Source organism: Crassostrea angulata, chromosome 5 (genome assembly GCF_025612915.1).
Source record: "Crassostrea angulata isolate pt1a10 chromosome 5, ASM2561291v2, whole genome shotgun sequence".
Taxonomy (NCBI): Eukaryota; Metazoa; Mollusca; class Bivalvia; order Ostreida; family Ostreidae; genus Magallana; species Magallana angulata.
In genome coordinates this window covers 245,344-362,793 of record NC_069115.1, presented here as the reverse complement: position 1 = coordinate 362,793, position 117,450 = coordinate 245,344, and the positions used below count along the sequence as shown (strand labels likewise).

General features: G+C 36.1%; 5 protein-coding genes across 17 annotated transcripts; 3 read left to right on the top strand and 2 right to left on the bottom strand.

The window, feature by feature from the left end:
- Nucleotides 1-3,775: 3,775 nt before the first annotated feature.
- Nucleotides 3,776-5,929, bottom strand: LOC128183598 (tripartite motif-containing protein 3-like). Its single transcript, XM_052852699.1, has 2 exons — nt 5,595-5,929; nt 3,776-5,338 (listed from the first exon to the last, which is right to left on the bottom strand). Exon 2 carries the CDS (start codon nt 5,318-5,320, stop codon nt 3,776-3,778), a length of 1,545 nt encoding a protein of 514 aa, XP_052708659.1. The 5' UTR covers nt 5,321-5,338; nt 5,595-5,929.
- A 6,418-nt stretch (nt 5,930-12,347) lies between these two features.
- Nucleotides 12,348-61,864, top strand: LOC128183065 (protein still life, isoform SIF type 1-like). 9 transcript variants are annotated; one of them, XM_052851896.1, is made up of 30 exons: nt 12,349-12,905; nt 17,052-17,167; nt 22,855-23,036; nt 26,497-26,618; nt 27,316-27,381; nt 27,668-28,022; nt 28,712-29,803; nt 40,190-40,329; nt 40,645-40,748; nt 40,884-41,053; nt 41,454-41,551; nt 42,031-42,174; nt 42,587-42,769; nt 44,302-44,522; nt 44,990-45,116; nt 48,438-48,605; nt 48,847-49,027; nt 49,660-49,914; nt 50,202-50,290; nt 50,530-50,682; nt 51,006-51,200; nt 52,357-52,386; nt 53,684-53,792; nt 54,046-54,222; nt 54,611-54,735; nt 55,277-55,453; nt 57,922-58,106; nt 58,435-58,762; nt 59,883-59,911; nt 61,163-61,864. In XM_052851896.1, the coding sequence occupies exons 2-29, from the start codon at nt 17,070-17,072 to the stop codon at nt 59,892-59,894; spliced, it is 5,286 nt and encodes a 1,761-aa protein (XP_052707856.1). In that variant the 5' UTR covers nt 12,349-12,905; nt 17,052-17,069; the 3' UTR covers nt 59,895-59,911; nt 61,163-61,864. The 9 variants fall into 9 exon arrangements, 8 of the variants coding, with proteins under 8 accessions (XP_052707857.1, XP_052707850.1, XP_052707856.1 ...); XR_008243527.1 differs by having other exon boundaries at nt 12,348-12,905; nt 58,435-59,911; XM_052851897.1 differs by having other exon boundaries at nt 12,348-12,905; nt 59,883-61,864.
- Nucleotides 61,865-62,295: 431 nt separating this feature from the next.
- Nucleotides 62,296-80,731, top strand: LOC128183509 (serine/arginine repetitive matrix protein 1-like). 5 transcript variants are annotated; one of them, XM_052852538.1, is made up of 15 exons: nt 62,296-62,314; nt 68,178-68,267; nt 68,554-68,676; nt 70,238-70,408; nt 70,691-70,788; nt 71,128-71,274; nt 71,784-71,975; nt 72,230-72,472; nt 72,748-72,817; nt 73,008-73,137; nt 76,847-76,931; nt 77,303-77,413; nt 78,010-79,438; nt 79,602-79,712; nt 80,180-80,731. In XM_052852538.1, the coding sequence occupies exons 2-15, from the start codon at nt 68,229-68,231 to the stop codon at nt 80,351-80,353; spliced, it is 3,123 nt and encodes a 1,040-aa protein (XP_052708498.1). In that variant the 5' UTR covers nt 62,296-62,314; nt 68,178-68,228; the 3' UTR covers nt 80,354-80,731. The 5 variants fall into 5 exon arrangements, with proteins under 5 accessions (XP_052708498.1, XP_052708496.1, XP_052708497.1 ...); XM_052852536.1 differs by lacking the exon at nt 62,296-62,314 and adding an exon at nt 67,066-67,158 and having other exon boundaries at nt 71,131-71,274; XM_052852537.1 differs by lacking the exon at nt 62,296-62,314 and adding an exon at nt 67,066-67,158 and having other exon boundaries at nt 72,254-72,472.
- On the bottom strand, nt 65,566-67,144 carry LOC128183510 (protein odr-4 homolog). Its single transcript, XM_052852540.1, has one exon. It carries the CDS (start codon nt 67,117-67,119, stop codon nt 65,659-65,661), a length of 1,461 nt encoding a protein of 486 aa, XP_052708500.1. The 5' UTR covers nt 67,120-67,144; the 3' UTR covers nt 65,566-65,658.
- Nucleotides 80,732-84,341: 3,610 nt separating the features above from the next.
- LOC128183596 (uncharacterized) lies at nt 84,342-92,284 on the top strand. Its single transcript, XM_052852698.1, has 10 exons — nt 84,342-84,702; nt 86,741-87,396; nt 87,509-87,823; nt 88,401-88,706; nt 88,793-89,077; nt 89,240-89,536; nt 91,133-91,252; nt 91,350-91,562; nt 91,745-92,038; nt 92,280-92,284. The coding sequence occupies exons 2-10, from the start codon at nt 86,775-86,777 to the stop codon at nt 92,282-92,284; spliced, it is 2,457 nt and encodes an 818-aa protein (XP_052708658.1). The 5' UTR covers nt 84,342-84,702; nt 86,741-86,774.
- Nucleotides 92,285-117,450: the final 25,166 nt, after the last annotated feature.

Sequence of the window (117,450 nt, the reverse complement as noted above, 5' to 3'; positions counted from 1 at the left end):
GTGTAACACCCACAAACTATAGTGTAGGCAGCGACGTTCAATGAATACCAAAGCCGGAAATCTTAAAAAAAAACTCAGAAAGACTGTATACTAGTAAGAAAAACTAAATTTAACAAAATGTAACAATATAAACAATAGTTTAAAACAAAGACCCAACAGTGGTATTCTGTAAGTATTTAGTCAGTCCACGACGGGCAGCCTAATGCTAAACACGCGCGGACAACGTGGCGTTTATTACTTATTTACTCAGATAAAAATACCCTGATACGATAATAATATCTTGTCCAAGGAGAAAGCTTAAAAGAGGGTGTTGAAAAATATGCTACCATAACCGTCTCAACTCCCACTCATCAAAAAGTACACGCAGCACTTAAATATGGTACTACATGTAGTATATTTGAATAGTTTAGAGACAGGAAAAACAATTAAAAACAATAAAACAACCAGTGATGAGAATGAAGAGATAAAACAGACCTTAAAAATGCTGAATTGTAGTTGAAATTATATGCTCTATTTTAAGTAATATTGATATTGACTAAAGTACGAAAGATTTATAATATATATACAAAAAAACGCAGTGATAATTTCTTACAAATGTCGCTTATATTAACAGGAATCTTTATAGGTAAATCAGATGAGTAAAAAGAAGGTTGATTAAAACATTAAACACATACACATAGATGTGAGTTTTATGGAGGTTGTTTCAAAATTCCAGCCACTGTAAGGAATAAATATAGCAAAACTTAGTAGCTTGACGTAGGAAGGGGAATTACTCTTAAAATAAGTTTTTCTAAGGTAAATACAGTTGCTAGCCATGTGACACGTTTGTTTTTAATACAAAGGCTCCCCCTTGACTTCAGGAATTGACCATCGAAAAAAGGAGACTCTGGTAGGTTTTCGTAAGTACTGCTGCATAGAAACTAATTTAAACAGAAAGTTTATATTAATGTAATCGTTAAGTTCTGTATACAGTCTTTTAATCCTCTATGTGCCATCAGGTGCTTGAAGCGGCTACAGGGGATTTCCATCTATCTCGATCTGCAGCTACTCGAGATGCTGTCTCCATGGTCAGGCCTCTTCACGTTTTTTCAGGATATTTTATTCCTATACAAAATCAGATGCTTATATCTGCATTTACAATTTTGATCAATGCACAGGCAGTTGTAAATTCTTATAATAAGTTGCCTTCGAACCGTTTGTATATCATTATACAATAAATAACCATAAAGGGGAGAGAGAGAGAGAGAGAGAGAGAGAGAGAGAGAGAGAGAGAATCTTGATTTAAGGACACATGCTTATAAATATCAAATTCAGTCGATATACTCCAGGCACGAAGCATCAGGGGGCCAGTGGGGCCTGCCCCCACCCTTCCCCAACTTTTTGTGCAGCAAACATTTTTCTTAAATTTACATACAAATAATTGAATTAACATTGAGTTGCCTCCCCTCCCCCCCCCCAACACACACACACTTTTATGGGATCACGTTAAGAACTGAAATGAAAATCTGGTAATATAGAGTGAAATTGAAGGTATTACCCCCCCCCCTCCCCACCCCACGGATTAGGATTTTCAGGATTTTGTAAAGTAATCTTTTTTTCTGCTCGTCTAAATTTTTTGGATGAGTCTGCCACCCCCCCCCCCCATTAAAAAAATGATGCTACTTGCCTTCACTCTCATCAAGCATGTATTACAGAAATGATGTGTGCGGTGTTATTTGGTTATCAGCACGAATCTAAAAGAAAGCTTTCTGAAATTACTTCAATAAACTGATATCATATAACATTTACACCTTTAAATTGAATTTTTAAGGAGAGTGAAAGTTTGATTAAGAAATAGATAGTTCCCTATATAAAAGTATTTTTTAAATTACAATTCAGTATAATCTAAGTGAAAATGACAAGTTATACTTTTTAATGTAACTTAAGCGTACAAGATATCGTTGCCAAAACACTGTTTTAATGTACAAAAGAACGAAACATATGGAATTTTTGTTTATGTGTCAGATTATGTATTTTTATACAAAGAGACATGACCTGTCTTTCTTTTTTTTATAGTGTCTCATATGTTTTAAGGCAATATTCTATGTATATGTTATAAAGAAATTTTATAAAGTGTATCGGCATGTGACACTTGAATAGCAATTTCTTAATTATGCACTTATTTGAAATTAATAACTCACAAATACATGTAAATTTATTTGATATCAATTACATATATAACATATATAACAGTTTGTTTACAAAGACAAAATATAAGAATTTATCATTTATTTATGCACATATTCACAGAAATTTTCCTGTATAGTATTTAAACATAAGAGATTCTAAAATGTCATTCATACATACTATGTACATGTTCTTTGTTTATATGCAATCTTTCATTGCATTTTTACGCATATTTATAGGTATTGTAAAAGACATCTTGATTAAGTATTGCTAAAAATATTCACATTTTATTCATAAAATACACGTATTTATAAACAGTTTTTTTTTCAAATATAGCATACTCATAGTTATTCATTTTTGAGAAGTCGATAGGCATAGCCTTCATCCACTACTCTTCGAAAGCTCTCATATTTTGATTCTGGAAAGAAACGAAAACGGTTTACTCCTCTATCCATTTTTAGACTCCATAAAAGAACTATTATTTTTACATTTTAAACAATAATGCACGTCGAAACATAGGTCGAAGCGTAAACTCTCTCCGGTTCTGACATTTACCATGTTTACAGTCAAGTTTTCCAGAATCAAAATATGAGGGCTTGCAAATTGAAGTGGATTAAAGACTATGCCTGTCCACTTCTCAAAAGAGAATAACCCGCGTTTAACATGTTCATATATGTAAGTATGCCCACAGTTTGCTTAAAGAGACAGTACGGCACATAAAAACGACTTGAAAAAAAAATTCTGATTGGGTTTCGGAATTTTCGTACTTCTCATAATTTTATTAATTTTCGGAAAATTACAAATTTCTCAGTTCAATCATTTTAATTAATTATTTAATGTCCATAAATATATACATCGCAACATATTACGGGGTTCCGCCTTCTTTACTATTACGCATGCGTATTTATCATAAACAAAACACATGCAGGCCTCGTGAAGATTCTCCTGGACAGGTTTGTCGATAGAAAATGTCTTTTCTACTGCTCCCAGGTAATAATTGTTAAAAGATTTCAAAATAACCAGAATTATCGTTTTTTTATGTATGTATTTTTGTGTTTTCTTTTTAATTTCATCACAGGAGTTGCTACATATTTAAATTCATTTTGTAAGTGAGGCCCGTTGATAGGTTATTTGACATATACATGTCTGTTTATTTTAAAATGAACTGAAATTGGTAAACCATTAAAAATTTATCGAGAAAGTGCAGATGTGTTTAGACAATCCCTTTTACGTTGTATTTCATGATGACCGTAGTCGGGCGAGGATCTTGTAGCTTTCAAACGTGTCAAATACTGTCAAGCAAAATTCACGTGGTACAAATAAACGATAAAGATTAAATCAGTTTGTACTACCCTTCAGTTTCTGGAAGCTCATAATTACATTAATTAGGTATTAGAAAGGGATTTTTATGTACTTCAACTTTCACAATCAACGTTATTTTATATTTCTCCACGATACAGTTGGTACATTTGAAGTAAAACACACATGTTTTTCAGCTGTACTGTGTCTTTAAACACAGTATTGTATTTTCTTCACTTTACCTGTGCTGTACTCAGCCACAAAGAGGTTGTCTTTGGTGTCCAAACATAAACCGTATGGAAATGAGTATTTACCTACAGTTGTCAATGTAGCGGAGGAACTGTCCGTCCTGATCAAGGATATGGATACAGCCGTTGTTATTATCTGCTGTCAGAATCTGACTCTGGTTGTCTGTTGTGATGCCGCATGGTTTAAAAGCTCCCTTGGTGATAGATGGACCACCAGTGTAGGTAAACCGGAGTTTCCCGGCGTGATTGACCACCACTACTTCACAGGCTATAAAGTCTGACACACAGATATCTAGGTTCCTGTTCTCACTGATGTATTTAGTGTTGTATCCCCCTGTTGAATACAGAGGTAGCCCTTTGTCATTAAACTGAATACTTTGTTTCTCTGTGGAGCCAGAGTAACACACAACTTTTGTTTCTTTATAATCATCACTGTCCATGACAAGCAGGAGGTCACCAGAGGAGGTACTACAGACACCGCGAGGTTTCCACCCCTGTAGTCTGATCAATGTCTCTATTTGTGTATTCTTTACTATGTTCACAGTTCTATCATCGTAATCAGTATAAACAAGGTCCCCACTCCTTGTCACTGTTATGTCGTATGGACCGTTCCCTGACTTTGTTTTGATATACTTCATTTTTTTCCCTCGCAGGTTATAGAGTCTTATCTTCTTGTCCTCACCACTCGTCCACATCTCATTAGTGCTCAGGCAGGATACACTGCATACTCCATTAGGAAATCCATAGTCTGTTTTTATCTCTATAATGACCTGTGGAACATCAATGAGTGATCTGTAGACTTGTTCTTCTGTTTTAATGGATAACGCTGACAGAGAACCAAACTGTTGAAAAAGCTGTCCCTTGTTGATCTCCTGAGAGGTAAAACTTGGTAAGGACACTATGAGTTTAGGAGGCAATCTTCTGAATTCAGCAATCCTGGATTTGTAGGCAGAGACATGGCTGACATCATTTGAGTCCAGTAATTTCTGTATATCAGCAATGCTTTGTGTGATTTCCGAAATTGTGCGTGTGATTTCATCTTCCTGTTTGTTTAAGACAGCCAGGTGTGTGGTGTCCATTTCATCAAGATCGGATATAAGTTTCTGTATAACGATGTCTATTTCTCTGTGCAAGTCTTCTCCATGTTTGTTGATTGCTGTTATCAATTTCTGTGCGTTTTTGTGTAGATCAGTTTTCTGAAGTGGAATGTTTGAGACAATCTGTTGATATCTGGGATAAATGAATTTCTCAAATTCGTGCATTTCACTCTGTAAAAGTTCTTTTTTACTTTCAATATATTTAACAATGTCAACTGGTTTATGTCCTAAATGTTCTCCTAAATTACAGAGTGTGCAAATGGGAATATCACATTGCTCACAGTAAAGCTCACATTGTTTAGTGGAATGTATAAGGCAGTTTGGATAACTGAAAGTAGATCCTATGTGTACAAATGGAACCACTTTGTGTTCTTTGGATGCATCAGATAGATGTTCCCCCACACAGGCTTTACACAGATATGTGTGACAAATGTCACATTTCATAGGAGGACCCGGGGTCTCACAGAGATGACACCGTAACACATCCTGCGCCCAAGTCCGAGGGTCCATGGCAGACTTGCGTGGATTCTGTAAAAAAAAGAAAAACCCACTATATTTGATATTGTAAATTTTATAAAATTGTCATTATAATCAGCTGTTAGTATTCAGCTCATATTTGTAGTTCTATCAAAATCATTTCCAGGCACATACAAAGTAAAATCTTAGGATCAACATTTAGATGCGGTACTACCATGTAACAGTTTCACTAATTTTAATAGGATGTGTAGATAACGGTTAAAAATTAAAGATAACGGCAACATTTACAATCTCAAACTGTACAAACCCTAAACTCCTATCATGGCGCCTCCCAGTATATTTACTATGTTTAGTTTAGACTTCCTGGTCTACATAGCTACCGTCCTATGTAAGATCACGTGATTCAGTGTATGACAAGACAAATTATTTGAATTTGCTAAAAACGCTTAATTTTAAGTTTCGATTTTCCGCCAAATATTGGAGTTTTCTTCCATAAATATTATAATAGTTATTAGGGTAAATGTCATATTCAATAACTCTTATTGTTTTTGTACATGTAGATCATCAGTTGTCCCTCGTTATTTCTATACTCGGACGTCTTGCACTCGACAATAATGGAATTTGCCGAAGATTGTCGATTGCCGATGAAGTCCGACGAATACAGTGTTGGCTCTTAATGCTCAGGGCCAGGCTAAAGTGAATTATTCTCAACTGACGTTTATACAAGTACACATCTGAACGCCAGTTAGTTTTAAAAAAGTTTAAAATTTCATTACATAAATAAACCCCAATTCCATTTTTTATAGGAAATTTAAGTGAAACATGCGACGCATAAATGTTTTTTCCCCTTATTTATCAGATGTAATCCCCTTGTAAATTGCTGTGATATGATAACGAAATTTTCTTAATTTCATACTTTATTTGCAATGTCGAGTTAATTATACACTAATAGAAAAGAAAATAGAATACAGAGACAACTTCAACATCGGAGCATTTCAGAGGAGACTATATCAAAACAACGTGTTTTCATGACAATCTGTTGTTGGATTATAAGGAAACAGATGACTGTATAAACACACTATACCTTTCAAATTAGTCAAAGTGATTGAATGTGCAGACGTCTAAATTTAAATCAAAATTGGGGACCTTATAAATGAATAAAAGTAATTTGCTTGAAAATGTCGTTTTTGCGAAATGTCATCTCCTTTCCTTGTGGGTTTTGAATTTTAAAGGTGGTGTTGTGTTGGGCAGCTCAAAAAGATGTGTAGAAATCTGTCATGTATGGGATGTAATTCTTACAGGATGTCCAAATAACCTCGCGTTTTCACGATTTTTCACATTACAAGTTGGTTTTTTCGCGCAAACACTTTTTAACCATGTGTAACATACACAAACTATAGTGTAGGCAGCGAAGTTCAATGAATACCAAAGTCGGATATCTTAAAAACAAGCTAAGAAAGATTGTATTCTACTGTCTTTTACTGTAAATGTCAATGAGTCCATGACGGACAGCCCACTGCTTAACACATGCAGACACCAAGACGATTATAATCTCTTTGAACTCAAATAAAAATACCCTGATACGATGATGTCACCTTGTCCAAGAAGAAAGTTTCAAAGGTGTTGAAAAATATGCTACCGTTACCGTCGCAATACTTAAATATGGTACTACATGTATAATATTTGAATAGTTTAGAGACAGGAAAAACAATTAAAAACAATAAAACAACCAGTGATGAGAATGAAGAGATAAACAGACTTAAAAAATACTGAATTATAGTTGAAATTATATGCTCCATTTAAAGTAATATTCATGTGGATTAAAGTACAAAAGAGTTATAATATTTAAAAAAATCAGTTATAATTTTCTTATAAATGTCGTTTATAGCAGGAATCTTAATAGGTAAATCAGATGAGTAAAAAGAAAGTTGATTAAAAGATTAAACACATAGATGTGCGTTTAATGGAGGTTGTTTCAAAATTCCAGCCAATGTAAAAAAAAAAGTCTTCTCACACAGCAAGGAATAACTATGACAAAACTTAGTAGCTTGACGTAGAAAGGGGAATTACTCTTAAAGTAAGTTTTTTCTAAGGCTAGCCATGTTACGCGGTTGTTAATACAAAGGCTCCCCCCTTTACTGCATGAATTGACCATCGAGACTCTGGTAGGTTTTCGTAAGTACTACTGTATAAAACCCAGTTTAATCAGAAAGTTTATATATTAATGTACTCGATACGTAATCCTGTCTGAACCATCAGGTGCTTGGGGCTACAGGGGATTTCCATCTCTCTCGATTTGCAGCTACTCGAGGTGCTGTCTCCATGGTCTAGCGTCTTCACGGTGTTTTTTTAAGGATATTTTATTCTTATACAATATATATAATGCTTATATCTTTGCGCAGCAAAGATTTTTCTTAAATTTACATACAAATAATTGAATTAACATGGAGTTGCCCCCCCCCCCCCCCCCAACACACACACTTTTATGGGACCATGTAAAGAACTGAAATGAAAATAAGGTAATATAGAGTGAAATTGAAGTTAAAGGTAGACTTCTCACCCCACGTATTATGATTTTCAGGATTTTGTAAAGTAAACTTCTCTCTTTTTTTTCTTTTTTTTTTTTGCTTGTCAAGATCTTTTGGATGAGTTTGCCCCCCCCCCTCCCACTTTAAAAAATGATGCAACTTGCCTGCACTCTCATCAAGCATGTATTGACAAATGTCAAAAAGTTATTATCTTATAACAGTCAACAAAAAACTGTTACACATCAAATTCTACAGGTTTCGGTAAATAAAGGGTTGAGTTGAGTTGAACATATTTTATTGACTAATGCCAAAAGGATTGGACACAAGTTCCAAAAACTTAGAATGCCCTCTCCATGTACATATTATATTGCAATATTACAATGCCATACAACATTTATAACAATCCTAGTAGAATTAATTAAATACAAATAAAGGTTTATGATACATGGACGTTGATGTTGCTCATGTTACGTCTTCGTGTCGTTCGTGACAAAACCCTTATTATTAAAGAGACCTGGACACGATTTGAGCAAAATTTTAAATTTTATTTTTCCATAGTTTAAAGTTTAGAATGGTTAATATTTGTATTTTTAATGCTTTATCAGAAAGTCAGATATTGAGTTATAAGCAAGATACAGTGGTTGGAATTCTTTGTTTTGTAAACAAAGCTAGAACCTTGTTATTGTTTACATATGTGTTTTATTTGCATTAATGTAAGTTTCAATCTAATTTTAGTGCAGTCAGGTTTATAAACTATCAATTCTTAATAAAGTAATTGTTAAAAAAATTTATTTCATGTTCTCTTGACAATAATCGACTAATTATAATTGTTTGAAATTTGAGATGTTAAAAGTAGATACAGAAGTCTACTAATTCAAACAATGTTGAATTAATTTGTTATTCTAGTTTATCTCATAGAATTATATCTTAAAGCGAGTTATTTTTTTTTAGCTTATCCGCTATAGTCATGTATTGTGTAGCACTGGTATTAAGCGACTGACCGCTACTGCAGTAACCCTTATAAAACACGGACAGGGCCCCAACATGTAAAAGTCATTCTCAGGAGTATAAATGACCTGCTATGAATATTACTATATATCGCTTTCTAGTCAGCTACGGGGTTTTTTTTATATACATACACGTAATTAGTGAAATATAAAGCGATACCGTGTTTGATATGTTACAGAAATAATGTGTGCGGTGTTTTAAAACTTGGCAATGTTGGTTATCAACATGAATCTTAGAGAGAGCTTTCTGAAATAACATCTATGGACTGATGTCATTTATACCTTCGAATTAAATATTAAAGGCGATTGAAAGTTTGACTGAGACAAAGATAGTTCCCTATATATAAACGTATTTTGTAAAAATTACAATTCATGCATAATCTTAGTGAAAATGACAAGTTATAATTTTTAATGTACGACTTAAGCGTACAAGATATCGTTTTTATGAACAAAAGAACAAAACATATGGAATTTTAAAATTTTATGTGTCAGATGATGTATTTTTTTTTAATAGTGTCTCATATGTTAAGGTAATATTCTATATATGTGTTATAAAGAAATTTCATGTTGTTTTGGTATGTGACATTTGAATAAACAATTACTTAATCACTTACTTATTTACTTGTATTTTCAATCAAAGATTTCAAATTGGACCTGAATTCCTTGTGTAGAGGTCTAGACTGCATTGTAACACTTCTGTGGCAATATGTTGGCTTTAATTCAATAAAAGTTTTCGATAGTATGCCTGTTAACGTTCTAATGGAACAATACAAGGCGGTTATAATACGTTTCCTGAGTAAATCACACTTTATGGATGACCTCACCTCTTTAACTCTGCTTTGGCAGTTACCCGTATATACAGTATTGGCTATATATGCCGAACATATAGACGGCAAGAATAAAAGAATGATGTCACAGAAACATATGTTTAATCACTGTATTTAAATGAGAATTTACAAGTTTAAGCTATTTCTTCATTCGGTACCAATGCGCTGATAAATCATTGTTTTTATCAAAAATATATTTCACTATTCATTAAAGAATATAATATACTTCTTGTTGAATGTGATAATCTGAAAAACATATATTGAGTCCAGAACTTAAAGAGGCCGGGTCTAATTTTTTCTGCCCTAGATTTTTTAATGGAATTTTTTTACATCAATTTCTACTGATATAACTATTATTTTAAGATAAAAAAATAAGACATTTACCTCACCGTTTGTTTAAGGGGTCATCTCAAAGTTCGTTAATTTTTATCATAGGACCCTATGGGATTTTGCTAGAAGTATCAATTTTGCACATTTTTTACATTTTTTTTAAACTTCTGCCCTAGGGATTTCTTTTTCTGTTCTACATATTAAAGTTATTGCTAAAAGGCATCAAATGGCACTGGCGTCGGAAGCAAATTGAAAGTGGGGGGGGGGGGCTAGACTAATCCTCAGATATATGAGAAAAAAGGAATTCCCAAAATCATGGAAATCCTAATCCGTGGGGGGGGGGGGGGGGGGGGGGGGGGGGGAGTGTACCTATACTTAGAAAAAAAAATTACATAACCAATTTTTTTCCTCAAAATCATGAAATTCTTAATCCGTGGGAGGGGGGGGGTGGGTGGGGGGGGGGGGGGGACTAGTATGCTTCGGAATCAAACTTCTCAATCTTTTAAGGTCAACTTAGGAACAATAATCTTTCCTGCGAAAAAAAAGTGGGGGGGGGGGGGGAGGCTGAAGCCCCCCCCCCCCCCCAGCCCCCCCGGTTCCGACGCCTATGAATGGTCAAATTAAAAAAAAAATTTACCTCCTGGTTTGTTCCAGGGGTCTTATCAAAGTTGTTTTTTGTAGGCCCAATTTCCCAGTTTGTCAGATAATGGCTATTTTTTATTTGACAAAGACGGAAATGGTGATCTTAATAGTATTATTAAAACATTCAGACATATTTAAGTAATAAATAAATATATAACATCACATATTAAGGGTCATTAATATAAAATACATGGTTTCTGTCTTGAAATATATGAATTAAGCTATATTTAGGCGGGTTAAGAAAACGTGAGAGGGCAAGGCTTGCTGAACCCTCTTCACGTTTTCGACCCGAGCCCAAATATACTTATACTTCGAGACATTTATGTTTATTCCACAGTATAACATTAATTTTACGCATCAGGCGAGCTATATTCAATAAATTTCGCTGAATATCTGCAGTTGAAACACTCACGCCATGGCATCAACAAAGCAAAAAGATGACGTCACAATACAAATGAAACGCTGCGCGAAAGCGTGCGTACTCGTTCTGTACTCGGCCTCCTTAATATTTTTTCGTGAATATTCCAAACTAAATATATCTTTTTGAATTATAATTTATGTTAGACCCCAAGTTTATAAAATGTACTTTGTAAAATATGAAGGGCATACAATATCCACACATCCTCTACATTAGCTGTGTCAGTTCCCAGGCTGATGCAGCTCCTGCGGGGTTGATACGGACACATCAATGTTTATACGGATCTTGTAAGGCTGAAACGAATCCTGCAAGGTAACAAATGACTGAACCTGTAAGGATAATCCAATCATGCAAAACTGAAAGGATTCTGTAAGGATAATCTAATCTTGCAAAGATGATACGGATCCTGTAAGGTATTACAAATCCTGCAAGGCTGAACGGATTCTGTAAGGATAATACGAATCCTGCAAGGCTGAAATGGATGGTGCATAGCTGATTGTAAATTGTTCCTGTTGGACTGATGTGTATCCCGCAGGAACAATAACTCAGTGTTTATATCCTGCTGTTACAAGACTGGTGCCGATGCAGGATTACAGTACTAGTGCGTATATATACTGATCCATTTTAACTTGTTATACAGTCGTTATTCTATATATATACAAATTCATTTAATTATTTTATTTTAATTAGTTCGAAATTGATAGCATGATATTGATTGTAAGAGTATTTATTAGTTCGAATTGATTATCAGAAATATGATTATTAAATCTACTGCATTTCTTTAAACCAAGTATTGTTCAATGCATATCATTATTTATAGCAATATTTAATGCGTCTCCTTCCTAATCTTCTATGACAACCCCTCCTCTCTCTCTCTCTCTCTCTCTCTCTCTCTCTCTCTCAAATATGCCGGTATTCATAAGACTGGAATCATACATTGAATTTACATACTCTGTATGATTATAGCTGTGAAAGAGCTATATACATATGATATCTTATTATAGAATTAGACGTCCGTACGCGTGCCAATACTGGGAGATTCTTATAGGAAGGATATTATAGTAGGAGGACCAATGCACCGACTGATTTCGGTTCTCAAACTGCGCATTTCTAAAAGCTTATCTTTGTTATAATGCCAAAATTCTATTATATATATATATTTCTTTCAGTTTTTTGTTGAGAATTTGGTTTTATTTGACTTTCAGTAATACATGTCTGGCTAGAAGCTTTGATCTGTTTAGGCCTTTGATTGTTTTACAGAGGGAAGAAGACAAAGGCAGGTAAACATTGCTATAGGTAGCATTTACAATGTATCAAATTGCAAGCATTTCATTGGAAATGGTTGTGAAGAAAGCAGTTTTAACTTTCTGAGATTTTTTATTGTCTGCTAAAGACTGGCTGCAGGAATTTCACTGATTCATCTGGTGTTTATATATATTGTTCCAATCCCTATACTGCCTCAGATTCATTTAGCATTGCTTCTCTCAGAGAACCGATTTCTCATCCTTTACATCTGCGCTTTAAAGACATGATGTCAGTTTCTGCCGTAGGATGAGTTTTAATGGCTCCGTGATGTGCATCAGAAATTAAATTCCAAGACCAGAAAAAAAATGGGAATTTTCCTCCAGGGAACGCAAGAAAATTAATTTTCTGTGTTTCATTTTGGCTTCAGAATTCAAGCTTGTAAGTGATGGTGCTGGTCTGAGTAGTGTGAGAGTTTGTGACAATTGACACTTGGGTTTTCAGGTTCCGTCGGGAGGCAGGCGTGTGTATTGATTTCTGAGGCTGCCGTCTTCTGCTCCGATTCTAGGATGTTTATTCAATAGAGAAGAAGAATTATTGAATGGTTGCTTTCTGGTACAAAATGTAAGTAGCCGATACACAGGAATCTCCCTCTCTTGATCTGTCTCTCTCTCTATTACACACACACACACGCACATGGTCCTATATATATTGATTTCTAGGGAAGATGTACAAATAGATAATTGTTTTTTTTAACATTGAATTAATGTTCACTAGATGGTGGGTTATAATAAACAATAGGGCTCATGCTTTGTTCAATGTGTCGGCTGAGTTTTAGAGAGAGCATTAAAGGGATGGAGTTCTGTGAAATCTTTACCATTTCATTGCTCTAATGGTCTTCAGTCATGTACATGTACCGGTAAGTATTGAGCACTGCTTATGATGTTAATGTTTGCTTATGGATTTACATCTCCCCTGATGATAACTAGGGTAATGTTTCATCATAAATACTGTTTATTCTTTTGTGCATGCACTTGTGTTGATGTAGAATATAGAATATATTTATCATATATTCATCAAATATTCAGGTAAACTATCCAGCTGTATCATTAATTAAAGGAAAATTCTTTATTCCATTGTTTTTCTGCAATGGCTAATGTAAAAGAGACAGGTTAAATAGATATTTAAATAGATGTTCAAATAGGATGAATTTAATTCAATCACAATTTTTATAGCAATTCACTGATGGGGTTAATACCTATTATTTAGACCACGGCTCGACATTTAAAAGATGAGCAGTCCAAGGGTTAATGAACCTACATGCATGATTTGACATTGGACATTTTGAGCAAATTGAAGGTCAATGAGAAACCCCCTCTCTGAAGTGGTTAGGGCCATTGACCCTGCAGAATCTTGTAGGTATGTAACTGGGACATTGTCCAGGGATGATAGGTGTAATTAATCGGACAGGATGGAGGAATGCAGGGTTGGTTGTTACCTCCAAGTAATCAGGGCCTGATCAAACAACCATTAGATAGGTGTTTCCTGTCCAGTATAAAACCTGTACATGTACTACTGCCATTATTCATCAACATTTAGTGTAATAGTTAAATGCTTTGTAGGAGTATGTCCATAATAATATTACTAATGTAGATCACAACAATTAGTGGTTATAGAACTATGTTTATTAGGATATTACGTCATTTAAGGTGTACAATGATGTATGTTACTAAAGGAGAAGGATTTACAATTAACACTAAAGGAGTAGGATTTAAATTTAACACTAAAGGAGTAGGATTTACATTTATCACTAAAGGTGTAAGATTTACATTTATCACTAAATGAGTAGGATTTATGTACATCACTAAAGGAGTAGGATTTATGTACATTACTTTAGGAGTGGGATTTATGTACATCACTTAAGGAGTAGGATTTATGTACATTACTTTAGGAGTAGGATTTATGTACATGTACATCACTAAAGGAGTAGGATTTATGTATATCACTTAAGGAGTAGGATTTATGTACATAATTTTAGGAGTAGGATTTATGTATATCACTAAAGGAGTAGAATTTATGTATACATGTATCACTAAAAAAAGTAGGATTTACGTATACATGTATATCACCAAAGAAGTAGGATTTATGTACTCAATTAAGGAGTAGGATCTATGTATATCACTAAAGGAGTAGGATCTATGTATATCACTAAAGGAGTAGGATTTATGTACATTACTTTAGGAGTAGGATTTATGTACATCACTAAAGGAGTAGGATTTATGTACATCATTAAAGGAGTAGGATTTATGTACTCAATTAAGGAGTAGGATTTATGTATATCACTAAAGGAGTAGGATTTAAGTATATCACTTAAGTAGTAGGATTTATATACATCACTATGTGTAGGATTTTACATTCATTACTTTTGGCATAGGATTAAATCACTTAAGGCATAAAGGACTGAGGATAAAATTAATTATGTTGTAGTCTGCCATGTACTTATTTTAGTGTGTCCAGTATATATTGAATACCGTCAAAAATATATTAAAAAGTATTTTTATGAGAAACCATCAATGTTCAAGCTGTTGCAATTGTTTAATTACGAAAATTTTAAAGATATGTGTAACCTCGGCAAATACATTTAAAAATATTATACATGTAGTATGAAATTAAGAAACGATATATGTAATTAACGTTAGATGTTGTTCTTTTGATTCTTTTCGCCTTTACTTATGTCAATTTTTCATATTTATGTATGTACAATGTAATGGATCTCCTGTAAAATACCCACTTCTGTACTTTACTATGTTTGATTTGTAAAATCTGATGAGCTGCAAAGCTTAAAGAAATAAAGAATGAAATGAAATTTACTAATGTACTAATACTGGTACATCCGAGCATTGGTCAGTAGTAAATGATTATTTACCTTTATATTAATCATCTTAATATTTGCGATCATTCTTACAAGTCAGTCAGATCAGTTCAGAGCCATCGTCCATGGCACCGGTCAACTCAGGTGTCAGAGCAACTGAAAGAGATTCAGGACTGGCCTGGTTTGTCATTTCTTTATGTTTCTCTCTTCTGTTACCTCTATATAGGAGTTGCCACATATTGTTAACCAACTTTTATTAGTGTACATGCGAGAAAACATTGTGAAGAAATTGAAAACCTTAGCTCATTGCAATGAGGTCTTTAGAATTTGATTTTAAATTGAATTGTTGCTGTTTTAAATTTTTGTCACATCTGGTCGAATAGAAATTCAATTGAACACTGTATTGGTGTTTGGGAGATGTTGATATCGACCAGACTTTGTGTGGGTTGGAAGGGGGCTGATAAAAAATTTATATCGCTCAAAATTATTCTCACATTATTTAACAACTAGGTGAAATTAGAGAGAAACTAACTGTAAAAATTTTGTTAATTATTAGTTTAGCATTGTAAATGAAGCAAAACAATTTTATAAATCAATATAATATGAGATGGAAAGGAGTGTTAATGTACTTCAAACTTAACATAGGCGTATCAAAATATTTTTGATAAGTCTAGCCTCCCCACTTTCAATTTGCTTCCGACACAATTGCTTGAAAATATAACGCACTGATTTCAGATGCTTTAAATACCTCTAGGTATGTGATTAGAATTTTAACAATAGCCCAAGAATGTTTGTAATCTTATCTACAGTAGACCTGACAACCTTCTAAAGATGATGATACCTATTCAAAACATCAAACACTTCCAATAATTCTGAATTTTTTGTGAATGAAGACACAATTCTTCCTTTTCTAGCCCTGTGACTTGTATTTGTCTGAGGAAGGTAATTAGTAACAATGAAATGGCCGAGAATCTTCATCCTCTATTGCCTCACTCAGGTTTATCTCGTCTTATCTCGAGTTATCTCGCAGAGGAAAGCAAAACTACAAAAAAAGTTTCTTTCAATAAACATTGGAGGAAATGGGGTTTATTAAAGTAAATATTTGATCTGGATTGGAGTAAGCCAGCTGTCGAGTAGAGGAAGATATTGACCTTGGTCTGTAATTGTAACCAATGAAATCTCTTGTCTGTACGCTGTATACTGGGGCCGTAGAGATCTACATTCGATAGCCCAGTAATCTAATTATCTCCCCTTAATTTAGTTTGTGATCGGGACTTGTGGGTAATTTCTGTGATTTAGATAATGTACAGAGAAATGGATAGGTCTGTTAGAGATGGAAGCATTGATGTGAAATTGTTCAGAACTCGAAGGGAAATTTAAGTGGGGCCAGGAGCTTCACAGTTGACTACCATAACATGTATATGTACTGTTAGGATTAATTCTACCTATTCTCTGCATATGACATACATTGTAAATGTGCCCATTTTTCATGGTTTAAAGGAGTTTATAACAATGTGTCTTTTAAAAAGTGTGTTGGCTATTGTGGAGTAATTTATTTTTGTGAGCATCAGTATTTCATGAATTGAAGAAAATTAACAATTTTGAGGATATGTAAAATGATGATAACTATATAAATCTGCTGCCACGTGTCTTGTTTCAATAAGCACTTTATTGTGTGCATTGACTGGACAATGGTGCATGTCCATAAACTTTGTAGTCAATGAATATTGATGAATTAAACCACTGTACTTATTAAACAAAGCTTACTAGAAATCCAGATGTTATTGAGCTGAAAGGGAATCCAGCGATCATAATGATGAGAACAACTAGAGTAGGTACTAGGGTGCAGTGGTATGTTACAGAGAACTATCAATGATTAAGAATTTTATCATCTTCAGGAAGCGTGGCTCTGATGAATGATGGGAAACAAACTGTGTGCTCCGTTGCTGAGTAAGAAGCCGTACCGAGAGGACCAGTATCCATGGCAACACAGCAAAGACTCCCATCTTCTCAGGTAAAGCTTGCCATTGGCTCAAATCGATATAAACAAAATTGAATTTGAAAAAAACCCTTTGAAATATGGCTTTAACTTTTGACAAGGGATTGATTGATCAAATGATGCTTTACATCCACTCAAGATCATATCAGTCATATTGAGGTGCTGGTGAAGAGCTTTACAATATTGGCGCTATTTTAACAAAGTTGTGACACATTTTAAATTGCATGATGTTTTACATTCACTCATTGACAAGATCTGTTCTTCTCTCATTTTGAGATGTCACCATATGTTGATGTACAGTTTCCGATTCAGACCTATAAAGCAGTAATGGTCCTTCAATGTCTGTCAAGGCTGTATTTTTCAAGATCTTGACAAAAGGGATCTGAATATCCACTTATCTGTTTTTGCATGCCAGAAAATTCTGTGAGAGTTGGGAGAACATTGTCATAACAATTAAATTATTACTTGTCATAAACCAGTACTAGTCAGATGTGTATTGTATTTGTTTGAGATTATAAACATTGGCTTATATTATATACCAAAATTAAAGTCGGCCTTTAAAAAGTTTTTACTGAGCAATCATGAAATTAATAAAGTCAACACAAATAAAAGTTGGTTTACAATAGTTGCTGCCTGTTTTTAGCCTCCTTGGTCTTTTCTACCTGATGATCAATCTGTTCATCTCGTGATGACAGCCTTTACAATCGTGTATTTTGACCTAGGCTCTACTTAGGTAAGTGTAATGGACAGAAGGAGAAATTCTTCAAAAATTCTACAGACAAAAGCATTATATATGCTATATTTACAGTGAAGATGGTGCTATTTTGACTATTTTTCAGTGTACTGGGCTGAAGGATACACTCAAGGCGCAGTATTCTGTCCTCCACAGTATTCTGTCCTTCACAGTATTCTGTCCTTCACATTCAGTAGTTTTATCTTAATGGCTTTCTCTGGTAGACATCTCCTGGCTCTGTATCCTTGCCTGCATTGGATGTTACAGCTGACATCTTTATTGGTTCATAATAATTCCTATCTATTGTTTACAGAAATGCCTTCATCAGATTATGATTCAGATAGCATGGAATGAATGCTGTAGAAACTCTAGAAGTATGCAGCGTATATAACACCCAATAAAAAGTTCATTCCTGTTCCTCCCAGAAACACTCGGGAGCAGATGTTTTTGTTGTGGGCCGGTGGTTGTAAACAGTTGAGTTCACTCTGTGAGTGTCTGGGGGTCAATGAGAAAACGAGGAATCTTTGTAGCAGCTGTCCAACTCTTCAGAGGTGTTAGCCTGAGGGAGAGAGTAATATGATTTGGTTTTCTTTGATTGTCAGAATACTAGTAAATAGACAAGTCATTGACATATGATTAAGTCCAGGAATAGAGTCAATTGTAATAGACACTGGATTTTTTTATTATCAATTTCCACGAAACTTGGCATGTGCCAATTTTGTATTTGGATAAAAATTAAATGCACGCTAAGTTTGACCAAGAAAATTTGAAGTTATTCAAAGTACCAAGTATTAATGATAGATTTATGCAGCAGTTCTATATCCAGCAAAACAAAACCTCTCAAATCTGATTCAGCCAATATTAAAAATTGAATTTGTTTGTTAATACTAGTTGTCTAAAAACTTCTAAAAAGAAAGATAACTCTGACATTGATTGATGACTATAGAATAATAGACCCCCAGCCTCCCCAAGTATCATAAGTTATTGAATATGCATGTCTGTATGGATGTCCATTTGACCTACCTGAGTTAGCTGGAGATTTCTGATGGTATGGGATAAACAGGGTAAGAGCATGGAGTTTGTTACAAGATGACTCAATGGACGGCTTCTAATCCGATCGGGGAGGAATTTAAATTCCCTTAAAAATCTAAACCAAGCTTAGTTCTCAATAAAGGAGGATTTAACCAAAAAGTTATGAGATAAAGATGTTTGGACAGTTGTCTAAAATCTGTGTCCTCGGGTAATGGGGAGGGAGGGTGAGAGTACAACAGGAAACCTTACTGAGGGAATAGAAATACACAGGGCTGGATGTAATGATCAGTGATGACCGGGGCTAACACATCAACATGAAAATCCGATATCAACAGATGTGAGAGGAAAAAAAAATGTGTGTAATGATTTTTAATAACTCCTTATATGACATCAGTCTGAGAAATAGCATTGATATTGGAATAGCTGTCCCAGTGAAAATTAACGGAGCAATCTGTGACAGCAGTGTTGTAGGGTCAAGGTCAGAGATCCAAGGGCCCTGTAATTGACCTTGAAAACTGACAGGATGTTAGGATATTACAAATAAATGTTTTTTTGTGAGAATTTTCTTGGGATCTAATTGCAAGATTTTTTTTTGTCTTTTGCCCCAACCTGTAGTCAACCTTGTAAATAAAGATACAGATACTTTAGAGTAGAACTGTAGCTGGGGGAGAAAGTGATACATTAAATAGGAAAAGAAGACGTTGTTTGATGTGTGGAAGATAAAACAACAAGCGAGCTGACACGGCTGATCCTGGTGTTATACAGGCCGTTATACTCGGGGATTCAGTCTCCCATCTCTCACATCAGGGCAGAAACACAGAAAAGGAATTTAATTCACAGGTTGATTGTTCGTTACAGAATAACAGACCGCAGCCAATCAATTATGGACAATTAGGGGAAAAAACTATGGTTTGAAATGTTCAAGGCTTGTGTTTTCCTTTTCTGATTAGAGGACAGGTGGAACTTCAGCTCTCGGTTCTGAGATAGCAACTTTCCAGTTTATGAATGAAAACTCTGTGTTAAAACTGTGAATATTGGATCATAATTGTCCTTTAACTTTGTCAGAACTTTGACCTTGACATGAGGAGACCCAAGAGCAATGTCTGCAGTCAGCTGTAAGTATCAATTATTGGGGGAGGGGGAGGAGGAGGGGGAGAGGTTGGATGAAATGGAAAAGTGAATAAATATCCATGAGTTGCCCATGCCCGGGTTTAGGAAATTTTTCCAAGAGCGATACGAGAGTTAATTTTGTTTGCATGGGGGATCCAGGCTTATTTTTGTTAATTTACTATGTGACCCTGGCAAGGGTGGAGTGGGGTGAGGGGGGGGGGGGCGGGGGGGGGGGGGGGGGGGGAGAAGGAATCAGACGCAATGTCCCATTCCCCCCCCCTTGTTTGATCCACACCTATCCCTTTTTTTATAAAGAGAATAGGAGTGATGGTAGGGGGAATATGTCAAGGATGGGGGTGGGAGGGTAGACAACATTATTGAGGGGGGATAGACAATGTTATGGGGGGGGGGGGCGGGGAGGGTGGAAGTGGGATAGACAACATTATTTAGGGGTGGGATAGACAACTTTACTGGGGGAGGGGGGTATTAGAACAGAGTGCTTTGGAGTCAAATTCATTGATTTGAACTTACCAGTATTTCATGGTGCAATAATGCATACAATTGGATTGGATGCATTTGATTGTTCTTAGAACTTAATTGATAATCCTCTCCTAAATCATTAAAGTTATTGAACATTAATACATATGTAGATATATTTCTCATTGGAAAAATATGTTTTCTCCCCTTTGTCCTTTTCCCATGGGAATTGTTGGTCACTAATCCCACGGTGCATCGGTTGTTTTAGCTCTGGAGATATGCGTACGTCATTAGAGAGAGATTGTGGAGTTGTTTTTAGAATTAAAAGATAATCTGCATGTTAGCTTCTCTGGTAAAACTTACAACGTTCTATCACTGCTGTAGTGCTATACAATCAAGAAAAAAGCACACAGGTCGGGCCTGCAGACAGAAAAATAAATTTGTTGAGAAGTTTGTTTTAAAGAGGTCAGTTATAATTGTCCTCTAAAACTTGAAGTCCATCCAACAAGTTACTGAATAGCTGTCCACTAAAGGTTGTCCCATGCAGTTGATCATTTCCTTTACTTTTAGTGATTTTTTAGCAATTTAAATAAAACACATACTTGTCAGAGAAACACAGTTGAAATTAAAAGGGAAAAAGACCAAGAATAGAACCATTTTAACAAGAGCTTTGGGTAGTTGTGTCAAACAGCACTGTGACTTAGGCCTGTCTATTTCACTGCTGGCCACTCAGTCATTGCTCTTTGAAATCAACAAGATTTGTCTGGCTTTTGAGCTAAGACTAGGCAGTCAGTGTATATTTCACTTGAAACGTCGTCATTTTTAACTTGTTTTGACTCAAGAAATAGATACCTACGTCCTACTGAAAGTCCAAGTTCTATGTCATCTCTTTTTACCTGTTAAAATTCATATATGACATTTCTTTTCCATTGGTTAGTTCCCTCAACTCCCTGCACAACTTTTAGCATAGCCATCTGATCATGAGTACCGGGGTACTTTTAAAAATAATGTCACTTGCAATAAAAAATTCTGGTACTAGTTTTTGCCTCATTTATCAATGTATCAAGCTAGATGGGGCATTTTTAAAAAGAATTTCAGGGATTTTTTTCCAACACATCAATGAATATCTTTAGAACTCATAAGTTCTTAATCAGTAATGTGATGTAAGGATATCTTGGAGAGGAGTGTAGTAGTGTCCTCCTGTCTAAATCTTACTTCTTTTAGTGACATAAAGTCACTGAAAAAAAGACATCCCCCCCCCTCCATCAGAGGGTCAGTGATTCCTTAGCTAGGTGATCAGTCAGTCTGTTTCTGTTCAGACCTTGTAACAGGAAGTGACTCTAACATCAATCTCCATGGAATTCAGCAATCAGTTTCTGGTAACGATTTCAGCCATACTGCCTGATTGATCGCCATATCAAAATATGTTCACTTATTTCAAAACACAAAAGTCAACCCATTTAAATTGATTTTCCTCCTTCCGATAACAAAACAGAAAATTGAGATCGGTGGACGACAAGCTTCACGGGGTGTCATCTTGTTACAGGAGATACAACCACTCGAGCACCATCTGTTGCCATGGAAATCAATGGCTCCCTGTTGTCATGGCGATCAATATGTCCTGTCTTTTGACGAGCATTGATCTTCGTAAACACAGTATTTGTGTATTAACCAGGCTGTATGATTGTGTTCTCATAGAACTCTCTTTTCTGTCAGTGAGGAGTTTTTTAAGCGTTGCCGCATTCCATAACTCAGTGTCTTGGAGTTCTGACTTCTGGTATTTCAGGAAGTGGGAGGATACTTTAATTCCAGGTACTTGCCGTCAGTGCGATCTGTTTATTTGTCTGCCAGGAACTCTATTAATAGCAGGAACAGTTCCTGATTTATAACTGTCCTTTGTAGTGATGTTTGGAAAGAAACCAACAGCTGTAATAATCTATCTTGCAGCTTTCGAATGCTTGAATGGTGCAGCTGCAATTAAAAGGAAAATTTAAATATAAACGCAAAAAACCACTTTCTCTTTATGTTAAATTTATGGGTACACAGCTGGTCAAATCAAGTAGATTTGGGGACAAAGAAAACTGCAACAATTTACTCTTGCTGCATTTGAGTTTTGAGAATTTTAATGTAAAGTTATTTCTTTTATATTGAAACAAATATATGATGGTAATTTCTAAACCATGGTGTTTGCATCTATATCAGGTGATAAATGACTCTTGTATTAAATTTACAGGACTTTGCATGATTTTAGTATGTTAAAAAAACTAAATATAGAAAATTGCCATTTTATTGTTTTCGCTATAAAATATTTTAAGATTTCTACATCCTGTTATTTTTTTCGTTTGGACAGATTGTGGGCCGAGATTTTTCGAGTCCATGGCGACGGGGACTACATGAGATGGGAGCGAGTGTCGGCTGACGTCGTCCCGATCAACATCTCTTGTATCCAGGACACGCCCTGTACCGTGTTCCAGGTCACCGCCTACAATAAACACGTGGAGAAAATCTTTGATGTCAAAATCACTCAACCAGGTAACAGAGTTCTCTCCCTTTGTATCTAAATCAGATTTCAGAGTTCTCTCCCTTTTTATCACAGTTAGATTTCAGAGTTCTCTCCCCCTTTGTATCACAGTCGGGTATCAGAGTTCTCTCCCTTTTATTTTTTAGTGAGGTTACAGAGTTCTCTCCCCTTTTTTCCACAGCAGTCACCAAACTTTTCAAATCAGTCAACTCAAAGATTGTTTCTCAAATCAAATCCTTAAAAGAGAAGTATTATGAAGTTTGATCAATCCTAGTTGGTGATGCCAGGGCCTGGCAGTAGAGTTTAATTTTTCCCTGTTTAATCCCTTGTTTCTCCAGGCCCCTTTGATTGTACTCTTTCACTGTAGCTGACCAATTGAATTCTCTTTTAGTGCCAAAGCTACTGATATTGTTATAAGGCCCATATAATTATAAGTTATTGCATAAAGAGAGAAGAGAGAAAGAATGGGGACGGGGGTCAGAAAAAAGAGGAAATCAAAGATATTTCTTGTTGAAAAATCAGCAACAAAATGGAATTTTTGAGGCTATTTGGAATTTTTTTGTACCAAGCTTTGTTTTATCTACCTTTGACTAGACAGAGACGAGAATAGATAAAGATCTACGAATTATGAGATGTGTATGGAGATTCCCAGAAATTGAAAACATTGATACCAGATGTAGCGAATCTAATAGCCCTGATCTACCTCTTATCTACTGTGTTACAGATAATAAATAATCTCTGTAAATATACCTCTGATTTACCGAAATTACTGTATTACCGAATTACTTGTGTTTATAATCTCTGTTTTTACATCTGCTGTACACAAGTCAGCTGAGGTCGAAGGTCATGCTTATTGGTTCATGTAAGGTCATGTTAGGTCACATTCTTGGAATCAATGGTTATAGTTCAGAATGAGAAACTAAGCTTCCAGATGTCTAAACAATGATCAGTACTGGATTATATTCTGTAAATATTTTACAAATTGAATGATACACAGAGTTCATTCACAGTTGTTCTGAGAGTTACTTCCCCTTACTCATAATAAATCAATCTGTCTACATTCTCTACTGATCAATCATTAAGGAACTGTTACATTTATTCCTATGTAACTTTTGATAGATGATGTTAGTGATAAATAATTTAGCTAATCAATGGGAAATAGATTATAGCATACATATGCAGGAAAAGGGTTTTATTTTTGTTTTTTGAGTGTTGCATAATGCTGAGTGGGATTTGAATGTTGGCTTTTGTGAAAAACAAGAAATTAAGATAAGATCAAGAAAAAGTTTCTTTTCTTAAATGTTTCTCATTTATACCTGAAAAGTTCAAAGCAGGCCTTGGAATGAAAATTATTTTCTTGATTGACTGTAGATACAGACATTATGTTACGTACGCTTGACCATGAAGGTAATTCTTCTAATTCACACCTGTATAAGGAGGGTGCTATAATTACAGGTAGATTACAGTTAAGTACCTCGACTGACGCCTTACATGCAGATAACACCGATAATATGCTATATATAGACAGCAGACAATACACATATACAGCAGAGGCGTGAAGCGAAAAATGTTTGTAACTCTCGCTCAGAGCTCAGAAATCTTACCCTGTGTCAAAGCTGAGAGGGTTACGTAATGTGTAAATATAGGGAAGTTATCTGTCCATTATCATAGAAGAAATCATTCATCTGTGAACACAGACCTCGTCATCTCAAAATGGGTGTATTTAATGGCATGTACATGTACTTCAATATAATGAATTTATATGACATATCTAGAACACTGAAGAAAGGATAATTACGGAATTTAAATTTGTGATCAAGCTAGTGGGTCGAGGAATTAGGTTACATGTATTTTTCGATCAGTTGATGGTCGACAGTTTGATATCTTTATAAAACACAGTAATCTTCATCTTTCTCAGCTGATATTTCTATGTAGTTTTGGCTTTTGAATATATCAGTTATGAAGAGAAGCAGGAAAATATCGGGCCGATTGTCTGTATCACTCATCAAAGAAAAAGGTGACCTAGGTTCAATCATCTGGACGAGCTCTGAGGAAACTGACTGTGTTACCTGTATATTACCTGTGTGTTACCTGTGGTTATACCTCCAAGTTACCTGTCAATTAAAATAGAGGGATTGTGCAGTTCTGTGTTAAACAGAGGATGTTAAATGGTCCATGTAGGAGATTGGCAAAACAATGTATCACTCTCCCCCCTCAAGACAAATCTCTCACTTTTAGACCCACTCACCTGAAGCAGGTGAAAAAAATAAAGATCACAGGTGGGACGTCAAAACTTCCGGATCACTGGGAATTCCTGAGACATTTTTATCTCATTCAAGTCATTCGAGTCACAATTTTAAAATTTAAAAATTTAAATGTCCAGACCGCGATGGGTGAGATCGGCTTCTGTTCGGGGCTCTTTGTGAGTGATTGGGTTTTGTGAATTCGATCAGCACCCATTGTCTGGAGGTGATAGCGGATTAATGGGCTTTTATCAAATCCATAAATGGTGACGAAAAAACAACAAAAACATTGCTGAAATTTTTTACAGTCATTGTGTCAACAAAGGCCCAAATCGACATGCTAGTTCGTTAACGCAGGGTTAAATTAACTTGTTGTGGATTTTAATTATAATTGGATGTTCCTTGATAAGCATTGAAGTGAGTGATTTGGATGATATTTTTTGATTTATTTTTAATATTCCATTAAGTCTTTGTTTATTACCTGAAGGCTTCTTCTTTTTACGAGAAAGTCAATAGGTAAACAAAATATTTTTAGTTTCTCGAATTCTTTCCTTGTTTAGTTTAAATCTTAAGTGCTTGCTTTATCGTCTAAATCTTTAGTAATATAACTCTTTGTAAATGTGTTGAAGTATTATCATCTTTGTTATAAACTGATGTGTTAAAAAGAAAAGTTGAAACATTACCCAGGATATTGAGTGTAACATTCTGACTTTCTTTTCTGTTTCTGTGGTTGGCTTGGGTATGTATATATTTGTACAGTCCTCATAGCATTTTACTTTGATTTAATTAATGAGATTTCAGTAAAACAAAACCAATCCACACATACATCTAAAAATGCCAGCATACATGATACTGGAATTCTAAGTTTGTAAATTATCATGATGTATTAAGCAGCTTACGTTTGTTTGATTTTCTAAATTAGAAATAGTTTTAAGTCAAGGAAACTTTATATACCACCATTGTTTTCCTACAGAAATCGTTTCCCTCTATTAAACCTTAGAACATTTTGTTTGTTGAAATGGAAAACCCTAAATCTAAATTCTGAAATTTGCTATGCAGTTTAAATTTGAAAAAATCAGTTTAAATGCAATTCAGAGCCTGACAGTACACACCTGCTAGAGGGTATAACATTGAGAGGTCTGTGTTGGTCAGGGTTTTTAAGGTATTTGTACTGACGAGTGTTACAGCTATTGCTGTATTGTAAGTGGTTTCTTGGTATGTGTTTTAGGGACCATTATCTGCCCCGCCACTGAGAGCTTCGTCCACTGGAGAGACACGACTGATCGCTGTGAGTGGGGACTGAATTTCACTACCCCTACCGATGCCCAGCGGTTCAGGGACTGTTGTACTGTAAGTGGAGAGAGAGACAGACAGACAGACAGACAGACAGACACAGAGAGAAAGAGAGAGAGAGAGAATGAAAGAGACAGAAAACACACACAAAGAAATAGAATTAAGACAGACTGATAATGAGATAAAGAATTAGTCCAAGACTATTACAGACAGAGAACAGAACAGAGAATGACAGAGAAAACATTCAGAGAGAGAGAGAGAGAGAGAGAGAGAGAGAGAGAGAGAACCAGAAAGATAGGAAATGGAAGGGGAAATAAAGAAAGAAAGAAAAAAAGAAAGACACTGTTTTTGTGATATTAAAGTCTGAAAATTTTATATTCATACAATATGACTTACCACTATATTTTGATTATCATTTTGAACAATGTTTTGTACAGTATTTTTAACATCTGTTTATTTCCAAAATAAAACTCTAACTAAAATAATTAAAAGAAACAAAAATATACAACCCTAAAAAAGAAATAAGTTGTATTTATATACACCATTGTATTCATATACACCATGTGATTTAGAATCTAGAGCTAGATATAGATGACTGTTAGGTGTACTTGTGTAATTGTAACATTAGGAGTTAGTGTTAGACACTGAATGGTCATAAAGTGTCGGCGTTTGGTGTTTGAACTTCCCTATATGTTAATGAATCATACGTTTATAGGCTTTGATTGTGAGATTTTATATTCTTGTTTATTCACAGAACCCCACCCAGAAATTCTCTCGGAAAGCTAACTCAGCCAGCTCTCTGAGATTGAGTCCACCCAAGGTGAGATATCTCAATATCTCAATATATTAATATGATAATTTGTGTTTATTAATTGATGATGCATATAAATAACACTTTTTTGTAGAATAGAATCATATGATTTGTTGAAGCAAATTTTTCACATACATATGTACATGTGAGTTTAAAAAAACAAACCATAATTTGCTAAAAGATGTCAATATACTTTTATTAAGAGATTCTGATACTATCCACATAAATCTAGCTGTTATAAATTCTAATGATTCCACAGTTCAGTATAATTGCTAACTCTCTGTTTACTTTACAGAAGTTGAGGGGGAAGGACCAGTCTATCTCCTCCCCTAACTCCCCTACACACTATCACTACCCCAGCAGTCAGCCTGACCTCAGAGCCAGCACCACCCATCATCACCCCCACCACCACCCAAGACATCAACAGGAGGCAGGGACCACCCAACACAGCCACAGGTCAACGTCCGCTCCCCACCAGCTGTCACATGACCCATCACATGGTCAGTCACATGACTCTCTGACGGACAAGAAGGAGCGAGCGGCCACCATCCCCCGGGGTCTCACTGAACCTGCCCCGGAGCTTCAGACGTTTAAGCCAATAGGAATCCTCAAACCACCATCGGCTTCCTCCGTTTATGATAATGTGACAGGTACAGACAGGAAACCTTATTCTTTAAAAAATTGAATTTTGAATTTAAAAAATTTGAAAAATCTCTTGAAAACTAAAAAAGAGGGTTGGGTTATATTTTTTCCATGGAAAACCTTGTGGGTAAGGAAGATGATTCAGTGGGTCATCATCCCCCACTGAGTTTGTCTAGGGATGCTAAGGCCCAAAAATTATTAAAAACTCAAACTCAGTGAATAAAAGCAGATAGATCTTGTCAGGCTAAATGTACAGCAATAGATATTTATCTGTTAAAACCATAAGTGTACCTTCCATTGTTTGAACTCAACATCAAGTAGAGACAGCTTTTAAAATGGAAGCTTCAGTAGTGGTAACCAGGCTCCCTTAAGAGGTGTCTGCTGTCACATGCTTCTTATTGAGGAGGACCCATACATTGGATCCATCACAGCATGTTACATATTTCATAAAGAACTAGACATTTGCTGGCTAGCTCTTCATCATAGATATTGTATGAAGCATGGAATTTTACTGCATCTGTGCAGCTCCAGGGAAATAATGATCAAGTTGTCTGTAAATATCATTAATATTTCAATCAACTAAATTTAGTTCAGCACTTAATGCATATTGCCGTTATCAATTCCCTTGTTAACGCAAGATGTGATCAACAAAAAGTTTCACTAAAAACTGAAAATTCACATTTCATCTATTGAATAGGTGCTGTGGTTCTACGAAAAACAAACAACTCCCATGATGCATCACACAGGAAGTCTATGCCAGCAGCGGTCTCCTTCGTGGACCACAATCTGTTAAGTGAAGCGCGACCAGCATCGGCCATTCATTTCACCCACAAGTTTTACCAGACTCAGGAGAGGGAAGATTTCCGCCCAGGAAACTCTGCTCGGAGCAGTGACAGAGGGGAGATCTCAAAAAAGTCCACCCGGCCTGTCCACATAGAGACCGCTTTTATTGGAGACAATTCTTCTGTGACCTTCAAAGAGGATCAAGGTCATCAGGTTTCATACATTGACACCTCTACGAGGGTTGTGGCACCAAAACCAACGCGACCTGATCCTAGTCACCCTGGTGCTTCCTCTGAGTTCACACAAGGTCATACAGGTGAAGAGGTCAGATCATCACCTTTGACCCCTGGAGCAGAGGGTCACCAATCTTCTCTGTGTGAAAAAAGAGAACAGGAGACTGAAAATTTTCAGGGGGAACATTTGAGTGAAGGAGAGAATTACGGAACATCAGGGCCGGTCTACAGAGTGTCTGTGAGCGCTACAGGGGTTAACGGTGCTCTAACTGTCTCCAGGTCAAGGTTATCTGCATCCTCCTCGGAGTCCCCAGAATGGCCTTCACCTCCAGAACCTTTGACCCCCATGACCCCGCTTACCCCTGACTGTCAGGTGGAGTTTGACAGTGACGTGTTAAAGCGTATGTTACAGTCGCTACCTGTGTCACCCGAAGACCCAAACACCATGGATCACGGTTTCCATGACGATCCCAATGCGTCGCCCAAATCTAAAAAATCCGGACTGGCTCGAGCAAAGAGCCTAAATACACATGATAGAGTGAAGAAACAGAAAAATGAAAATCAAACCTCGAAAAAAGGGGATCAAAGTCGGACGAGTTCTTACTTTAACAACAACAATAATTCGAAGTCTCGACAGACTCGGCTCCTGATCGAGGAGGAGCTGAGGTTACGAGACAAGTGTGTGCGGGACAGTTACGGAGCGGAGAGCTATCCGGACAGCGGGATAGGCGGAATGTCCGTGGAGAATGCTGGGAGTGTCTGGTCAGGAAACAGTAAGTTGTCCTATTAAAACTCATGTTACAACTGACCAATCATTGCCTTCTGATCAAGGTTTGACAGTCTGTTAAGCGAGTTAGATTTACCAGTATTATTTATCTATATCATCTAACATTGTAAAGAGAGAAACTGTGTGAATGCAATACCGGTAACTCCCTTCTTGAGAAATCTTTGGAGTTTTCAATTAATGCATTGTTTTAAATGGTGGGATATTCCAAACACAGTGTCTGTCTTCTGATAGATATATCATATACATTTCTTGTTAAGTCAGACAGTCATTTGTTTAATAATACCATACTCCAAAAGATTTTTTACATCATGCAATCTAAAGGGGGAAAACTATGGATCTATCACTTTTAGATTGTTATCAGTAACATTTTGATTTGGAATTGTATAAGTGTGCCCATTAAAATTGTCTCTCATTCTCTCTCTGTATTCTCTGTCTCCATTACTCTACCCCTCCTACGCCCCTTCCTTCTCCACCCTAAACTATGTCTTAGGATCCATGCCTCATCCAAACCACACTCCTTACTCAATAGTATCACTTCCCTCTTAATGAACAATATCCCCTTGCACCCTGCTGAACTTAATCCAATGATCCCTCCCCCCTCCCCAGCCCTCTCACCCCCCTGACCAGTATCGTAGTGTTGGTACCCCCTCTGACACCTGCTGTGTAGATAAGATTACCTGCCTTTCACCTGTTGGGGGCAGCCACTCAGGTGAACAATGTTCACACCTGATGTAATGTGTGTGGACATTCACTGTTTGTTTGTTTACTCTGGACATTCTGAGCTGATTGTCAGGGGTCGGTCTCTTAGACTTGACCAGTCCAGGGGAATCGGTGAGTGGACATTTAACTCCAGAATTACTGACTTAGGCCACTAAATCAACAAACAACAGTACAGGGGGCATTTTGTCCCAGGGAGTCTATTGATGTTTGAGGAATTCTTAGGGTCTGGGAAAATCGGTGCATGTTCTGGCAGTGTTATATTAGTTCCATCACAAGGGCTCTCTATCGTGTGATGTCATGTATGTTGGAGTGTTTGAGCTGACAGAGCTTTGTGTCATATTGCAGAAGATTTTGCTCTTCTGGAAATTGTAAAATTGTGTTGTGTGTATAGTGACTAGTCCAAAGACAAAGACGGTTGAAAGAGACTGGTCCCTATACAGCCAACAGATACCCTAACATCTGTGGAGTTACAGAGGAAATTTGTGGATTCATTCTGAATGACAGCGAATCAGCCACACGTAGAACCTTTATTAGATTCTTTAATGGAGTAATTCCCTCAAGCTGACAAAGAATCCGGCGTGTGATCCAATCCTATTTGTGGATGCCCGTAGTTCACATAAAGCCGCCGACTTTTTTGGTATTGATTGGAACCGACTACGACAGAGCATAGAACCGGTCACCACGACATCTCTCCCTGACCCCCAGGATTCTCTCACCCTGCCGTGTGGGGAACAAGCCAGTGGACGGTGACAGGAGACAGACAGGTTTACGATTGGTCAGTGTTAGGGCTCTAATCGGCCGTTTATGACAGGTAGATCTTGTTACTGCTGTTTCTTGTAATGAGGAATGAATGTCCCGCGTAGTGTCTACATAGTGCCTATTCTTGGATAATGGTGATGAACTATCAGTGCAAGGTGTGAGAACGGCAAAAAACCTCCGAGCGGGAACGACAAAAAACCTCCGAGCAAGGACCTCTCTGTATGCTGCATAAGACGTTTCATGTATTAGTGACTTTCAGCTTTGGAAATTTTTGAGTCGCATGCAATAACGGTGTTCATTGATTTTAGTGTGCAGTTGATTACCAGTTAATTGTGCTTTAGACTCGGGACGGTTTTTTCAATAACTCAAGGACAGTTAGACACGACAAGGGAGGAATTAATTATGCCTCCCAATCAAGATTGTAATATGAAGTTAAAATATTGAAGTCTTTCTATAGATTTTTTTGTGCATTTAAAATTTGTCCATGATGGATTCCAAATTCTATGATAATGCCTGAAATATTGTGTGAATTGTTGACACGATGATCAATTTATTGGACCATCATCTCATCAGCTCTACAGTAATCAGAGTGAGGCTTTGTGAAGAAACCACTAATTATTCTGCTGTGTGGTAATGTCATCAGCTGCTAAGCTTGATTGGACAATTAGATATCTATCTGAAGTGATTACTGGGATTTAATTAAACTGTGATGTCGTTTATCTGTGATGTCATCGGACTATCATCAACAATTACAAAGGATAAATGCATCTGAAGAGATCTGTTAACTTTGTGTAAACACAGTCAGACAAAGTCTTAATCGAAGCATCATCTATCAGAACTTATGGATTCAAACAATTTGTCTGAGATTGTAATTTGTGGTCAACATTGCATAATCTGAGATCATATAATTATAAATTGGAGAATGAATGAACAATTTTGTGACCTTCTACCATTGAATGACTTAAATTGTATGCTGAAGATTTCAATAGAAAGCAACATATAAATTCATAACTGTGACCTTTCTGTTGCCATGGATATCATTGGCATGATTCTACGAAGATCTTCCACCAGTTCAGAACAGGGTCAGTATGATGATAATGATGTTTGGGAGGAGGGGGTTGTGGAGGGGATGCATGGGTGATAATGATGTAGGGGGGGGGGGGGTTAGAGATGGAGGGGGTGGGGCTTATGTAAAGGTTGAGAAGTTCATTTCACACCAGCAGATACTATAGTGACATCCATTGATGATCAGAAAAATTTCAAAGTGCAGACATGATGCAGTGCTTTAAATTTAGGCTTACTCAGATGACAAGGATTTTAAATTCCACTTACATTGAGCATTTATATTGCTACTTTGAGAAGCTGTCCAGAGTTATACATCTTTATATCTCTAAGATATGCAAGAAATGGTTCGTATACTTGTATAGAATGTAACAGTGGTGTCATTCATTGAGGATCAGCAAATTTCAACTGTGCTTGTACGCCAGTACTTTAAAGTAGGTGAAAGTTATTCCTGACTCAGACGACTCAACACACATAGGGTATTAGCTGCATATAGAGAATTAAGCTCTCACGAGTTGTAGATCTTTAAATCTCTGAAATATGTACTTCACATCAAGCAAGTAGAGATTTTAACTGCTTTTTTGAATGTTTAGATATTTTGAAGTGGTACATGTACATCTATTCACAGAAACAAAATGGTTCATGTACATGTACAGAAGGTCACCAACTTATCTTTACTCCTGTCCACACTCTCTGCTCCCCCACCCCCATCACTCTTGGACCTCAATACCCCTCCCTTTACTTTTAATCCACATTTTCCCCCACTCCCCTCCGCTGCACAAAATGCTTGGGATTTATTAACACAAGCTCCCTGCCAGTCCTTATCCCAGACAACTTCAAGATTCCCTCTCTCTAAACTCTTTTTTTTTTACTTTTGACCCCTCCCCCCATCTCCTACCCACCCCCACAACCCCTGGCACCCTTCACCCTACCCCCTCTCTTCCTTCCGACGTTAATGAATTCTGTGACACATTGGTGACACATTTATAAGATGTGTTTTTGATGTCGGCCAATGATGACGGCTAATTACCCCCGTCCCCGTTGATTTATGCCTGACCTTTACGACCTCATTAGCCAGGAATGATCAACATGCATTACCTGCAGGTAAACAACACACCTGTGATTACTGCATGTCACCTGTCTCAGGTAGGGGTCAGAATCTTAAAGAAAGGGTAAAAAAGAAACCCATTGTCCCAGGGGGCTTTTGATCAGCTGTCTCAATAATGTACAAATACTACTTGAGAGTAAATCAACTCTTTGATTGTAAATTGTCACTGTTATGAGGGCCAGAGTTTTGGGGTTATGATGCAATGATTGGTAAAAGTCATAAATACTGGGCAGCACTTATTTTGCCACTTGATTGTCTGTGATACTTTTGATCAGCTGTTTCAGTTGATGTACAAGCTACTTGAGGGTAAATCAACTCTTTGATTGTATAAACTAGTTATTATAAATGTTTTGTTTGTTATGGTTTAATATTGGAGTAAACTGGTGAACTTGCTGCATTATTTTGCCCCTTGATTGTCTGTAATACCTACACTATGTTTTGGAGTTACTGAATGATCAGAGTGTTTCATGGGTCAATAACTAGTAAGCTACCTGCATTGTGTGTTATACCAAGGTGTTGGTGTAATTAAGTGATTAACTTAATGACTGCTAATTTGTGGGAACCAAGTGGTTTAGTTGTTGGTGCTAACACTACTGCTGTGTAATAATACAGGGTACACAGGCCGTCTCTGGATATAACTGTCAAAGTTTGATGGAGATCAGGAGGGGAAAGTTCAGTTCCTTGGGATAACTCTAGTTGTTGGTGTGGGAGTATTGTTTATGTGTATCAGGGAGGGTGTTCACCGGCCAGTGGTCAGTTTGTACCTGTGTCACCTGTTGATTTATCTTACCTGTCTCACCTTGACTCATTTATGATGGGCAATTACAACGGTGCAGTCTGGGAACCCAAAACTTAAAAAAAAAACCACCCAGGCACTGCTAATCAAGGACACTGCAGCACTGGGGCTCATTGATTCTTGAGTTTAAGGGTAAACCTTTAGAAAAGGGCAGGTAGCTGCTTCTTACCGTGGCACACCTGGCAGAGATATAACTGTAATATATTGTCACCTGTAAGCTGAGGCCCTAGGTGTGCTGCGATTTCTCAGCCACTGTCCTCTTGTATACGTATATATATTCCTGCTTGTCCATTGGGTGGTGAAAAGTGGCTGATGGATTAACTTGAGTCGAGTCATTTGTTACTTACCCAGGTGATTTAAAGGACACAGTGTGAGGGACCATGATGATGGATTATCAGGTGTTAATACCCCTCCACAGTCAGGAAAAGTGAAGCTTGAAGGAGTTGTCAGAGACTTTAGTGAGAGGTTTACCGTTAAGTAAACACCCAACATTAGAGTGCTTGGATCTGCTTGCTTTTAGGCCGACAAGGAAAGTGACCGGGGATTTTATTCTTTCAGATTTTTACGACTTAATTTTAAAGGCGTGGACCAAAATTGCAACTCTCCCATTGTGTTCGTTGTTGTGGATAAATTGTAATGGATTATTATACTTTCACCCACAGCTGCAGTTATCAGAGAGAGAGATTACTTGTAGATGTTTTTATTTGTGCATGCTGTGTTTTGCTGGGGTAAATGTCTGTGATCGAGAGTTTGTGAAATAATTTCCCATGTTGACCTGAGTTGTAAGTAAGCTGATCGGTAACTGACTCGTAATATCGGACAGAAACTTGGAAACAAAATCAGCTCCTTCCAGCTCGCTGGCAACATCAGATGGGTGGATCCCGAGTTTTTCAATACAAACTTTTGTGAATTTATCAACATTTAGATTCAGAAGAAATCCTGACCCATATAATGAGAGGAACAAACCCTTTTTTGTTGGGGAGGATATAATAATACTCTGTGCCGATTTTATATCAGAGGAAATTGGTGTCTAAAGGTTTTTTTTATACAACCTGGAGTTCTTTATTTTTAACATTTTTTTTATCAGAAGCATCTCCACAGCAGGGGTATGGACATTTTTACAGCTTTGCCTCCTGGATTTTAGATGCTTTTTTTTTGTTAGTCCAGCAAGAAATCCAGGATTTTTTGTGCTCAATCTCCCCCGTGTGGGGAATTCTTTATCTCTGGTCCCTGTGATCTGTGAATCCGTTCTAGAGGGGGGCCAAATTTTTTAAAATAAATTTTGTGTGGATTTTATAAATAAATTTTATCTACTTAAGAGAGGTGTATTTCCTCCCAGTGGGGGATCCAGAAGTTTGTTCAGAAGCTATAATTTGTGTTTTATCTCCCATCTTATGACTTAGCTTCCTGCCTATAAATGATGCCCTGATTAATCTGGCGTGACCTTGCATATGACCTTGAATATCTCCAAATCCCGATAAAAATCTCCAGTTCTGGGAGCACAGAATCAAACGATTGGAAGAGCGGAGTGATGCTTAGTGATTCTAACTTTGGACAGAAGTTTCAGCAGCTTTGGAAGTTCTTGTTGCATTGGAGATGATTACTGAATTCTCTGGCTGTCATTAAGTCTGTTTTGATGATGAGGGATTCTTTGACACTGTGATTTGTTTTGTGACTTGTAACACACGGTAACTGAGGATTCTTGGCAATCCTTGGTGACACAGAGGGAAAGTAAAAGAGCTTGTGCTGGCACCCAGTGCTTGTGAACAGGGAGTCGTTGTTCAGTGGCTTTTAGAATCACTTCAAAGAGAAAGAAAGAGAAATAGAGAGACAGAGAGTGACAGATAGAAAGAGAACCAGCAGCAGTGAAAGAGAATTTGTTGGCACAGTGGTTTTGTTTTGTTCAGAGGCTGTTAGAATCACCTCAGAGAGTGACAGAAGGAGAGAGAGAAGAGAGAATTAAGAGAGAGAGAGAGGAGAGCCAGCAGCAGTGACCACTGAGTGACAGATGACCGGGGTCAGAGGCTCACCAATAGACGTGGCCTGCCAGAATCAAATTAGACGCCTCATCAGACGCCAGGGAAAGTGTTGCTGTGTTTATAATCAGAGGTTCGAGCTGGACAGTGTGACAAAGTGTGAGATTGAAGCGAGATTGAAGGGGGACCAGTCCTCAAGGAATTGGACAGTAATGTGTCCTTAGAGGGAGATTGGAAATGTTCAATGTGATGGCTGCTCCATTTTATCTCTTAATTTGATGATATTATTGTTTGGGAGACGAGGGGAATATTGACAGCCCAATCTGTGTACTTTTTGGTGTTCTTAGATTCTCAATGACAAGATCAACAAAGACAATTCGAATTGGACACCACGAAAACTGGATACAAATTGAATCATCACAGGCCCGGGGATCAGTTTCAGTGACCTGTGTAAGGCTTTAAAAGGATTATATACCTCAGAGGACTAGGTTTGTTATTGAAGAATAGTCAAGTTATATCTGTGTGCAGGATATATATACACCTAATGCAGGAGGAGAAGACAGACAAATGTGTCCACCTCTTGTATCGTAAGGATAACTGCTAGTCTTCTAAGGATTGCAACTCCTGTGTAATAAATGGGAAATTCATGTCAGCAGAATGCGGGCCTTTATAGTGATTGAGAAATGTTTGTAGATCTGTCAATCAGTTTTTTAAACCTGCATTGAATGATTCTAAATATGGACGGATTTATAGGTCGTAGTGGGTCAGCTAGAAGTGTAATGGAATTATAGAAAATGCAGTGAGAAGGAGGTCATTGGGTAAAACTCTGCCAGACTGGATATATTTAATAGAGAATCATTAAGAGGCATTTAAGAGTTTGAAATATAAACATAGTGAGCTCATCCAGTGTTGGATATGAATTTATACTAGGTACTAAATATTCTTTGTGCAATGGATGCCGATTTTCTGAGAAAGTTGATCAGTGACATTCAGCAGGCTAGGTTTGAGGACGGGGAGACTGACGGCTCAGAGACAGGTATGTACCCCTAAATCTGACCAAAGCACAACCCACCCACCCCCTACACACTCCCAGGGCCCACCAACAACCCACCCCCTACACACTCCCAGGGCCCATCTCCCAATATGTATGTTGGGTACCCTTAAAATCTTCAAAGCACCACCCATCCACTCTCTCCCTAGCTTACTCCCCCTACACACTCCCCCATCTCCCACTATACTCGATCCCCAAACTCATGTACATGCAGCTACATTATACATTTACAGGGCCATACATTTAGTCCATTTTGTCCAACATTGTTCCCCCCCCCAAAAAAAAAAAACAAAACCTAATTAATACATATACTCATAATAGCAAATCACAACTAGGGACACCCCAAGTTTGTGGTTGTTAAAATCAAGGAATCCCAATTTTAAATTAATCTTTATTATTGATTTTATTCAGCGTACCGGTAATTCTTTTTGTAAAGTGTTTGGTTCAATGATGTAAGGAAAACAACTGGAACAGCTAGTTACTTAAACAAAAACTAATGCAACAGAGGCCATTCCCTAACTAATCCATGCTACCGGTATTCCAGATTTAGTTTTATAAATCAAACCTTTTGGTTAGTGAGTTCATATAAATGGATACTCGATCAACTCATAATATCAATGTTATTCTTCAGACATTTTGAAGGTTATAATAATAAGCTGTGATACGTGGGAAAGACGGAGAATGTGAATTCTTGACAATTCTTGACAATGGGGTTATGGGCTTTTGGTGCATATCAATTCAGATATCCCACTCTAAATGCAAGATATTGCAGGTGTCAATATCCAGTCTCTACATGAATCATAAAAGCTAGATATGAAAAGGGAATATTATAAGGCTTTAATTTCTCCTGGATTTATATCCGAGAAAGCAAATGACAGCTCCAGTAAAAATGTATTGGATGATTCAGGGGTTCCTGTCAGGGGTTCCTGCAGAAATCTGAAGGTTTAATATTTCTGTTGCTAGAAGGGAGCATGTTCATAATATTGGCATTGAAATGCAGACAGAAGGCATAAAACTTTGCATGTGAGAGAGAGAGAGAGAGAGAGAGAGAGAGAGAGAGAGAGAGAGAGAGAGAGAGAGAGAGAGAGAGAGAGCCATTCTCCATGATTTATGTTTTATTCAATTACTTTTCAGTTTTAAATTTAAAAAAGGACACAGTCATATGAAATAGGGTATTTATAATCCTGTAACAGGGTAAACCGGGGCGATATGAGAGAGAGAGAGAGAGAGAGAGAGAGAGAGAGAGAGGGGGGAGGAGAGAGAGAGAGAGAGAGAGGAGAGAGAGAGAGAGGAGAGAGAGACAGATAGAGAGAGGAGAGAGATAACATATAGCAGCTGGGAGACTGCTGTTTAGAGGGGTTTATTTGGATTATCTGAGGATGCAAAGATTGAGAGATTATGATAGAGATAAGGTAGATGTTTCTTCAATAATGTGTGCTAATGGATGGCTGTTTGATGCTGCATTAATTGGTTATTTACAAGACCGACTGAATACAGCTCTGCCATGTGCTAAGTATCCCCCTCTTTGTATGTTGATACTAATGGAGACATTCGAGTGTTCAAGATTCATTCTTGATAAAAAATATGAATGCGTAATTAGAGATTGGAGACCAATTAGATTTCTTGAAATTTTCAAAAATTATTTGGAAATTCAAAAAGTGATTTTTTATATTATTCAAATGCAATAGTGATATTTGCCAATGGTAGATATATGGCCAATGATGTCATCAAGGTCAACATACTGTTTCCATGGTAACAGGATTTTATGTTCTCATTCCTGAACTTTTATTTTGATGGACTCTGTGCACAGTGTAGGAATTAAGTATGTATCAGAATCATGTGTTTCCCATTGTCCCTGTGTGCCTGTGCCAATTTCCTGAGTTTCCTTTCCATTTGTCGCTATTGAAACTCAATAACTTCCATCCCACCAACAATTCATTTCCTGGTCTGTTAGTACCAGTGCTGAGTACACCAAATGTAACTTGTATGTAACTCAAGGACAACAGGCCGACATTATGCTCAGGAAATTCTTATCATTTATCCACTCAGGTTAGAGTTAGTTTTGTGGGAGAATCATCATGTTAGGTGATCATTGGTACTCTGACGCTCTCATGCATTCTATATTTATTAGTTCATTTTATGTTCAGAGTGTTGATATAACTATTTGTTTCTGTTTAATGCCTCTCTCATGTTAAGGCAAATGAAATCTCTAAAACGAGATTTGGTAGAAAACTTCTGGTTTCCGCTGCACGATCTTGACAAACCAGAGTTTGGGTGTACGGTGGGCGAATGCTGTATGTAATTATTATGATGACGGACAAGATATAATGCTAACGTTTGTACATTGTGCGGAGACAAAGAGTGGCTCATTGGGTGAAGTCATCAAAGATTTGTCGGCTCTTTAATGTAGATATTTGCCATAACACTGTCCCATTCATCTGTTTCTATATTTTCTGTGAGATCGTAGCAGATGAGGAAAACCTTATGAGTGTTGATATATTAAAATATAAAATCTAAGAGCATATAGGCTTAAAATTTCATGTTGGATTAATTTTAACAAATGTTTATATGAAAATAGGGAAAACCACATGTACAATCCAAAGATAATTTCAAACACACTTATCACTTCATTCTGTGGGAAAATACCATTTTCATGATTTAATTGAAAAGTAATGAAGCAGTTTTATAATTATACATAAAACTGTTTTCCCATTAAAATATCAATTTATTTTCCTTTTAACAAAATCTGTCGCTCAAAAAGTTCTTAGACATTAAGTCATATAAAAGTTTCCTATGAAATTATCAGTACATTTTATAGTAACTCATTCTGTTAAAAACAAAACAATTCTTATAAAAATGACCACTTAATTAGCCTTGCCCTTTGATTGGTTGATTTCCAGGGCTAGAGGTCAATCCCTCGACTACAGGGGCTGGGTCGTCTGGAGCCAGTAGTCGTGGCAGCAGTAGCAGTGGTCGTCATAGCGACCTGATCAATCAGCTTGGTGACACCTCTGAACTGCGGCAGTACAACCCCACAGAGGTAACCATAGTAACCAGGGCGAATTTCTTCAGGGGAGGGTGTATCAACTGTATACAGCAGAATACAAATGAAAATTCTATAAAAGTAACCGTGATAACTCTGGGAAAAGAGTTACCAGGGAAAAATAATCTAGCCAAATTTCTGATTGCGAGTAGGGTGAATATAGCTGAGCTATAAATCAGCATATTTCTGTACCATAATAAGTTTCAGGAACATTTAGGTTAAAGAAGGGATTAATAGGATTAATTTCTAACAAATTGTGTGGTTGAAATGAAAATTTAGAGACAGGATTTTAGTAATTGTAATTTTATACAGCTGTGGGAGGATGATGGGGCGGAGAGTGACGATTCTATCCACACGATGACCGAGGCTGAAGCCCGAGTTTGTCACCGACAGAGTGGGGCCATCAGAAAGGCAGGGTAAGCCGCATTGAACTGTATTGTGTGTTTACGTGAAGTTTATGTTTCTGCAGTGTTCAGGAATAATGTCGATTAGATGTACATGAACAATCACTAACTCTTTCCTGATTTGTGAATGTACGTGATATTTTGCAGATGGCTGGTGGTCAAGAATTGGCTGGTTCACAGGAAGAGGAAGTTGGAGCTGGCTCCGCGCAGGAAGTGGAAGCGTTACTGGGTGTGTCTGAAGGGGACGGTGCTGTTGTTCTATGACTGCAGCGAGGAAACGGCGGTAACCGAGGACAGCATACCACGACATATACTTGGTAAATAAAGAAATGCTACACAATAAAGGATTCCCTGGTGTGTACTGGTTACTGTACATACCGTAAATACCAAATACTAGGTACCATTTCACACCATAGATATCAGACCTTAAGTGGGCTACTTCTTCTAGGTAACATAGGTACCATATATATATACCATAATATACCCAGGATATACCGCCCAGTACCGTAGCATGATGTTTTCCAGTAGACATTTAGTCCACAGCTCTACTGTTGTTCTGAGTTCATGCAAGGTAGAAAATACATGTATAGGTATTACCTGGGTATTGAAGTATATAACTAGAAGATATTGGAACTAATATAAAACCTTGTCACATTGACAAACTTTCTGTTCTGTTTGTACAATCATAGAGTAACTGTACCGAGACTTGTTTTGTAGTGATAGAGGGTGCTATTGCCCAGGCAGTTCCTGAGCATCCAAAGCGAGACAACATCTTCTCGGTCAGCACTGCGTTTGGCGATGCCTATCTATTTGAGGTGAGGGACAAAAGGCAAAAGAACCCACCAATTTGAAAGTTTTATTGCAACTGAAGAAGATAAAAAACCCAGAGAATTCAGCATAATAATATTTCATCACCAGTGTTAGCTTTTATTGCAGATCTGTTTTTGGATATTTATAACTTTTCAATGAACACTAAACGATGAGTTTCATAGAACAGATTTTATAGACGCTGTAAATGACAGGTTTAAAATCTTGCTTCATTTGGTGATAATGTAAATCCTAATTAAACGCAAGAAATTAATTCTGTCTCGCGAATTCTAAAATCACGCTTTTAATTTTGGGACACATGTTAACTACATGAAACTAAGATAAAATTTCGGCATTCATGATTTTATGTTCTCACGATTTGATGGTTAATCGTTGAATCGCGGAATTAAGTACTTGCGTAAAATAAGGAATCTACATTAATATGATTATCACTGAGTGATTGATGTTTTGTTTTTTTCTGTGGTAGGCGACATCACCAATGGAACAGGAGAGTTGGATCTGTGCCGTCCATTCAGCCTGCGCTTCATCGTTCGCTCGGCAACATGGGAAGGACAACACGCTTCGACTGATGAAGAAAGAACTTCACAAACTGGAGACAAATATTGATGTTGTAAGTTAACGAAGGAAGAAATTAGAGAGTTACTCCATTTATTTCAGTAACTCCATTTATTTCATGATGCAGATCTGAAGTTTTATTCAGGGCTAGCAAAAATCTGTAGGAGTTGTTCTTAAGGAAGATTGTTGCCAAGTTTTCACACACTTCCTTATTTATTGAAAAATAAACACATTAGTACTGTAAAATCTGCTTGCATTTCTTACAATAGAGATTTTTTCCACGTCATCTAAATTTTAATTTATCAAACTTTTTTTTTGTCTAAAAAAAAAATAGAACAATACGATAAGTAATGGATATAATTCCACATCACATATAGTTGAAAACTAAACTCTTCATTGTCAAGAGATAGAAAAAATACTATATAATAGCCACAGCCCTTGAGCCTCCTTAATTATTTCTGTTACAGGACCTGAAGATGAGGAAGATGGCAGAGCTTCAGCTGACAGTGGTCACCGATCCTCGAAGTCGGACGGCAATCATCCGACAGATCGCCCAATGGGAGGAGAATCTGGAGAAGTTATTTATAGAACAGTACCGGTTCCGCTGCTACAGCGCCTCACTGCAAGGAACAGAGCTCCCCAACCCCAAGGTAGGTCAAAGGTCAAAGGGTGTCATTGTAGCATGCAAGCAGATCATTAGAGTTTTAGAGAAGGAGTTGAAACCAACGAAGGGATAGGGTTAGCTAGGTCAAAAGTCATTGGTTACCAGTGTAGCAATGTAATATCAATAGATTTAGAGAAATCATGGCAAAGTTTGAAAATTTTAGATCTTACCCTGACTGTAATTTAGCAGCTCCTTTTAAGAATTGCTGAATATGAACTTCAGCTTTCTGTTGAATTACCAGCAAACAGATATGGATGGCACTCAGTGAATCAGTGCAGTGTCCTTTGATATCATATGCTGACTACTTTATCTAATTAGCTCTCTGCAGAGAATTACTGAGAAGTTTGGTGGAATATCTGTTTGAATGTTCTCTGACTAGAGATATAGAGTCAACATAGCAGTCTTTTGTGAATGTTTATTCTATAAAACTCTACATATTAATACATTTAAATACATATTCATGTACAGAGCCTGGTAGAGGGAAGTAACTCTTGTGGTTTCTCCAGTTTGTCAAACAAGGAAGTAATGGGATCAATATTGAAATAACTTATACATGTTATACCTAGTCTCCAATTATGACCACTAAATTGTAAATAACTTATACATGTTAGACCTAATCTCCAATTACAACCATTAAATTGTATCATACTGCCCACTTATTGGTCATTTCAAGTCCAGAATTAAACTTAAGCAGGAAATAACAACTAGATGCAGAAAGCCCTTTGTTGTGTGTACTTAATGCCCGTAGATGTGTCGTTTAAGTCCGTTCTTTAGAGATGTGTATACTATCACTGCAGAGTTCTAGCTGCAGGCCACGATAGTGACAACGATAGAGACACACGGCTCGTGGCAGATCTGTTATTTATGAGCTTTATTTACAATGCGTACCTGTAATTAGTGATGATTACCTGAGATAATCACCTGTGATTAAAGTGGACCCTTACTCTGATCACCCAAAGATAATTTGACCTGAACTTTCTTGATGTTTCCATTCATCGTTAATCAATCAGACCATTTCTTATCAGAAGAAGTTATCATTTACAAGAAAAATTTTAACAATGAATTTATATAAAATGTCAATATTTTATAATTGACCTAAAGGGAAATATATATATATAGATTACATAACTGGTAGGCTGTAGATTTGAATCATTAAGTATTCATTGGATTAAAAGATTTAATTCAAAAGGGGACTTCCCATTGGTCAGACAATTTGTTGATACCATTATAAACAATATTTTCATAAACAGACTGAAGTTAACTACACATTCATTACAGTTCATCAGTTACTTAGCCATTGAGCAATGGTGCTTTATTTTTCTGATTCTATGCTTATAAATTTGATTTCAACAGCTAAGCGATTCTTATTTTATCACAAAGACACACAGATGTACTGTTTGATCCGTTTTTTACTGTCAGTTGTCATCCACAGAAAAAACAGGATTGGATTCTTTGCTGATGATATCCCTCTCTTTTGTCTGTTGCAGTCTGTATTTCAGTTTACGCGTCCTTTTTTAGGTGCTGCTGGGTAGTGCTTCCAAGACGACCAAGTCGACCCTGGGTCGCCTTGGGGTGTTCACCGTGACCTCATTCCATGCTCTGGTAGCCGCGAGGAAACCCCTGACTGTCCCAAACATCTACGGGAGGGGGAAGCACCAGGGAGGGATGCTCTCCCCGCGAGGGGACGGGACATTCCGGTACCACAGGAAAACTGTCCACAACCACAGTCCAGATACTCAGTAAGTCTCCCCCCCCCCACCCAAGTATTACCACAGTCCAGTTCCTAAGTCAGACTGATAGAGAGAGGTTAATGGAAGAGTGGGACTGTGTATTACCCTACCACCAAGTATTACCACAGTCCCAATACTAAGTCAGGCTGATAAGCTTATAACCCACCCCACCCCCCAGGGTAATTGGTAATTCTGTCGTTAATCGATCCTTTTGGAGCCAGGTGGACAAGGCCACAGACATTGAATCAAAGGGAGGGAGGGGGAGGAAGTTGGTGGATTAAAGTTTCATGAACATCTAACAGTTTGAATTTTGTAACCATGTATTTCCACATCATGGTATACAATGCTACAAACATTGATGTATGTGGGAGAGGGGTGTGTTGGATAGGAGGGAGATATGGGTCCACATTCCTATACATGTACTTACAGTGAACACTTACGATGTACTTCTTATATTAGGTTCTGTCTTTTTACAGCACGGTGTACAAGGCTACAGACATTGACGAGGTGGTCGCTGATCTATACATGGACAGTCCCGAGAATCTGTCCATCGTGTCAGACCCAGGCTCTCTCTCCGAGACCGTGGCCCTGCCCAATAATCAGGTAAATGATAGACAGAGAGTAAGACCAGAGAGAGAGATTGAATTACTCACAGAGGCATACACCTGCCCTTGCCTTAGAATTGAGAAAACCTATACTGTGATATCTGCATGTTTCTCCGAAGCATCAATGATTCTAAAAACCTAGTATTCAGTGATATTTAGCAGTTTCTCTGAAGAACGAAGGATATTACAGAAAATCTACGCATTAAATATCTGTTTCTCCCAAGAATCCAGGGTGCAGTGATCCTGTCTATTTATACCTGTCCTTGTTTTCCCAAGAGTACAGGTAGCTTTATATATCACACAGGGAAATTTACATTATACCCAGACTGTGTGATTGAAGAGTATTTAAAGAGCAAGTCAAGGTGAATGAAGCTCTCAGACAGAAATCTATGAATGGAGCAAAAAGGGGGAGGGGACTTATTGGGTTTTGATGTGGAGGGTTCTTGTACAGTCAGTCAGATCTATTGGAATCCTCTGATCTCACACTGCTCACAGCCTTTGTAAGACCCTTATATAAGATCTTTGTAAGACCATTGTTAGACCATTGTGAGACTTCATGCTTTCACTGCTCTGTCATCATTTAATAAGAGCCTCACTCTTTAAGCACCTAGCTCCTAAAGGAGGGTGGAAAATGATTGATCTTCAGTTATTGACTGTGCTGTAATAATGGTACGATTCGTTAGCAGATCTATAATTATACCGGGCGATTCTTAAGTTATGTGATTCCTGGTCTCTTTAATATTCTTTGGAATGGAACTAAGTGCTTTCAGTGTTTGTCGATTTCTCCAAGTGTGATTGAGCTGCAATTTTACATTTGTGTGAATCGAGGTCGAAAGCTCCATGTGTGGGTACTGTGGAGGTTATGGAGGACTTGAATGTCACTAAGATGGAGTCTTTCTGTGGCCCCGGAGTTCACCAGTAGAATGGTAAGAAGGCTGGGGGCTGGGGGGTGATGGGGGAGGCAGTCTAAAGTTTGCAGTGTAAAGAGATTTTGGTACGAGATAAGTGGCAGATATCTTACATAGGCAGTAGATATTTCACTTGGGCGACTGCTCAGAAACTCCATGTCCCCTGCTGGGTGTTTGATTCAGAGCCCACGCACACATATGTGTAGAATAAAAACTGATTACCATAGTTTGATGTGGAAATATTGTGGACAGATTTAAATCATTTTGAAGGTAGGCAATGTATGTATGTTTTTCCTCCCTGATTTTGCAAATTTGAATTGATTTTCGATGTGAAATGTAAGATATTTGACAGGGTGGTATATAGGGGTTCAGTGTCAGAGAAAAAGAACTCAATCATATTTAAAATGTCTGGATGTTACTTTATATTATATTATGTCATATAGCTAGTAAAACTACACACATACATCCTGGAAAATTTTCTTTACTGGGGTCTTATCAGAAATTGCATTTTGGAATTCCTCTCCAAGTTGATGCATAAAATTAACTTCTTAACTCTAATCTTATAATGTTGAGTTTTTCCAGGTCTTTATAAACTCAGTTTACTATTGTGATACACTGTACAGATTTCAGAGCTGACCAATAAGATTGTAAGTGGCCATTTTACAAGTGACCAATAATGAAACAAATTTGTTAAGTATACTTGTTACGTGAGAATGCTTGCAGAGAGTTTTGTCATTAGCGTGCATAGCCTGAGGGGAGTGTACTGTCAGTGAATCTGTCCGTGAGTGGACTGTAGAGGGCCGGTCATTTCATGTATTGTCAAGTACAGGTGATGAATGCTTATGATTGAGGAACAAGGAATCGGACACACACTAGCTGATGTTTTTATTGCGCTGTGATCACTCGGTGATGTGTATTGGCATTTCTTGTGTGTATTCTTAGTTGATTTTTACTGTTGTGTGAAATAGGACTCGTTATTGCATGAATATTGCTTGGAAGTTTTGGAGGTATAGGAATAACTGTGTCAGTATTTGTTTATTTAACATGGAGTTATGGAATTTATGGCTATGACTAGGAATAAGATAGGGTAGGTATTTGTATTTAATGACGGTATTACTATTAGATTTAATTAAAAAAGAGAATTAAGTTCAAGGAAGCTGATGGTAACCAAAATATCAAGCAATTCTCTGAGATATTTAAGGTGCCAAAGTTGGCTAAGATTTAATTAATTTCATGGTTATTCAGTATAGAGTATGGCATGTATAAAATCAAGCAATAATTGACTGTAATATGGGATTGTGTATCTGATGGTTCTCTCAAAGGTGACTTTGCTGCACAGCAGAAAATTAAATCACATTGATATTGTTATTGGATGACACAGCTCTACTATGGTAGTACTTAAACAATTAGTTATGATCATGTTTACAATGTAGAAGGATGGGGATGGAGGGAGGGGGGGGGGGGGCTCTCCCAGAGAAATGGGACAGATTTGCTGCAATGGTCCATTATTATCTACATGAGTGAAATACAACTCTACATCTATTAATTCATCTACATGTTAACTGTTCATGCACAAAATGAAAATTTTAATTTTCTACTTGTGGAGGTGAAAAAATCCCATGTATCTAGATACCAGTATATAACTATCAGGTTGAAAACTGAATTAATACATTGATTCTCTATTTGCAAGATTACAATAAATTTCAGTATAAGTATAGTTATAATATTCACATGTATCTACAAAGTAAGTGAATAATTTAATACATTTATGCATACATGTAGCTCATGTATATAAACCGTATAAAGTAGAGAAATAGAGGTCACTCACTATGATCATTAGAACACTTTACTCTAAGATGTGTATGCTCAGTGACAAGAACAGAGATTCCTTTAATTTTGTGCTGGGAATTACAATGACACTGGGTTGACCAAGTTGAGATTTCTAATTAATTTAACGCAGACTTCAGCTGTCATTTTGACAAATTCCGCTGTGGGGATCTTATGAATAATAATGATCATATGCCCGCGGCTTTGGAATTCTGAGCCGTGAACATGTAATCCTCCGACAGAAGAGTGTATTTTAAGAGATAGCCATGCTTGTGCTGTGGGGCTTTGTGTGGTGGGGACAGACCATTTGTGATGCATTGTGGGTAATTATTGTGTTAATGTCTCCTGGGGCTTATGAGATATATAGTTTTCTTGTAGTCAGAGGGTTTTCCATTATCTTTTTCCTTAAAACAACACGCCTTTCAAAGACTTTATTCTGACCATAACCAGGCTTTATAATTTTGTACAGAGAAAAAGGAAAAAAAATGGTCATGCTTTTTTTGTATAGACACTTGTAAAATTTTTAATTAATTCTAAGTATATATTTCTAACTATATGTTTGTAGCTCTGTGTTTATATTTCAGACTCTGTTGGTGAAGGTTAACAAGCAGAGTACGGCCCAGGATCTATTGGAGTCGGTCTGTAACAAACGACAGCTCGACCCGCTGGACCATTACGTACGCATTACGCAATCTGACACGCCCCCCAATACTTACATAGTGCTGGACCCCAAAGATAACATCAAAAACATGGTAGGCTTTATCAACTTTGCAAACTTTATGATTTAAAACCTAGTTAGGACCTTTTAGATTTACATGTATTAACAATTATGATTAAAGTAGAAACATATTTTTCAAAAAATATCTTTCTGTGAAAAAAGAGGATGGTAAGGCTTTGTGAATGGATCAAATTAAAGGAGTATATACAACTTTTTGAGTGATTTAACATGTGATAAACTACAGCTTCATGTATCAATGAAACTTTTTTTCCCAGAAGTACGAGTCGATCGAGGTTTGTCAGAAGTCCGTCGTACAGTTACATCTGACCAAGTCCCCGGGAGAAACGGAGTTTGGTTTTACGGTGGAGGCGGAGCTAGCGGAGGATTTTGACAAGGACGATGAGCTCCGCCTGTATGTCAGTCAGGTGACCCCCGGGAGTGTGGCACACAAAAGTCGTGAGTTTGTCAAAAGTTTATTCAGTTTAAAAGTCACCGTATTGGTCCAGGCAGTTATCTTTAAGATTAACATTTGACCTCACAAATGTCAACTTACAACTATATGACCCAGAAAAATTAAATCGTTGTCTGTTAAGAAGTTATTGATATAAATTCACATCATTTATTAATGTTGTCTTTGTTTGGAGGTAAATATATACATGTATTATAAAACGGCAAATCCATCTTGAGCCTCATAAAATTTTCAGAAGTATCTATACCAGTAAAACGCTTGTAGTGAATCAGAAGTTCAGTTTTCAGAAGTATTTATTACATGCAATACTGTATACTAGGAAATATTCACCCCTATTTTAGTTTTGCCCATTTCGTCCTCGTTTCAAGCGGATGATTTAATTGAAGACAGCGCGAATTTCAATATGTTATATTATCTTTCTTTAAACACAACTGTGGCTGGGTGAATTTAAGACAGGGGGAAACTGTTAGCAAGTGTAGAAGGGCGAAAATTACACGGGGTGAAAATAACTCTGTATACAGTATCATATTTCAATTCATTTGATTTAAGATTATTTTTTCCTTTTGTGTTTCCGGCTCTGAGTATATGAAGCAGTGAGATTTTTGTTCTGTCCTTGCAGTGCTTAGCGTGGGGGACGAGATTCTAGTCATTAACAGTAAAATTGTCTCAGACCTGGACATGGTCTACATAGAAACCCTGCTCCACGAGTCCAAGTCTCTAGTCGTCACGGTCCGCTCACTGCGAACCAATCACTGCCCGGCCGCCGTCACAGGCAGCCAATCAGAAATCAGCAACATGATGTGTCCTCCTCCACCCTCTCAGTCTCGTATCCCGGAGAAAGTCATTGAAAATCTCACTGTGCCATCACCCAAAGGTCAGGGGTCAAATTGTGCTCTCAGTCTCACTGTCATTCCTCAATATAACTATTTTTTGTTTTCTTGTGTTTTGTAAATTTTGCAAAAATGAAATCATTGAAATAATTTCCATTTACCGGTACTCCTGTCATTTTTTTGCAATTTTGAATTTTTTCGATATGACACATTTTAATGTAATATCTGCTTGAGTAATTTGTGCAATATAATATGTCCATAAAAATAGTGAATAATATATAATTATATCATTGTTAAAAAATGACATGAGAAATTTTTCTCTATTTTACAGAAAACTCCAACCAGGATGAAGTGGATTGTCTCCGTAAACCTGGTTCCCTGCCCGATTTAGCTGGTCCCCAGATAGATCATCTGATTAAGGTGAGCAGTAGGGACGTTGTTTAATTGATCTTTGTGTCTCAGGAATTTACTGGTTTATATGTAAATTTAACTTTGTTTGACAAAGGTGACATGGAAATAAAAGATATTTAAGAAACATTTCTTACAGATAATCAGAATTGTTTGATGTTTGAAGCTTTAAAAATCTTAAAGTTAACAATTCTCACACAGAAAACATGCAGACTTGTGATAAATTGTTGATGGATTTCTTGTTTCTTTAGAATGCAGAGCAGGTGACGGCCATTTGTCGGACAGGAAGTGAGCCGAGTGTTTTAGATAGCCACGTCCATCATAACTGTAAACCTCTGTCTGAGGCCCAGAAACTACGCAAAGTCATAATGGAGCTCATCGAAACCGAGCGTGCTTATGTCAAGGTGGGTGAAACTATATGAAGTCAATGCTTAATTCAGATGGCTAATTTATACTAAGATGAAGAGTCACGCCTTGTGTCTTTAATGTGTCTTTTGATTATCTTGAGCTGATATTATTTTTACAATGATGATGACCTTTACATGACATTGACCTAAACTTCCTTTTCTTGTTTTAATGAAGTCTGTTTGATATTGACTTCTTTCCCTTTTACCTTAAATCTTTCTTTGTAAATGTGATAAGCTTACCTTTACCTTAAGTGCCTCCCCTTGTTAACTTGACCTTTATTGACCTGTATGACCTTGAGTCCTGTTCTTTGTTTGTACAGGACCTGAACTGTCTGACGGAGCAGTACCTGATCCCCCTACAGTCCGCAACCTTCCTGACCTCCGGCGAGATCCAACAGTTGTTTGGGAACATCCAGGAGATTGTGACCTTCCAGCAGCAGTTCCTGATCAGCCTGGAGGAGGCCATTCAGCTGGAGGGGGACTTCTTCCAGACAGAGGACCCCAAGGTCTTCAGGGTAGGTTAATGTCACTGTTGCCATGGTGATGCACTCTTTTTGGGGGGGGGGGGAGAGAATTGTTTCTCTTGCAACTGACTTGTAGTTTGTGATGAATTAAAGACACTGTCCCTTTATTAAATGTAAAATGCACCTGAGTGTGATCTTCCCAGAGTTTTATTCCATTAATAATTTTCAGTATTAATACACTAGGATATGAACTATATTTACTCAGTTTGGTGAATGAAGATCACTGCATGATATCTTTGTGAGATGGAGATTTGAAACCTTTCTTTACACTTAAATCACTTTTGAATGTCTAATGATTGAAAATGAAAAAAAAAGCATTTGCTTGAAATATAGCACCAAATAAGGATATAAAAGGATTTGAAAACACTTGCCTTTATGTTTCAATTTTTATTGGTTTAAAGTCTGTATCAACATGATACAATTAGTACTCAAAACTTAAAGATCAAGCTCCAAAATCCACTTAACTAAAGTTAGTAAATGGTGCTTACTTATGGTATGGTTTGGGTACAAGTAGTTGTACAAGAACTGCAACTCTTGCTTGACTCTTGTAGGATCTGGAACTGAGGGTATGTCTGAGGCTGCCCCGCCCACCTGTCTATATTGCCCCGCCCACCTGTCTATATGTATATATCCACTGTATATTGTGTAGATCAGTGTTCACCAGCCACATTGCCTACTGTATATAATCTATATTTAGAAGCTGCTTTGATAGGAGAAAGCTACTATACTGTTATATATCTGTTCTTTAGAAGTTTAGTTGACAGTACATGTATTTCTTTTGATAATTTATTACTTCTCCACACTTGAATTTTATTGAATGTTGTACGTAACTTTGTGTTGTTTGTGTACCCTATCTATCACAATGATGAGATAATTCTTATATATTGTAAAACACAGACTGGTTTACAACACTATAACTAAACTCTACTAGCACTGACACCATTCAAATGTAATACAGAGTGCCCAAACAAATCTCTAAAGTTAAAATGCAAACTGTAGTATTAAGAAGATAGCTATGAATGGATATTTATTACCCAAAATTCTGTTTGAACTACAAAACGGCTGTTGAAGAAGAAGAAAGCTTTAGAATATGTAGTAAAGACAAAAAGTTATTGTTTATGTTTAAGATTGCTGTATGATATTTTAGTTCTGGATTCCAATCAAGCACCGAGTTCGTGTGAGTCTTTGTGAGTTTTGTGAGTCTGTGTGAGTTTGCCGGCTGGGAGATGACTTCTAGATCTGTTTCAATTCTTTGAGTTCTTGAGCTTTTATTGTCTTAGTTACAGTACTATTACTGGATTTTTCTACAGTTATTCATTTTTTCTATTCCATGCTCAGTAGTTTATTGCCAAAATGTAATTTCAAAATAATTTTGCACTGGCAGAAAAATCCAGCGAATATAAATATTGTACTATTTTGCTACCCCCTTGCTGTGTGTTGCTAGATCTGCAGATCTGTATAAGATCCATGTTAACTGCTATCATTAAGCCATTTAATCCACACTAGAGTGAATAATATTAATTGTCATATCGCATACTTTATTAAAATCTGTGTGTGATTTTGAATATTGTAACTAGAGATGCAGTTAATGAAAGGGAGTAAACAACCAATTTTGTTAACAAATTAATTTTATTTGTTTAAACTTTTACTACAATTAAAAGAGTTAAAAGTGCTGCATTAAAAAATAACCTCTTGAACCATGATGCTTTACTTATCAACATTAAATTGAGACTTTGCTGGTTACTATGTAAGAGATGAGACTTTATTGAGAGATAATTACGAGATAAAACTATACAGGTGTGCTAAAGAAACAGTTTACTATAAAAGACAGAATGATACTATATAAATAGTGCCTGTTTGGGAGGGTAACAGTTGAAATTGACACCCTGAGAAAACCATTGTCAACCGACGCGAAGCGGAGGTTGACAATGGTTTTCGAGGGGTGTCAATTTCAACTGTTATCCTCCCAAACAGGCACTATTTATTTTGTTATACTGAATGTCTTAATTTTAAAGAAAATTTTACTGCTTTTATATAGGAATAACGTGAATTCTACAGCGAACCGTACGCGCATAATTATCGCGCATGTAACAATTTGTAATGTTACCCGTTGCTAAGTGCGTTGCTAACTCTGAGGGTAATAGAACGGATTATGAACTGCGTCTTAACCAATCAGATTTTAGTATTTAACATGAAAGTATAACAATATATACTGTCAATCAAGCACTGCATTGATATATCATCTATTTCTTCACACCAAGTCTTATTGCTGCAGATAAGTTTTCATGCGTGAAATGTATAAAATTTTAAATGGAATCTACAGTACATGTATTAAAAGTATACAATGCTTGGTTTACAGTGGATGAGATATAAAAATGCCCCATAAGTACTGGTAAAGTGTAGGTAGAGGGTGTAAGTGACTGATATTGCTGCAGTGTAATAGATATAATTATATAGTTGTGTTGTGATTTCAGAGAGTGCTTTTCTCCCTGGGTGGATCCTTCCTGTATTACGCCAACCACTTCAAGGTCTACAGCTCGTTCTGTGCAAGTCACAGCCGAACTCAGAAAATACTCAACCCAGGTAAGTAAAATTAACAACCACACTCAGGGGAGTTATTGTCCTACAGAAATAATTTAAAAAACTCAATTAGCCATCCATGATTGCAAATATAATTTTTTATAGCAATATTACTCTGCAAGAGCACAGACTCATAAACATGTAGTGTGTATGTAATGATCAGTATACAAGACAATTTTAATTTTAGACTTAATAGTTACAACAGCATAATCCGTTGTTATGGTAACTTTATAACTTCTCTCTGTCATTGTTGTAGTGGCTAACGATGCGTTGAAGGCGTTTCTACACTCACGAAATCCCGAGCAGCAGCACTCGGCCACACTCGAGTCGTACCTCATCAAACCCATCCAGAGGATACTCAAGTACCCCCTCCTACTGCAGCAGCTGTGTTACCTGACCGACCCAGATACTGATGAACATCATCACCTCTCAGGTAAGCAATGTGTTTCATCATCACATGTCATGTAAGCATTGTGTGACATCATCTTATGACATCATCACCTGTCGGGTTATTAGTGTCTTACCTGTGTAACCTGACTGACCCAGACATCTGCCATGTTCATTTTTTACGGTAGTTTCATCAATATTCGCAGGAATCAGTTCTTGTGGATTTAATAAAAAAAATACATTTTCTAGAACACGTAAATTTGTGAACAGTGATCCTATATATCAAAACAATATGTTATTAGAAATTGCACAACATGTAACATGTAATTAATTATGGATTAAATCAATGAAGAGCCACTGAGTTATCCTGTTCCATTATTTTATGTCGTTATGGTAATGACCTTGGTATTGATAGTGACCTTGCATGATTTCAGAGGCCAACAAAGGAATGGAGGCTGTGGCGGAACATATCAACGAGATGCAGAAAATCTTTGAGGAGTACGGCACAGTGTTCGATGAGCTGTGTAAGGTGTTCCGAGAGACTTACCCCCACAAACAGGTAATTACTGATTGCTGAAATCGGCAAAAACGTCACATAAAAGGACCAGGCAGCATTGTAGAGCGATAGTTCAAGGAATGATAGCTATATATAACGAAGCAGCAGTTCTCTTTATTCCTTTGTATTTACATGTAATCATATTAATGATATGAAGTTTTGCATCTAAACTTTAAGCAGTCCTTATAAACCTCATTGTTATTAAAAAAAGAAAATAGAAGGAAAAAATAAAGTCAGACAGCTGACCCTGGTGTCATAAAACTTAGACCAACTCAATTTTGTCTCAGTTTCACATTTCCACAATGTATTTTTTTTTTTAAAAGTAAGATTTAGATGAAAAGTTAGTTCTTCGCTCTTCTAATTTAGTTGTATGGACTTGAAGCCATATTATATAGCTTACAAGTTGCTCTCTGAGGATTCTATTGGTGCCGCTCAAGTAATAGACACGTGTTCACCATGTGCTGTGTTATAAACTGTGTCTGTACTCTGTCTGTTGGTGCTGTATCGATGATATTGATTTACAATGGTTGCTGGTCATTGACAGGCGGTGGACCTGAGTGTGGGTGAGCTACAGATGTATGGTACGGTGGAGTGGTGTAATTTGTGCGACAGCCTCGGCAAGATCAAGAAAGGACTCGAGCTGGAGAACATCGTGTTTGTGTTCAGGTCTGGCGTTGTGTTCGTCTGCCGCGAGAAAATCAGGAAAAAGGTCAAAGCCAAGGTAAAACGGGCGCCTGTAAAGTGCGAAACGAAATCGAAACGAAACGAAATCGAACGAAACGAAACGAAACCAATCGAAACGAAACGAAACCAATCGAAACGAAACGAAATCAAACGAAACGAAACCAAAAATCGAAACGAAACGAAACGGAATTTAAACAAAACTAATATCAATTTTGACTACATAAAAGTGAAAATAAATTAATTGAAATAAATTTTTGAACCATAAAATATAACTACCTGTATGTTTCAGATTACCGCTGTAAATTTTTAAGCCGATTATCCGAAATTTGCAAAAATTATATAATTATGTAAATAAGCAATGTACATTCCTATACCTCTTAATGTTTCTAATTTATTTCATTTAATGATATTCAGACGTTTAGAGAGAGAGAGAGAGAGAGAGAGAGAGAGAGAGAGAGAGATATGCCTTAAAACTTATCAGCAAGATCACATAGCAAAGTATATACGCAAGTTTTGGAAGAGAGAGATAGAGATATGATGATGATACTGAAGGGAACATTCTACCAACAAATTTCTTTCTATCGATTTGAAATATTGTAAAAATGAAACGATCGAATACAATGTGATTTATAGCATACTGGTTGGTTACCAGTTTCTAACATATAATAAGAAAGTATAGCATGAATTTAGACGTCGTAATTTGACAAAATTAAAGTGCAATATAAAGAGGTTTTTTACCTGTTTTTTCTACCTTAAATCAAACATGATCCCCTCTTTCTCTCCCTTTCACACGCACGCACAATGTATTTGAATCATTTTTACAATATTTCATATCGATATAAAAAAAAATCGTGTAGTTGGAATGTCTCCGTAAATACTGTAAACGCACTATATTTAGGGTGAACAATATTTGGCGTAATATAATTTTTCAACAAGTTAGCATGGATTTGATTTAGCGCATTTCTGAATTTACCTTTTTATCTACTTACATATTTTACATTTGGCAATGTACTTGATTTTGCGGACGCCGTTTTCCGCCAAAAACGCAAAATAGAATACATAGCCAAAGGTGTAAAGGCAGTTTTATAATACGTTTACAGTATAATCATCTTTATATTGCAAGTTAATTTTGTCAAATTACGACGTCCAAATTCATGCTATACATATTACAACAATTCTTATCATATGTTAGAAACTGGTAACCAACCAGTATGCTCTAAATCACATTGTATTCGATCGTTTCGTTTTTACAATATTTCAAATCGACAGAAAGAAAATTGATGTTAGAATGTCCCCTTTAGTATCATCCTCATCTCTCTATCTCTCTCTTTCTTTCTTTCTCTCTCTCTCTCTCTCTCTGTCTCTCTCCCAAACTTGCGTATATACTTTGCTATGTGTTGTCGCTTATAAGTTTTAAGACATCTCTCTCTCTCTCTCTCTCTCTCTCTCTAAACTTCTGAATATCATTTAATGAAACAAATTAGAAACATTAAAAGGTATAGGAATGTACACCACTTATTTACATAATTATATAATTTTTGCAAATTTCGGATAATCGGCTTAAAAATTTACAGCGCCAATCTTAACATACAGGTAGTTATATTTTATGGTTCAAAAATTTATTTCAATGAATTTATTTTCACTTTTATGTAGTCAAAATTGATATAAGTCTTGTTTAAATTCCGTTTCGTTTCGTTTCGATTTTTGGTTTCGTTTCGTTTGATTTCGTTTCGTTTCGATTGATTTCGTTTCGTTTCGATTGGTTTCGTTTCGTTTCGTTTGATTTCGTTTCGTTTCGTTTCGTTTCGATTTCGTTTCGCACTTTACAGGCGCCCAGGTAAAACAAAGAATCTGAATTGTTTTGTATGCTTTATCCATCAATATTCAATGGAATTAATTTTTGAGGATTTACCGGTAGATCAATTCACATTAACGAGCTAACTCAAATTTGTGAACTATGGCCATCCTAAGAATAGTAAACTTTGTCAAGTTTCTTATTTTGATTAACATTAATATGAAATCCTGAAACATTGGTGTACAACAGACAGTGATCGAGTGAGTTCGATCACAAACTACGGCCACCGTAGTTCGACTGAAATGAGATTGAACTCACTTTAGTCCGACTAAAATGGAACTGTGGTCCAACCAACGGAGAGACTCTGGTCTGTCTCTAGTCAGGTAGTTAAAAGATGGCAGCGGCAAGCGAAACCTCCAAATTTTGCTTATTTTAATGCAATGTGTTAAATTTTAGCGCACACACATATGATTCAATGTGTTGACAAATTATTTTCCTTCTTTTTTCATAAACAATAAAATTATAAGTAGTAATTAACATCTTTCTCATTTTTTTAACCAGACATCAACCAATGTGCGTTCGAACACAGACATGCGCACCATAAGTTTTCCTTAATACCATGGTTGAACTCTAGTTAATGATCGAACTCGCCCAATGATGAAACAACCTCACTTTCATGCTTTGAAAGATTTCTTGTTACTGTTTAATAGGACAGAAAAAGCGTAACTGAGGTGTTTGAATCCCAGGAAAGATTCCGGACGGTCATTCCCGTACAGGAAGTCCAGGTGCTTTCTGGGAAGCTCGGGGATATGGACAACCATTACTGGTGGGACCTAATTCACAGTCGCTCAGACAAAGAGGGGCGCCCAGAGAGGGTGTACCAGTTCTGTAACAGGTAAGGAGGTACAAGAGAGGGAAACCTGTTCTTTAAAAGGTAGAGGGAGGGCTTTATGCCCATTGATTGCATAAATTTACTTTTATTTTATCTTTATTTGCATTATTTTACATTTTATTTTATCTTTCTTCACTGAATGATTCTTTAAAAAATTGGAAGTAACAAATGATAACATAATCTTTCTAACAACATGAACAAATAGCAGTAATGGTACTGTCACGATTGGAGTCATATGCATGTATATTAAGTTTAAATAATTTAACAAATACCATTGCATTGTAATTGTTAAATTTACATCTGCAAACTTTATATTTTTTTCCCTATACAGCTCTACAGAAGCAAAGACTGATTTTATGAAGATAATTCGCCAAACAATTCGTGAAAGTGTTCGTAAGATGGGGTTACCTAATGGAAGCCAAGTCAAAAAAACTTATGTTCCCTATGGAGGGAAACGCTTGGAGTCCTTGAGCTCCAACAACCGAACTCTCAGCAAGAAAAGGGGAGGTAAATCTAGCCAGTGTAGTGAGCCTGACAGGCACTCGCTTGAGTTTGAGGAAACGGTGACGTTAATTGACCAAGCAGACTCGGGGTTCAGGACTCGAAGTAAGACCCTGGGCGATCTGACGGACGATGACAACCTGGAGGAGGCTGGACCAGTAAGTAGACCCGCCCACTCGACAGCTGATGGCTCCGCCCATTGTAGCTCTGATAGGCAGAGTGTAAGTTCTTCCAACTCGAGCTTGAGCGTGTCGAGTCGAAACTCGGCTAAGCTCACTCAGGCCAGTGCTAATCCTGTTAAATTTACCAGCAACGTTCCGTCGGAGGTTATTAATTCTCCCGTGTGGAAGCCGCGGAATGAATCTAATGTAGTGTATATCAAAGAGAGACTGACGGCGGTGAACTCTACTAACCCTGATAGTGTCCCCAGTGACAGAGTAGATAATGTCCCCCTCGCTAAGGACACGCCCCCCTTGTCCCTACCCTCAGTCCAACTCAAGGATACTGAGTGCTGAACTGTGGGCCCAACCCCCCCCCCCCCCCCCCCCCCCCTCCCCCCAAAACCACTCAGTTTTTTAGTCCATGTCATTTGTACTTGTTCTTGAATTTTTTTTCTGTAAAATTTGCACCATATCAAAGTTGGATACCGCTTTTATGTGTTTTGTGCACACCTTTGCAATATTTATCTAATCTGTTTTGTGATGAAACGTTTTATTGTATGAATTAATGTCAAATGTTTTACAAGTATTTTTGATCAATCAATGTTCAAACGTTAGATCAAAAGTAAGGTGCAATATATTTTATGAACTCCATATACATGTACATAGGATTGAGAGCACTTCATTCAAACATACATGTACCTAAGTCATATTGACTAGTGTTGATGAGATGGGAATTAGGTGTTAGTGTGTATTCATTATTCAGCCAAATAACTCAGAGTTCTGTGCCAAATTTGATGAAGCTTTTATAGGGATGCTGCATCACTCACTTATTAATAAACAGGTCTAAACCCGCTATCTCAAGTCGTAAGGCCCAAGTCTTATAACCTCCGTGTCTGCTGAATGTTAATGGATTTTCCCCACAAAATCTCGGGAGTTTACACTGTATAACTATATTAATATTATCATGGCCATAGATTCAGCACACTTCTGTCCTCTTTTTCTCCTGTTTTTTTTTCAATTAGATATTGTAAATTAAAATTGAAATGAACAAAATGATTTCTGATCTGAATGTTATGACCTCTGTCATCTTATGCTTCTCTTTACTTTATCATTACAGTCATTTGTGTAGCTCTCCTGTCAGTGAAGGTAATTTAGTACTTTGTAGTGAACAGCATTAATTTTTCTTTTTGCAACAAAACCTGCAAGATTTGTCTCCCCCCTTAACACTGCTTGAGATTTTTGTTTTAGACGTAGATTTTACGAGAGAAAAAGGTCAATAACTCTTACACGCAAACTTGGAATTGCATATTACATTGTTTATTTTTTTTTTTTTAGGATAATTTTATCAAAATTTATTTTCTGGGGTGAGGGTGCATGTATTGATTTAAGATAATGCATGATCAAACGTGTCAAAATTCAGTGACAAAAGTGAACATTGTGCACTAATAAAGCCAGTCATGCATGACTCTGTAGCTGTTTTATAGATATCAATGACCCAAGAATCATCAATTTATAGTGGATATCATTTAAAGAATATTTCATTTTGAATGCTACTTACTTCAAATTAAAATTTGAGTCTTCAAACATAAGGTTAATAGGTCTTTTCTCATGAAATAGCTGTATGACTTTTCATTTCATTTAAACGTTTCATAATTTTTGATCATCATATTCACATGGTCATATTCCAACTCTTGAGAAAATGTGTCCGCCCCGACTACCGTATTTACTTTTCCTCTCCCCATACAAACCCTCAAACACAGATATGGGACATGTATCCAACAGATAGCTGTATACCAAGATGGCTGACCTTAATTAATTGTACCTTATGTTTCATTATTGTATACAAATCCAATTTATCATGCATATGGAATGTCGATCTTGGGCTTTGATTAAACGAACCATAGTACATTGTACTAGTGTTGAGTTTTCCTTGACTTTAGCAGGGACTGTGCAATAATGGGCATGCTTGTTTGCTAACAATCTGAGTCTGAGTAGATTATACTGGTGGTGTGTAGTTATTTTTATACTCCACGTTAGACTGTTATATAATGCTTTAGAGCTGTACTGTATTATAAATGACATGTCTGTGATGTGTAGAGTCAAAATAATGTGTCATCGATATCAAGCATCAAGTTATACATAAATGGTGATGACTACATTTCTATTCATACTGCTGTAAAAAAATATAGTGATTTTTTTAATGATGAAATTGTCAAAGTTAGGAGATTGCTCTGTTTTACTAGAAAATCAACGAAATGGGATGAAGATGAGTTACATGTATTACATATCTGATTTCTGTTCCAAAGTTTATATTCTGAATGTTTGGCTGAGATGTCCAGTATGGTACAGTGCTTCAGGTTTTCAATGTATTGCTTTGTCTTTCTACCCTATCCATAGACAGAGTTGGGGGAATAACTTGGGACACATCTAACTAACCGTTCTGACCAGAGAAACCGGCTCAGCGTTTCTGTGTTTGGACCATGTGGATCATGGGACAAGAAACTGACTCCGTCTGTTATGGAGTTGTTATCATCACGGAATCACGGAATTCATGATTATTTATGTATCGTAACTTGGTCATCATATTACATTCTGTAACTTGGTCATCATACTACATTCTGTAACTTGTTCATCATATTACATTCTGTAACTTGTTCATCATGTTACATTCTGTAACTTGTTCATCATATTACATTCTGTAACTTGTTCATCATATTACATTCTGTAACTTGTTCATTATGTTACATTCTGTAACTTGTTCATTATGTTACATTATGTAGCTTTTTCATCATGTTACATTTTGTAAATCAAAATTATCATATTACATTTGCAACATGTTCATCAGGTTACATTCTGTAACTTGTTCATTATATTACATTCTGTAACTTGTTCATTTTGTTACATTCTGTAACTTGTTCATTACTTTACATTTTGTAATTTGTTTTTGAATTGCCTGAATGTGCAAGAGCTGATCTATTTATTATATTAACTGTTACTGAGTGTTACTATGACGATAATGATGATATAAAGTTTGTAAACAACACTGTTATATATATGTTGTTAATTAGGTCACTGTCAAAAATAAACAACAAAAACCATTGTCCTGCCTTGTTTCTATCAAATCATTTAAATGTATGGAGGATATACTTAGGGAGTAATGGGTGCAAGGATTTATAGAACAGGTGGTTATGTTAGCCTAAATTGAGAGTGGACTTGAACCTAGGACCTCAAGTGTAAGGTGTCAGCACTCTAACCACTGGGCCAAGGAGACCCGATATATTGACTGATGTTTACACACTTTTAATTTACTTAGGCTAGGTGCATGACAATATGATAAAAGTTGATGGACCAAAAAAAAACCTCAAATCTTTAACATTATTTATGGTTTAACTTATTATTATCCCTTGTCAACGACAATTATAAAAATCACAGCTTGTACAAAATTTGTTGATCACTCTTCAAACCATTTCCTTCCTTTTTCACACTTTAACAACTTTTAATCAGGATTTGGGTTTTTGTGGCAAAAAGCAGTGAACTTGTGCAGATTTGGTGAGTTTATATTAATATATTACGCAAAACCAATCAGACAGTTATTGTTCTTTTTTATAAACAGAAGGCTCTTGGGCCACACCGCTTACATGAGCAACAATATCCAATATGATAACTTACCAAATCAGCTTAAGGCCACATAAAATTAATGTTTGGATTCTCATACTGATTTGCAAAAAATATTTGGTGAATGGGTGGATTTTATTTATTTATTTTTTTTAAACAGGTTTTTCACCATTCATAATCTAGAAAAATAACAACAGTACTGCTCTATTTCTTTCCTTTTGAGGGTCAACTTGTCTTTCCTGGATCTCACCCTGACTAAAACTGAAGGCTTAAATATGGGTTATAGGGTGTAAGCTAGCCCTCCATTATGACTGTATTATACAAATTTTGCTATTTTCACCAGGCTAGCTTTGCTTTAAATTAATGTCTTTTCTCCATGTCTAGATTGAGACCCTTTTAAGCTAACCTGAGCTGAAAGCTCAAGTGAGCTTTTCTAATCAAAATTTGTCTGTTGTCTGTCGTCATCGTTGGCGTTGGCGGCGTTGTCGTTGTAAACTTTTCACATTTTCATCTTCTTCTCCAGAACCACTGGGCAGATTTCAACCAAACTTGGCACAAAGCATCACTGGGTGAAGGTGATTGAAGTTTGTTCAAATGAAGGGAATTATTGAAAATTTGTTGGTATTTTTCAAAAAACTTCTTCTCAAAAATTATTAGGCCAGAAAAGCTGTAACTTGTATGGAAGCATCCTCAGGTAGTGTTGATTCAAGTTTGTTCAAATCATGGTCCCCGGGGTAGGGTGGGGCCACAAGGGGGGAATGGATTTTTACTTAAGAATGTATAGAGTAAATCTTTAAAAATCTTCTTTTCAAAAACTATCTGGCCAGAAAAGCTTAAACTTGTGTGGAGGTATCCTCAGGTAGTGTAGATTCAAATCATGGTCCCCGGGGGTTGGGTGGGGCCACAATGGAGGGATCAGGTTTTACATAGGAATATATAGAGAAAATCTTCTCAAAAACTTTTAGGCCAGGAAAGCTCAAATTTGTGTGGAAGCATCCTCAGATAATGTAGATTCATGTTTGTTCAAATCAAGGTCCCTGGAGGTAGGGCGAGGACACAATGGGGGGAAAATTTTTTCTATAGGCATATTTAGAGAAAATCTTCTTTTAAAAAACTATTAGGCCGGGAAAGCTCAAATTTGCGTGGAGGCATCCTCAGGTAGTATAGATATAAGTTCGTTTAAATCATGGTCCCCAGGGGTAGGGAGGGGACAGAATGGGGGAATGGATTTTTACATAGGAATATGCATACTAGAGAAAATCTTTAAAAATCTTCTTCTCAAAAAGTATTAGGCCAGGAAAGCTCAAATTTGAGTTGAAGCATCCTCAGATAATATAGATTTACGTTTAACTTTGTTAAAATCATGGTCCCTGGGGGTAGGGTGAGGCTACAGTGGGGGGTGAGTTATTACATAGGAATATATAGAGCACATTTTCAAAAATCTTCTTTTTTAAAACTATTTGGCCACAAAAACTTAAACTTGTGTGGAGGCATCCTCAGGTAGTATAAATTCAAGTTTGCTAAATCATAGTCCCTGGGGGAGGGTGCGGCCACAATGGGGGATGAATTTTTACATAGGAATATATAGAGAATTACTTTAAAAATATTCTGGGAAAGTTTTCAGTCCAAAGAGCACTAACTTGTGCGAAAGCACAGGTGTTTGATGAAACCATGATTCCCTAGAGAAAAGTGGGGCCACAAAATGGGGGGGGGGGGGGTATATAGGAATAGAGAAAAATCTTCTAACTTACAGGTACAACAACAAAATAGGCTTGGTATTTACAAAAAAAAATATGTAGATAAAAATTGACAGATTTTAATTTTTTTTTTAGCAAGGTCTACTGTACTAAGTTGCCAAGATATTTTGATTTTGATACTGTTATGTTAATTTGATTAGACATAAGGCAATTGTTGCTCAGGTGAGCGATGTGGCCCCTGGGCCTCTTGTTGTTTTAGTTTTTTGAGATGATTCTCTGATGATTTTTAAGGATTTTTCTTTATTCATTCCCAAGTAAAATTCAACTTTGGTTCTGTTTGACTAAAAACCAAGTGGTTCTGAGAACAATGACAATGACGCCAATGAGAGAGCCATTAAATCTGATGAGCTAAAAATCAACCGAGAGAGATCCTGGCTCGGCAGATATCGTAGACATGATGGAGCCAAAATAAAACTCTACCTAATATACAGAAATCATCGTGATTACTATTTTTTATCAAGAAATTAAACATTTATACAAGTGTGTGCAATAATTGTTGACGGTTATTTTAACCAAGAGTTGGTTTATAGATTATCCAGAGCTTTTGTAGGCAGCACTGAACAGTTCTGCAGATGAACAACGATTCTACAGTGAATATATATCTGTGATCCTCTCAGATTATTAATATCGTATGTAATACTGAAAATTGTTAGAATACCATGGCCAATTTAAATATTAAGTAAACATTTACACCTCGGTTTGACATTTTCAAACATGACAATGAAAACATTACAATATTGATGTGAATTGTCGGAATTCTAAGGTCATTCAACAGAAGAACCAACCTGTCACTGCCGGTATTTATTTAAACAATATTTTACTGCAGCATACAAATGTAAATGAATAGTAATGATGTCCCATTGTCAACTCTGGTTGCGATTCAAATGACCCAATGTCATGTGGCAGTGCCATGTTAAATTATTGCAAACTAATGTCATCGCGTTGATATAGTTACATATTAATTTTTCTTTACTATGTAATATAAACTAAAGTATCAATATGATCAAGGAGAAATATCTTAACAACCTATACATATAAAAACAAATGTTTTACTGGCAACGCCCGTGGACAAATAATACACTGATCTATGGATATTGTTAACGTACTACATTTGACTGTGTATTCTATTAAGCACTTTTAGCGGAATGTGGCTTTCGCTAAATTAAGTAAATCACTTAATACCATACATATGTGTATAAGAATAGTAGAATTCAGGAATACATTAATTCAAATCCACACCAATTTGTTTGAAAACTAATTTCCTCCAAATATCGTACATGCAAAATATAATACTAATTAATTCTCCAGGTTCTATGAACAATAAGAGGCTGCTTTTGGTAATGCTTCAACATGATTTGACATGTATCCCTGTTTGAAGAAGATTATAGAAATCATAAATTCTTAATCACTTAAGTAACAACACAGTACAACATTGGTACAACATTTAATTTTAAACCATTAAAACAACATTTAATTGAAGTATTGTCAAGAACACTGTAGTGTAATAACTTTTGAACAAAGTTAAGATGTCACGAAGTACAAAACCACAGATAATATTAACACAGCTGCTCCAAGAATTGCACCAATAGGAATTTCCCGGACCTGTCCAGATGGGGTAGATTCACTAGTTGATATCTGGGCCTGCACACCTTGGGCATTGGACCAGTCCTCTTCTGTGGCCACTTTTTCACTAGTAAGGTCAAGGTCATTTTCTGTTACCAAGACATCGAGCAATTCTTTTATTCTCTGAATGACTTCTTCAATCTTTTCATCTTGAAAGACGTAGTCACAGAACTCAATGGTCGACGAAGGCAGACAACCGAACACTCTGATAGGTGTGTCGTAGAGTTCCTTGATGCTTGTCTCCTCTTCAATGACGTCAATATCCTCGCTCAGTAATTCACAGCGACTGATCAAACTTCGAATAAAGTCAGCTTTTATGGCACGTGTTGCTTCATCTACAGTTGATCGTGAGTTGACAAATGCTCGACAACTGACGCAGCCTTTGATGATCATACGAGAACTGCAATCCTCAATCACAGGGGCTGTGGAAATGCTTGACTCTAACTGCGTCAGGAACTTCACATTCATTGGTTCCTTCATTACTGCGCCCTTTTCCTTTCCTTTCCCTTTTTTCCCCTCAGACTGCGAGGGAACCAGCAGCTCTTGACCCCCGCGCAGTTTGTTGTCAATCATGACTATTCCGTCCTGAATACGCTGACAGTATGGCAAGATGGCACCCTGAATTCGCTTGAAGAACATCTGATCTTGATTTTTCTGGGGAATATTGATGTGGATGTTGACACTGACGCGAGACTGAAGCTTAATCCATGTCTCTCCCGAAGACTGACTTTTCCATTCCGCGGGACGCATGTCGCTTTTCGGGTCGGCTACATCCACAGTACGACAAGTGAACTTTTTGGTCTCCGAACACACCTGAAGCAGAATTCTGTCTGTGACACTCTGCTCACCTTCTAAAGGAAATGTCTTTTTTTGCACTTTCTGAATCGCAAATAGCACCTGCCTTAACTTTGATTGCGCCGGCTGGGTCATTTTTGGTGGTGCAACAACGAATACTCCAATAACGTCAATTCCACCTGGCAACATCCGCGTGACCTGCTTGGCGTGTTGAGCCACCCATTGTTCGTCCACGGTCGCCAGACTTTCGGGTTTGTTTCTTTTTCTCTTCTTCGATGGACTTGCCGATTCCTCATCTTCACTGCATTCGTCTTCGACCGGCTCCGGTGTACGAATTAATTTTACGGCATAATCTTTTTGTGATGTCAGCTGTCCTATTATTAATCCGATAGTCCATTTACCAGACTTAAGAATTTCGAATATATAGCTCTGTAAATGCTCATCTGCTAAAATTGTTCTCCCCATATTGAAATCGGAATCTTTTGCGTCGTCATCGAAAATGAAAGTGGACACGTGGTTTGCGACTACCGGTGAACTGCATTGTGGGTTGTAGATAGTGGCCATATTGCAGCGTGCAGGATGACAGACGCAGGATTCTTTAAGGTTGTTATTTTCTTGAGGTCACTGTTTTCAGAATTGTAGTTCATTTTTCTTTTGTAGAATAATTTACAAACATGTAGGAAAATGCATTTTGTGCATCTTGTGCATCGGCGCTTAACATTTACTCAATTTACATTGCGCTTGATGTGCAATTTTGGCCCAATTTTGTGGACGAAAAAAAACTGCGCACAAATGACTGGCTTTTATACACTTTGTCTAATCCATCAACGTGTGCAGCCATTGTATATGGGCCTTAAAGAATAATGATAGAGGTCGATGCAGGTGGCATGGGGTCAATAATAATGGGTCTAGCCACCAAAGAGGTGTAAACAAACCCGAACAGTACTTATGAGTTATTGTGTCTCTCAGGAGTTTGGGCACAATCTGACTACAGCACAGACCTCTATACGACAGCGTATAATAGAGGTCTCTGCTTTAGTCAGATTGGTTTGGGCATAGCCCATCATTTGGTGGTATGATTAAACAGCTGTTTGATGCTTCTATTTTATCTACGGAATGAAAGTTAAGTTAAGCTTAGTTTTTGAGAGAATTGTAATAACTGCGCGCCCAAAGTGTTCAAGACTAAAACGTTTGTACTATGTGTACTGAAGTGTCTTCAGAATATCAGACAAATGACGTTCAAAGTGATTCTAAAAATCTTGCCGCGACATCGACTGATTGTTGCCATTAAAATGTATTGAGACCCTCTTGGCTTAAGACAAGCTCTCACAAATTATATACAAAAATTGATATAACACTGGGCTGGTGAGAAATGGTCTTAGGCCGGTACAATTGCAACTATTCACATATATACCTTTACTGCTATGGTTTAGATCCAACAAAATTGAAAATCAGTCGTAAATTTTTAACCCATCTTCATTTAAATCCTTAAGCCAGACAGTTTCTGTCATGATCATGAAAAGTTTTTTAAGTACTTTATACTGAAAAGATATTTTAGTAAAACACTCTTTGGCCTGTATCTCTTTCAGTAATATAACCTATGGCCCTTTTTTTTTGTCCAGGGCACAACGGCCGACCAGGACAACAGATTCAGTGACAAAAAGAAAAAGTTGATGAAGTCCATGAAATTCAACGATGGACTGGAGAAAAAGGTTTTCTTATAAATTGTGTTTGTTTATCTGATAAAAAAAAAAAAGATTTCTCGTGAAAATCATAAACTGTTTAAAAAAGACAGAAATGAGAGATTAAAAAAAAAATTATTCAGTGAAAGTGAAGTTGAGGGTTTCATAGGAATTGTTATTTTTGACATAAATCTGAAAATAGTTATGAGATGCAAATTAAAGTTGCCTCAAATAGTAGTTTGTTCATCATAATTTATCCGTATGTGTTTAAGATTTAAATGTGTATAAGAAGAGTTTCCCTTTGTACTTTTACCAGGTTGACATGTCTAAAGTTAATGTTGACACAGTAAAGCCGTGGATCGCACAGCGCGTCACGGAGCTCTTGGGGATCGAGGACGACGTACTCGTAGAATTTGTCTACAACCAGCTGGAGCCACGGGTAGGAAGACAACATGTTTTCTCTTGATTATTAGGAACGGTTCTAATTGATATAGGTGTAAAATATGAATGCTTATTAAATGATCATGTGATACTTTGGTAAGTAGTAATGTTTTGAAATGATCATCACATGTAGAGAATGGTCCCAGTGTTTGTGATGCTATTTCTGAAATTTTTTTGACATGTTACATCAGCAATGAAAATAATTCTTGGAAATGTTTTATATTTTTCAATGCATTATTGATAGGATGCGTTTCACAAACACTGTATATTTTAAAACTTTGGATGTACTTTATATTGATTGGATGAAAATGTGTTGAATTTGATTGGATGAAAATGTATTGAATTTGATTGGATGACATGTTCCTTGATTTTGATTGGCTGACTTACACTTTTGATTATTCCTTCCACTGAAACAGCAGTGATTCTCTGTCCCTGCCTCAAAAAGCCGACATAATAATTCTAAACAGGAGGATCACCCATTTTATTTCTTTTCTGGAGGAGCGCCAGTCAAGTTTGTCTGTCAAAAGTTAAGTATTGCTCAATTCTCATCATGGGCAGATAACTCTGTGTAGTACACCATTCCAGTTAGAGTGGAGTAGAAACTTGTTGTCTCTAAAAAAAAAATTAAACTAAAAGAAAAACAGGTGAATTTAAATTGGGCCATTTCCTTTTTTGGTTACAAAAAATAGTGTTAAATTCATCATAATTGACAAAAATGGGGGGGGAGGAAAAGTATAAATATTTTTAAATTTTAAAGTTTTAATGGGTGGTATTTCGGCTTTGAAAAACTTTTGGAGTAATGGTTTAAGGGTAAGAGTTAATATTTTGTCAGATTTTATATTATGACAACAGTTGGACAGAAAGTTTTCAGGAGAAGAAGAGGACACAGGTTAGATATAAAAAGAGTGGGACTTAAAAACTAAATCATTAGATAAACTGTGATAAGACAAAAATAAAAGAAGCAACATTTACTACTGGCGCGGACTTCCCTGAATTTGAAGGCTTATGGATGAATTTTTATTCCAGCACATCAGTGTTAGAGGGACGCTTGCAGAGGGGCTCTACTGTGTATACATATAAACGTTTCAGAGACTTGGAGTATCAAGGGGAGGCAAATCAGGAATAGGAAGGACAAAATGAGGAATAATTTCAGACGTGGAGAAGTTTGCAATGGCGCTGTATAAGATATTGGGAATGGCCAGACTTAACCTGTGAAAGTGTTCAATTGTCTGTGTGTCTGTCAACTGATGGTCAATTATACTACAGATGTCTAGCATCACCTCTGTGTGCCCTCACACTGAGTGCACAACATTGTTGTCCCGTTATCTGTATTAATCCATTGAGTTAATCATTCAAAAGTCTTTAAATGTTTGATGGAAAATTGTTTTCTCTCATTAAGTTCATTTTTTCTTCATTTTGAATTGAATGATTACGCTAAATGAATATGCTGTGAATTGATCAATCTCTCACATTTACAGGTGAATCTCTGGTGAGTAGTTTTGTAGACGTCCATGTGTTTGTCTGTGAAGTTCATGCGGCCTCTTCCCCTATCTTTACAGTTCCCCGACCCCAAGGAGATGCAGATCAACCTGACCGGCTTCCTGAACCCAAAGAACGCCCGAGTGTTCCTGGGGGAGCTGTGGGAACACCTGTGTAGTGCCCAGGACAACATCGGGGGAATCCCCGCCAAGTTTGTGGAGCAGAAGAAGGAGGAGATCAAACGCAAAAAGGTGGGAGCCATATTTTGTCGCTGCATCGACTCTAATATGTATTTTGTAGCTTCATTGTGGAGTGATTGTTACTGAATGAATACATTGTGACATAGATTATTATTGTTTCCTTGTTGTATCTGATCATGTTGTCAGCCCTATAGCAGAAGTTATTCTGAATCATTGTTTTAATGATTATATAAAAAAATTTTAATGTGTACTCCAAATCTTTGTGAATCTATAAAGTGGAGATAATTTACGGTATATGTATAATTGAATGAGTGCATGTGATGTGAATTGTAGGCTGAGCAGGAGAGGATCCAGGCCAATCTGAAGAAACACGAGGAGCAGATCCGGGAAACTCTCCGGGAACAGGAAGAGAAGGAAAAAAGACAGAGGAGGTCAGTTACATTAAGTTATGCAATTACATTATGCAATTAAATTGTGTGCGACCAACAAAAACAGAAAAATTAGCAGGGAGCCTAATAACACACTCTTTACAGAGCAGCAGCATCTTGTTCAAATTTCCAACGACATAAGTCTTGCTTTTGTGGCGCTTTTCCAAGCCTTTTTTTTCCTCCAATGACAGAGTTATCCAATAGTGGTTTAAATTTTGGCTTTTCAACCTAATAAAGTTCCAATTGCTTGGAGGTCATAATCAAGACAGTGCTTGATAATGGACTTTTTTTGTTGTTGTTCAGTTTCAATGAATCAAATATTAATCGTTGACCTTTACTTAGAAGGTCGCGGTCCAGGAGTAGGAGTCCAAAGAGGAGGCAGGAATCTTCACAGAGGAAATCCCCAAAAAAGGAGAAGAGCCCCAGCCCTGTCAAGAACTCGGAATCTCCCAAGAAACCGGACGAGTCGGCCCCGGAGGCAAAAACTGAGTAAGGACTTAGTTAAGTAGGTGTGGGTACTAAGTAAGGACTTAGTGCAGTAGGGTTTGTCTACTGCAATAACTAGTGGAAGGCAAAAACTGACTTTGAGGAGTAGGGTACTGCACCAATTGATTGGGTTTAGAAAAACTTTTGTCCTATATTTGGTTAAGATATAACTTTCACTGTTAGCTCATTTCCAGAATTCTAAACTCAACTTTTGTCATTTCAATTAAGAATTAATGCATGTATGTCTGAGTTCATGTGTATCGACACGTTTTCAATTGTTTAAATTCTAGAAAAGCCAAAGACTTTTTAGACTTTTTGAAAGATAGTTTTCATAATTTTCATATTTGAGGAGAATATATTCGAAATGATGAAGAATATTTTATATTAATAGGGAGACTTGATATAAAGTAAATTTTAAATAAAAATTTTTGATAGTGTATGGGCTTAGTCCTAGAGAACGTAGATTGATTGTATGCAGTGTGGAATGTAGCAGCATTGTTTTCCTGTTGTAGAGTAAATGAAGCAGTCAAAGAAAATGGAACAGAAGAGAAGAAAGAAGAGAAGACAGATAAAGAGGAGGAGAAGAAGAAGTCAGCCAGTAGGTCAAGGTCAAGGAGTCGCTCCGCCGACAGGAAGAGGAGTCCCTCCTCCGGCCGACACAGGAGTCGCTCCGCCGAACGACGGAGAAGAAGATCACGCTCTAGGTTTGTCTCGAATCACGGCCTCTTGTGAAAAAGGATTCAAAAGAGTCTTGATCATATAGATGTTTTGGTCTTCTGCCAAAATATGGGACAACAATAAAGCGTTTTTGGAAACGCTGTATACAAGAGTATCTATTTGTTTCTTAAGTTTGATATGCAATGAAAAATTTGTTGTAAGAAGCAGATATGTTGGAATCTGTTTTGTTGACAACTAGTTCTATTGGAGAAGGTTTTGTGTGTACAGTCCTCCATTACAGAAATAATGGATTTCTTGGTAACAGGTCCAGACGGCGTACACCTCCAAGACGACGATCCCGCAGTCGTTCTCGCGACAGAAGACGATCGCCGCGGCGATTTAGACGGCGCTCACAGTCTCCCAGAAGGAGGTCACCACCTCGACGACGAAGTGTGTCGCCACGACGACGCAGTCCTGGAAGGCCTAGAGCAGGGCGGTCAGCAGAACGAAGCCCCCGCAGGAGGGGAGCGAAATCTAGGTCAAAGTATGTGATAGCTTATGTTATAATTATGTAAAGGTTGGCCACAGATTGTCATTGAATTTTTACCATAGGTATATAACTTTGTTAAGATAACAGTGAATTAATGACCAGGAGCCTGGTGATAGTTAATAGAAGAAGTAAGAATATCTCTTTATATATAGCTTCTGTCTGTAACTGTTAAACAATTGATGCCTCCATTATTACCTGTATGAAATGACAATGGAGTCTGTAATTTTATTGAGTATGTATTTATTAACTGTATGAAATGACCTTGACAGTTCAGGGTCGTCCAGCAGTTCAGACAGTTCAAGGTCAGCTTCACCCTCCAAACAGAAGGACGCGGCCAAGGTAAGAGAACACATATAAGTTGTTGTCAGTTACTTTCACAGTAAACATGTGGACAACTGTTTTCACACACAATTCTAATTCTAAGATGATATTTCATTGTTCTATATAAATAAATGATAATTTTACTCCTCTCTTGAATATCACATCCCCTGTCTGAATGCAATAAGTGTATATATTAAATGTGTTATAGGAGGGAGATAAGAGGAGTGGATCGGAGGATTCCCCAGACAAGGCGGGTGTACAGAAGAGGAGACAGTACAGGAAGCATGATGTCGACTCTAGTGGGTCATCCTCCTCCTCAGACAGCATGGCTTCCCCAGGTATGGTTCTATAAATAGCAGGGGATTCCCATCCAGAATCAAGGAGGAATTTCATTTTTTTTTTTCAAGAATTTTTTTCGAGAAATTTGTTTCAAGTGAATTAATAGAATCAGCTGCAACTAAGAAATGTATAAATTTACATGAAGTACCAATATGTGACAAATTGAACCTTAAAGTCAGTTGATAAGGAGTGTACTTCTGTAAAAGCTCTTATTGTTTGCTGTACAAGTATATCTTGCATAGGGTTGGATACCGGTACACAGTACCAATACCGTACCGAATAGTTGCTTTAAAAATACTGTTTCATTTAATACCGGTACTAATAACGGTATTTCTGCATCTTTGAAACCTTTTTATACATTTAAAATGATTTAAAGAAAACGATTTAAGATTTGCTAAAATCGAATTCTCCGCGTATTAAAAGGAGAGGCTAATTAACGAAATATGTGCTTTATCATTCTTAGTACAATACTTGATTCGACTGCCAATACTTTAATAAATCAATACATAATTTTAAAAAAAAACGTAAAATACATTTACAATAATAGTGTTTAAATTTTATTCTGACAATAAATGTAAATTAAAGACAATATAGCGCAAAAGTTTTTTTAGCTCACCTGAGCTGAAAGCTCAAGTGAGCTATTCTGATACATTTTGTCTGTCGTCCGTCCGTCCGTCCGTCTGTCCGTCCGTCTGTCCGTAAACTTTTCACATTTTCAACATCTTCTCAAGAACTACTGGGCCAATTTCAACCAAACTTGGCACAAATCATCCTTAGGCAAAGGGGATTCAAAGTTGTGAAAATTAAGGGTCACACCCGTTTTCAAGGGGAGATAATTAGAAATTAATGAAAAATTTCGAGAAATTTTCAAAAATCTTCTTCTCAAGAACCATACAGCCAGGAAAGCTGAAACTTGTGTGGAAGCATCCTCAGGTAGTTTAGATTCAAAGTTGTGAAATTCATGACCCCCGGGGGTAGGGTGGGGCCACAATGGGGGTTCGAAGTTTTACATAGGAGTATATAGAGTAAATCTTTAAAAATCTTCTCCTCAGAAACTAATCAGCCAGGAAAGCTGAAACTTGTGTGGAAGCATCCTCAGGAAGTGAAGATTCAAAGTTGTGAAAATCATGAACCACGGGGGTAGGTTGGGGCCACCATAGGGGGTTGAAGTTTTATATAGGAATATATAGAGATAATCTTTAAATATCTTCTTCTCAGAAACTGACCAGCCAGGAAAGCTGAAATTTGTGTAGAAGCATCCTCAGGTAGTGTAGATTCAAAGTTGTGAAATTCATGACCTCCGGGGGTAGGATGGGGCCACAATGGGGGGTCAAAGTTTTACATAGGAGTATATAGAGTAAATCTTTAAAAATCTTCTTCTCAGAAACTAATCAGCCAGGAAAGCTGAAACTTGTGTGGAAGCATACTAATGTAGTGTAGATTCAAAGTTGTGAAAATCATGATCCCTGGAGGAAGGGTGGGGCACAATGGGGGGTCAAAGTTTTACATAGGAATATATAGAGTAAATCTTAAAAGATCTTCTTCTCAGAAACTAATCAGCCATTAAAGCTGAAACTTGTGTGGAAGCATCCTCAGGTAGTGTAGATTCAAAGTTGTGAAAATCATGATCCCTGGGGGTAGGGTGGGGCCACCATAGGGGGTCAAAGTTTTACATAGGAATATATAGAGTAAATCTTAAAAAATCTTCTTCTCAGAAACTAATCAGCCAGGAAAGCTGAAACTTGTGTGGAAGCATCCTCAGGTAGTGTAGATTCCAAGTTGTGAAATTCATGACCCCCGGGGGTAGGGTGGGGCCACAATAGGGGCTCGAAGTTTTACAAAGGAATATATAGAGTAAATCTTTAAAAATCTTCTTCTCAGAAACTAATCAGCCAGGAAAGCTGAAACTTGTGTGGAAGTATCCCCAGGTAGTGTAGATTCAAAGTTGTGAAAATCATGACCCCCGGGGGTAGGGTGGGGCCACAATGGGGGGTTGAAGTTTTACATAGATATATAAAGAGTAAATCTAAAAAAATCTTCTTCTCAGAAACTAATCAGCCAGGAAAGCTGAAACTTGTGTGGAAGCATCCCCAGGTAGTGTAGATTCCAAATTGTGAAATTCATGACCCCCGGGGGTAGGGTGGGGCCAGAATGGGGGTCAAAGTTTTACATAGGAATATATAGAGATAATCTTTTAAAATCTTCTTCTCAGAAACTAATCAGCCAGCAAAGCTGAAACTTGTGTGGAAGCATCCTCAGGTTGTGGAAATTCAAAATTGTGAAAATCATGACCCCCGGGGGTAAGGTTGGGCCACAATGGGGGTCAAAGTTTTACATAGGAATATATAGAGATAATCTTTTAAAATCTTCTTCTCAGAAACTAATCAGCCAGCAAAGCTGAAACTTGTGTGGAAGCATCCTCAGGTAGTGTAGATTCAAAGTTGTGAAAATCATGATCCCTGGGGGTAGGGTGGGGCACAATGGGGGGTCAAAGTTTTACATAGGAATATATAGAGTAAATCTTAAAAAATCTTCTTCTCAGAAACTAATCAGCCAGGAAAGCTGAAACTTGTGTTGAAGTATCCTCAGGTAGTGTAGATTCAAAGTTGTGAAATTCATAAACCCCGAGGGTAGGGTGGGGCCACATTGGGGGGATGTTAAAGTTTTACATAGGAATATATAGAGTAAATCTTTTAAAATCTTCTCAGAAACTAATCAGCCAGATGATTCTTTATAATTGATAAGACTTTGGTTCCAGGACAATTCTTCGGCCTCACAAGAAGGTTCAGAGTTTGATGTAGCTTTATATCCCATATATAAACAATTATTAAGGATCTTTTTGAGAACTGCAATACTCATAATGTGATATGACTATAAAATCAGCCTGTTAGAAAAGGGACGAATGATTATAAACATAAGAATATCCAGGTGGGAAAATGGATTTTATTTATACAGGATCTACATGTATTATTGTACATTGTCCAGATAGTTTGTATTATGACTCCATTAAGCTGATTTTATCATACCTATTGTTCCTCAGGTGAGCGATGTGGCCCATGGGCCTCTTGTATTTATTTCCGTTCTATTTCCTGATGTTTCGTCAATTAGTGCGACCAAACAATGGCTGGCAACTGGGTTTTAAAGCGCTCGGCTGTCTAGTCTCATTTCAGTAGGAAATCAGATGGTGGTGTTTGCAACCATTGTCAGTTATTTTGCCTGGGAAAAGGGGGAAACACCAGTAACTTTACTAAACATTTGAGAATCAGATTCAATTTATTTGTTTGTTAATCTTTTATGAAAAGACTGAAGCATAAACATAGTTTGTAAATTTGTATGTTATTGTAATTATATGATACTATCGTTATAAATTATACCACTGAAAGATCAAAAACACAGTTATTGAAGAAACAAAAATAACAATTCTCATTTATTAAGGTCTAGTACCGTATCGTTAAAAATACCGTATCGTTTCAAAAATACTGGTATGGTATCGTACCGTTTCATCCTTAACGATATCCAACCCTAATCTTGCAGGATTTAAGTGTTAAGTCCCAATATTTTTTTGTTGTTGTTATAATGTAGGCCTTAGCATAATCTGTCTGTCTGTTGGTATATTGTAGGTGCTAATATTTTCTGTCTCTCTTTATTATGTTAAACTCCCATCATTTCTGTGTGTGGAATTTTATTCTCCATTTTGTCTGTTTATAGAGAGGAGACGTCCAGAGAGAGGAGGGAGGGGTTCCCCATCACCACGGCGACGAGACCGGAGGTTCTCTCCGGAGGGACGCAGGAGGTGGGAGTTGTACTCACAAACAAATCAAATTGTTATTCCTCTTCTCAAATCTTTTTATTAAAAAAAATAATGTACATTATATTCTAAAATGTTGGCTTCAGAAAATAATTTTCTTTTATGGTCTTGCTTCAACATGTATTTTTAAATGCTATGATGCGAGAACATTGTTGACATGAGAGATTTATATTGTACATGTAACTAAAGCACTCAGTTTCTTTACTTAGAATTTAAAAAAATGAGTATTTCTTCATTTTAAATGGCAATTATATTAAGCAATGCCTTCAGCATTATTTGACTGAATGCGACAGAAACTCACTGATATTTTTACCCTTGTTTGTACCAATCATTTAGTAGATGTTGTTTGATTTCAGACGATCCCCTCCCCCCAGTCGCTTCAGCCCGGTGCGATACAGACGACCTTCACCTAGATGGTCACCAAGGCGACCACGACGAGGGTCCTCCCCGTACTTTGACCAGAGAAGGTAAACTTTTAAAATGAGTACCATCAAAATGGGGCAAACAATGCATAGGAAAAATTACAGTCTAAACTACCTTGGTGACTCTCGGTATTAAACAACTGTTTTATGTGAACATATTTAGACCCGCCCAGCAATTTTTTATATGTAAATCCTGCATTAAGCCACCCATTGCCTTACGTGAAAAGCAACCCTCAATTGTAGTCCCAAAGTGCTGTGTTGACTGCTTTAACCGACTTTTGGCAATTAAAAAAATGGTGTCTTAAGCTGACGAATATAGAAGGAATTTGATAAGTAATTAGAGTACTTATAACCTTTCATAATAACAATTGTAAACATTTACCCCATGGGTGTGAAGCTAAAAGTTTGTGTTATGGTTTATTTAATAAATCTACAAAATTTAAGAATTTTTTGTCAAAAAATTTCGTGTAAATTAATCTTTGAACTAGTTACACTCTCTTCAATGTAGGTAAAGTTGTTAGAGTTTAAGCATTGTTTAATTTTGTGATGTTTACTTGTTGAAGCCCTCTCAGTTATAATTTTTTTATATAAGTGAGTTGACAATAACATAACAGTACTTTGATTGCTGCACAATTTTGTAGAAGTCCATTCAGAAGAGATGGGTTCTCCAGGGGCTTCTCTCCCCCCAAGCGCTGGCGGTCCCCCCCAAGGAGACCACGGTCACCCCCAGGAGAATGGTCCCAGGAGAGGCGGCGTAGGATGGACACCCAGGATTCCCAGGGAACAAGACGGAGGATGGACTCGGAGGGGTCCCCCACACGGAGGAGGGAATCCTTGGGTTCCCCACGCAGGGAATCTAGGTCACGACAGGAATCCCCGCCCAGGCGAGAAATGTTACAGAGACGGTCAGACGAAAGGCAACCAAGAGATCTGGACAGACCCGCAGAGGTCAGAAGGAGGTCCTCCCCCCCAATCCTTAAGAGGAAGGACAGTGAGAGTTCATCCTCTGAGTCTGAGTCTGACTCGAGTGAGTCATCAAGCCCTGAACAGAGAAGAGTGAAGGATGTGGCCCCAGACAAAGGGAAGCCAGAAAGAAGAAGGCCAGTGGAGTCACCAGAGCCAGTCAGAAAGCGTAAACCCTCTCCCACAGGCAAGAAGGGACAGGCCCCCAGGAAGAAGAGGGAGGAAGATACTGAAGACTCCGAGTCTGAGTCAGGCTCACCCTCACCACCCCCTAAAAAGAAACAGATGCCCCAGTCCAGAGACAGAAAAGATAGTTCTCTGAGTAGAAACAAGGAGAGAGACATTGAACAAAAATCTAAAGGGAGACGACAACAGATGTCCCCCAAACCAAAGAGGCCCCCTCCCGAGGAATCTGAGGAGAGTGACAGTGAGAGCTCAGACTCCAGTGTCCCCCAGAGAGAGCCCTCCCCACCACCCAGGAAAATGGAAAAGACATCTAGAAAGAGGTCATCTCCACCCAGAGGTCGTGGACAATCTCCACCAGGCAGGTCAGCCTCGCAGAAAGAAGTCCGGGAAGGATCACCCAGTGGTCGGTTGGCAAGACGATCCCCTTCTGAAGAAGACCGGTGGAAGCGATCTAGAAGGCCATCTCCATCACCCATCAGGGACCGCAGGTCACCTTCCCCGCCAGTTAGATCTAGGTCACCAGGTGTCAGAGGCCGAAGGTCAAGATCACCGCAGGTCAGACGCAGAGATTCAAGGTCGCCTCCTGTACCGGACAGATCTTTCTCGCCGGTAAGCAAACGAAGTCGGGAGTTCAGTGAGTCAGACAACTACCCTCAGTCCAAGAGACCCAGGGATCGCAGTGCAGAGGTCAGGGGTCGTGGTAGAGAGGAGGCCAGTATGTATGACCGTAGAGTAATGGGGGGACGATGGGAGGAGGAGGAAGATCGAGCCGAGAAGAGGGGCACACCTTATATGGATGACGAGGAGGAGGGGTACCAGAGGGTTGTCATGATGAAACCTCGTGAAGACAGAGAGGAAAAAGAGGCTCCACAAGGGAGGAAAGTAGAGAGAAAGGACAATGCATCGGGAAGCGAATCAGAGGTGAGAAAGACTTATCAAGTAATTATCTATTGTAGAAATAATACAATATACTGTGTACAGGAGCAGACTTACCATATGTATAGAATAAAGATTGATAAGAATTTGTACCTTTGTCATGAAATTGTCTTGATTAAGTTATAAAAAAATTGTGTGTTTGTTGCAGGAATCCCGGACATCAAAGAAAAAGAAAAAGAAGGAAAAAAAGAAGCACAAAAAGCACAAGAAACACAAGAAGCACAAGCACAAGAAAGGAAGCAAGGCTCAGGATGATGAGGTGAGTACAGCATAAACACAAGAAAGGAAGCAAGGCTCAGGACCATGAGGTGAGTACAGCTTAAACACAAGAAAGGAAGCAAGGCTCAGGATGATGAGGTGAGTTCAGCAGGCAGACTGACAGGGAATCCCTCATACAATGGGGAATCCCTCACTTTATGGGGGAATTCCTAAAGGCTCAAGACCGTGAGGTGAGTACAGCAGGCAGACTTATATAATCCATAGGACAGTGAATATGAAACAGATAATGATAAGACCATACTGTATACAGTGTCACTCCATGCATTAGCACTTGTGAAAGAATTTGCCTTGTTTTACATATGTCATAGAAAAATTAGATGTAGGAAAATTATGTTTAATATAAGCCTTGATTTTAATTCAACTCTTAAAAATGAAGGCACTTCAGGAAAAAATGAATACATTCATAAATGGTTCTCGAAGAAAGGTTTCTGATTTCTTTTACCTCAGGACTCTGATAGCCATGAGGATCTGGAAGCCTTGGAGAAACGGCTGAGAGAGAGGGCGCTTCAGTCAATTCAATCCAAGGAGGAGATAGAGAGAGAACGTCAGCTCCGAGAGAAGGCGCTCCAGTCAATGAAGCACCGCGGCGACACGGAGAGCAGTGACTCGGACTCAGACTGACGGGGAATCCCTCATACAATGGGGGAATCCCTCATACAATGGGAGAATCCCTGTGACATCAGAAAGAGGGGATACCCTAGTCCTGATGTCCCAGAGGGGATAGGCCCGCTCAGCGAGGAAATCCCTACCATACAAATATTTAGAATTTTTATCTCTGGTCAGAAGCAATCACAAATCATGCAAGAGTTGACGCGTTTCTAACCAGTGGCTTGTTTTTGCATCTAATTGGTGTCGCTTACAGCTTCACCCTATTGTTGACTGTAAATATTATGTGAATTTATATTACATTGTTGTGTGACAGTTGAATGAGGACTAGAAATTGTGTAAAAAAAAAATTAACATGTCTGACATATAAAATAAAGATCTTGAAAAGGTAAACATTTTTGTTGTGCTAGGCTAGGAAGGCAGTAAGAGAAAAAAATGTTAAGGTAGTTCATTTATAACTTATAAATTAAAAACGCACTAAAACCATTCTAAGATTTCCTTGCAATCTATCCGACACGAACTATTATAGTTATGGATTGAGTACCTTAATGAACTTAAGTTTAATGAGCCTGCGATGACTAGTTTTACAGAACCTGTATTCGCTTTATAGGGCTAAACACCGTTCCAGAATTAATTTTTGAAATAGAACAGTTTTAGAAAAGGTAATTTCCAGTTACTTTATTAAACGTATAAAGATATGACTACATTGAAAAGAAGCTTCCGTGTATATTGTGTTAAGCTTAAGGTTCAGTCAATCAAAATTATAAACAAATCATTATCTCCCATGATAAGGAAAAGATGAATGTAGGGAACAGTTATTGTTTGTGCAGAAGAAAAAATACCCTTTCATCAAGGGATTTAATGTATAATGAAGGAATATTTCACAATTTTGAATCATTTTAAACTAGTTAGCATGTACTGTAAAATAACAATGAAAGTGAAATGAACTGATAACATGCAAGAAGCCGGTCATCTTGTTTGAAGAGTTATCTTCCCTTGATAAAAAAGGGAAAATACCAATTTGTTCAAATTATTTGCGGTAAATCTTTTATTTTATTTCATATTTGAACAAAGAAACTGTTCGTACATATATATTCACTGAAGGATTTACATGAAGTTCGCAATACTGTTTTACAATACATGTATCTTAATAAATCATGCGTTGCTCATCGATTGGACAGTAATCATGGTTTTGAGATTTCTTTTTATATGATATCACCTCCAAAATGGTACCATGATTTTATTAAAAATCGTACCATTCATCAATTAAGTACAAAATGTCGCAAAAACCCGCAAAGCTATCGTCTACATACAAAATTTAAACAGTTTCATAAAAATACTAAAATCATCTTCAATATCTTTGGAAATTTTCTCTTAACCACTAATTCTCTTTTCAATAAGATACCTGTCTAGGTTATTAATATAAAGTGAAAAGGAAGATAAAGTTTCCCCTTGACGGACCCTGGCATTACAATTGAAAATTTCAGATGATCTACCGTTCTCCCTAATTTTTGATTTAATACCAGCATACATATTTTTATTAAAGATGAAACATTTCCCGGAGACGCCACTTAAACTTAGATACTTGAGTAAGTTTATTCAAGTCGTACAGGAGCGGGTTTACAAGTCGAATAGTCAGATAGTGACTAGAAGTAGTATAATTTTTTTTTTTATTATAGTGACAATACAAGCGTCATAGGATAATAGTTTGACAAAGTCATTAACCCAATATACATGTACTTTATTATAGAACTTAACCAAAACATACTTTAATTTAGAAAATTATTTGTTGATTTTAATTAGAGATCTACAGATCACGTTTAATTTACAAAATTACGAACCTGGAACCATCGATTTCCAGTAGAAACAGGTAGATTGAATAATATTGACAAGACATTGAGAAAATGTACAATGTGTGATTGTAATAGTATTGGGGATAATGTCCATTATCTTTTATAATGTATGCCTTTTGCAAAGTAGAAAAATGTTTTTGTCCAAGAGACACAATGAACATCCAAATATTTAAACCTTAAGTTTAATGAGCTGATGAATACTTACATGTATATGATATAGAAAAACTAAAAACATTGTCAATATTGATTAAGAAAGTTCTTTGTCTTCTCTTTCTTAAAAACCTGTAAAATCAACTGTATTTCCACTTTTAAAAAAACTTTTATTACATACACATGTATTGTGATCCTTGCCTGTTTTTGTATTCATTTGTATATATTGAAATCTACCAAGGTTTATTCCCTCTATTTCTTACGAAAACTTACAGTTAATTCATAGCTCTATAGAAACAGCCAGACTGAAATCTACACGCCCCGTTTGTCGATTGGTCGAAATCTACAGCGGCTGAAACTGAGAAAAAATTAACAGGGCTACATAGCTGCCACGTAGGGTTACGTAGTTGAACGATAAGCTAGCCTAGCCGCTACGTAAATATTCATAGCCTAAATATTTTATGCTAAGCATCAAATTCAAGATGGCCATCTTAGTTACCACTTTGTAACAAACAAGAAATCTATTTATTTAGTGATCATTTGTTCATCCTTTTAGCTATAATGAATTTTAACATGTATATTTCCGCTTGAAATTAACGAATTATGTCGACGTATATAGTCTTTAGTTAACTATATCTAACTGCAAATCAGGAGACCTATCGACTAACCTAGCGGTCTGTTCAATACACTTAGATATCTACGACCTAGCGGCTAGGCTAGCCGTTACGGTCTTAAACGCAGCCCTGGTCTGAAATTGACACGCCCTGTCTTTCGATTGGTCTAAACCTACAGCGACCTATGAAATGTCACGGACTGCACGAAATAATCATGATGATGTCAGACTCAAAGTCTCACAGGAGACGCTTTGGCTGGTTCTCTTAGCTAACCTACTTATGTACATTAACAATAATTTAGTGAATTTTACTTACTTCTCTTAATCAATTTATTAATTAGTTAAAACGAAGATGTTAATACAAACAATAAAATGTTTTCTTTGATGATTAATGCGAGTTATGAAGGTAGCGATCATTGCAGAAAAATGTAGCAATGTCGCTACCTTCATGTCCCGAATGATCAGAGGATGCTCACTCCTCCGTGGCACCTGATCCTGCCGCTAAAGAACTGCGAACGCTAACGCCCGTTTCCCGCCTACATTTTACATCCAAATATTTCTGAATTTCTGTCAGATATTCAAAAACTAAGTTTTCTACTAAAAAGTATAATCAAATCCTAATCAATTTATATGAAAACAAAATTTGTAATAAAATTATTTATTTTTAAACAAAAGTTTTGCTAATGCGGGGTCTAAAAAAAATTTCATTGAAATCGGTCTCTATGAGTGAGGAAAATTTTATTTAGCGGCCAATATGTGCATAAAAACTTAATGATAACATATTTACGATATATATTAAAGTAAAATTTCATTTTAATTCATATCTGTTAATAAGTTTTCGAAAATTTACAAAGCAAAATTCTTTTTTTGGAATGTATTTCGGTCTGTAGACATACATGTATGTCCCCCCCCCCCCCCCCCCCCCCCCCGTGAAACAACAAACCCTTTGGTAAAAATATGCTAAATAACAATAATTAAAACCCCTCAAAAGGAATTTTTGTTTCACGGGGGGGGGGGGGGGATGTTTTAAAAAACATTTCCGTTTTCCGTTATTTTCTATTATGAAATGAGCTATTTTAACCCAAAATACAAAGTTATCTCGCTTTATTTGACCAAATCATTTATATTTAATGAAAATATACATTAATGTTTACATTATTATAATAAATAACTTCAATTAGACAACTTTCAAAAAATGACTTTTAGTTAGGCGGCTAGACAATGCTATCGTTCGCAGTCCTTTGTAGAGGTCCGTGTTTACTCTGCTTCTCTTTAATATTCTTTCCTTTGGACTTTTGATTTGAACACTGTTCGTTATCATCACGTCATTTTTATTCCCTCAAACCGTACATCACTCAGGTGTAAAAATCACAATATTGGCCGGGTACGTGGAAATTGAAATTTCAACTTCGATTTAACTTGATGAGAGGAACTTCCTGAAATTATATATGTATGGTATTAGAAATAGTTTTCCTCCGTTTCCGGCTTTACTTCGAATTCGGATTCTAATTTAGCTATATACCTATTGTTGTTCGAAGCCAATCAGAATTTCTCAGGCTTTTGGCAGTGGTCGGAAAATAATATTTGTTTTTACAAGATGGAGTCGCTCCTGATTCATTTTGGGTTCAAGTTAGACGAAAATGGATGTCACCTTTGTTGTAAAGTTAGATTATAATTGTTGGAAATAATGAAGTCCAGCCTCAATAGACCATAGGCTACCCTAGTTGTTTTCAGTGTTTAATACAAAGGTGGGTTGTGGACTTTGATATGATACTTTTCCTATAGTCGTAAAGGCTAAAGAGGTCGAGTCGTTAATCGATCAGTTGACGATCTGTGAAAGTTTACTGTGGTTAAAAGAAAATATATATAATTATATGGACGACGTATGTTTAAAATATTAAAGAAAAAGAATCTACTTTCGTTTTGAAATAGATCAGCATAATTCATTCTCTCATCGGCCATCTTTAATTTTTCTTCTTAGCTCACCTGAGCTGAAGGCTTTAGTACGCGTTTATTATTAATAGAAAAAAATATCCGTTGTCTGCTGTCGTCGTTGGCGCTATAGTTATAGTAAACTTAAAATTTGTTGTGACCTTCAAAAATTCTTTTCATTAAATATTAGGCAAGAAATTCTGAAAGCTGTATGAAAGCATTCTCAGGTAGTGTAGATTCATACTTATTTACACCATGCATGATCCCCGGAGAAAGAATGGGGCCACAATGGGGGTCGAGTTTTTACATCGGAATATATGGGGAAAAAAATTGTGAAAATCTTCTCAAAATCCATTTTGCGATCATTATACCTCTACTTATTTTTCACTATATAAGAGTAATTCGATATATTTCACTTCCCTGAGAAATCATTTTGCTAGAAAGTCTGGAACTTATATGAAAGCACTATTACATGTAGGTAGTGAAGATTACAGTTACAAATCGTGATCTCTGGGGGGGGGGGGGGAGGATAGGGCTACAATGGGGGATAGGGGTGGGGTTAATTTTTTTTACAAAGGAATAATAGAGAAAAATCTTCTCCAACACCAGTTGGCCAGAAAATCTGTAATTTGTGTAGAGACATCATCAGGTTATGTAGATTGAATTTTGTTTAAATCATGGTCCCTGGAGGTTAGGTAAAGCCACAATGGGGGCATACATTTCTACATGGGTATATATGAGAAACTCTTTAAAAATTTTCTAAAAAACTATTAGGGCAGAAAAACTCAAATGTGTGTGGAAACATCCTAATGTAGATTCACGTTTGTTCAAATCATGGTCCCAGGGAGTACTAAGGGCGGGGCCACAACAGGGGTGGGGGTGAATTTTTACATTGGAATATACAGAAAAATCAAGTTTGTTTTAATATAATGAGGGAGGATGGGGGTGGATTTTTTTTACGTTGGAATAAATAGAGAACAACTATTAAAAAATGTATTCTTCAAAACTGAAACATCTTAAGAAGCTCAATGTTTTAATATGTTGGGAAGTTTTGAAAAATCTTTAGAAACAAGATTTACTTGATAAGGTTGTCTTGATATTTTTTATTTGATACTCGAAAGACAGTCTTTTCTGATCAGTCATGGCTATTTTTGTTCCGGTGAGCAATGCGTGTCCTTGGCCTCTTGATTTTTAATTGTTACCGGTTTTCCGTACAAGGGTTGTTCGAAAATTATTGAGAAAACACAAATATATCCCTTTCTTATTGACGAAAGTGGTGAAAATTGGCATAAACATTGAAGAAACCTCAACTAATTATCGAGCAAAGTAATATAAAAACAATATTAATATCTTGTTTATGAAGGTACTTAACTTTTTCGTTGGTTGGAGTACTTGGCGCAAGCCTAAACTCGGAGATTGTTTTCCGTTCCTTTGTAAACATGTTTAATAAAAACTTTTACATGTATATGAGCAAGGAGACGCGTGAAATGAGTTTATGGTTGCTCCAGATCACTGGATGTACACAAGTTTGTGAGCTTACCAGGAATGATCTTATGATTTCAATGCTTACAAAATGTTCACGTTTATAAACAGAATCATGGTTTACTTTGGGAAATTTCTAAAGTTATTCTTCTTTCTCAAGGGAGTTAAAGTAAATGTCTCAAAAATATTTGAAAAAAAACTCTTATTTTTATCTTGGTCTGTTGAAATTAATTCTTTATTGATAAAAGTCCACATATTCTTAAAAAATACATTTTTTACATAAAGTGGTGCATGGCAGTTTTTTAAATCTTGTAATTATGTTTTCTAAATATAGAAAGAAAGGGATATTCATTGTTCAGTTTTGTTTTATAGATGATAAAAAGCTGCATATGCAAATAACCAAAGAATGGCCTCTAAAACCCTTTCGAAAGACCAGCAAAACTTCATGTGGATATCGATAGCTTGTGTGGATTTAATCAAGCTGCCTTTAAAAGACATTTTAGATAATCAGATAAAACCCGCAGATCTTTTTAACAGAATTAACTCTTCACTAACGAAAAGAAAAGATTACCTTAGGAAAGAACAAGAAAATATTTGTTTCATTCCACCACCTGGTCAACCAGACTACAACGACTTTGATGTGACTTTGCTGTACACTTTAATAAGAAATCTTTGCTCTGTATCACTGAACCTGGCATCACTGAACCCGACAAGAGGATGGGGCAAGGTTCCATCTTCTTCACATATGCGGTTAGGGGATGACATCGAGCGTCTCAGATTGATGAGAAACGTGTTTGCGCATGCCAACTCCGCGGGAATTCCTGACGCCAAGTTTCAGGTTCATTGGAACGAATTAAAATCAGTTATTCAGAGAATTCAAACATTCATGAACTCAATGGGAAGCAATGTTAATTACGAACAAAAGCTGGCGGATATAGAAAGAACTGATTTTGGGTTCGGAGATCTTCAAAAATATAAGTTATTTTTGGAAGCAACGTTGAATCAATTAAAAGAAGAAAGAATAAAAGGTTAGTATAAGGACTTTAAAAAACACACAAAAAACCACCCTAAAACAAAGCTCAATGCAAAATGGTTTTACATGGTAGCATTGTCTAAAAGTTTGTTGCATTTTTGTAACAGATGAACCAGAAATTTCAATAACGGGCGCAGATAGAGTAGTATGGGGAGAGAAAACATGTTTTGAGGCAGATTTAAAGCATACAGAAATACATGTATCTCATTGGTCAATCAGCTGGCAGAGAGTAAGAGGAAGTGTCATAAATCAGATTGACATCAGTAAAGAAAAGTACAGTGATAGTACTAGAACCAAACTTGTGATTCATTCCGTGAGTAAAGACGACCAGGGAGAATACCAAGCAGTCCTCGCCAGCGAATCAAATGGAAACAAACGAAAAATAGAAAGCAATGCTATTTTTCTACACGTCATTGGAGGTATTTTATATTATCATGAATATTTTTATAAAAAAAATTAAGAATCGAAAAAAAAAAACCATTTCCCGTATAATTGAAACATCGTGTATTATCTCATATGTATACACAATATACATTATCTCCCCCTAAGGGAGCTAGCTCTTTGTCTTGTAAAGGTTACTTGAGTGTGCAAGCTGAATAAAAGGACACATGGTCTAACAGATTTTGGCCTCTGGACAATTCTTGGGCTATACAAGTTTGATGTAGGTTTATATCCCATTTGATTTAGATCTTCTTGAGAACTGTTATGCTCAAATGTGAAATGACTATACTGTGACAAAAAGGGATCAATGATAAACAAAATATCCAGGGGAAAATGATTTTTTTTAAATACAGGATCTGTTGGACTACATTGTTCATATTTTATTTGTATATATGACTCCGTAAAGCTAATTGTATGATGTCTATTGTTGCTCAGGTGAGCAATGTGACCCATGGGCATCTTGTACTCTATAAAAAAAACTTGTATTTCCTATTCATAAATGAATTAAAAGTTGCATAAGAAAATTAGGAATATTTTACAGTTTATTTTTTTTTCCAGACATCCCTAAAGCTACAATTTCAACAGAATCGAAAGTCTACCTTGGATCTACAGCACAAATTAGGTCCGAAGTTTCATCAGCTCTACCACTCAATAAATATGAATGGCAAAGTAGTGTTGATGGTAATGTGTTTCATTGCATCGGCATCGATAAACTTAAATATCACGCAACTGATCCCTGTTTACTAGACCCGTCACTTGTGATACGAAATACGACTTTTGACGACATTCGTCATTATCGACTTTTGGTGTGGAATACAATTGGAGACTGTGTCAGTAACACGGTGTACCTAAACGTCACAGGAAGTATGTTTTCACATGTTATGTAATCTTTTACGTTTCAATTCATTTCTCTTGCTCATGGCTTTGTATACAATATTGTTTTATTGCAGATCCCCCAAACATAGCATGCAGTCATGAAACATGTTTCGAAAGTCGATCAGTAAAATTGATTGCAAAAGTTTATCTTTATGACATCTGTCATCCAATTTCTGAACTGTTCTGGACAGTAAATGATAAAGAAATAGATAAACAAGGATCGGGTGGAAAGTTCTCAAAAGTGAGCGTCGATTCCCCATGTTTAACTATCAACAATGTCACTCGTTATGATGCTGGATCGTACAAACTTACAGCTACTAACGCCGTGGGGTCGACTGTTAGTGATGCCATTGAATTAAGTATGTCCATTATTTACTCAATTATTTTTTAAGATATGTAGTTCAGAGAATTATTAATCAATACATTTTTCGTGTAATACATATCAGGCACATATTCAGTATGATACCGAAACAAAAAAGACCTTTCTGCTTACAGATAAAAGAGAAATTTTATTTCAACAGATTTTCCTGAAGTTATCTTTGATAAATTTGACGAGACGGAAGATGGAACACAGTGGTTTACGGTGACAATCAAATCGATCCCAGAGCCTTTCTTTGTTCAGTGGAGAAAAAGAGAAAAAAACAGTGACAGATTTCAACCGATTAATGTCAATGCTGATGAATTTAAAGGATCCTCATGTTCGTTCCCTCACCCTGTGCTGGTCGTCAAACAGAGAGAACAATTAGAAAACTTCACCTTCCAAATAAAGATAGAAAATTTCATCGGTACCTGTGAAAAGACAATACAAGATATACGAGGTATATTTTATTTTTTATACACACATATATTATTTATCTATTATTGTAAAAGACAAAGACATAACTGAAGCGCATTCAATATACATCAATGTTATATTAACTTCTGTAATAATCTAATCACTAAGATAACGTCTTATTACAAAGCATTTAACGTAGAAATGTTCCTTTGCATTATCCCAATTATTGTTTCATAATTATGACATAGTTTTTGTAATTAGAAGGAAGTGCAAATAGAAAAGTCCTATCGGTATCATATTTCACAGAATTTATAGTGCAGACAAAGGACCGTGTGGAAACGAAACACACACACACACACACACACACACACACACACACACACACACACATATATATATATATATATATATATATATATATATATATATATATATATATATATATATATTAACAGTAATTTTATTCTTTGTAAAAGGAAGGTGGTGGTAAACTGTAAAGCTCGAGGTAAAAAAGTTAATTTGAGCGAATACCGAACCAGAACGTAATGCATACAGATAATAATAATCTCAAAATTTGCACAGATAAACCTTTTTACAGGATACAACGAAGAAAATTTGTACTTGTATGTAAAAAATTCTATGATTTTTGAAACATATTTTTTTTCCTTATTTATCCATTTTAAAGATTTTTTTTAAAAGATTTATCGAATCTGGTGCCTGGTTCCATGAAATCGGAGAATATCTTATCAGATGAAATACATAATGGTAAGATTGAAATAACATCTTTAAATGTTTAAAGTGGCATTGGTGACTCAAAATAGATGTTTTACTTTTTGATTATGACAACGGAAATGAAAAGAGCTACTCAAGATTTAATCATACGGAAAGTTTCGCGCATCATAAGTCATCACCTCTTAATTTACAGGCCATTAAAACTCATCCGGAAACTGCACGTGTAAACAAACCGAGTTGTTTTGGACATTAGTGTCAAGTGATTGCAATTTGTCTAAACATAGTTACAATGAGATTGACACACTGAAAAAAGAAATTGAATTTGAAGCTATTCAATGAATTTGGTAAGAAATATGCATTTATAGAGAATGCATCTAAATAAATATATAATTCTTGAAGACATCATGTTTCAATGAGAAGTTTCTGGCTCATGATGTACGTCACGCTGCAGTATTTACATTCCCCTGCGCTTGCGTGGCTATGATGCGGAAGGAAAACTCAATATTTATGCGTGTCCCAACGCGTAATTCCATTTTTCTCTTTTTAATTTGATTTATTTACTAATGAACACCGTAATTTTTGCAAAAGTTTATCTTTTCATATGATATATAAAATATATGAAAGTCGTGTGAAAATCCGATTTTTGCTGAATCATGTGTTTATGCGTCACCACGTCCCTTTAATATAACAACATCAATCAACAAATTCAAAAGAAAAATAGTTTTCAGAATGGCAATTATAGTCAATTTGTAGATAGAAGGCATTTAAATTTTTTGATAACTTTTTATAACCGAAAACAATATTGGAATTTGCTTGTGGGGTTAATGCCTTAGCTTTATATAGTCAATGCCATGAAACATGATATCTACAGCATCATGTGTATTGTATTTAATGTGTATCTATTAAGGTAGCCTGAACGAGATTTTTGATGACGAGGGAGCGGGAATAAAATTTGCCATTCTTTTTGATGATTTAGCAGACAACTTTCCGAAGGAAAAATTTCAAAAATTGAGAGACCTCATTCAAAGTAATGCTTCCACAATTTTTTTTATTTTTTTTTATTTGCTGTTAAAATCATTTCTATGGAATTACTATTATCATTATCATTGTGTTGTTTAATTTAGGTTCAAAGAAAGTTAAAAACATTAAATCCATGAATGAAGCAAGATCTGCAAGAGATTGTTTTAGGATCCTTGATTCCGAAAAACTCTTTACCCAGTTAGATGTGACGTTTATGCAGTTTTTACTTAGAAGGACAGAGTGTAAAGAACTCGAAGACAAGTGTGTAGAATATGCGAAAGGACAGAAAGCCTTAGGGTTTTACGAGATACAACCGGGTACAGTAAATCATACTATTTTGTCTTAGTTTGTATACTATTATATAGAATTCAATTGTTCATAATATAATTGTTTGATTTGATCCACAATGTTTTACACAGACCTTCAGTATACAACTTTACACAAAAGTTTGATCTGTAAATATACTGTTGTTTTGAAGAGTGTGCATATTAATTTTCAGAAGACGGTTTCAAACATGTGTATTTTCACGTGCTGGGAGATTTATCACATTTCAATAAGAAAAAGAGAAGAAAAATTAAAAAGACTGTTGCTGCAATGGTGGGATGCAAAACAAAACGAGTTTTTTTAAATGGATATGGCCACTCGGGGAGTTTTATAGCAATTGTATCGATAGAGGTAATCTACATTGGGAAACTGGTGGCAATAAACGAGCAGGATAGATACAGATTTGTTCACCTGGACATTGACTACTTCACTGTTGACTTTATAAAGGTGATCCTAAAAATCTCACAAGGTAAATGATATATCTGTATTCAGCTGTGAATAACTTTTAATAAAATAGTTGTGACGCACAATTTCATTGGCAAAATCAAATAATTTAAACGTATTAGCTTTTTAAATGACGTCACAATCAATCGCACAAAACTACGATCAATCAACATGACCCGTAAAGGACAATCGAATAACTATATAACCAGTCAGTTTCGTGATGGTATTATTAAGAAATTTAGTACGAATTTTTGTGAATGTTGCAGAATAACCTCTGAGGTCGAGGAATGTTGTTTTGAAATATAAAAGCCGAGGCCGTTTAAAAACAAACATTTGAGGCAATACACATCGTTTTGACTGGAACTAACTCGTGAAATCGACATGGTTTTAAAACGTTTTACGGTTTGAAGTTTTATTTTCATGATCAGTACGAGACAAATATGTCTTTCTGATCTGATAATTTACTGATGACGTACGTGATATATTGGAGAATAATGTCTTTTTTGGCGATCACTTTTACATCGCAAATTATTCAACACGCAGAAATATTAATCATATGGTTTTGTTTGCTATTAGACACTTTTAAATAGCAAAAATAACTGACAGAAATAAAACCTACACATTTTCCCTATTTTCACAAATTTTTTGACACGCAAAAAACCCAGATATACGGTATAACAAAAATATTTAATAGCATAACAAAATTGTAAGGAGTATAAACTGGGTTGGAACTGTGAATGCTTTAAGTGGATATGATCGAATCGTTATTTGATTTTGGACTTTTAGATTATATAAAATTAAAAATAAAACCAGTACAGTTTAAAAATGAATCAAAAAAGTAAATATACAAGATTTAATCACAATTCAATTATATTCACTGCAAATGTTTTCGCTATTCCTGTCTCTTCAGGTAGTTATGTACAAATGTTAAAGTACAGTAATGGCGAAAACGTTTGCAGTGATTATGAACTTTTCCTTGCTCTTCCTCTCATTGCCTTCCAATGAGGATTGTCATCAATAACCACTAGCTACTCTCACGTCTTTCTATTTATGACCACTGATATTTAAATGTTCCCCTACGGGATCCTAATTTTTTGTCTTTATGGTATAACGGTGGTTGTTGACTCTTTTGTGGAGGTCACCTGTTTCCCCAATGCATTGTTTAAGCAAACCTTGCAACTGATAAGATAAACGCAGTTATCTGTGCGACAAGACGTGTTGCCAAATTTGTTGTAGGTGCAACGCGTTATGGGGCTCTTAACACTGTCCGTGCTCGCACAAAAGGCAACTGACATCAGAACATGTTTTAAATACTCCATTTATATACAACTCTTGTCGCACCGACTGCGTCTATCTCATTAGTTACAAAACCAGACTATATATTTGGAGTTGCATTTATCTGAAAATATGCAAATATACAAAATATTGCTGTGGGGTGGATGGTGTTTTTGCATAAAAGGCATCTGAGGTCTGAACAAGTTTTGAAGCCACCACAGGGCAATTGGTTGACTAATCTCTGACTGATTGTCTAATTTAGAATAAAACAACAACAAACTTCCAAATAAATAATAAAATGTATCAAAACCAAAAACACAGTATCAAATTTAGAAACGCACATCAACTGTGACATTATATCAAAAGGTTTTCAGATAAATGTCACTCCTAAAATATGGTCTGTTTTTCATGGGCTTCCAGAAAAACGCTGGGACTTGCTACTCTGGAACAAGACCTACTTTTTCGAACAAATCTTTGTTTAGAATGATCGAAATAGCTTGGTGAAACGCAGATTAGATGTCATTAAAGATCAAGTTTAAAAGCTTTTCAGAGAAGCTCACCAGGTTAACGTAAATCACCGACATGTTGTTTTTGGCTCTTTTATTAGGGTTGTTGTCCTTGCAGAGTTGCCCTTTATTATTAAATTAGTGTAACTGTCCTTTGCATTGACATCACATTGCTGTGTATGGAACAGAATAAAATGGCAGCGTCGAGATCTGGTCAAACCTCTGCGGAGAAAGTAGAAAACGTTTAAAAGGAATTAAAATTATTTGATAAGATGTCCCTTTGACTTTATTACTGCGTAATATGGAATCATACAGCGTTCTTACGTAGTTCTGATCGAAGGGCCGTGATGTTTAGTTGACGATTTTGTAGAGTTTGTTTAATCCGAGGCCACAAATTGTCAATAATTTCAATGTCTGGGGACTGCTAAATTCCTTTGTAATGCTACTTAAAGCTAACATTAATTCATAAATACGCATTATTTCCCTTTTATCTCTGACTACCGCCATATTAGTTGTCGATATCTATTGTTCTGCTCATCGCTACACATCCCCTACATAAGGCCGAGAGCATTATTCATGGTTCACCACATTCAGGAATTTCATTCGCCCGAACACGTTACCTTGGACGAAAAGACTTGTGAAAACGCGTTTCGAACAAAAGTAATACCGTATAACGGGTATTTTTTACGTGTTACTAATTTTTACGAGTTTTATAAATCCGTAAAAATTAAACGCGTCATTTTTCACTGAAGTAAAAAAACACCGCACGTAAATTTTCTACATCGTACGTATGAGAGTAATGTTCATGACTTTCAGCTCAGTCCCTGACGGCTGTATTTGAGCGTTTTGGTCACGTGGTGATAACAGTTCAGATCTTACTATTCAGTCTTGAGTATTTTTTAAAACTACGTATAATGCCACGTTAGTCGCTAGATGTCTCTTTTAGTTGGGAGAGAAAGAAAAAAAGATAGAGAAAAAAAATTTGAAATGGAGTTGTCCTTCTTTTTTTCCCGGTAAATCGAACTGAGACGAGCACATGGTATACATCAATGATGATACCCTGATTAATAGAAATAAGTAAAGTGTATATCACATATGAAATAAAGGTAAATGAATGAACACAATCATAAATATAAGGACCCGTTAACAGAGAAACAATTTTCTGATTTGTATGTACGTTAACTGTAACAAAGTCTCTGTGAAATCTCCCCCCCCCCTTATACAACAGATGATTTTAATTTTTACGGACATGTCCAGTTCGTAAAAATATTACCCGTAAAAATTCATATCGCCCTTTTTTAAGACAAATTCATAAAAAATCACGGCATTAAAAATTACCCGTTATATGGTATGACAACCACTGCTCGGCAAGATATATCCAATAAACGACGAAACAAGACATACTGAAATCCAGGCGCAGATACTTCAAAAATTCCTCGATAATTGTAGACCGTTTTCCTGTGTATTACATCGCACATGCACAAACCACACACTGTGGCAGATCGAGCAATGTCAATTATCGCATGGATTTTAGAAACGGGGCGTTTTTGTAGGAACGGATGGAAACTTTGTTACTTTCTTGGATTTACTATCATTTAGCTACTGTGTTGGATGTAGTGTCGCCGGGGTTTTCAAGAAGATGCAGGCGTTATGCACTCTGTATGAACGACACACGTGTTCGATGTGCATGCGAAGTAAGGCAGCACTGTCTGTGCAAAATAATACGGATACCTTGGACATCCTTTCAAAGAATAAATAAATATTGTATTTCATTGATTGTTGTTTTCTTTATTCTTTATTACTACATTTTACTGCAATGTGTAGTTCATGCATTTAGAAGTCCGTGCAACGTGAATGCCTCGATCGGAAAGCAACCGACCGTAACTTTCTCAACCGGTTGATATACCCCTGTGGCAGTAGAGGAGCGATCGAAACTAATATGGCGACCAAATGCTTTCATGTATTCATGTCAGCTTTAACACAAGTCCCCTGTTTATTTTTGTTTGACGAACGAGCCAGTTTCGATCCCACTGTGACAATTTAGAAGAGGGTCCGCTTCGTTTCGCTTTGTTGATCTCCCCCGTACTCAAATACTTTTAGCTCACCTGGGCTGAAAGCTCGAGTGAGCAAACTGATCACTTTTTGTCCTGCGTCCGTTTGTCTGTCAGTCTGTCTGTCTGTAAGCATTTTCATCTTTTTTTCCAATTCCACTGGGTCAATTTCAACCAAACTTGGTGCAAAGCATCATTGAGTACAGTGGATTCAATTTTTTTTAAATGAAGGACCACACCCTCTTTAAAGGGAAAATAATTTAAAAATCATTGAAAATTTGTTAGTATTTTTTAAAAATCTTCTCAAAAACTTTTTGACCAAAAAGCTGACATTTTTGGGTTGGGTGAATTTAAGTTTGTTCAAATCTTGATTTGTAGGGACAGGGTTGTCACGACAGCCGTTGTGACTCTTCAGTCAAACACAACAAGATTCGATTTCTATTTACAATTTTTATATAAAATAAAACCAAACAAATAAACAGAATTTACACATAACATGAACAATAAAATGTTAAAGCTTTCTGGTGTCCCAAGTCTCCATCACATGTAGAATAGAGGTAGATGCCATCCAGTGAGTAGACGGACGATATGGGTAGATATGGCATGGCGTGAGACAGGTATAACCTTGGCGATGGACTGCCAGAAACTGGATAGGGACCTTATTAAATTAATCAAATAAGCATATTTTGAGTTACATGATTAATATACCTTACATAAACATAGGCTAAGTCGCAAGGACTTAAATATAACATTATGACAACAACAGCACGCCATACAACAACACGAAACCACAGCGAATACGAACACTGCATAATGTTAAGAGTATCACACTACTTAACAAAGACAAGAGGCCCATGGGCCACATCGCTCACCTGAGCAACAATGGCGAACTACATTGACTTAACAAACTTTACGGTCAGACGCGACCTATCTTCCATTATTTTCATTTTTTTCCTATCTCATCAATGTCAAGATTTCCACCAAGTAATTCCATAATTATATTTTCCTGTTATATGATACTTTTTTATTTAGATATAAATTGTTCAATTGAAAATATATACTATGACTTTATTTATAAGCATTCAAATGCATTTTGCATGCTATTTTAAGGAAAATTCTAAATATTATAGCTCTAAAAATAGCCTGGTAATAAACTTTGAATTTTTTGGGAATTAACAGGTTTAAATGTTAATAAATAAGGAATAATTTATCAAGGAAAATTATATAAAATTGAGGAACGTCTCGTGTGTCCTTAAATAATTAAGAACAGTAAAATTTAATATTTAGCAAAGTTAAGTACCATGATAATTTTCTGACCTAAAACTCAATATTTTATAAAGGGGTAGGGTTGAAAATATATTGTGATATATTAATTATATATAACACCGGTATATTATTTCCTACAGTTTTTGCACATATGTGAACAGTATAACCTCATTTAAGATAAAAAAAAATCATACATTTCCTAAGACGTATATCAGTTAAAAAATCAGCCCCCATTGTGGGCCTACCTTATTGTGTGTAATCATAATTTGAACATTTTGAATCTACACAATTAAACGATGCCAACATTTAATTTCATTAATATGTTGTCTTAGAGGCCATGCAATGCATATTTATTTTATATGATGAAAATACTGGAAAAGGTAGTTACCATTTACCTGCAATATTTCTTGTTTGGTATATTGGTATTTATGAAAAAAAATATTGAACTTAAATTAGTGTAATTTTCATTTTCCACATCTAAGTGAATATTTTTAGTGTGTTTATCTAAGATGCCAAGCTCCATGAAAACACCATGCAGATGAGATACATTTCATTTTCACAGCTGATATCTCATATGTGAAAGTTAACAAAGATTGACGGACAGAGAATCGCCAGCTAGTCTGGAAGGCAGTACAGCAGTGTTTGAACTCTGTGGCAAAAGTTGCTAAGGCTACAGTAAAAAACTTAATTGGTCTTCCCTTAAATAAATGTTTACCTTCAGATTTAAACTTGTGTTTAAAACATTTGACTGGAAAATGTTGTCATATGATGTGTTAAAAAGCTATATAATTTAATGTATTGTCAGGCATACAGGTATCAGTTCTGTACTAAGGCCCATTAATTATTTCATATTCCCTCAAAAACAACAAACGGCTAAAAACCAAGATGATTTTCTGCTGCAATATTCTCTTTAAAATAATGATAATGCACGGATATCCTCATAATTATAATGTGTCAGAACTGTTTAAAAGAAGTTTTTATTTACTCGTTTGAAAAATACCAAAATTGTTGCAGATTTCAAATAATTTATCAAATGAGAAAGGACCCCAGAAAGTAAGTAGTTATAGCACATCATCCTTTTGATTTTTCTGTACACAAGTATATAATGTTTAGCAAGACAATTCCAATGATCAACAAACATTTCAGCGTCAGTCGTAGAATGATAGGCAACTTTTCAAAACTTATCCAATTTGTTTCATTTCATTTTTTTTTAATGCATTCATACATTATATAGATATAATGTTTTGTAATTGAGTTAGCCAGGTGACACAAAATCAGTTTATGCACTGTGTATTTTGGAGAAATTAGTCCTACCCTTTGACCCAACTACAACAGTTTTTAGTTTTGAAGATAACTGTAAACAAACGATTTTGCATTAATTTGGCAGAGTTATTAAATGATTACAAGTTACCTTGTAATTGTAGTATAGAACAATGCACGGTATATGTGTTTGCATCACCCGTATTTATAACCTCTAAAGATAAGACAGTCGCGGGTGATTAATCACAACAGGGTTTAACTGAGGCTGTGAAAACGTCATTTCAAATTCATAAACATCTTTTTATTGTCTTTGGATTTAATTTACACGATTATGAACTCGGAATAAATGGCTACTTCAAATTCTCTTTCGGGGGAAATTCTGGCGAAGTTACCGATCAAAAATCGGGTAACTAGATTTACCGAAATACCCGTGATTTACCGAAATGCCCGGTGAAAACACCGAAATACCCTTCAAAAACACCAAACTGCCTTATTTGAGCACAAATATTTAACATCATAGTTTGAATCTAAGTGTTCAAATGTATTTCCCCAATTTTCAGTTTGATAATGTAAGTATTTTGACATAAATAGCGATTTTTGACATGTGTAGACATTGGGCTAAGAACGATAACTCTTGCATGAATTGCTTTTCACTCAAATAGAGGTGTGGAATTTTATTCCCAGAATAAAATAACTAAGAATTAAAAATAACAGTTTATCAGCTTTTATTTTTTAATATCATATAATAATTTGACATGATAATACTATAAATATTCCTAATTGATCACAGTGCAATAACCTGTTAACTAATGAGATGAAAACATTTATGTCCAGTTTAAATGAATTATTCAAAATTTTAATTATTATTATTTACAAAAAATAAATTAATAAAAAGATTTATTATATAGATTTAGTTACATTGGGTTTTCATCAACAGGTTAAAAACTAAATTTAATGAAAGAATTGTCTTTCTGGGAAGAATTGTATTTTAATCAATAACCACGAAAATCGGCTGATTTATTCAAAAAATTAACTTTATATACAATAACTATCTATATACAATACCAAACATTCACTCTTTTTGGCGTAATAATGGTCATTTTGGGGATTTTTAAGGGTATTTCGGTGTTTTCACCAGGTATTTCGATAAATCCCGGGTATTTCGATAATTCTATGTACCGTCAAAAATCGATTATTTCAACCAAAGCCGCTCCCTTGTTTGATCCTTGTTGACACAATTAGAAATTAATAAACAATAAAAACAGAGGGAAATGCACTTTAGTACGTTGTTAATGCATCAGATTTTATCATTTTCGCAGGTAAACAATCAACTGCCTATTTACCGAAGTCTATGTTCCAAATACAAGGCGACTGTTTCCCAAGTTAAAAAGCAAAAAGAAACGAAAAAATCAAAACAAGCTAAAACCACCCTCACAAGTGAAAATGACAACTCGTTGAAATATTTAACCTCAATTTACTTCACAATAATCGGCACCAATGTTATTTCCATGTTTCATAGATTATATTCGCACGTGAACTGTTGCACAACAAACTGCCAGCTTCAAACAAAGAACCTCGTTTTCGAGATGCGGTAGACTGGCTATGCCTGTCATAAGACCAGTCTATCGCAATGAATTGCCAGTCTACGATATATGGAATAACGAGTCATTCTTTATAAGTATTTTCGCAATTATCTTAAATTTGGAACAGAATTCGCCTATAATTTTTGCAATTTATATTTTCCTTTCCCTAAGAATGATTTATGCTTAATTACCTTAAGATTAACTCAGTAGTTCTTGAGAAAAAGATTTAAAAAAAAAACCCTTTTTTACAGTTTCGAGGTTTTCTCCGCTTTGAATATAATCTGGACTTTTATTTTTGCAATTTATATTCACCTTCTTATAAAGATGATTTGTGCCAAATTTGGTTAAATTTGGCCAAGTGGTTTTAGAGAAGAAGATCAAAATGTAAAAAGTTTACAGACGGACAGACTGACAGACGGACGGACGGACACACGGACAACGGGTGATCAGAAAAGCTCACTTGAGCTTTCAGCTCAGGTGAGCTAAAAACCACGTCCAGACGATAGACACTACACGTACTACACGGAAAAAATACTACTACACCGTACTACACGGCAAAAATACAAGTATATAATGCATTTATATACCAAAATAAAGCACACACACTCAACACATGACCACACAGGAACACGCGCGAGCAAGTACATATGTTTAACAGTTCTACCTCGTAATACCAGTATATCAAAAAGTAACAAAAATACTTAATATAAACTCCACAGTAAGGTAAAAGACTGAGCCGTAGTTAAATTACAAAAGTATAAAATAGTTTAACTTACCCCTAATAGGAGAGAGGGTTACTCAAAACCTTAGCTGCCCATACTTGTCATGAAGAAAACGTGGCCACTGTCTGCCAGGTCTGCAATGCGGCAATTTAAATAAGGTAATGAAACAATAGAAAAGAACTGACCGAATACATACTGTAGCTGACACCGTGTGCAGAGAGGTACACTACGGGTATAAAACTAGTTACACAGGAACGTTTAAGAGGGTCCCTAGAGGGTCCCTACAGGATACTAATATGTAAAAAAAGATATAATACCGGTAGATACTGATTTGTGACAACACCTCCCCAAACAAACAAAACAATTCGAAGAACTTTTAAAACAAAAACATTTCAATAATACATATGCAAAAATGTACAATAATATATTTACAAACGACTAAGACAGTCGGCTCCAACATTATCTGAGCCCTTAATAGATATAATTCAAAATCTATAAGGTTGTTATAATAACGCCTATCGCATCAATCGAGCATTGGATACTATAGCATGTGTCAAGTATACTAACGGTTGATGATCTGTTTCTAGAAGAAACTCCCTTCCGTACAGATATCGCCGGAACTTTTGCACTGATCATACTATTGCCAAGCACTCTTTCTCTATCGTGAAGTAGTTGACTTGCCCTTTAGTAAGTTTCTTGCTGGCATACGCAATCGGCTTCTTTACACAATCCTCGTACTGAAGTAACACTGCGCCAACTCTCAAATCAGAAGCGTCTGTCTGTAAGATAAACGTTTCATTCAAATTTGGCAATTTCAAAACAGGTGTTACCATAAGCACCGATCTGAGGGCTGTAAAGGCGTTTTCCTGTGCTTCACCCCACATCACCTTGTTTGATAGGCCCTTCTTGGTAAGATCTGTCAGTGGTACTAAACTTCCACAGCAGAAAAGTTTAGTATGAACTTGCGATAGAGTCCTACCAGACCGAGAATGGAACGTACCTGCTTCTTTGTAGAAGGTCTTGCGAAATTCGAAATAGCTGATACTTTGGCCGGAAGTGGTCGAAGTTTCTCGTTTCCTGCAATATGCCAAAGACACTCAAAACTTTTATATCCTATGAATCATTTGCTAGGTCTAACAGTAAGGTTCGCAGCACGAGGTAACTGTAAAAATCTTTTAATAACACAAACATGCTCTCGAAACGTACGACATCGTCAATATAGTTATCAACACGTTGCATCCCTTCAAGAAGTTTTCTCATAAGGCGACTAAAACTAGCATACACATTGACTAACCCGAACGGCATCACTGAAAATTGGTACAAACCCATCGGAGTCTGGAACGCTGTGATCTTCTTCGAAGATTGCCCCAACGGTAACTGCCAGTAGCCCTTAGAAAGATCGAATTTAGACACATATCTACCAGCTGACAATTGAACAAAAATGTCATCAGCGTTGGGGATTGTTTCAGCATCAAAAACAAGGATTTTATTGATTGCACGAAAGTCAATACAGAATCTTTTAGTCCTGTCCTTCTTCTTTACAATAACTATGGGTGAACAATATGGACTTGACGACGGTTTAATTACGCCTGCTTCTATCATCTTCCGCACATCTTCACACACGGTATCCCGGGAAACGAAAGGAAGAGGATATGGTTTCGTACGAACTTTTCATTTGTCGTCAACTTGATGTCGTGGACTCCCAAATTTGCCACACCAGGAACATCTGATAAAACATCTTCAAAATCGTCAAGTTATGATGGTATTTCAGTCTTTTCTTCTTCTTCAGAGAGTTCATCACTTACTGTAACTTCCCTAGCACCTTCTGTTCTTTCCTGTCCCGGAGAATCGCACAGCTCATCTTCACCATCGTCTTCGTCGTCAGCAAGATCTACGACTGCAACTCCTGCAATTCCTAAAACACCTGCATCATTTTCATTGTCTCTGTCAATGCATAATTTCAACATGTTTGCATGACAAGTTTATTGTTTGATGCCGTCAACAGGACTAGTACCTTTTCACCCACTTTCATATCTCTCTTCTTCGCACGTTTATTGTAGTTGACGCGGTACTGTTGTGTTGCCTTTTCCAGGTTCTCCTTGGCCATCGTGCATGTTGACTCGAGCCGCTCTTTGAGATCTACAATGTATTGATAAGTTGTACGAACTTCATGATCATTTACCTCTTTAATCCATAGTTCACGCAAAATTCTCATCGGTCCTCTAACTGTTCTTCCATACACTAGTTAAAAAGGCGAGAAACCTAAACATTCTTGAGTAGCGTCACGGTATGCAAATACAGCTGCTGATGGATACTTGTCAACTGTAGGTGACTGAAAAGATCGATAAAGAATACCGTTTTCCCGGAAGAATCGGACTTTGCTGCTTTCGTCTGCAGGTTGTTCAGCTAGCTGTCATATCTTGTGCAATGATTTATCTTCTCCTTGAGCTCTGATGACGTCATCTGGACTAAACGCAAGTTCTGGACCAATTATGTCAGGTATATGAAGAGGTTTGTCCTTCTTACCTTCCCGCTTCGCCTGCTGTCGCGTCATCACCGCATTCACCTGACTCGGCTTCTAGTTTCGATCTGGATCAGATGGGTCTCTTACTTTTGGGATGTTTCCTATTATAAGCTCAAATAAAGGATTCTTTGAACACCAAGCATCAACTTCACCCACGAAATATGGCGTATCAATACTCACACGAGCTATAGGTGCCTCAATCTGCGATCCATCTGCAAGGATGCAAAGCCGCTTGTTCCCAGTCAGTTGCTCCTCTGGAACTAACACTTGACGAACAACAACCTAATTACACCCAGTGTCTCTCAACACTTTCACAAAATGCTCATTAAGTATACCATCACTTGTAGGCAAGCTACCTACTGATGCACTAGCGTTACAAGAAGTGTTCAGTATACAAAAATTATTTGCTGCGGATACGGATGAGGTAGTAGTAACTGTAGTAAATGTAGCGCACTTGCCTGGCTTACTGTTATTAAAAGATCCTTTTCCGTCGACTGCCATCCCAACAGAATTTCGTCCCTTTGAACACTGATATGAGAAGTGGCCTGGTTTTTTACACTTGTAGCACGTAATATCCATCCTTGCTTTTGGTGGTTGATCTTTGGGTTTCCCTGCAGTTCCCTTCTGATCTCGCTGAACCTGAGGTTTTGGTTGGCTAGAATTCTGAGGATCAACTGATGTGTCCTTTCTGCTAGAATTGACTTGAATGTTTGAATGTTAGCACATCTTGTCTCCTTACATTGATCAGCCAAAGCACACATATCTTGAATATTATTGGGAATGCGTTCTTTCAGAATCAAAATCAAGTCTTTGTTGCATACTGATATAAATTGATCACAAAGTACTAAGTCATATAGTCCTTGAAAAGTCTTGTTCACTTTCCCAATTTCTATCCATCTGTCGAGATAGCTCGCTAATCTAACAGAAAACTGGGTAAATGTATCCCCTCTCTCTTGGGGACAACTCCGAAATTGCTGTCTAAACCCATCCTCAGTCTTCTCGAAACGTGCCTTCAGGGTTGCATAGTCTAGGGCCCTCTCTTGTGGCAGAAGAAAGTACAGGAACACGCGCGAGCAAGTACATATGTTTAACAGTTCTACCTCGTAATACCAGTATATCAAAAAGTAACAAAAATACTTAATATAAACTCCCAAGTAAGGTAAAAGACTGAGCCGTAGTTAAATTACAAAAGTATGAAATAGTTTAACTTACCCCTAATAGGAGAGAGGGTTACTCAAAACCTTAGCTGCCCATACCTGTCATGAAGAAAACGTGGCCACTGTCTGCCAGGTCTGCAATGCGGCAATTTAAACAAGGTAATCAAACAATAGAAAAGAACTGACCGAATACATACTGTAGCTGACACCGTGTCCAGAGAGGTACACTACGGGTATAAAACTAGTTACACAGGAACGTTTAAGAGGGTTCCTACAGGATACTCATACGTAAAAAAAATATAATACCGTTAGATACTGATTTGTGAAAAGGGTGAGACCACAATTTTTTTTAGCTCACCTGAGCTGAAAGCTCACATTTTGTCTGTCGTCAGTCTGCGCAGTGATGTTAAGGCGTCCCGATGCTAAAATACGGCTTGAAAACGATATTATTTGAATCATCGCAAAACTTCTTTGACCGGGGTTATTTCTTAAAATATATGTTACATTTATTGACACCGATGTTAAACATTATATTTGATGCATTTTTGTGACGCCATATGTACTTTTTAATCACGTGACGGGCGAATCCTAATGTTGCAAATGATCTATTTAAATCGCATTGGCGCAGGTGATTAATGACATCAAATCATAAATATTTTTAAGAAAAATCCTTTGTTAAGTCATATACTTTGAAGTTCTTGCTTGGGAAAGAAACAGATTTTTCGTTTATGGAAGATATTGTTGAAACATTCCACAAAATCATCAAAATAATGCACATTTTTTCTAATCAAAAGAGATTTACAAAAAATGGGGTAAATGCATAGGTTTCCCAAGCACGATTCACAATGGTACTTATATTCTCTACCAATTTTACGTAACATATTCTAAAATTGTGTTGATCTTTCACCTGCGCCAAGTCGGCTTTACATGCATTAAAATATCTTCATTCGTTTGTTTACACGTAACAGGGAGAGTCTCCAAACCACTAGTATATATAAAACGAAGCTTTATAACTGCCGACTATTTGATGCAGGTTTTTAATATGAATGAATTCTGTACGTCTAGCATTAACAGCAGCATCTATGTAAAGGAAATGTGCGGTATTATACTGGATTTATATAATTCGCTTTAAACGCTAAGATACCTTCCCTGAGAACTATCGACAGGAATGCAGATCGTGACGTCAAAGTTAATTATGACGTCATATCGTATGAAGTACTGACAAGTGACTTTCTACACATCGCTGTAAAATCCATCGGGAAGCCTTAACATGCCCGCGTGTCCGTCTGTACACTTTTCACATTTTCAACATCTTCTCAAGAACCACTGGGCCAATTTTAACTAAACTTGGCACAAAGCATCCTTTGCCTAAGGGAATTCAAAGTTGTGAAAAATAAGGATCAAGCCCTCTTACAAGGGGAGATAATTAGGAATTGATGAAATTTTCGAGAAATTTTCAAAACTCTTCTCAAGAACCATTTGGTCAGGAAAGCTGAAACTTGCGTGGAAGCATCCTCAGATAATTTTAATTCAAAGTTGTGAAAATCATGACCCCCAGGGATCGACTTTTGACAAAGGAATATATAGAGTAAATCGTTAAAAATCTTCTTCTTAAAAACTTTAGGCCAGGAAAGCTGAAACTTATGAGGAAGCATCCTCAGGTAATGTAGATTCAAAGTTATGAAAATCATGACCCCTGGGGATGGGGTCAACTGTTTACATAGGAATATATAAAGTTAATCTTTAAGAATTTTCTCAAGAACCATTTGGCCAGAAAAGCTAAAACTTATGTGGAAGCATACTCATGTAATGTAGATGCAAAGGTGTGAATATCATGACCCTTGGGGTGTAGAGTGGGGCTACAATGGAGGGTCGATTTTTAACATTAGAAATATATTGAGTAAATCTTTAAAAATATTCTTCTCAAAAACTAATTAGCCAGGAAAGCTGGAAGATATAGAGTTAATCTTTATGAAAACCTATACACATTTAACCTATCATGAAAGTTAAAAAAATTGGAAACATTATTTTTATCAGAGTCTTGCACCTTTTCAATATCAGGTCATGCACTCTATTACGATCTTTAAATTTTTTCGCTAAAATTATGGGTTTCATAGTCCTTTTTAAAGATTTGAGGTAGGGAGGTGGTCGTCATTACAATATTATAATTTTTCTATGAGACTCCCCAACAAGTTTGTGTATGGGCCATGGTACTCAGGTGACCGTAAAGGCCTATTGCCCTCTTGCTAGAAATAGAATAAAATCTTCAAAAATCTTCTTCTCAGAAACCAATCGGCCACAAAAAGCTGAAACGTGTGGAAGCATTCTCAGGTAGAGTAAACTGTAGTTTGTTAAAATCATGATCCCAAGGAATAGGATGGAGTCACAATGGGGGGGGGGGGGCAAATTTACATAAGAATATATATAAAATAAAGTCTTTAAAAATCTTCTAAAAACGATTTGCATAGAAAAGCTGTAACATAAGTGAAAGCAACCTTAAATAACTCAGAATCTTCAGGAGTAAGGTGTGGCTATATTGAGGGGTCTAATCTTAAAAAGGGAAAAAATATTAACTATTAAAAAAAAAAAAACTCCAATGTTTTAATATATGGTTTTACTTCTAAGCAAGCATTTTGACAAATTGTTAATTCTTAAAAATGTTTAGATTTGGCTCCTGGACAATTCTTTTGGCCTCATAAGGGGTGCAATGCTCAATATGTGTGTGATATTAAAATCACCCTTTACAAAAAAGGCTTTATAATTGACGTTAGATTATCGGAAGGGGGTGGGGATTGAAATTTAAAAAAATTAAAATGTTAATCTACATTGTCCAGATATTTTGATTATAACTCCATAGTGCTTGTTAGTCCCCTACCGATTTTTGCCGGATGGGACTATAGCTTTCCTCTGCGTCCGTCAGTCCGTCTGTCTGTCCGTCAGTCTGTCCGTCTGTCCCACTTCAGTTTTCCACACTTTTTTTCTTTATGCATTTGAGGAATAATATGAAATTTGCTGAACAGCTTCAAAATGTCAAACTACAGATCAAGTTTACGCTTTTGTAGCGTCTGGTTTACATATTTTCGAGAAAATAAATTTTTTAATTCCAATTTTTTTAATGTTCGGGTTCGTTATCGGATTCGGTGTGTATTGAATAAACGAGGAAAGTATGTACATGTAGGCAGTAATAATATCGTGCATTACTTGGACCATTCCTTTAATTATTTCTAACAAACAAATAAGTTCTGTAAAATAGCGTCAAGCATTGTGTTGTAAATTTAATCGACAGATTTTTTTTTGTATTTTTACAATCGGGTTCGTTATCGGGTTGGTCTGTTGATTCGGGGTACAGAAGACGGTAAGAAATGGTATTCTGCATAACAGTCCTTTGTTTTCACAAAGGACTATGTGCGGTTTTATGCATTTTTTGGCCCCCCAAATCAAAGTTTTAGAAAGAGCTTTAAAAATAAAGTGAAAGATAGTTAAAATCATATTGGAAATAAAGGTGTAAAAGGTTATCACCACAGTGACGTCATAATGTAGAAATGACGTCATGAAGATTGCATTATTTTGATAAATTGATGTTTTGTGGCAAAATATGGGTATTTTCCTATGGTTTTTCGACTGGGAAACATCGAGCGCAGGCTCAAGTACCTTTATTTAATACAATGTGTATAACTATCTGACGAAAATCATATGTTAAAATTGCACTTGAGCAGACCTGCGCTCTATACTTCCGGATGCAAAATAGGGAGAAAAAATGAGAATATTTTCATTTTTTTTGCAAATTTGCGGGAATTAGGTCATTTAAGTGACGTCATAGATAAACAGCGAATGAGAAATGGTGACTAAAATCAAGATTAAAGTTATAAGCATCCTCCATACAATGATTTGTGAAGATTTTATTTTTATACGATAATATTTAAAAATTGGTTAAAATCGGGGGCAGATAATTGACCATACCGCACATAGTCCTTTCTAAAAACCGGTAGGTGACGTGTATTGCTTATGCAATACTCTCAGAATGATTGTTTTATTCTGGCTATTGTTAATGGACCTCTTGTCCAAATTGATTCAATTGTAGATTCCGATATCCCCAATTAATTTTCAATTTTCATACGTCTTCTTACACAAAAGTTAAAAATAGAAATAGCATATGCTATGAAATAAAATGTACTGTTGTTCAGGTTAGCGGCATGGCCCATGAGCCTATTGTATTTGTGTAACACAACAATATATGCCATTTTCTGTACATACCGCTGAATTAAGAGGTTTAGTTGTTTGTTATGCTAAGAACTTTTTATTCTTACATAATATTGTTGACTACACATGAGTGTGTTGTGCGTCTAGATATCAACTTAATATCTAATGTAAACAAATGTAATGTAATTTGTAAACAAATTTAATTTTTTTTTAAACAATAACAAAATTAAAATTACGAATATGAAAGTAAACACAGATTAGATGGTTATCCTTTTTATTGATATTCAGATATTTAATAAAATGCTTTACAAATAAATTTTTAAAATGTTTTTGGAAAAGAGAAAATGAATGCATCTTTGGCATACATAATTCTTCAGTATATCTTTAAAAATCAGTTTATGTATCATTAATTAATAATCAATAAGAATTATGAAATAATGAATCTTAATAATAAGGTGTACATGTTAAGACTCATAATTTTGATACGAATATACCCCCTTCATATTTTAAAGATTTTTAAAACTCTTAAAAATAAGTCTGTAATTGCGCATTTCGACAGCTGTTCTGAGTGATTAAAATGCATTGCCCTGTTCTTGTATGCATACTTTTCAAAACATATTGACAAGTAGTACTTCATATTTATTGCTTCTACATCTTTTGGCAACATATTTAACCAGTTTTGGGCAGAAACAAGTCAGTTCAAGAAATTTTTACATTCTTATTCTCAAATGTACAAGATGGCCGATTATTCCCTTTTATGACAAAAAGGAGAATATTTAGATAGAGATATGCGATGGCATCAAAGATGTATTTATACAATTGTCAATATTCTTCTATAAACTGTATTAAAGTCACAATGTTGAATTGTTTTAAAACTAATTGTTGTTGTTTATAGAATCAATCCTGGCATTCCGTAAAAAAATTAAAAAAAGAAATAACCACGTGATTACCCACGTTAAAAAACGCAAACCAATTTGACTGATACACGCACGATCCCGCACGACCCCGCACGATACACGAACGATAATCCACGGAACACGAACTATTTAACACGACTTGCTTGTCAACAATAACGTTGTTACCACTGTAGCGCAGGTAGAGCTGTCGATTTAAGAAGAACTCAAAAGCATAACAGTACCGTTACATTTGATTTCTAATTGGTTCCAAATATTGTTAACAAAATGTAGATTTTTTTTTCAAGGTTTGCAACAACACACATTAATGTTATTGCGTGGACCCTGAGGTCCACGCAGAAAATATATAAGCGAGGTTAAACCGGATGCTATGGGGAAAATTCAGCCTGCGCATGAGCTAGCCTGGTTCCTGTGCGTAATGATTAGCTCAGGGAACCAGGCTAGCACAAGTTTATCTGAATCGGGATCGGGATTCCGTGCCATATGACACATATAAGTTCAAAGGCGCTGTTATTGTAAAGTTGTCGGTAAACGGTACAGACAAGGTATTCCTTTTAAAGAAATGATTGGCATGTGATATGAACTATCAGTATTATGAAATAAGTTAATGTTATGCCGAAACTACAACATGCATCAAAAAGCATAATTTGCAATGTTTTGTTGTTTTCCGAATCTCAAGAAAAATGCATCAAATTATTTAATTTTTTAATTTACACAAAGCTGTCACTGCATAGTTAATAAAGTAAAGCGAATCGTAATGTGTGTACAAATAGCAGAATTCACCGAATGCCTAATACCATACATGCAAACTTCATTCATAGATAAATCATAATTATTTTAGAAGTATGAATCCTTTAAATTCTGAGATAAAAAGTCAGGGCTATACATGCATGTATACGCAATACAACGTACAAATTAAGTGGTTAAAAGCAGAGGGCTAGATTCTGTGGAATCTCTGATAATTTTAAGGCTTTCACGTTTTCGTTGGAAACACATGCAAATGGTCCACGTATTGTAGTCCTTTTTTAAAGGACAGCAACTTGTATTATTATTTTTATTCTACCTTAAAACACTCTTTAGAAAAGATACATTGAAAAAACATATTTAATCTACAATACTGTTTTGTTTTTTAAGTTAACTTAAATAGAATTTAATTTTTTTCTATAGAAAGTCAACGTGTTGATTATCATGAACAAGTTCAAAAGACAGAACAACGCATAATTATACCACCCCTTGAAAGAACCGTTGCACCATTAAAAGTTAGAGTTGATACATCTAATAGATTTTTGCTGAAAATGGAAGATGAAGAGTCTATGGAAACAATTCTAAGTAAGACTCTTATATTACTAACTATAACATTGAAAAGTCAGTAATGAAATCAATTGATATTCTTGGTATCTCCTACTAAGTACGATTTATGGATTTATATATTATTTGCTAATAACAAACTTTACTTTCAAAAAATACTTTTTATCTATATATGAAATATAAATATCTTAATATATTTGACTTAATAGTAAAATAGAGTTTAAGAGTTTGACATATGTTTTGTTGAAAAAAAATATACAAACACCAGACATATTTTTTCTATTAAATTACATCCGGCAAATATTAGTCTCCCTTCTAAAGACCTACGATATATTAGTAATAAATACTTGTTATTTTATATTATACTGTTTTCACTTAATAGATTAACTCAGCAGGGTTTTTTTTCTACAGAACGTCAACGTGTTGATTATCATGAACACTTTAAAAAGACAGAACAACACACAATGATACCACCCCATGAAAGTACCTTTGTACAGTCCAAAGTTAGAGTTGATACATCTACTGGATTGTTGCATAAAATGGCAGATGAAGAGTCAATGGAATCAAGTTTAAGTAGGACTCTTATTTTCCTAACTTTAACATTGAAAAGTCAATAATTAATTCAGTTGATATTCTCGGTATCTCCTACTAAATTCGATTTCTTTTTTATAGTTTATTGAAGAAAAATATGAAAACACCAGACACATTTTTATAAAATTACGTTAGGCAAATATTAGTCTCCAACCTGCAAAAACATTTGATATACTAGTAATAAATACATTGAAAATGCATCGTTAATTAATATTATATTGTTTACACTTGATAGATTAACCTAGCAGTTTTTTTGAGAAAGTCAACGTGTTGATTATCATGAATACGTTCAAAAGACAGAACAACACTAAAAAATATCACCCCATGAAAGTACCTTTGTACCAATGCAAAACTATTGAAAAATGCTTAAAAAGGATAAAATACACCATACGACCGAATTTTGATCATTGAACTCATATAAACGTTATGCTTAAAGAATAAGGTCAATATAAGTAGTTAAATGCGCCGATTAAAGAAGAACTCAAAAACATAACAGTACTGTTACATTTGATTTCTAAAAGGTTCCAAATATTGTTAGTTAAGCGAAGGTTTTTCTTTTCAGGGTTTGCAACAACACACATTAATGTTGTTATGTTATTTTTTAACCTAAAATCTCACTTTAGAAAAGATACATTGAAAAAACATATTTAATCTACAATACTGTTTTGTTTTTTAAGGTAACTTAAACAGAATTAATTTTTTTTATAGAACGTCAACGTGTTAATTATCCTGAACACGTTCAAAAGACAGAACAACACACAATTATGCCACCCTATGAAAGTACCTTTGTACCATCCAAAGCTAGAGTTGATAAATCTACTAGATTTTTGCAGAAAATGGAAGATGAAGAGTCTATAGAAACAAGTTTAAGTAAGACTCCTTTTTTACTAACTATAACATTGAAAAGTCAGTAATGAAATCAGTTTATATTCTTGAAGATATTTTTGCCGCATATTTTCTTACATTATTCAATATTTATAAATAACTTATGATAAAGACAATGTTCTTTCAATAGTATAAACAAATCAAATCCCTAGATTTGTCTATAGAAACGCCCCCTTCTAGCTTGTCAGGATTCGACACACGGCAAAAAATGGAAAGTATACGGGGTTTTTGCATTGCATCAGCCATAATTAAGCCCGAATGATATCGTTGAATAATTGTGCGAGGTATTCCGAGTGACTTCCGAATGGAGAAAAGATGTCAACAATCCCTATTATGAATCTCCGTAGGAAATCTGTTTTCGTTCCTGTGAATTTTTAAACGGTAATATGTCAATGAAGATATCTTGGAAATTTTCCTTCCCACAATAGGTCTACTCCAGATTGATACAAGTCATTTATGTATTATTTTGCGTTTGAATGGCATTCCTAATCGTTTTTGGCTTATGTATCTTTGTAAGTCCATAGAAGACACTTTCTTGGGATCAAAATCCGTTAAAAACCGACTTCTTTGGTTGTTATTATAAAAGAAGCCTGGTGGTCTAAATAATCGTTTCACTTTTTGAAAAAAAAATATAATTTTTTTTGGATATTTCGCAATAAATTTCGTTGTTGTCAAGCATTTCCAGCATTTTGTTTTAGCTCACCTGAACCAATGCTTCAAGTGAGCTATTCTGATCAACCGTTATTCGTCGTCCGTCTGTCCATCTGTCCGTTCGTCCGGCTGTACGTCTGTAAACCTTTCACATTTTCGACTTCTTTTCTAAAACCACTTGGCCAAATTTAATCAGCCTTAGTACAAAACATCCTTAGGGGGTGGGGATTTTAGATTGTTAAAATAAAGGCCTAAACACATTTTAAATGAGTGACAATTTCAAAACAGTGATTATAGGGGTTGTGTCTTTTGCAGTATTCTTTTTAAGAACAACTGCATCAGAAATGCAAATATTTATACAAAAGCTTGTATATATAGTGAAGATCCTAAAGCATTAAAATCGTGGCTAAAGTTAAACATATATAGGAAACATGTTTAAAAATCTTCTTCTCTAGAACTACAATGTTACAGTTTGAGATATTACTATGCACACACTCTTTGCTATTCTAGATTTTGAATTGTAAAAATCGTAACTCCTGGACTAACACTGGAACACCAGAAGCGGTTCAAAGTTTAACATAGAAATATAAAAGGAAAGTATTTGAAAATTTTCCTCTAAAGAACTACAATACTTCATTTTGTGAGATTACTTTGCAAGCATCCTTAAATAATGTGGATTCTAATTTAACAAGCTGAGACCACCAGACTAGTACTGACGCCTAAGAGGGGTTTAAAATTTAACATAGAAATATATAAGGAACATGATTAAAAGATATTCTCGAGAAGTACAATGCTACTGTTTGTGCAAGGATCCCAAAATAGTGTAGATTCTAAATTTTTAAAGCCAACAATATAGCACTGACCATTTCTGAGGCCCCAGAAAGGGGTTCAAAGTTTAAAATAAAGATACCATATGCTACGAAATCGAATGTTACAAGAAAATTGTTTTTCATGTGAGTGATTTGGCCCATGGGCCTCTTGTTCGTAATACTCTGCGTGCATAACTACTACTACTCCACCTTTGTCCACCTCTTTGGTTTAGAAAAAATAGTCAATGAGCAACGATTTTATAGCATTTTCTTCTGATTTTAATAAATGATGTCTTTTATTTTTCTGAGGGTTATCTTTAATTAATATGCCTTCAAGAGCATCACAAACTGTATCTAGTGGAGCTTTTCTTCTTTTTTTAGTATTTAAATTAGACTTCTTTTTGAAAAGAACTGTTTCATTTGTATTATATCCGTCATCGTCACTATGGGAATGTTCGGCTAATCTTAATTTTAAAGTATATTCTTTAGTTGTTAATCTTTGCGTTAGTTTAATTTTTATCCTTTTGAAAGTAAGTTTAATTCAGCTTCGTTCAATGATTTAACAACTTTGGGGTCTACCATCTCCGCCCTTTCCTCTGCCTTTCTAGATATTGGTAGTATTGATACTTTTGGTCTTGGCTTGGTTTGCCTCCTCCTAAAATTAATGTTTTACCTTTTTGCCGATTTAGGTCATTCCATTCCACATTAATAAATTTTCGGATGAATAATAAGAATAATACTTCATATTTATTGCCTTTACATCTTTTGACAACATATTTAACCAGTTTTGGGCAGAAACAAGTCAGTTCAAGAAATTTTTACATTCTTATTCTCAAATGTACAAGATGGCCGATTATTCCCTTTTATGACAAAAAGGAGAATATTTAGATAGAGATATGCGATGGCATCAAAGATGTATTTATACAATTGTCAATATTCTTCTATAAACTGTATTAAAGTCACAATGTTGAATTGTTTTAAAACTAATTGTTGTTGTTTATAGAATCAATCCTGGCATTCCGTAAAAAAATTAAAAAAAGAAATAACCACGTGATTACCCACGTTAAAAAACGCAAACCAATTTGACTGATACACGCACGATCCCGCACGACCCCGCACGATACACGAACGATAATCCACGGAACACGAACTATTTAACACGACTTGCTTGTCAACAATAACGTTGTTACCACTGTAGCGCAGGTAGAGCTGTCGATTTAAGAAGAACTCAAAAGCATAACAGTACCGTTACATTTGATTTCTAATTGGTTCCAAATATTGTTAACAAAATGTAGATTTTTTTTTCAAGGTTTGCAACAACACACATTAATGTTATTGCGTGGACCCTGAGGTCCACGCAGAAAATATATAAGCGAGGTTAAACCGGATGCTATGGGGAAAATTCAGCCTGCGCATGAGCTAGCCTGGTTCCTGTGCGTAATGATTAGCTCAGGGAACCAGGCTAGCACAAGTTTATCTGAATCGGGATCGGGATTCCGTGCCATATGACACATATAAGTTCAAAGGCGCTGTTATTGTAAAGTTGTCGGTAAACGGTACAGACAAGGTATTCCTTTTAAAGAAATGATTGGCATGTGATATGAACTATCAGTATTATGAAATTAGTTAATGTTATGCCGAAACTACAACATGCATCAAAAAGCATAATTTGCAATGTTTTGTTGTTTTCCGAATCTCAAGAAAAATGCATCAAATTATTTAATTTTTTAATTTACACAAAGCTGTCACTGCATAGTTAATAAAGTAAAGCGAATCGTAATGTGTGTACAAATAGCAGAATTCACCGAATGCCTAATACCATACATGCAAACTTCATTCATAGATAAATCATAATTATTTTAGAAGTATGAATCCTTTAAATTCTGAGATAAAAAGTCAGGGCTATACATGCATGTATACGCAATACAACGTACAAATTAAGTGGTTAAAAGCAGAGGGCTAGATTCTGTGGAATCTCTGATAATTTTAAGGCTTTCACGTTTTCGTTGGAAACACATGCAAATGGTCCACGTATTGTAGTCCTTTTTTAAAGGACAGCAACTTGTATTATTATTTTTATTCTACCTTAAAACACTCTTTAGAAAAGATACATTGAAAAAACATATTTAATCTACAATACTGTTTTGTTTTTTAAGTTAACTTAAATAGAATTTAATTTTTTTCTATAGAAAGTCAACGTGTTGATTATCATGAACAAGTTCAAAAGACAGAACAACGCATAATTATACCACCCCTTGAAAGAACCGTTGCACCATTAAAAGTTAGAGTTGACACATCTAATAGATTTTTGCTGAAAATGGAAGATGACGAGTCTATGGAAACAATTTTAAGTTAGACTCTTATTTTACTAACTATAACATTGAAAAGTCAGTAATGAAATCAATTGATATTCTTGGTATCTCCTACTAAGTACGATTTATGGATTTATATATTATTTGCTAATAACAAACTTTACTTTCAAAAAATACTTTTTATCTATATATGAAATATAAATATCTTAATATATTTGACTTAATAGAAAAATAGAGTTTAAGAGTTTGACATATGTTTTGTTGAAAAAAAATATACAAACACCAGACATATTTTTTCTATTAAATTACATCCGGCAAATATTAGTCTCCCTTCTAAAGACCTACGATATATTAGTAATAAATACTTGTTATTTTATATTATACTGTTTTCACTTAATAGATTAACTCAGCAGGGTTTTTTTTTCTACAGAACGTCAACGTGTTGATTATCATGAACACATTAAAAAGACAGAACAACACACAATTATACCACCCCATGAAAGTACCTTTGTACAATCCAAAGTTAGAGTTGATACATCTACTGGATTGTTGCATAAAATGGCAGATGAAGAGTCAATGGAATCAAGTTTAAGTAAGACTCTTATTTTCCTAACTTTAACATTGAAAAGTCAATAATTAATTCAGTTGATATTCTCGGTATCTCCTACTAAGTTCGATTTCTTTTTTATAGTTTATAGAAGTAAAAATATGAAAACACCAGACACATTTTCATAAAATTACGTTAGGCAAATATTAGTCTCCAACCTGCAAAAACATTTGATATACTAGTAATAAATACATTGAAAATGCATCGTTAATTAATATTATATTGTTTACACTTGATAGATTAACCTAGCAGTTTTTTTTTTAAGAAAGTCAACGTGTTGATTATCATGAATACGTTCAAGAGACAGAACAACACTAAAAAATATCACCCCATGAAAGTACCTTTGTACCAATGCAAAACTATTGAAAAATGCTTAAAAAGGATAAAATACACCATACGACCGAATTTTGATCATTGAACTCATATAAACGTTATGCTTAAAGAATAAGGTTAATATAAATAGTTAAATGCGCCGATTAAAGAAGAACTCAAAAACATAACAGTACTGTTACATTTGATTTCTAAAAGGTTCCAAATATTGTTAGTTAAGCGTAGGTTTTTCTTTTCATGGTTTGCAACAACACACATTAATGTTGTTATGTTATTTTTAACCTAAACTCTCACTTTAGAAAAGATACATTGAAAAAACATATTTAATCTACAATACTGTTTTGTTTTTTAAGGTAACTTAAACAGAATTAATTCTTTTTATAGAACGTCAACGTGTTAATTATCCTGAACACGTTCAAAAGACAGAACAACACACAATTATGCCACCCTATGAAAGTACCTTTGTACCATCCAAAGCTAGAGTTG

Coding starts and splice junctions, on each gene's coding strand:
- LOC128183596 (XM_052852698.1), top strand. CDS start 86,775: ATGGCCTCTAAAACCCTTTCGAAAGACCAGCAAAACTTCATGTGGATA. Junction 87,397..87,508: donor AAAAGAAGAAAGAATAAAAG/GTTAGTATAAGG, acceptor TTTTTGTAACAG/ATGAACCAGAAATTTCAATA. Junction 91,253..91,349: donor ATTGAGAGACCTCATTCAAA/GTAATGCTTCCA, acceptor TGTTTAATTTAG/GTTCAAAGAAAGTTAAAAAC.
- LOC128183509 (XM_052852535.1), top strand. CDS start 67,135: ATGACAGACGCAGGATTCTTTAAG. Junction 71,976..72,229: donor AGAAGAAGATCACGCTCTAG/GTTTGTCTCGAA, acceptor CCTCCATTACAG/AAATAATGGATTTCTTGGTA. Junction 77,414..78,009: donor CCGTACTTTGACCAGAGAAG/GTAAACTTTTAA, acceptor ACAATTTTGTAG/AAGTCCATTCAGAAGAGATG.
- LOC128183065 (XM_052851890.1), top strand. CDS start 17,070: ATGATGGGAAACAAACTGTGTGCTCCGTTGCTGAGTAAGAAGCCGTAC. Junction 17,168..22,854: donor AAAGACTCCCATCTTCTCAG/GTAAAGCTTGCC, acceptor TCGTTTGGACAG/ATTGTGGGCCGAGATTTTTC. Junction 50,683..51,005: donor CCGAGCGTGCTTATGTCAAG/GTGGGTGAAACT, acceptor TTGTTTGTACAG/GACCTGAACTGTCTGACGGA.
- LOC128183510 (XM_052852540.1), bottom strand. CDS start 67,119: ATGGCCACTATCTACAACCCACAATGCAGTTCACCGGTAGTCGCAAAC.
- LOC128183598 (XM_052852699.1), bottom strand. CDS start 5,320: ATGGACCCTCGGACTTGGGCGCAGGATGTGTTACGGTGTCATCTCTGT.